Source organism: Mustelus asterias, chromosome 5 (genome assembly GCF_964213995.1).
Source record: "Mustelus asterias chromosome 5, sMusAst1.hap1.1, whole genome shotgun sequence".
Taxonomy (NCBI): domain Eukaryota; kingdom Metazoa; phylum Chordata; class Chondrichthyes; order Carcharhiniformes; family Triakidae; genus Mustelus; species Mustelus asterias.
Genome location: NC_135805.1, coordinates 142,881,968 through 143,026,146, shown reverse-complemented (window position 1 = coordinate 143,026,146; position 144,179 = coordinate 142,881,968). Strand labels below are relative to the sequence as shown.

The 144,179-nt window shown below is 42.8% G+C and overlaps 1 protein-coding gene across 1 annotated transcript; it reads left to right on the top strand.

Moving 5' to 3' along the window:
- Positions 1-131,661: 131,661 nt before the first annotated feature.
- LOC144494029 (putative G-protein coupled receptor 139) lies at positions 131,662-132,993 on the top strand. The gene is made up of 2 exons (XM_078213603.1): positions 131,662-131,689; positions 132,101-132,993. The coding sequence occupies exons 1-2, from the start codon at positions 131,662-131,664 to the stop codon at positions 132,991-132,993; spliced, it is 921 nt and encodes a 306-aa protein (XP_078069729.1).
- The last annotated feature ends 11,186 nt before the right edge of the window (positions 132,994-144,179 follow it).

The following is a 144,179-nucleotide window of genomic DNA, read 5'->3' as shown; positions in this document are numbered from 1 at the left end:
ACAATTGCAATCTATCCAAAGGTTTAATTGCACCAATTGCAATACAACGACTTGAGTAGAAATCTAGACTATGTTTTCCGTTGTCTTCCCACACCTTGCTGAAAAAGAAAATTTCACCTGGGATGTGCAGTTACAGAGAGAATTGGCAATGCATACCGAGCACTTGTTCTCACGGTGTTGTGATGGACTGCACGTCAACGTCATGGTGCTCCTTTACTCTTTCAAGAAAGGAATGCAACTTTGAAAGGCATTGAAATAGGCGGGGCCGTCATTTAGACCCGAAATTGTCAGTTGGCCATGCGAAATTGCCCCTCAGTGTCAAAATGTGTGTGAGTGCGATGGATTTGCCCTGGTAAACGCGTGGGTCAGGGAATGGTATGAAGGGGATGGCTGGGGTGGGATGCTGTTTCGATGCAATCGTGCAGACGCGATGGACTAAATGGCCTAATTCCGAACAGTAGGGATTGTATTATTCTATGAAATGTTAAGCCTGCTTCTAGTCGCTCCCAAACGAAAACGCATAATATATTTATTTCTGTCCATTCATCTGGCAGCCCTGCTGTGTTTTTGCAGAATTTTTTGTATTTATTTTATTTGATATGGGCAGATGAAAAAAATGAATGAATAAACACTTCGCATCTGCGCTACATTTAAACCCATCTGTTCAATTTCGTTCGTTGCCTGTTTGCAATTAGCTGAAGGAAAGGCGTCACCACAGAAAAGGGAATCAATCAATTCTAAAACTTCAATCATATTTAATCTCCAGAAGTCAGACGGCTTTGATTCTACAAATTACATTTCCAAGTGCTTCAAATTTCAACAGTGGCATCATGATAAGTGCTTTCATTACAAGCATGTTGCTCAGTGCCGGAATCATATCACGTTGTTTCTTATTGTGTCCATAAGCTGGGCATATCGAAGTGGTTAACAAATGAGTGCAGAATTGCAGTTGCTGTTATTACGGTCCCACCTCGATCCCTGATGGTACATATTGGCAGCCATTTTATTGCTAAGTGCAATTGTTATTGCAATGATCTTATGTGTTATGTGTTCCTTGGATAACGGCAAACTCAACTCCATTATTGGCAAGAGCTGATTTTTTTTTTTACTGACCAAAGAATGCAACTTAATGTTGTACTTCATATGGAAAAATAATTCCCTCACATTTGCATCCGGTACATTAAACTGGCAAAGAATGGAACTGACACATAGGAACTGTCAATAAGAAATTCATTGTTTCAACGAGTTTAGGTGACCTCGCGATTCCTCACCCACACCGGACATCCCCACCTCCTGCCCCACCCCCAAACTACACGCATAACATATTTATTTCTGTCTGTTCATCTATGCCACGGAAATATCTTGCAAACATTAGCCTTTCTTTGATCAATGGATCATCCAATTTTTGACAGGCTCCCCAAATGATGAACGTTTTATTTCTGAGCCGATGTTCCATGTGTTGTAAAAAAAACAGTTTGCAATAACATATCACCCTTAAGAGCATTCCGACAATAAACATTTCAAACAAATGATTCAGAATGAAATGAAACCTTTTTAAAGGAATTGCTTAGGATTTCTACGCAATGGCCCGATATTGAAAGAGACTACAAAAGGGATAAACTAATATCCATTATGTTTTAGCAGTGAGATATTAATTGTACATACCAGAAATCTAGAGGTTTGTTTGTATTTTTTTCTGCAGCAAATTTGGTGACAATCGTGATACTCTCCCGTGGAAAGTGTGGTCTCTCCAAATGCATCACGCATTACCTGGTGGCCATGGCAGTGGCTGATCTAATGGTCATGATCTTCGATGTAATATTGTATGAGATTCAAGATGCCCATTTCTCACATACATTCTTGAACGTTACTTCTATTTGTCGTCTGAATCTAGCCCTGCTCTTCCTTTCGATTGATTGGTCCGTCTGGCTAACTGTTGCTTTCACTTTTGATCGATTTGTTTCGATTTGTTTCCAAAACGTAAGAACTAAATATTGCACTGAGAAAACAGCTTATGTCGTAATTGCAGTGGTGTGCTGTGTAAGCGTTTTAGAAAATCTTCCAATCTACTTCATTTATGAACCTCGGGAAGTAATTGACAACGTACCATGGTCGTGTATTACAAAAACAGACTTCTACACCTTGCCCATATGGATAGCGTTTTTCTGGATGGAAACCATTTTGACACCATTCGCACCGTTTGTGTTGATAATGCTGCTGAATGCCCTAACAATCCGGCACATTATTTCGGCCAATAGAATACGAAAGGGCATCATAGGGCAAAAGAGATCTGACAATGACACTGATCCCGAGCTGGAAAACAGAAGGAAATCCATCGTCTTGCTGCTTGTCATATCGGGCACCTTTCTACTATTATGGATGGTTATTTTTGTCTGTTTCATAAGTGTTAATTTCACAGATAACCAATTTTTAAAAACAAATTACAAGGATTCTTTCACCATTGCGGAACTATCAGGATATATGCTCAGTTGTTTGAGTTCTTGCACAAATACTTTCATTTATGCAGTTTCCCAAAGAAAGTTTAGGGCCGAATTGAAAAATATAATTATGCGCCCCCTGGCTCTCATCCCTGATTTTATTAAATAAGTTAGTTGATTTTGCACAAGCAAAACTCAATCAAGTCAACACCGCTCCAATGTATTTCTTCCGCGAAGCTATACAGAGGTAAAACACGAAGCAATCAGCTATTGACTGTACATATCTCAGATGTTGAAGAATTTGAAAGTTGTCGCTTATTTCTGCGGCTGATGTGGTGAGAATCACGATGACCTCACATGAAAATAGTGGTCTATCAATGAGTTTTCCATTAGCTGGTGGACAACTACAGCACGTAGAGCAAAGGAATAACAATATTCCGGAAACTAGTGTTTGCAGAAATTGTGTCCATTAGAGGCAATGGCGACATATTATACAGGGTTAAAGGAATGTATTTTCGCAACATGTTAAGATAGACAAACTGTTGTGCTTATGTACGGTTTTGAGCGTCACAATATGCCCCAAGCAACCTAACAATAAGCTGATCAAACAATGTTGGAGCTGTACATTATAATGAGATGCTCAGTCAGTGAATTTCCGATTTTCTTATCTTTTGGCCACCTGACATTGGTGAAGTTGTTACTTGAGTCCCTGACTTAACCATATCGTTTATACTATGTTGAGGTGGTTTGAGGTAATTTGAGGTGGCCAATATTGTCTTTAGCTACAGACAATATAAGACTCACGAGGCAGATATCTCGGTATGAAGATGCAACATTTATTTAAAACAAAATTAAAACAAGAAACAGCTCCTCGATATCACCGAAAGCAGATCTGGAACAGAGCGGCAGAACTTCTCCAATGAATCCACAGTGTCCTGTCAAATGCAGATTAATTATAGAATTTCTTATCGATCGTCCCCGCCTTATATTAGTTTAAAATCAACTGCAGTGAGTAAATGTACATCAATAATAATTCTTGACCCATTACTCAGCGAATTGCATTTTGCCATCCGACAGAATAATTTCTCATTCGTCCATTTAATTTGGATGCTGACTCCCATCTTGGCTGAATTCCCTTTCCTTTTACTATGTAAATAAGACCGCTTATCATTCAAGGTCAATGCGGACATTTCCACCGGCTCATTGCCAAAACTGAATAGGCATGAGATCCTACTTTCAGAAAGGTATCCATTCTATGTCCAGACAACGAAATTGCCTATTCATGAATTTTAAAAATGTGTGCCCCCACCAAATACTTTTTCCTACGCTTTCTGCTGCCTACTGATGTTCCCAGGCCTCTGGCTCTGAACTCGTGGCGTTTACCATCATATATTGCAATAACCTGCTTTTGGCTGAAATGAACAACAAATCATTCAATTATAAAAATGTGTCTAAAATATCAGAATATATGTTTTAAGATCATAATTTCTTATTTAATTCTCTTATTGCATGTATATGTGCTTAAATTGTTTGTTTCATTAAATTATTATCTTTGATTCAAAAATCATTTAACTCTTTGCTGGTAGTGCCTTATGTCTTCTGTCTGAAACCGTATGAGCTGCTTAATAGTTTCTCCATTCGTCTGATGACTGCAATGCCTCGCTTTTAGTCCGCTCTAAAATTGAAGTCCTCGGGATTTGAATTATCTTACGAATTTTGTGTAATGTCGTCTAATAAAATTTTCAGAACATAATTAATTACTCAATGTAGACATAATTTCTACCATCAACACTCAACATATACTGTTCAGAGGCTTTATATGGCAAAATAATTTTAAAGGAAATAATATTGTATTGACTTAGCAAAAGACTTCATTGGTTTGCAGGGCGTTTATTTCAAAGATAATGGATGCAACGATACGTGGAACGAAAGAAAAAAAAGCAGTGAAAGGCGCATGCACATTTGTCAGAACAACATAGAATGGGATAGGCTAATGCACTTTTTAAAATTCCACTGGTCGCATTACAGTGCCCCCGAACCCTTCCCTTCCTCCTCCGCTCACTGTTTGCTATGCCGCTTTTCACTGCCAGGTCCCATTCTCCTTAAAGGCCTATCTTTTCTATCGACTTTTGTCCAGATTTCACGCGCATTTTCCTGTTCTATTCGCAATGCTATAGTTTTCCCTTCTACCACTGTTCCTGCATAATCACAATGCTCGCATTTGCCTTTTTCCCCTCTCCTTCCACATGTCCGGGCCTATCTCCGCTCTTCAATGTCAGTCGATCCCTGCTGACACGAGCATCAGTCTTCCATTCCTGAAACATAACTTATTTGGATACCGAGCTCCACTTTCCCTCTATTATACTTCAAAGTTTCAGGAGATGCATTTAAATTGAGAAATATTCATGATGAATGCCCACTCTTTGAATGCCTGGCACTGGATGAAAAAATGCTCCATTTCAATTATCGCCCCCAAATTGGTAGACTCTCAAAATGCTAAAATAGTCACCTAGTTACATTTTTTAGAAAACATAAACGCACATACGATTTCAAGTATCTCAGTCAACAGTAAATATAAGTTATCAATCAACATTCAATAATCACGTTCAGGAACTGAAATAGTAATTTGAATCTTAACGTGGAACCCATTAGCAGCTCATTGAAATTGCATCCCAAGGATAACTTCAACCAAACAAGTTCGACTTTACTTGTTCTTGATGGATCATGCCTACCAGCATTGCAAGCCTTCCTGGTTGTGAGTTTCCTCTTTGTTTCTTTGTTTTATACTTTCAGGTCCAGGCCAATCCTTAGATCATTGGGGAATGTTGAGAGTGGAGCACTGCTACGGTCAAAATTTAAAGATGAATGACAATTTGGGAGTCTGTTGGGGCATAACCGTGATTCAAACCAACAAGTCTGCTTATGTTTCCCTACTCTGTATAGTGACAATAGTACTGGATAGTTACATATGTGTATATATTGTTTAAATGTGGAAATCTGGTACCTGCTCTCACCACAACATCTCATTGGAAGCTTCAAGTCTGTCTACACTCATTCTAACAAGCATACGACTCTCACCAACTTTTACAGATGCACCATAGAAAACATTCTTTCTGGTTTTATCACAGTTTGGCATGGCTCCTGCTCTGCCCAAGGCCCACATGGAAGTACAAAAGGTAGTGAATGGAGCCTAATCCATCACGCAATCCCGCCTCCCATCCATTGATTCTGTCAACACTTCGCGCTGCCTCGACGAAGAAGCCAACATAAGTACGGACTCCACACACCACAGACATTCTCTCTTCCACCATCTTCCTTAGGGGAAAAGATGCAAAAATCTGAGGTCATGTACCAACAGACTCAAGAACAGCTTCTCCCCTGCTGCTGTCAGACCTTTGAATGGGCTTACCTTGCATTGAGTTGATATTTCTCTACACCTAGCTATGACTGTGACACGACATTCTGTACTCTTTCGTTTTCTTCTCTATGAACAGTATGTTTTGTCTGTGTAGCGCGCAAGAAACAATACATTTCACTGTATGTTCATACACGTGACAGTAATGAACCAAATCAAATCAAACTATTTACGGTTGATAACATTATGTAAAATTATTTTTGTTTCTGTCTGTAAGGCGAAAGTTGCTGATTTACAACTGAAAAGGTGATCAATTAGAAATTTGAGATTGTTCTTTTCATTACTTTAACTGTTGTTCAAATCTGGGAGATAAGCTTCTTCATTCTTTTCGAGTTATACTTAAACTATGTCATTAAATTAAGTTTGTTTTGCTACAGCAGGTTCCTAATTATGCTCCAATTCAATGTTCAAGTTTTCCTGATGATAGCTTAGTAGCTCAGATCTCAGACAATGTTGAGACGGAACATTGGAACGAGATAGAGAATCTAATGAAATGTTGCAACAACAATACTCTATACTCAGTAAATCGAAAGTGATAGTCATCGACTTCAGGAAACGCAATGGAGGGCATGCGCATGTCTATATCAAAGGGGATGAAGTCGAAGTTGTCGAGACCTTCAGGATTCGATGTGTGAAGTTCACCAAGAAATTGTGCTGGTCCCTCCACGCTAATGCTATAGTTCAGGAAGTCCATCAATGCCTCTATTTTTTTCCGGAGGCTAAGGAAATTCAGCACATACGCTGCAACTCTCACCATTTTTTACAGATGCACCATAGAAAACTTCTTTTCCGTATTTATCCTGCTCTGACCAAGATCGCAAGAAAGTACAAAGGACAGTGAAAGTAGACCAGTCCATAACACAAACGAGCCTCCCATCCATTGATTCTGTCTATACTTCTCACTGCCTCGGAAAAGCAACCAGCATATTCAAGGACACCAACTGTCCTGGACATACTCTCTTTCAATTTCTTCAATCGGGAAAAGCGTAAAAAAGTCTGAGAACACATACCATTTGACTCAAGAACAACATCTTCGCTGCTGCCAACATTATTTTGAATGGACCTATCATACATCAAGCTGACCTTTCTCGAAACCCACTGTAACTGCAACGCTGTAATCTGTTCCCATCCTTTTCCTTTTACGTTGTGTACTCTACGAATGGCCTGTTATGTCTTTGTAGCGTGCAAGGAAGAATCAATTTCACTGTATCTCAATACATGTGAAATAATAAACCAAATCAAACCAAAACAAATCAAGTCAAATAAATTCAAATCAGAGTCACTCCTGTTGTGTCGCATTCTATCCTCATATTTGTGACCAAAATTGAAAATTTGTTGGGGGCTCATCTGAATTCTTATTCAGCGTTTTATTCCTCGGCCCTGACAAAAAATATTGCCTTTTGCAGGATTAAATATTATTGGTCCTTGTTTGTCTTGGGATTATTGAACCTAAAGACACCTAAGTGGGTTTTGAAAAAACAAATCGGTGCTTTAAATCAGAATTTGCATTTGGTTAATTTGAATAGGGATTGCCTCGAGATAATGGCGCTTTCAGTTGCTTATGAACTCCTGCGTGAGGAGGTGTTCAATCACAGTGGTTTCCAAATTGTGGGCAAAACAAAGCTGTTGGATTTGGCAAAACAGCTGAATTTGACGTTGCCTAAAAGCATTAGGAAGGAGGACATCTTCGAGATTAACATTTCCAGAGACACGTCTGAATCATTGTAATTGGTTGAAATTTAATTACAAATCAAAGTGTTGCAATACGAAAATGTAATGATACAGCTTGAATTGGAATTAAAAGGAAAGGAAAGAGTGAGGGAGTAGCAAAGTCAGAAGGGAGGGAAATAGAGCGAGTGGCAATAGCATCTAAAACTAGAGAGAGAGGGGGAAAAGAAAAATAAGAGCATTTGAATTTCAGGAACTGAAAATAAGACTTGAACTTTAAAAAGTTCAAGAGAAAAGGATTAAAACTGTCAGACGGGCAGAAGAAGTGCCACATGATTTTCAATTATTTAATAAATTACGATGTGGTTCTCGATGTCAATTTCAATCTTTGAGCGATGAAAACTGGGGACCAGATACATCCGCAGGTGGTCAAGGCAAAGGAGCTATCACTGGAGATAATAAGGACAATTTGCCTCATGTTGAAATTGAAACATATGAGGATGGAAGCGAGATAAGAAAACTTCAATGTTTTCATTGCAATAAAGTTGGACACCCAACGTCGCAGTGTGGTGGCTTGAGAAAAGCACTGGGAAGACACAAATGATAAACAGCATAAACCAATGGGGCGTGTTAGGCTGACACAGGAAACACTTGTTGAAGCAAAAGGGTTGCAAAAGAAAGTACGGCCTGTTCAGAGGGCGGATGGCAAGCAGGAGTCTGATTATTTAAAGATTTTATTTCTGTGGGTGATGCTTCCTCGTGTGTACACGTTTGAACAGGTAATGTAGTTAAGATCTTAAGGGATACAGGAATAAGTCATTTTTAATAGAGAGGCATGATGGGGCAGGTATTTCGAAGGCGGATTGCCAGAAATTTGGCAATGTGTTGATTTATTGATGAAAGGACTAAGTTTCGGTTCTATAAAGTACGTCTGGAGAGTCCAGTCAAAAGATTATTGGTAGGATTATTGGAGAAAGTAACTTTTTTCTGGGTTACAGTTTATCCTGAGTAATGATATAGCTGCAATACGGGTCGGAGTGATGCCCACTTTATTTGAAAATCCAGAGCACAATCAAATGGCCCAAGTATTTCAGGACGTGAATGAAGCGATGTTTTCTGACTCTGTGGTAACAGGACCACAAAGGCAAAGATTGAAACAGGAAGAAGAGAAACCAAACAGCTCAGTTAAGGAGGTTGAGCTTCAGTTATCGTTTCAAGATGGCGCCAGAGCAAAGTGACTTCTTGCAACCTGTGCCCAGAATACCTGCTAATTCTACCTTTTACTCTCGATCTATGCCTCCACAACTTAATTCTAATTCTTTGAAACTAATTCAATCTCTTACATATTTGGCAATCCTTTGGACCCTGGAGACACACGAACTGTAATTGACCCGGCCAACAACCCACATGTGACCTACAGCCAGTGCTGCGGTCCCAGGACTGGGGATTTCACTACGTCGGTTCCAAGAGACGTGCAAATCGCCGTGGAAGCCAGGGCCTTCATTTGGCAGGCTCCCAGAGAACAGGAAAATGTCGCCGAAGTCCGAGCATTCACTGTGCTGATCTCCAACGACCAGACCTGCATCCGTGGGGCTGAAGCTCTCTCCCTCATCAGTCCCATCCGTCCCGGGGAGCTGCGACCATTTGCAGGTCCCAAGCACTCCCTCCACACCTCACACTCCTAAATATCAACTCACCTGCTTAGCAATTTGATCACTCCCCAAAGTCGTTTGTTCCTTGATTGAACTGTGTGTTTGAATCTGAATGAAGTTCATCCCAAAGGCACAATGTGGAGTGAAGTTTACAAAGGTCATTGATGGCATTCTATGTTACCGTAAGAGTGTATTTTTGTCTCATCCATCTTTGTTCATGATTGATATCATTGGTGTCTGCAACACAGATGGTGACACAGTTACTTTGACCCTTCAGTAGCAATGCAGAAACAAACAGCAATGTCCCGAGGGTGCGGCTTCGAATATCACGACTTCAGATGCAGAAATTTGGTTTGAATTGCAATGTGGATTTGAATGTCGAATGATGCCCATCTGACGCGTGTCATTGAACATCCATTTCATTCAGTAGTGTCTCGAAGGGAATCTGCCAGATTTACTTATTCTGACCTACATCAGACTCTACTTCTACATTGAAATGTTCTTACAAGCTATCAATTAGTTCAGGGACAATTAGCGATTGCTCCGAAATTTTGCGACGCCCCATCCGAGAAGTAAAGGAGATCATGTGCCTCAAACAGGCCTGTGCTGCGGCGCATGTGTGTAGAAATGTTCTTATTTGCTTTCATTGTTACCTAATGAATCCTGGATTATGATATGCTTGGACTTATTTTCCTGATCATGAAAGCATTCACTTGCTTTACGTCAAGAACTTGCCTCAGCGCTTCATGTTCCACATTTAATTGCTATGACAGCAATATCTGAAAATAGTATCTGAATGCGCAGTGTGCCTGATCAAATAGGAACTCATGGTGTCTGGGGTAGTATGCCAGCCTACTTCGAGGAATGGCTAACTGATAGAAGACAGAGTTTTGAGGCCAGATGAACATTTCAAGGTGGCAACCTGTACCGATTGTAGTGCCACAGGATTAGTGCTGTGCACACAATTATATGATGATGAATCAGACAATGGAAGCATGGAAATACCTCTCCGTATGATAGAGAACAGTTTTGTGCAATTGGGAATGAAGAAGAGTCAATGCACTTTTTAAAAAACTGTTATTCACTTCGGCTAGCATTTAAAATCCATTGCGAGTCGTCCTGAAGAATGTGGTGGTTAGCTACCGTCTTGAAACGGACTAATCCTACTGCTGTGGTTGATCGGTGGCGCCGTTCGGAAAGGAATACCCTGATTTTTTTTCCCCAGCGACTGCAAAGGAACAGCAATATAATCCGAGTTCAAGTTGCTGAGTTTCCAGAATAGTATCTTGCAGGTGGCGATGTTCGCATGTATATGTTGCTCGTGTACTTTTCGATGAATGTCGTCGTGGATTTGGACGGTGCTGTCTTATGATCATTCGTGAAACTCTACAGTTCATCTTGCATATTGTCCACAGTGCTGCTACTGAGCATTGGAGGTGGAGGGAATGGATGTTTGCGAGTGTGGGGATAATCAAACAGGCTGCTTTGTCCTTCAAGTTTCAAGTTTCTCGTTGTCCAGACCACCAACAACCTGAGCTTGTCCTTCCAAGCCGACGCCGTATTTAAGAGAGGCCACCAACACCTCTACTTTCTCAAGATGCTATGGAAATTTGGCATGTCGGCTACAAATCTCACCAACTTTAACAGATGTGCCAGAGAAATCATTCTTTGCATCACAGCTTGGTATGGTTCCTGCTTTGTCCAAGGCAGCAAATAATACAAAGCTTTGTGAACGAAACCCAGTCCATTCGATAAGCCAGCCTCCCGTACATTGATTCTGTCTACACTCCCCTCTGCCTCAGAAAAGCAAGCAGTATAATCAAGGACTTCAGACACCCTGGACATTCACTTTTCATCTTCAGTCGTGATAAGGACACAAAAGTCTGAAGATACGTCCCAATCGAGTCAAGAACAGTTTCTTCCCTGCTGGCATCAGAGTTTTGAATGGGCTTACCTCGTATACTTTTATCATTGCCTTCACCCTAGCAACAACTGCAACACTACATTCTCCACTCTCTCATTTCCTTCTCCATGTAATCTATGCTCTATCTGTATAGGGCACAAAAAATATATACTTTTCGCTTGCTACTGATAGATGTGACAATAATAAATCAAACCAAATCCTGGATCGTGTCAAGACTCTTCGGTGTTGTTGGAGCTGCACCCATCCAAACAAACGGCAGTATTCCATCAATTTGTTAGCTCGTGTCTGATACTTGTTGGACTGGGGAGACAGGAGGACAGTAACTCACGAGTCTTCTTCGCCTCTAATCTCGTTTTACTAGCCACCCGTGTTTATATGGTGAGTCCAGTTGAACTTCTGGTCAATAGTATCACCAACGTTGTTGAAAGTGGGAGATTTAGTGACGTTGTTACAATTGAAAATCAAGGGGCGGTGGTTGGATTGTCGCATTTTGGTGATGCTCGTTCCTTTGCATTATGGACGTGGATGTTACTTGTCACTTCTCAGCCCAAGGCCGAATACTGCCCAAATCTTGTTGCATATGATCATGGATTGCTTCAGTATCTGAGAAGTCGTGAATAGTGGGGAATATTCTGAAAACATCGACGAATATCCCTACTTGAGGAACTTTGACAGAAACGGCTGGCACACAGTACATGGAAGAATAGTAAGATACGGTGGGAAATAGAGGACACAGGAATACAACTACAGTTAATTGAAGCCAGAAAAAAGGAACATAATTTGGAAAGGAATGTCTTTGGATGCTATGCTTGACCGGTCCATGTATCACTCTATGTGGTCAAGTAGGTACGCATCACTCTATGTGGGCAAGTAGGTATTTGGCAACAATCCAAGTCCACAATTTATGTGCAACTAAGAGCTCATGAATTGTGCATGCCTTGTGCGTGTGTGTTTCAGGGGGTGAGGGTGGGGGTGATTGGGTTGGGCGGGCAATATATTGCATGCATCGAGGATTTTCTGGCTGAAATTTCGAAAAAAAGTTCATGAATCAGTACTTTCATAACGGTAGGATGCAAGGATTCTAGTGTGGCAGAAGTCTGGGGGTGGGTGGGTGGTGGCTGTGCATTGTCCTTGGGTTTTTTATTTATCAATAAATTATCCTTTTTTTATTAGCGCCGTCGCATAGACACCAAGTTATTAATTAATGTATTATCAGACAAACGATGAATGCTGGGAATCAATTTGGTGAATTTTGTTTTCACTCCCTTTGTTGCAATTGATGTAATGAGGAACGATTGATTCAGTCTTATCGTTATGGATCCACTTGGAAGGAGTGGTCATAGCATGATATAATTTGAAATTCCGATTGAAAGTGAGATGACGTAATCACATACTCGAGTTTACGCATTGGGCAAGGGTAAACATGCAGGCCTTATGAAAGAGTGGGCCCAAGAGGACTGAGCAAGAGTTTCAAAGGGGAGAACGGTGAAAGGACGTTGACAGTTGTTCAGGGAGGTATTGACGACAAAACAACTCAGGTACATTGCTGAGAGGAAAAGGAATTGCAAAAGGTTTAAAATCCATCGTTTAATAAGGATATAATGCTAATGTGGCGCCTTTATTCAAGAAAGGAGAGAGGGAAAACATGGGAAACTATAGGCCAGTCAGCTTCATATGTGTGATGGGGAAGCTGCTGGAGTCATTCGTTAAGCAGGAGGTGACTGAGCATCTGGAAAATCAAAGCTCAATTCACAAATGTCAGCATGGTTCTTGAATGGCAAGTTTTGTTTGAAAAATCTGCTAGAGTTATCTTAGGATGTAACCAGCAAGATAGATTAAGTAGATCATGTAGATGTTACCTGTCTGGACTTCCAGAAGGCATTTTATGAAGCGCCATACAAGATATTGATCCTGAAGGTGAGATCCCAAGGGGTTGGGGGGACAGTTTTCATCTGGATTGAGGATTTACTGACTGATAGAAAGCAGAGGGTTGGGGTAAATGGATCATTCTCCAGTTGTCAATCGAGAACTAGTGGGTTCCGGCAGAGTTCATTTCTTGGACCACAACTATTTTCAATCTGTATCAATGATCTACATGCAGGGGCAGAGTGTGACATAGTGCAATTTGCTGGCAAAACCAAAATAGGTGGGAAAACAGGTGGTGATGAGCAGATAACAATGATCAGAAATGGATATTGACAGGTTAGGGGAATGGGCCAGAAAGCGGCAGATGAAGTTTAATGCGAGATTATCTATTTTGGCCCGAAAAATAAAAGGGGAATTTGCTTTTTAAATGGGGAACAGTTTCAAAAGGCTTCTGTGCAGAGAGATCTGTGTGTACGTCTGCATGAATCTCAGAAAGTGGGTGTGCAGGTGCAGAATGACATAAGGAAGGCAAATGGAACCTTGGCATTTATTGAGAAGAGTCCAGTGTATAAAAGCAGACAAGTGTTGTTCTAATTGCATCAGACATTAGTGAGAACAGACTTGGAGTATTGTGTTCAGTTTTGGTCACTTTCTTTGAGGAAGGGCGTGGCGGCACTGGAGGCGGATCAGAAGAGGTTCACTGGATTGATTCCATGTTTGAAGTATCTGTCATATGAGGAGCGGTTGAGACATGTAGGCTCGTATAGACTAGAGTACAGAATAATGAGGGGGTACTATTGAGGTATACAAAATGGATTGATAAATTCAATGTTAAACAAAGGTTCCCCCTTTGAGAACATTCTGGCACAAGAGGTAATGGCTGTAGATTAAAAATGGGGTTGTAGAGTGAGGTTCATGGCAGAGATAAGAAACAACTACTTCTCACAGGATGTTGTGAATCTATGGAAATCATTGTCACAGAGTGCAATGGACGCAGAATCAATCAATGGATCTGAGAAAGAGTTAGATAAACATTTGATCACCTGCGGGATAATGCACTATGGAGAAACGGCAGTGATCTGCAGTTGGAGGGGAGCTAGAAGAGTTGACTAGGATCAAGGAACTAATTGATGGGGGGGAGGATGCAGGGGTAAGGGGAATTACAAAATTAATGGTAGAGGAGAGGGTGCAAGTGAATGAAGGCGGTAATTTAGATAAGGGAGTAGAGGGAGAGGGTGTTCGCGACTCATCAAAGCGGGTCCAGATAAAAGCTGAAATAAGGACACTTTGCCTGAATGCACGAAGCATTCGGAACAAGGTAAATGAGTTGATGGTGCAAATCAGCACAAGTGGGTACGATCTAGTGGCCATTACGGAAACGTGGCTGAAAGGTGACCAGGACTGGGAGATGAATATCCAGGGGTATCAGGCGTTTAGGAAGAATAGACAGGATGGAAAAGGTGGTGGGGTCGCGCTATTAATAAGAGATAATATCAGGGTAGTACTGAGGGATGACATAGGCTCTGAGGAACAAAACGTGGAATCATTATGGGTAGAGATGAGGAATAGTAGAGGGAGAAATACACTAGTAGGTGTGGTATATAGGCCCCCAAATAATAATGTTGAGGTAGGGAGGGCTATAAACAAGCAGATAAGGGATGCGTGTAAAAACGGAACGGCAATAATCATGGGGGACTTCAACATGCACATTGACTGGCAGACTCAAGTCGGGAAGGGTGGAATGGAGGAAGAGTTCTTAGAATGCTGTCGGGATAGTTTCCTTGAACAGCATGTTACGGAACCGACGAGGGAACGAGCTATTTTGGATCTGGTATTGTGTAACGAGGTAGGTAGAATTAAGGATCTTATTGTGAAGGACCCTCTTGGGTCTAGTGACCACAATATGGTCGAATTTCTGATTCAGATGGAAGAGGAGAAAGTTTGGTCCCAAACCAGTGTCCTCTGTTTGAACAGAGGGAAATATGATAGGATGAGGGATGAATTGGCTAAGGTAGACTGGGAGAGCAGGCTGGCAGTTAGGATAGCTGAGGAACAGTGGAGGATTTTTAAGGAGATCCTTTTCAGTTCTCATCAAAAATATATTCCAGCAAAAAACAAGGATTGTAAGAAAAGGGAGAACCAGCCGTGGATAACGAAGGAAATAAAGGAGAGTATTAAAATAAAAACAGCTGCGGAAAGAGTGGCCAGAAATAGTGGAGAAACAAGTGATTGGGAAAAATTTAAGAAACAACAAAGAGAGACTAAGAAAGCGATAAAGAAAGGAAGGATAGACTATGAAGCTAGGCTAGCAACTAATATAAAAAATGATAGTAAAAGTTTTTATAAATATATAAAAAGGAATAGAGTGGCTAGAGTGAATGTTGGACCCTTGGAGGACGAGAGGGGGGAGTTAATAGTGGGAAATGAGGATATGGCTGAGTCTTTAAATAAATTTTTTGTGCCGGTCTTCACGGTGGAGGACACAAATAGTTTGCCAAATATTAACGATAGAGGGTTGGCAGCAGGAGAAATACTTAATACAATTAATGTTACCAGAGAGGCAGTGCTGGGTAGACTAATGGGACTGAAGGTGGACAAGTCCCCGGGTCCGGATGGAATGCATCCCAGGGTATTGAAAGAAATGTCAGAGGTAATAGTGGATGCGTTAGTGATTATTTATCAAAACTCGTTGCATTCTGGGGTAGTGCCGGTTGATTGGAAAGCGGCTAATGTTACGCCGCTGTTTAAAAAAGGAAGGAGACAAAAGGCGGGTAACTATAGGCCGGTCAGCTTCACGTCTGTAGTAGGGAAAATGCTGGAATCCATTATTAAAGAGGAGATAGCAGGGCATCTGGATAGAAATGGTTCGATCAATCAGACGCAGCATGGATTCATGAGGGGAAAGTCGTGCTTGACGAACATGTTGGATTTTTATGAAGATGTGACTAGGGCGGTTGATGGAGGAGAACCGGTGGATGCGGTGTTTTTGGATTTCCAAAAGGCGTTTGATAAGGTGCCCCATAAAAGGCTGCTGAAGAAGATTAGGGCACACGGAGTTGGGGGTAGTGTGTTAAAGTGGATTGGGGACTGGCTATCCGACAGGAGGCAAAGAGTCGGAATAAATGGGTGTTTTTTCCGGTTGGAGGAAGGTAACTAGTGGCATGCCGCAGGGATCGGTACTCGGGCCGCAACTATTTACCATTTATGTAGATGATCTGGAGGAGGGGACGGAGTGTAGGGTAACGACTTTTGCAGACGACACAAAGATAAGTGGAAAAGTGAATCGTGTGGAGGACGGAGAAGATCTGCAGAGAGATTTGGACAGGCTGAGTGAGTGGGCGAGGATATGGCAAATTGAGTATAACGTTGATAAATGCGAGGTTATACACTTTGGAGGAAATAACAACAAATGGGATTACTATCTCAATGGAAACAAATTAAAACATGCTACCGTGCAAAGGGACCTGGGGGTCCTTGTGCATGAGACGCAAAAGCCCAGTCTGCAGGTACAACAGGTGATCAAGAAGGCAAATGGGATGTTGGCCTATATTGCGAGGGGGATAGAATATAAAAGCAGGGATGTCTTGATGCACCTGTACAGGGCATTGGTGAGGCCGCAGCTGGAATACTGTGTGCAGTATTGGTCCCCTTATATGAGGAAGGATATATTGGCATTGGAGGGAGTGCAGAGAAGGTTCACCAGGTTGATACCGGAGATGAGGGGTTTGGATTATGAGGAGAGGCTGAGGAGATTGGGTTTGTACTCGTTGGAGTTTAGAAGGATGAGGGGGGATCTTATGGAGACTTATAAGATAATGCGGGGGCTGGATAGGGTGGAGGCGGAGAGATTCTTTCCACATAGTAAGGAAGTTAAAACTAGAGGACACAGCCTCAAAATAAAGGGGGGTCGGTTTAAGACAGAGTTGAGGAGGAACTTCTTCTCCCAGAGGGTGGTGAATCTCTGGAATTCTCTGCCCACTGAGGTGGTGGAGGCTACTTCGCTGAATATGTTTAAAGCGCGGATGGATGGATTCCTGATCGGTAAGGGAATTAAGGGTTATGGGGATCAGGCGGGTAAGTGGTACTGATCCACGTCAGATCAGCCATGATCTTATTGAATGGCGGGGCAGGCTCGAGGGGCTGGATGGCCTACTCCTGCTCCTATTTCTTATGTTCTTATGTTCTTATGAATGACATCAATATCAGACATGTTCATATCGAATTATGGAGCGAGCTCGAAGGACTGATTTGACAACTCTCGCTCCTATTTTCTATTTTCCGATATTATCACAAAGGAAATGCATTTTAATGATTGTTCACGATCATGTCGTGCTGATACTGTTCAAGCTAAATGTATAGTTTTCAACATTTCTTTCGTTCTGTTCAAGTCATGTCATGACATCCAGAGTGTCAGATTTCTACCTACCTAAGGGACTGTTAATCTTCATAAATTTGACTTAACACCCGCCGCGTTTATCTGAGTATTCTGCTATCTCACAAACAGTACTGTGTCGCATTATACTTACGGTGTGTAATGAAGAAGAGGGTTCGACTGTTATTAAGTAAAATCAGGCAGAAATGCAATATAGGACAATTATGCACACTTGTTCTCACCAATACCTTACAATTATCTATACGTATCTCCAAATTCAAGTTGGATCATTATTGTTTGATTGGACATGTGGAAATATATTCTTTGGGATTACCAATTAAAGTGATATTTTCCCTCTTTGTACTTTGGGAATAGGAAATCATAACATTGTATCCGTATTATCAACAGCGATCAAGGCTTCATTTGTTTGTTCAACGACTTGACACTAATGCCAGCCATGGGACAATATTAAATTTTCACTCATGATTTTACTCCGGTATAAATACGACACTTATTTTGAAAGCAGAGTATTTGTATGTTTCTGATTCTGAGGAACAGCGTCACGTCAATCCGACTATGGGGCTACCAATAATCATACAGATAGAAAACATCTATTATCCAATTCTTGCAATAGTTGGAGTGCCTGGTAAGATGTATTCATCTGCAGAAATCAAAATACAACGTAGTTTTTTTTTCTCTCCCTCTTCCTGATATCGAACGAAATATATTATCTCATTTCGATGTGTTATATTCGCAGCTGGGACATGAAGCATTGAAGTACAACTGAGTGAATGCCAGCATGTTAGTTTTATATGGTTACATTAATTACCTGAGATGAATCGCAATTTGTTCTGACTATTGATTTTCAGTGACAAAGTGAACACCGGTCAGCATTTATGATTATATGTATTGGTTTTTTTTTCCTGCCGCAAGCATTAGAATCGGAACTTGCAGTTTATAGTAGTCAAAGATTCATTATCTTTTTCTTTGTAAGCCAATGATAGAGACGTGAAATTAGAACAAATATGCACACTGGGTTCAATGCAGCCAACCTGAGATATCATCCTGAATGAAGCTGCAATTGGGAGCCAGATGAGCATTCGAGTCAAAAGTTTCCCCACTCCTACCAAAAGTATTGCTGGCGCTTCCAGCCGAAATAAACGCAATTAAACAAGATAGAAGCTGGAACTCCGCAACTGTGATCACTCTTTAACGAAAGTACAGTAAAGGACAGAGTTAATGGGCAACTCATTTTACAATACAGATGAGTTGTAATTTATTTGAATAGAAACTGATTGAAAGCTTTTTGCCATGACCAATCGCATTATCATCCAGCAATTGTTGAGTTTCGCATTTCGAGAGCAATTTGAAGTTATTTCACGATAAATACAAATCGTGTTTCCTGCCACGCGGCCATTTGGAGTTACCTGTCTTCCGATGCTGCCTTAACTAACTACACGACAACGACCACTCATGTTTTGAATTGGGTAATATGTTCTTTTATTTGGTGATTGTTGGCATCGGAAATCTTGGCGTGCACTTGCCATTATGTGCCAGCTGGCAGGTGATGTTATTGATCACATTTTATTGCTTCGCACCTCTGGATGAGTTGTGCAACATCAAACGTGTGATTCTCCATTTCTGCCTTAGGCCACTTCCCAGTGGAGCCTCTGAGGGACATGACTAATATATTGAAATTAACTTGAAAATCAATTCAGCTACTATTAGCCAGCTGTAAATCTAAATCCAAGTCATGGCATATCTAGCAAGCATTAGGCAAATTTCAATCTTTATACCTTAGGTGTTCTGCGTTTCGTGGACTGAGCAGAAGCAGTAAAATTTCACATGGAGTATATCCGAAAACTAGCAGATTCCTGCCGTAAAATTCAATGCGGGAAATATACAATAACTTCTGTTTGCAAATGCCAGCAAAGCAGCTGTACTTTAATTTGTCCCGACATACGAGTGCGAAAGGGTGCCGAATGCACCCTGCCACTTCCTGTCTGTCGTTCATCTTCTTTTGAATACAAAAGAACTGAATCTCAAAAGGCCTGAAAGAGATAACATGTGATCAATTCTATTGAAGGTTCCTAGCCAGAAAAAAAAGTCAATCGCATCGTGTCTGTTAAGTTGAATGTCGCGATGATAACAATTGCAATCTATCCAAAGGTTTAATTGCACCAATTACAATAGAACGACTTGAGTAGAAATCTAGACTATGTTTTCCGTTGTCTTCCCACACCTTGCCTTGAAAAAGAAAATTTCAATCTGGGATGTGCGGTTACAGAGAGAATTGGCAATGCATACCGGGCACTTGTTCTCACGGTGTTGTGATGGACTGCACGTCAAGGTCATGCTGCTCCTTTACTCTTTCAAGAAACGAATGCAACTTTGAAAGGCATTGAAATAGGCGGGACGTCAATTAGACCCGAAATTGTCAGTTGGCCATGCAAAATTGCCCCTCAGTGTCAAAATGTGTGTGGTTGCCATGGATTTACCCTGGTAACCGCGTGGGTCAGGGAATGGAATGGAGGGGATGGCTCGGGTGGGATGCTGTTTCGATGCGTTCGTGCAGACGCGATGGACTAAATGGCCTAATTCCGAACTGTAGGGATTGTATTATTCAATGAAATGTTAACTTTGCTTCTAGTCGCTCCCAAACGAAAACGCATAATATATTTATTTCTGTCCATTCATCTGGCAGGCCTCCTGTGTTTTTACAGAATTTTTAAATTTATTTTATTTGATATGGGCAGATGAAAAAAATGAATGAATAAACACTTCGCATCTGCGCTACATTTAAACCCATCTGTTCAATTTCGTTCGTTGCCTGTTTGCAATTAGCTGAAGGAAAGAGGTCACCACAGAAAAAGGAATCAATAACTTCTAAAACTTCAATCATATTTAATCTCCAGAAGTCAGACGGCTTTGTTTCTACAAACTACATTTCCAAGTGCTTCAAATTTCAACAGTGGCATCATGATAAGTGCTTTCATTACAATCATGTTGCTCAGTGCCGGAATCATATCACGTTGTTTCTCATTGTTTTCATGAGCTGGGCATATCGAAGTGGTTAACAAATGAGTGCAGAATTGCAGTTGCTGTTATTACGGTCCCACCTCGATCCCTGATCGTACATATTGGCAGCCATTTTATTGCTAAGTGCAATTGTTATTGCAATGACCTTATGTGTTATGTGTTCCTTGGATAAGGGCAAACTCAACTCGATTATTGGCAAAAGCTGATATATTTTTTTTTACTGACCAAAGAATGCAACTGAATGTTGTACTTCATATGGAAAAATAATTCCTTCACATTTGCATCCGGTACATTAAACTGGCAAAGAATGGAACTGACACATAGGAACTGTCAAAATCCATTAAGAAATTCATTGTTTCAACGAGTTTAGGTGACCTCGCAGTTCCCCACCCACACCGGCCATCCCCACCTCCTGTCCCACTCCCAAACTACACGCATAACATATTTATTTCTGTCGATTCATCTATCTTGCAAACATTAGCCTTTCTTTGATCAATGGATCATCCTATTTTTGACAGGCTCCCCAAATGGTAAAAGTTTTATTTCTTAGCCGATGTTCCATGTGTTGTAAAAAAAACAGTTTGCAATAACATATCACCCTTAATAGCATTCCGACAATAAACAATTCAAACAAATGATTCAGAATGAAACGAAACCTTTTTAAAGGAATTGCTTAGGATTTCGACGCAATGGCCCGATATTGAAAGAGACTACAGAAGGAATAAACTAATATCCATTATGTTTTAGCAGTGAGATATTAATTGTACATACCAGAAATCTAGTTTGTTTGTATTTTTTTCTGCAGCAAATTTGGTGACAATCGTGATACTCTCCCGTGGAAAGTGTGGTCTCTCCAAATGCATCACGCATTACCTGGTGGCCATGGCAGTGGCTGATCTAATGGTCATGGTCTTCGATGTAATATTGTATGAGATTCAAGATGCCCATTTCTCACATACATTCTTGAACGTTACCTCTATTTGTCGTCTGAATCTAGCCCTGCTCTTCCTTTCGATTGATTGGTCCGTCTGGCTAACTGTTGCTTTCACTTTTGATCGATTTGTTTCGATTTGTTTCCAAAACGTAAGAACTAAATATTGCACTGAGAAAACAGCTTATGTCGTAATTGCAGTGGTGTGCTGTGTAAGCTTTTTAGAAAATCTTCCAATCTACTTCATTTATGAACCTCGGGAAGTAATTGACAACGTACCATGGTCGTGTAATACAAAAACAGACTTCTACACCTTGCCCATATGGATAGCGTTTTTCTGGATGGAAACCATTTTGACACCATTCGCACCGTTTGTGTTGATAATGCTGCTGAATGCCCTAACAATCCGGCACATTATTTCGGCCAATAGAATACGAAAGGGCATCATAGGGCAAAAGAGATCTGACAATGACACTGATCCCGAGCTGGAAAACAGAAGGAAATCCATCGTTTTGCTGCTTGTCATATCGGGCACCTTTCTACTATTGTGGATGGTTATTTTTGTCTGTTTCATAAGTGTTAATTTCACAGATAACCAATTTTTAAAAACAAATTACAAGGATTCTTTCACCATTGCGGAACTATCAGGATATATGCTCAGGTGTTTGAGTTCTTGCACAAATACTTTCATTTATGCAGTTTCCCAAAGAAAATTTAGGGCCGAATTGAAAAATATAATTATGCGCCCCCTGGCTCTCATCCCTGATTTTATTAAATAAGTTAGTTGATTTTGCACAAGCAAAACTCAATCAAGTCAACACCGCTTCAATGTATTTCTTCCGCGAAGCTATACAGAGGTAAAACACGAAGCAATCAGCTATTGACTGTACATATCTCAGATGTTGAAGAATTTGAAAGTTGTCGCTTATTTCTGCGGCTGATGTGGTGAGAATCACGATGACCTCACATGAAAAGTGTGGTCTATCAATGCGTTTTACATTAGCTGGTGGACAACTACAGCACGTAGAGCAAAGGAATAACAATATTCCGGAAACTAGTGTTTGCAGAAATTGTGTCCATTAGAGGCAATGGCGACATATTATACAGGGTTAAAGGAATATATTTTCGCAACATGTTAAGATAGACAAACTGTTGTGCTTATGTACGGTTTTGAGCGTCACACAATGCCCCAAGTAACCTAACAATAAGCTGATCAAACAAAGTTGGAGCTGTACATTTTATAATGAGATGCTCAGTCAGTGAATTTCCGATTTTCTTATCTTTTGGCCACCTGACATTGGTGAAGTTGTTACTTGAGTCCCTGACTTAACCACATCGTTTATACTATGTTGAGGTGGTTTGAGGTAATTTGAGGTGGCCAATATTGTATTTAGCTACGGACAATATAAGACTCACGAGGCAGATATCTCGGTATGAAGATGCAACATTTACTTAAAACAAAAATAAAACAAGAAACAGCTCCTCGATATCACCGAAACCAGATCTGGAACAGAGCGGCAGAACTTCTCCAATGAATCCACAGTGTCCTGTCAAATGCAGATTAATTATAGAATTTCTTATCGATCGTCCCCGCCTTATCTTAGTTTAAAATCAACTGCATTGAGTAAACGTACATCAATAATAATTCTTGACCCATTACTCAGCGAATTGCATTTTGCCATCCGACAGAATAATTTCTCATTCGTCCATTTAATTTGGATGCTGACTCCTATCTTGGCTGAATTCCCTTTCCTTTTACAATGGAAATAAGACCGCTTATCATTCAAGGTCAATGCGGACATTTCCACCGGCTCATTGCCAAAACTGAATAGGCATGAGATCCTACTTTCAGAAAGGTATCCATTCTATGTCCAGACAATGAAATTGCCTATTCATGAATTTAAAAAATGTTTGCCCCCACCAAATATTTTTTCCTACGCTTTCTGCTGCCTACTGATGTTCCCAGGCCTCTGGCTCTGAACTCGTGGCGTTTACCATCATATATTGCAATAACCTGCTTTTGGCTGAAATGAACAACAAATCATTCAATTATAAAAATGTGTCTAAAATATCAGAATATATGTTTTAAAATCATAATTTCTTATTTAATTCTCTTATTGCATGTATATGTGCTTAAATTGTTTGTTTCATTAAATTATTATCTTTGATTCAAAAATCATTTAACTCTTTGCTGGTAGTGCCTTATGTCTTCTGTCTGAAACCGTATTAGCTGGTTAATAGTTTCTCCATTCGTCTGATGACTGCAATGCCTCGCTTTTAGTACGCTCTAAAATTGAAGTCCTCGGGATTTGCATTATCTTACGAATTTTGTGTAATGTCGTCTAATAAAATTTTCAGAACATAATTAATTACTCAATGTAGGCATAATTTCTACCATCAACACTCAACATATACTGTTCAGAGGCTTTATATGGCAAAATAATTTTAAAGGAAATAATATTGTATTGACTTAGCATAAGCCTTCATTGGTTTGCAGGGCGTTTATTTCAAAGATAATGGATGCAACGATACGTGGAACGAAAGAAAATAAGCAGTGAAAGGCTCATGCACATTTTTCAGAACAACATGGAATGGGATAGGCTAATGCACTTTTTAAAATTCCACTGGTCGCATTACAGTGCCCCCGAACCCTTCCCTTCCTCCTCCGCTCACTGTTTGCTATGCCGCTTTTCACTGCCAGGTCCCATTCTCCTTAAAGGCCTATCTTTTCTATCGACTTTTCTCCAACTTTCACGCGAATTTTCCTGTTCTATTCGCAATGTTATAGTTTTCCCTTCTACCACTGTTCCTGCATAATCACAATGCTCGCATTTGCCTTTTTCCCCTCTCCTTCCACATGTCCGGGCCTATCTCCGCTCTTCAATGTCAGTCGATCCCTGCTGACACGAGCATCCGTCTTCCATTCCTGAAACATAACTTATTTGGATACATAGCTCCACTTTCCCTCTATTATACTTCAAAGTTTCAGGAGATGCATTTAAATTGAGAAATATTCATGATGAATGCCCACTCTTTGAATGCCTGGCACTGGATGAAAAAATGCTCCATTTCAATTATCGCCCCCAAATTGGTAGACTCTCAAAATGCTAAAATAGTCACCTAGTTACATTTTTGAGAAAACATAAACGCACATACGATTTCAAGTATCTCAGTCAACAGTAAATATAAGTTATCAATCAACATTCAATAATCACGTTCAGGAACTGAAATAGTAATGTCAATCTTAACGTGGAACCCATTAGCAGCTCATTGAAATTGCATCCCAAGGATAACTTCAACCAAACAAGTTCGACTTTACTTGTTCTTGATGGATCATGCCTACCAGCATTGCAAGCCTTCCTGGTTGTGAGTTTCCTCTTTGTTTCTTTGTTTTATTCTTTCAGGTCCAGGCCAATCCTTAGATCATTGGGGAATGTTGAGAGTGGAGCACTGCTACGTTCAAAATTTAAAGATGAATGACAATTTGGGAGTCTGTTGGGACATAACCGTGACCCAAGCCAACAAGTCTGCTTATGGTTCCCTACTCTGTATAGTCACAATAGTACTGGATAGTTACATATGTGTATATATTGTTTAAATGTGGAAATTTGGTACCTGCTCTCACCACAACATCTCATTGGAAGCTTCAAGTCTGTCTACACTCATTCTAACAAGCATACGACTCTCACCAACTTTTACAGATGCACCATAGAAAACATTCTTTCTGGTTTTATCACAGTTTGGCATGGCTCCTGCTCTGCCCAAGGCCACATGGAAGTACAAAAGGTAGTGAATGTAGCCTAATCCATCACACAATCCCGCCTCCCATCCATTGATTCTGTCAACACTTCGCGCTGCCTCGACGAAGAAGCCAACATAAGTACGGACTCCACACACCACAGACATTCTCTCTTCCACCATCTCATTGATCCACTGGAGCAAGCTGAGAGGGGTGATTGAAAGCAGCAGTGCTGGTAAGAGATTAATTGGATTAATTGAATTGTTTATTTATTTAATTAGTCAGCTAGTGTGTGTATTTTTTTGGCCTTTACTTTAACAGCAGTTTTTCAAGTTTAAAGTGAAAACTAGAAGTGGGCAGCAAAGGAGTCTGGGAAGGGTTTTTATTTTAACTTTAAAAGTCAGTTACCTGGGAGGTTCCCCCTCATTGATCCACTGGAGCAAGCTGAGAGGGGTGATTGAAAGCAGCAGTGCTGGTAAGAGATTAATTGGATTAATTGAATTGTTTATTTATTTAATTAGTCAGCTAGTGTGTGTATTTTTTTGGCCATTACTTTAACAGCAGTTTTTCAAGTTTAAAGTGAAAACTAGAAGTGGGCAGCAAAGGAGTCTGGGAAGGGTTTTTATTTTAACTTTAAAAGTCAGTTACCTGGGAGGTTCCCCCTCATTGATCCACTGGAGCAAGCTGAGAGGGGTGATTGAAAGCAGCAGTGCTGGTAAGAGATTAATTGGATTAATTGAATTGTTTATTTATTTAATTAGTCAGCTAGTGTGTGTATTTTTTTGGCCTTTACTTTAACAGCGGTTTTTCAAGTTTAAAGTGAAAACTAGAAGTGGGCAGCAAAGGAGTCTGGGAAGGGTTTTTATTTTAACTTTAAAAGTCAGTTACCTGGGAGGTTCCCCCTCATTGATCCACTGGAGCAAGCTGAGAGGGGTGATTGAAAGCAGCAGTGCTGGTAAGAGATTAATTGGATTAATTGAATTGTTTATTTATTTAATTAGTCAGCTAGTGTGTGTATTTTTTTGGCCTTTACTTTAACAGCAGTTTTTCAAGATTAAAGTGAAAACTAGAAGTGGGCAGCAAAGGAGTCTGGGAAGGGTTTTTTAAGCGCGTGAAGTAGAAAAGGTAGGCTGCAGTATACAGCGGGCAGCGTCGGGAGCGGGCAGTGGAGTGTGTGGGAAGCAGAGTGTGAGCTATAAGACTTTGGCTCACAGGGCTTAGGCTGAAAGGGCGAGCAGGGGTGAGTTGAATTCATTTTTGCACTTTCTACCTGGTACTGGCAAGGTATCTAGAGGGGATGGGTGTGCAGGCAGTGCTATGTTCCTCTTGAACTATGTTTGAGGTGAGGGACGACGACAGTGTCCCTACTGATTACACCTGTGGGAAGTGCACCCATCTGCAGCTCCTCCAAAACCGTGTTAGGGAACTGGAGCTGGAGTTGGATGAACTTAGGATCATCAGGGACGCAGAGATGGCCATAGACACAAGCTTTAGGAATACAGTTACTCCGAGGATTGAAAACAGATGGGTGACGGTGAGAGGGGCTGGGAGGAAGCAGTCCGTGCAGGGATCCCCGGTGGTCGTTCCCCTTAGCAACAAGTATTCCGCTTTGGATACGGTTGAGGGGCATGACATACCAGTGGGGAGCCGCAGTGAGAGGATCTCCAGCACTGTGTCCGTCTCTGTGGCTCGGGAGGGAAAGGGGGAGAGCGGGAGGGCAATAGTTATTGGGGACTCGTTAGTTAGAGGGATAGATAGGAGGTTCTGTGGCAGCAAAAGAGACTCACGGATGGTATGTTGCCTACCGGATGCCAAGGTCCGTGATGTCTCAGACCGTGTTTTCCAGATTCTGAAGGGGGAGGGGAAACAGTCACAAGTCGTGGTGCACATTGGTACCAATGACATAGGTAAGAGAAGGGACGGCGATTTAAAGCAGGAATTTCTGGAGCTGGGCTGGAAGCTGAGAGCCAAGACGAAACATGTGGTCATCTCTGGTACGTTGCCGGTACCACGTGATAGCGAGTTGAGGAACAGGGAGAGAGTGCAGTTAAATATGTGGTTGCAGGGATGGTGTAGGAGGGAGGGTTTCAGATACGTGGATAATTGGAACACGTTCTGGGGAAGGTGGGACCTGTACAAACAGGACGGGGTGCACCTGAACCAGAGGGGCACCAATATCCTCGGAGGGAAATTTGTTACGGCTCTTCAGGGGGGTTTAAACTAATTTGTCAGGGGAGTGGGAAAGGGAGTTGTAGTCCAGAAGTCAGTGAGGGTGGTGAGGTATTGGGGAAGGTATCAGGGTCAAGGGTGGGTACTGGTAGACAGGAAGGTGGGTTGAAGTGTGTCTACTTCAATGCAAGGAGCATCCGGAACAAGGTAGATGAACTTGGGGCGTGGATTGGTACTTGGGACTACGATGTTGTGGCCATTACGGAGACGTGGGTAGAACAAGGACAGGAATGGTTGTTGGACGTTCCGGGGTATAGATGTTTCACTAAGTGTAGGGAAGCTGGTAAAAGAGGTGGAGGAGTGGCATTGTTAATCAAGGATAGTTTAACGGCTGCGGAAAGGCACTTCGTGAGGGATCTGCACACTGAGGTAATATGGGCTGAAGTTAGAAATAGGAAAGGAGCGGTCACGTTGCTAGGAGTTTACTATAGGCCCCCAAATAGTAATAGAGATGTGGAGGAAGAAATTGCTAAGCAGATTATGGATATGTGTGGGGGTCACAGGGTAATTGTCATGGGGGACTTTAACTTTCCAAATATTGATTGGAACCTTTGTAGGTCAAATAGTTTGGATGGGGCAGTTTTTGTGCAGTGTGTGCGGGAGGGTTTCCTGACACAATATGTGGATGGGCCGACTAGAGGTGAGGCCACATTGGATTTGGTACTGGGAAATGAACCAGGCCAAGTGTTAGATTTGGTTGTGGGAGAGCAATTTGGAGATAGTGACCACAATTCGGTGTCTTTTGTTATTGCAATGGAGAGGGATAGGGCCGTACGGCAGGGCAAGGTTTACAATTGGGGAAGGGGTAATTATGATGCGATTAGGCAAGAATTAGGGGGCATAAGTTGGGAACAGAAACTGTCAGAGAAAGGAACTAATGAAAAGTGGAATTTTTTCAAGGAACAAATACTGGATGTCCTTGATAGGTATGTTCCTGTCAGGCAGGGAGGAAATGGCCGAGTGAGGGAACCATGGTTCACAAAAGAGGTGGAATGTCTTGTGAAAAGGAAGAGGGAAGCTTATGTAGGGATGAGGAAACAAGGTTCAGATGGCTCGATTGAGGGTTACAAGTTAGCAAGGAATGAGCTGAAAAAGGGGCTTAGGAGAGCTAGGAGGGGACATGAGAAGTCCTTGGCGGGTCGGATCAAGGAAAACCCCAAGGCTTTTTACTCTTATGCGAGGAATAAAAGAATGACCAGGGTGAGGTTAGGGCCGGTCAAGGACAGTAGTGGGAACTTGTGTATGGAGTCAGTAGAGATAGGCGAGGTGATGAATGAATACTTTTCTTCAGTGTTCACCAAGGAGAGGGGCCATGTTTTTGAGGAAGAGAAGGTGTTACAGGCTAATAGGCTGGAGGAAATAGATGTTCGGAGGGAGGATGTCTTGGCAGTTTTGAATAAACTGAAGGTCGATAAGTCCCCTGGGCCTGATGAAATGTATCCTAGGATTCTTTGGGAGGCAAGGGATGAGATTGCAGAGCCTTTGGCGTTGATCATTGGGTCCTCGCTGTCCACGGGGATGGTGCCAGAGGACTGGAGAATGGCGAATGTTGTTCCTCTGTTTAAGAAAGGGAATAGAAATGACCCTGGTAATTATAGACCGGTTAGTCTTACTTCGGTGGTTGGTAAATTGATGGAAAGGGTCCTTAGGGATGGGATTTACGACCATTGAGAAAGATGCGGATTAATCCGAGATAGTCAGCACGGATTCGTGAAGGGCAAGTCGTGCCTCACAAATTTGATAGAATTTTTTGAGGAGGTAACTAAGTGTGTTGATGAAGGTAGGGCAGTTGATGTCATATACATGGATTTTAGTAAGGCGTTTGATAAGGTCCCCCATGGTCGGCTTATGATGAAAGTGAGGAGGTGTGGGATAGAGGGAAAGTTGGCCGATTGGATAGGCAACTGGCTGTCTGACCGAAGACAGAGGGTGGTGGTCGATGGAAAATTTTCGGATTGGAGGCAGGTTGCTAGCGGTGTGCCGCAGGGATCAGTGCTTGGTCCTCTGCTCTTTGTGATTTTTATTAATGACTTAGAGGAGGGGGCTGAAGGGTGGATCAGTAAATTTGCTGATGACACCAAGATTGGTGGAGTAGTGGATGAGGTGGAGGGCTGTTGTAGGCTACAAAGAGACATAGATAGGATGCAAAGCTGGGCTGAAAAATGGCAAATAGAGTTTAACCCTGATAAATGTGAGGTGATTCATTTTGGTAGGACAAATTTAAATGTGGATTACAGGGTCAAAGGTACGGTTCTGAAGACTGTGGAGGAACAGAGAGATCTTGGGGTCCATATCCACAGATCTCTAAAGGTTGCCAGTCAAGTGGATAGAGCTGTGAAGAAGGCCTATAGTGTGTTAGCTTTTATTAACAGGGGGTTGGAGTTTAAGAGCCGTGGGGTTATGCTGCAACTGTACAGGACCTTGGTGAGACCACATTTGGAATATTGTGTGCAGTTCTGGTCACCTCACTATAGGAAGGATGTGGAAGCGCTGGAAGGAGTGCAGAGGAGATTTACCAGGATGCTGCCTGGTTTGGAGGGTAGGTCATATGAGGAAAGGTTGAGGGAGCTAGGGCTGTTCTCTCTGGAGCGGAGGAGGCTGAGGGGAGACATAATAGAGGTGTATAAAATGATGAAGGGGATAGATAGAGTGAACGTTCAAAGACTATTTCCTCGGGTGGATGGAGCTATTACAAGGGGGCATAACTATAGGGTTCTTGGTGGGAGATACAGGACGGATATCAGAGGTAGGTTCTTTACGCAGAGAGTGGTTGGGGTGTGGAATGGACTGCCTGCAGTAATAGTGGAGTCAGACACTTTAGAAACATTTAAGCGGTTATTGGATAGGCACATGGAGCAAACCAGGATGATAGGGAGTGGGATAGCTTGATCTTGGTTTCAGATAAAGCTCGGCACAACATCGTGGGCCGAAGGGCCTGTTCTGTGCTGTACTGTTCTATGTTCTATGTTCTATGTTCTATCTTCCTTAGGGGAAAAGATGCAAAAATCTGAGGTCATGTACCAACAGACTCAAGAACAGCTTCTCCCCTGCTGCTGTCAGACCTTTGAATGGACTTACCTTGCATTGAGTTGATATTTCTCTACACCTAGCTATGACTGTGACACGACATTCTGTACTCTTTCGTTTTCTTCTCTATGAACAGTATGTTTTGTCTGTGTAGCGCGCAAGAAACAATACATTTCACTGTATGTTAATACACGTGACAGTAATGAACCAAATCAAATCAAAATATTTACGGTTGATAACATTATGTAAAATTATTTTTGTTTCTGTCTGTAAGGCGAAAGTTGCTGATTTACAACTGAAAAGGTGATCAATTAGAAATTTCAGATTGTTCTTTTCATTACTTTAACTGTTGTTCAAATCTGGGAGATAAGCTTCTTCATTCTTTTCGAGTTATACTTAAACTATGTCATTAAATTAAGTTTGGTTTGCTACAGCAGGTTCCTAATTATGCTCCAATTCAATGTTCAAGTTTTCCTGATGATAGCTTTTTAGGTCAGATCTCAGACAATGTTGAGACGGAACATTGGAACGAGATAGAGAATCGAATGAAATGTTGCAACAACAATACTCTATACTCAGTAAATCGAAAGTGACAGTCATCGACTTCAGGAAACGCAATGGAGGGCATGCCCATGTCTATATCAAAGGGGATGAAGTGGAAATTGTCGAGACCTTCAGGTTTCTTGGTGTGAAGCTCACCAAGAAATTGTGCTGGTCCCTCCACGCTAATGCTATAGTTCAGGAAGTCCATCAACGCCTCTATTTTTTCCGGAGGCTAAGGAAATTCAGCACATACGCTGAAACTCTCACCATTTTTTACAGATGCACCATAGAAAACTTCCTTTCCGTATTTATCCTGCTCTGACCAAGATCGCAAGAAAGTACAAAAGACAGTGAAAGTAGACCAGTCCATAACACAAACGAACCTCCCATCCATTGATTCTGTCTATACTTCTCACTGCCTCGGAAAAGCAACCAGCATATTCAAGGACACCAACTGTCCTGGACACACTCTCTTTCAATGTCTTCAATCGGGAAAAGCGTAAAAAAGTCTGAGAACACATACCATTTGACTCAAGAACAACATCTTCGCTGCTGCCAACATTATTTTGAATGGACCTATCATACATCAAGCTGACCTTTCTCGAAACCCACTGTAACTGCAACGCTGTAATCTGTTCCCATCCTTTTCCTTTTACGTTGTGTACTCTATGAATGGCCTGTTATGTCTGTGTAGCGTGCAAGGAAGAATCAATTTCACTGTATCTCAATACATGTGAAATAATAAACCAAATCAAACCAAAACAAAGCAAGTCAAATAAATCCAAATCAGAGTCACTCCTGTTGTGTCGCATTCTATCCTCATATTTGTGCCCAAAATTGAAAGTTTGTTGGGGGCTCATCTGAATTCTTATTCAGCGTTCTATTCCTCGGCCCTGACAAAAAATATTGCCTTTTGTAGGATTAAATATTATTGGTCCTTGTTTGTCTTGGGATTATTGAACCTAAAGACACCTAAGTGGGTTTTGAAAAAACAAATCGGTGCTTTAAATCAGAATTTGCATTTGGTTAATTTGAATAGGGATTGTCTCGAGATAATGGCGCTTTCAGTTGCTTATGAACTCCTGCGTGAGGAGGTGTTCAATCACAGTGGTTTCCAAACTGTCGGCAAAACAAAGCTGTTGGATTTGGCAAACCAGCTGAATTTGACGTTGCCTAAAAGCATTCGGAAGGAGGACATCTTCGAGATTAACATTTCCAGAGACACGTCTGAATCATTGTAATTGGTTGAAATTTAATTACAAATCAAAGTGTTGCAATACGAAAATGTAATGATACAGCTTGAATTGGAATTAAAAGGAAAGGAAAGAGTGAGGGAGTAGCAAAGTCAGAAGGGAGGGAAATAGAGCGAGTGGCAAGAGCAGTACAAAACGAGAGAGAGAGGGGAAAAAGAAAAATAAGAGCATTTGAATTTCAGGAACTGAAAATAAGACTTGAACTTAAAAAAGTTCAAGAGAAAAGGATTAAAACTGTCAGACGGGCAGAAGAAGTGCCACATGATTTTCAATTATTTAATAAATTACGATGTGGTTCTCGGTGTCAATTTCAATCTTTGAGCGATGGAAACTGGGGAACAGATACATCCGCAGGTGGTCAAGGCAAAGGAGCTATCACTGGAGATAATAAGGACAATTTGCCTCATGTTGAAATTGAAACATATGAGGATGGAAGCGAGGTAAGAAAACTTCAATGTTTTCATTGCAATAAAGTTGGACACCCAGCGTCGCAGTGTGGTGGCTTGAGAAAAGCACTGGGAAGACACAAATGATAAACAGCATAAACCAATGGGGCGTGTTAGGCTGACACAGGAAACACTTGTTGAAGCAAAAGGGTTGCAAAAGAAAGTACGGCCTGTTCAGAGGGCGGATGGCAAGCAGGAGTCTGATTATTTAAAGATTTTATTTCTGTGGGTGATGCTTCCTCGTGTGTACACGTTTGAACAGGTAATGTAGTTAAGATCTTAAGGGATACAGGAGTAAGTCATTTTTAATAGAGAGGCATGATGGGGCAGGTATTTCGAAGGCGTATTGCCAGAAATTTGGCAATGTGTTGATTTATTTATGAAAGGACTAAGTTTCCGTTCTATAAAGTACGTCTGGAAGTCCAGTCAAAAGACTATTGGTAGGATTATTGGAGAAAGTAACTTTTTTCTGGGGTACAATTCATCCTGGGTAATGATATAGCTGCATTATGGGTCGGAGTGATGCCCACTTTATTTGAAAATCCAGAGCACAATCAAATGGCCCAAGTATTTCAGGACGTGAATGAAGCGATGTTTTCTGACTCTGTGGTAACAGGACCACAAAGATAAAGATTGAAACAGGAAGAAGAGAAACCAAACAGCGAAGTTAAGGAGGTTGAGCTTCAGTTATCGTTTCAAGATGGCGCCAGAGCAAAGTGACTTCTTGCAACCTGTGCCCAGAATACCTGCTAATTCTACCTTTTACTCTCGATCTATGCCTCCACAACTTCATTCTAATTATTTGAAACTAATTCAATCTCTTCCATATTTGGCAATCCTTTGGACCCTGGAGACACACGAACTGTAATTGACCCGGCCAGCAACCCACATGTGACCTACAGCCGGTGCTGCGGTCCCAGGACTGGGGATTTCACTACGTCGGTTCCAAGAGACGTGCAAATCGCCGTGGAAGCCAGGGCCTTCATTTGGCAGGCTCCCAGAGAACAGGAAAATGTCGCCGAAGTCCGAGCGTTCACTGTGCTGATCTCCAACGACCAGACCTGCATCCGTGGGGCTGAAGCTCTCTCCCTCATCAGCCCCATCCGTCCCGGGGAGCTGCGACCATTTGCAGGTCCCAAGCACTCCCTCCACACCTCACACTCCTAAATATCAACTCCCCTGCTTAGCAATTTGATCACTCCCCAAAGTCGTTTGTTCCTTGATTGAACTGTGTGTTTGAATCTGAATGAAGTTCATCCCAAAGGCAATGTGGAGTGAAGTTTACAAAGGTCATTGATGGCATTCTATGTTACCGTAAGAGAGTATTTTTGTCTGATCCATCTTTGTTCATGATTGATATCATTGGTGTCTGCAACACAGATGGTGACACAGTTACATTGACCCTTCAGTAGCAATGCAGAAACAAACAGCAATGTTCCGAGGGTGCGGCTTCGAATATCACGACTTCAGATGCAGAAATTTGGTTTGAATTGCAATGCGGATTTGAATGTCGAATGATGCCCATCTGACGCGTGTCATTGAACATCCATTTCATTCAGTAATGTCTCGAAGGGAATCTGCCAGATTTACTTATTCTAATCTACATCAGACTCTACTTCTACATTGAAATGTTCTTACAAGCTATCAATTAGTTCAGGGACAATTAGCGATTGCTCCGAAATTTTGCGACGCCCCATCCGAGAAGTAAAGGAGATCATGTGCCTCAAACAGGCCTGTGCTGCGGCGCATGTGTGTAGAAATGTTCTTATTTGCTTTCATTGTTACCTAATGAATCCTGGATTATGATATGCTTGGACTTATTTTCCTGATCATGAAAGCATTCACTTGCTTTACGTCAAGAACTTGCCTCAGCGCTTCATGTTCCACATTTACATGCTATGACAGCAATATCTGAAAATAGTATCTGAAAGCGCAGTGTGCCTGATCAAATAGGAACTCATGGTGTCTGGGGTAGTATGCCAGCCTACTTCGAGGAATGGCTAACTAATAGAAGACAGAGTTTTGAGGCCAGATGAACATTTCAAGGTGGCAACCTGTACCGAATGTAGTGCCACAGGATTAGTGCTGTGCACACAATTATATGATGATGAATCAGACAATGGAAGCATGGAAATACCTCTCCGTATGATAGAGAACAGTTTTGTGCAATTGGGAATGAAGAAGAGTCAATGCACTTTTTAAAAAACTGTTATTCACTTCGGCAAGCATTTAAAATCCATTGCGAGTCGTCCTGAAGAATGTTGTGGTTAGCTACCGTCTTGAAACGGACTAATCCCACTGCTGTGGTTGATCGGTGGCGCCGTTCGGAAAGGAATACCCTGATTTTTTTTCCCCAGCGACTGCAAAGGAACAGCAATACAATCCGAGTTCAAGTTGCTGAGTTTCCAGAATAGTGTCTTGCAGGTGGCGATCTTCGCATGTATATGTTGCCCGTGTCCTTTTCGATGAATGTCGTCGTGGATTTGGACGGTGCTGCCTTATGATCATTCGTGAAACTCTACAGTTCATCTTGCATATTGTCCACAGTGCTGCTACTGAGCATTGGAGGTGGAGGGAATGGATGTTTGCGAGTGTGGGGATAATCAAACAGGCTGCTTTGTGCTTCAAGTTTCAGGTTTCTAGTTGTCCAGACCACCAACAACCTGAGCTTGCCCTTCCAAGCCGACGCCGTATTTAAGAGAGGCCACCAACACCTCTACTTTCTCAAGATGCTATGGAAATTTGGCATGTCGGCTACAAATCTCACCAACTTTAACAGATGTGCCAGAGAAATCATTCTTTGTACCACAGCTTGGTATGGTTCCTGCTTTGTCCAAGGCAGCAAATAATACAAAGCTTTGTGAACGAAACCCAGTCCATTCCATAAGCCAGCCTCCCGTACATTGATTCTGTCTACACTCCCCTCTGCCTCAGAAAAGCAAGCAGTATAATCAAGGACACCCTGGACATTCACTTTTCATCTTCAGTCGGGATAAGGATATAAACGTCTGAAGTTCCGTCCAAATCGAGTCAAGAACAGTTTCTTCCCTGCTGGCATCAGAGTTTTGAATGGGCTTACCTCGTATACTTTTATCATTGCCTTCACCCTAGCAACAACTGCAACACTACATTCTCCACTCTCTCATTTCCTTCTCCATGTAATCTATGCTCTATCTGTATAGGGCACAAAAAATATATACTTTTCGCTTGCTACTGATAGATGTGACAATAATAAATCAAACCAAATCCTGGATCACGTCAAGACTCTTCGGTGTTGTTGGAGCTGCACCCATCCAAACAAACGGCAGTATTCCATCAATCTGTTAGCTAGTGCCTGATACTTGTTGGAATAGGGAGACAGGAGGAGAGTAACTCACCAGTCTTCTTCGCCTCTAATCTCGTTTTATTAGCCACCCGTGTTTATATGGTGAGTCCAGTTGAACTTCTGGTCAATAGTATCACCAACGTTGTTGAAAGTGGGAGATTTAGTGACGTTGTTACAATTGAAAATCAAGGGGCGGTGGTTGGATTGTCGCATTTTGGTGATGCTCGTTCCTTTGCATTATGGACGTGGATGTTACTTGCCACTTCTCAGCCCAGGCCGAATACTGCCCAAATCTTGTTGCATATGATCATGGATTGCTTCAGTATCTGAGAAGTCGTGAATAGTTGGGAATATTCTGAAAACATCGACGAATATCCCTACTTGAGGAACGTTGACAGAAACGGCTGGCACACAGTACATGGAAGAATAGTAAGATACGGTGGGAAATAGAGGACACAGGAATACAACTACAGTTAATTGAATCCAGAAAAAAGGAACATAATTTGGAAAGGAATGTCTATGGATGCTATGCTTGACCGGTCCATGTATCACTCTATGTGGTCAAGTAGGTACGCATCACTCTATGTGGGCAAGTAGGTATTTGGCAACAATCCAAGTCCACAATTTATGTGCAACTAAGATCTCATGAATTGTGCATGCATTGTGCGTGTGTGTTTCAGGGGGTGAGGGTGGGGGTGATTGGGTTGGGCGGGCAATATATTGCATGCATCGAGGATTTTCTGGCTGAAATTACGAAAAAAAGCTCATAAATCAGTACTTTCTTAACGGTAGGATGCAACGATTCTAGTGTGGCAGAAGTCTGGGGGTCGGTGGGTAGTGGCTGTGCATTGTCCTTGGGTTTTTTATTTATCAATAAATTATCCTTTTTTTTATTAGCGCCATCGCATAGAGACCAAATTATTAATTAATGTATTATCAGACAAACGATCGATGCTGGGAATCAATTTGGTGAATTTTGGTTTCACTCCCTTTGTTGCAATTGATGTAATGAGGAACGATTGATTCATAGTCTTATCGTTATGGAGCTGCTGGAGTCATTCGTTAAGCAGGAGGTGACTGAGCATCTGGAAAATCAAAGCTCAATTCACAAATGTCAGCATGGTTCTTGAATGGCAAGTCTTGTTTGAAAAATCTGCTAGAGTTATCTTAGGATGTAACCAGCAAGATAGATTAAGTAGATCATGTATGTTACCTGTCTGGACTTCCAGAAGGCATTTTATGAAGCGCCAGACAAGATATTGATCCTGAAGGTTAGATCCCAAGGGGTTGGGGGGAGAGTTTTCGTCTGGATTGAGGATTTACTGACTGATAGAAAGCAGAGGGTTGGGGTAAATGGATCATTCTCCAGTTGTCAATCGAGAACTAGTGGGTTCCGGCAGAGTTCATTTCTTGGGCCACAGCTATTTTCAATCTGTATCAATGATCTACATGCAGGGGCAGAGTGTGACATAATGCAAGTTGCTGGCAAAACCAAAATAGGTGGGAAAACAGGTGGTGATGAGCAGATAACAATGATCAGAAATGGATATTGACAGGTTAGGGGAATGGGCCAGAAAGCGGCAGATGAAGTTTAATGCGAGATTATCTATTTTGGCCCGAAAAGTAAAAGGGGAATTTGCTTTTTAAATGGGGAACAGTTTCAAAAGGCTTCTGTGCAGAGAGATCTGTGTGTACGTCTGCATGAATCTCAGAAAGTGGGTGTGCAGGTGAAGAATGACATAAGGAAGGCAAATGGAACCTTGGCATTTATTGAGAAGAGTCTAGTGTATAAAAGCAGACAAGTGTTGTTCTAATTGCATCAGACATTTGTGAGAACATACTTGGAGTATTGTGTTCAGTTTTGGTCACTCTCTTTGAGGAAGGGCGTGGCGGCACTGGAGGCGGATCAGAAGAGGTTCACTGGATTGATTCCATGTTTGAAGTGTCTGTCATATGAGGAGCGGTTGAGTCATGTGGGCTCGTATAGACTAGAGTACAGAATAATGAGGGGGATACTATTGAGGTATTCAAAATGGATTGATAAATTCAATGTTAAACAAAGGTTCCCCCTTTGAGAACATTCTGGCACAAGAGGTAATGGCTGTAGATTAAAAATGGGGTTGTAGAGTGAGGTTCATGGCAGAGATAAGAAACAACTACTTCTCACAGGACGTTGTAAATCTATGGAACTCACTGTCGCAGAGTGCAATGGACGCAGAATCAATCAATGGATCTGAGAAAGAGTTAGATAAACATTTGATCAACTGCGGGATAATGCACTATGGAGAAACGGCAGTGATCTGCAGTTGGAATGACATCAATATCAGACATGATCGTGTAGAATTATGGAGCGAGCTCGAAGGACTGATTTGACAACTCTCGCTCCTATTTTCTATTTTCCGATATTATCACAAAGGAAATGCATTTTAATGATTGTTCACGATCATGTCGTGCTGATACTGTTCAAGTTAAATGTATAGTTTTCAACATTTCTTTCGTTCTGTTCAAGGCATGTCATGACATCCAGAGTGTCAGATTTCTACCTATCTAAGGGACTGTTAATCTTCATAAATTTGACTTCACACCCGCCGCGTTTATCTGAGTATTCGGCCATCTCACAAACAGTACTGTGTCGCATTATACTTACGGTGTGTAATGAAGAAGAGGGTTCGACTGTTATTAAGTAAAATCAGGCAGGAATGCAATATGGGACAATTATGCACACTTGTTCTCACCAACACCTTACAATTATCTATACGTGTCTCCAAATTCAAGTTGGATCATTATTGTTTGATTGGACATGTGGAAATATATTCTTTGGAATTACCAATTAAAGTGATATTTTCTCTGTACTTTGGGAATAGGAAATTATGACATTGTATCCGTATTATCAACAGCGATCAAGGCTTCATTTGTTTGTTCAACGACTTGACACTAATGCCAGCCATGGGACAATATTAAATTTTCACTAAAGATCTTACTCCGGTATAAATACGACACTTATTTTGAAAGCAGAGTATTTGTATGTTTCTGATCCTGAGGAACAGCGTCACGTCAATCCGACTATGGGGCTACCGATAATCATACAGATAGAAAACATCTATTATCCAATTCTTGCAATAGTTGGAGTGCCTGGTAAGATGTATTCTTCTGCAGAAATCAAAATACAACGTAGTTTTTTTCTTCTTCTCTCCCTCTTGCTGATATCGAACGAAATATATTATCTCATTTCGATGTGTTCTATTCGCAGCTGGGACATGAGGCATTGAAGTACAACTGAGTGAATGCCAGCATGTTAGTTTTATATGATGAATCGCAATTTGTTCTGACTATTGATTTTAAGCGACAAAGTGTACACCGGTCAGCATTTATGATTATTCGTTTTGGGTTTTTTTTCCTGACGCAAGCATTAGAATCGGAACTTGCAGTTCATAGTAGTCAAAGATTCATAATCTTTTTCTTTGTAAGCCAATGATTGAGACGTGAAATTAGAACAAATATGCACACTGGGTTCAATGCAGCCAACCTGAGATATCATCCTGAATGAAGCTGCATTGGGAGCCAGATGAGCATTCGAGTCAAAAGTTTCCCCACTCCTACCAAAAGTATTGCTGGCGCTTCCAGCCGAAAAAAACGCAATTAAACAAGATAGAAGCTGAAACTCCGCAACTGTGATCACTCTTTAACGAAAGTACAATAAAGGACAGAGGTCATGGGCAGCTCATTTTAGAATACACATGAGTTGTAATCTATTTGAATAGAAACTGATTGAACGCTTTTTGCCATGACCAATCGCATTATCATCGAGCAGTTGTTGAGTTTCGCATCTCGAGAGCAATTTGAAGTTATTTCACGATAAATACAAATCGTGTTTCCTGCCACGCGGCCATTTGGAGTTACCTGTCTTCCGATGCTGCCTTAACTAACTACACGACAACGGCCACTCATGTTTTGAATTGGGTAATATGTTCTTTTATTTGGTGATTGTTGGCATCGGAAATCTTGGCGTGCACTTGCCATTATGTGCCAGCTGGCAGGTGATGTTATTGATCACATTTTATTGCTTCGCACCTCTGGATGAGTTGTGCAACATCAAACGTGTGATTCTCCATTTCTGCCATAGGCCTCTTCCCAGTGGAGCCTCTGAGGGACATGACTAATATATTGATACTAACTTGAAAATTAATTCAGCTACTATTAGCCAGCTGTAAATCTAAATCCAAGTCATGGCATATCTAGCAAGCATTAGGCAAATTTCAATCTTTATACCTTAGGTGTCCTGCGTTTCGTGGACTGAGCAGAAGCAGTAAAATTTCACATGGAGTATATCCGAAAACTAGCAGATTCCTGCCGCAAAATTCAATGCGGGAAGTATACAACAACTTCTGTTTGCAAATGCCAGCAAAGCAGCTGTACTTTAATTTGTCCCGACATACGAGTGCGAAAGGGTGCCGAATGCACCCTGCCACTTCCTGTCTGTCATTCATCTTCTTTTGAATACAAAAGAACTGAATCTCAAAAGGCCTGAAAGAGATAACATGTGATCAATTCTATTGAAGGTTCCGAGCCAGAAAAAAAAAGTCAATCGCATCGTGTCTGTTAAGTTGAATGTCGCGATGATAACAATTGCAATCTATCCAAAGGTTTAATTGCACCAATTGCAATACAACGACTTGAGTAGAAATCTGGACTATGTTTTCCGTTGTCTTCCCACACCTTGCTGAAAAAGAAAATTTCACCTGGGATGTACGGTTACAGAGAGAATTGGCAATGCATACCGAGCACTTGTTCTCACGGTGTTGTGATGGACTGCACGTCAACGTCATGGTGCTCCTTTACTCTTTCAAGAAAGGAATGCAACTTTGAAAGGCATTGAAATAGGCGGGGCCGTCATTTAGACCCGAAATTGTCAGTTGGCCATGCGAAATTGCCCCTCAGTGTCAAAATGTGTGTGAGTGCGATGGATTTGCCCTGGTAAACGCGTGGGTCAGGGAATGGTATGGAGGGGATGGCTGGGGTGGGATGCTGTTTCGATGCGTTCGTGCAGACGCGATGTGCTAAATGGCCTAATTCCGAACTGTAGGGATTGTATTATTCTATGAAATGTTAACTCTGCTTCTTGTCGCTCCCAAACGAAAACGCATAATATATTTATTTCTGTCCATTCATCTGGCAGGCCTGCTGTGTTTTTGCAGAATTTTTTGTATTTATTTTATTTGATATGGGCAGATGAAAAAAATGAATGAATAAGCACTTCGCATCTGCGCTACATTTAAACCCATCTGTTCAATTTCGTTCGTTGCCTGTTTGCAATTATCTGAAGGAAAGAGGTCACCACAGAAAAGGAAATCAATAAATTCTAAAACTTCAATCATATTTAATCTCCAGAAGTCAGACGGCTTTGTTTCTACAAATTACATTTCCAAGTGCTTCAAATTTAAACAGTGGCATCATGATAAGTGCTTTCATTACAATCATGTTGCTCAGTGCCGGAATCATATCACGTTGTTTCTTATTGTTTTCATATCGAAGTGGTTAACAAATGAGTGCAGAATTGCAGTTGCTGTTGGTACGGTCCCACCTCGATCCCTGATCGTACATATTGGCAGTCATTTTATTGCTAAGTGCAATTGTTATTGCAATGCCCTTATGTGTTATGTGTTCCTTGGATAACGGCAAACTCAACTCGATTATTGGCAAAAGCTGATATATTTTTTTGCTGACCAAAGAATGCAACTTAATGTTGTACTTCATATGGAAAAATAAAACTTCACATTTGCATCCGGTACATTAAACTGGCAAAGAATGGAACTGACACATAGGAACTGTCAATATCCATTAAGAAATTCATTGTTTCAACGAGTTTAGGTGACCTCGCGATTCCCCACCCACACTGGACATCCCCACCTCCTGCCCCACCCCCAAACTACACGCATAACATATTTATTTCTGTCTGTTCAACTATGCCACGGAAATATCTTGCAAACATTAGCCTTTCTTTGATCAATGGATCATCCAATTTTTGACAGGCTCCCCAAATGATAAACGTTTTATTTCTTAGCCGATATTAATGATAGAGGGTTGGCAGCAGGAGAATTACTTAATACAATTAATGTTACCAGAGAGGCAGTGCTGGGTAGACTAATGGGACTGAAGGTGGACAAGTCCCCGGGTCCGGATGGAATGCATCCCAGGGTATTGAAAGAAATGTCAGAGGTAATAGTGGATGCGTTAGTGATTATTTATCAAAACTCGTTGCATTCTGGGGTAGTGCCGGTTGATTGGAAAACAGCTAATGTTACGCCGCTGTTTAAAAAAGGAAGGAGACAAAAGGCGGGTAACTATAGGCCGGTCAGCTTAACATCTGTAGTAGGGAAAATGCTGGAATCCATTATTAAAGAGGAGATAGCAGGGCATCTGGATAGAAATGGTTCGATCAATCAGACGCAGCATGGATTCATGAGGGGAAAGTCGTGCTTGACGAACATGTTGGATTTTTATGAAGATGTGACTAGGGCGGTTGATGGAGGAGAACCGGTGGATGCGGTGTTTTTGGATTTCCAAAAGGCGTTTGATAAGGTGCCCCATAAAAGGCTGCTGAAGAAGATTAGGGCACACGGAGTTGGGGGTAGTGTGTTAAAGTGGATTGGGGACTGGCTATCCGACAGGAAGCAAAGAGTCGGAATAAATGGGTGTTTTTCCGGTTGGAGGAAGGTAACTAGTGGCGTGCCGCAGGGATCGGTACTCGGGCCGCAACTGTTTACCATTTATATCGATGATCTGGAGGAGGGGACGGAGTGTAGGGTAACGAAGTTTGCAGACGACACAAAGATAAGTGGAAAAGTGAATCGTGTGGAGGACGGAGAAGATCTGCAGAGAGATTTGGACAGGCTGAGTGAGTGGGCGAGGATATGGCAAATGGAGTATAACGTTGAGAAATGCGAGGTTATACACTTTGGAGGAAATAATAACAAATGGGATTACTATCTCAATGGAAACAAATTAAAACATGCTACCGTGCAAAGGGACCTGGGGGTCCTTGTGCATGAGACGCAAAAGCCCAGTCTGCAGGTACAACAGGTGATCAAGAAGGCAAATGGGATGTTGGCCTATATTGCGAGGGGGATAGAATATAAAAGCAGGGATGTCTTGATGCACCTGTACAGGGTATTGGTGAGGCCGCAGCTGGAATACTGTGTGCAGTATTGGTCCCCTTATATGAGGAAGGATATATTGGCATTGGAGGGAGTGCAGAGAAGGTTCACCAGGTTGATACCGGAGATGAGGGGTTTGGATTATGAGGAGAGGCTGAGGAGATTGGGTTTGTACTCGTTGGAGTTTAGAAGGATGAGGGGGGATCTTATGGAGACTTATAAGATAATGCGGGGGCTGGATAGGGTGGAGGCGGAGAGATTCTTTCCACTTAGTAAGGAAGTTAAAACTAGAGGACACAGCCTCAAAATAAAGGGGGGTCGGTTTAAGACAGAGTTGAGGAGGAACTTCTTCTCCCAGAGGGTGGTGAATCTCTGGAATTCTCTGCCCACTGAGGTGGTGGAGGCTACCTCGCTGAATATGTTTAAAGCGCGGATGGATGGCTTCCTGATCGGTAAGGGAATTAAGGGTTATGGGGATCAGGCGGGTAAGTGGTACTGATCCACGTCAGATCAGTCATGATCTTATTGAATGGCGGGGCAGGCTCGAGGGGCTAGATGGCCTACTCCTGCTCCTATTTCTTATGTTCTTATGTTCTTATGTTCCATGTGTTGTAAAAAAAACAGTTTGCAATAACATATCACCCTTAATAGCATTCCGACAATAAACAATTCAAACAAATGTTTCAGAATAAAATGAAACCTTTTTAAAGGAATTGCTTAGGATTTCTACGCAATGGCCCGATATTGAAAGAGACTACAAAAGGAATAAACTAATATCCATTATGTTTTAGCAGTGAGATATTAATTGTACATACCAGAAATCTAGTTTGTTTGTATTTTTTTCTGCAGCAAATTTGGTGACAATCGTGATACTCTCCCGTGGAAAGTGTGGTCTCTCCAAATGCATCACGCATTACCTGGTGGCCATGGCAGTGGCTGATCTAATGGTCATGATCTTCGATGTAATATTGTATGAGATTCAAGATGCCCATTTCTCACATACATTCTTGAACGTTACTTCTATTTGTCGTCTGAATCTAGCCCTGCTCTTCCTTTCGATTGATTGGTCCGTCTGGCTAACTGTTGCCTTCACTTTTGATCGATTTGTTTCGATTTGTTTCCAAAACGTAAGAACTAAATATTGCACTGAGAAAACAGCTTATGTAGTAATTGCAGTGGTGTGCTGTGTAAGCTTTTTAGAAAATCTTCCAATCTACTTCATTTATGAACCTCGGAAAGTAATTGACAACGTACCATGGTCGTGTATTACAAAAACAGACTTCTTCACCTTGCCCATATGGATAGCGTTTTTCTGGATGGACAACATTTTGACACCATTCGCACCGTTTGTGTTGATAATGCTGCTGAATGCCCTAACAATCCGGCACATTATTTCGGCCAATAGAATACGAAAGGGCATCATAGGGCAAAAGAGATCTGACAATGACATTGATCCCGAGCTGGAAAACAGAAGGAAATCCATCGTCTTGCTGCTTGTCATATCGGGCACCTTTCTACTATTATGGATGGTTATTTTTGTCTGTTTCATAAGTGTTAATTTCACAGATAACCAATTTTTAAAAACAAATTACAAGGATTCTTTCACCATTGCGGAACTATCAGGATATATGCTCAGGTGTTTGAGTTCTTGCACAAATACTTTCATTTATGCAGTTTCCCAAAGAAAATTTAGGGCCGAATTGAAAAATATAATTATGCGCCCCCTGGCTCTCATCCCTGATTTTATTAAATGAGTTAGTTGATTTTGCACAAGCAAAACTCAATCAAGTCAACACCGCTCCAATGTATTTCTTCCGCGAAGCTATACAGAGGTAAAACACGAAGCAATCAGCTATTGACTGTACATATCTCAGATGTTGAAGAATTTGAAAGTTGTCGCTTATTTCTGCGGCTGATGTGGTGAGAATCACGATGACCTCACATGAAAAGTGTGGTCTATCAATGCGTTTTACATTAGCTGGTGGACAACTACAGCACGTAGAGCAAAGGAATAACAATATTCCGGAAACTAGTGTTTGCAGAATTGTGTCCATTCGAGGCAATGGCGACATATTGTACAGGGTTAAAGGAATATTTTTTTCGCAACATGTTCAGATAGACAAACTGTTGTGCTTATGTACGGTTTTGAGCGTCACACAATGCCCCAAGTAACCTAACAATAAGCTGATCAAACAAAGTTGGAGCTGTACATTATAATGAGATGCTCAGTCAGTGAATTTCCGATTTTCATATCTTTTGGCCACCTGACATTGGTGAAGTTGTTACTTGAGTCCCTGACTTAACCACATCGTTTATACTATGTTGAGGTGGTTTGAGGTAATTTGAGGTGGCCAATATTGTCTTTAGCTACAGACAATATAAGACTCACGAGGCAGATACCTCGGTATGAAGATGCAACATTTACTTAAAACAAAAATAAAACAAGAAACAGCTCCTCGATATCACCGAAAGCAGATCTGGAACAGAGCGGCAGAACTTCTCCAATGAATCCACAGTGTCCTGTCAAATGCAGATTAATTATAGAATTTCTTATCGATCGTCCCCACCTTATATTAGTTTAAAATCAACTGCATTGAGTAAATGTACATCAATAATAATTCTTGACGCATTACTCAACGAATTGCATTTTGCCATCCGACAGAATAATTTCTCATTCGTCCATTTAATTTGGATGCTGACTCCCATCTTGGCTGAATTCCCTTTCCTTTTACTATGTAAATAAGACCGCTTATCATTCAAGGTCAATGCGGACATTTCCACCGGCTCATTGCCAAAACTGAATAGGCATGAGATCCTACTTTCAGAAGGTATCCATTCTATGTCCAGACAATGAAATTGCCTTTCCATGAATTTAAAAAATGTGTGCCCCCACCAAATTTTTTTTCCTATGCTTTCTGCTGCCTACTGATGTTCCCAGGCCTCTGGCTCTGAAATCGTGGCGTTTACCATCATATATTGCAATAACCTGCTTTTGGCTGAAATGAACAACAAATCATTCAATAATACAAATGTGTCTAAAATATCAGAATATATGTTTTAAAATCATAATTTCTTATTTAATTCTCTTATTGCATGTATATGTGCTTAAATTGTTTGTTTCATTAAATTATTATCTTTGATTCAAAAATCATTTAACTCTTTGCTGGTAGTGCCATATGTCTTCTGTCTGCAACCGTATTAGCTGGTTAATAGTTTCTCCATTCGTCTGATGACGGCAATGCCTCGCTTTTAGTACGCTCTAAAATTGAAGTCCTCGGGATTTGCATTATCTTACGAATTTTGTGTAATGTCGTCTAATAAAATTTTCAGAACATAATTAATTACTCAATGTGTAGACATAATTTCTACCACCAACAATCAACATATACTGTTCAGAGGCTTTATATGGCAAAATAATTTTAAAGGAAATAATATTGTATTGACTTAGCAAAAGGCTTCATTGGTTTGCAGGGCGTTTATTTCAAAGATAATGGATGCAACGATACGTGGAACTAAAGAAAGAAAAGCAGTGAAAGGCTCATCCACATTTTTCAGAACAACATAGAATGGGATAGGCTAATGCATTTTTTAAAATTCCACTGGTCGCATTACAGTGCCCCCGAACCCTTCCCTTCCTCCTCCGCTCACTGTTTGCTATGCCGCTTTTCACTGCCAGGTCCCATTCTCCTTAAAGGCCTATCTTTTCTATCGAATTTTCTCCAAATTTCACGCGCATTTTCCTGTTCTATTCGCAATGCTATCGTTTTCCCTTCTACCACTGTTCCTGCATAATCACAATGCTCGCATTTGCCTTTTTCCCCTCTCCTTCCACATGTCCGGGCCTATCTCCGCTCTTCAATGTCAGTAGATCCCTGCTGACACGAGCATCAGTCTTCCATTCCTGAAACATAACTTATTTGGATACAAAGCTCCACTTTCCCTCTATTATACTTCAAAGTTTCAGGAGATGCATTTAAATTGAGAAATATTCATGATGAATGCCCACTCTTTGAATGCCTGGCACTGGATGAAAAATGCCACATTTCAATTATCGCCCCCAAATTGTGAGACTCTCAAAATGCTAAAATAATCACCTAGTTACATGTTTCAGAAAACATAAACGCACATACGATTTCAAGTATCTCTGTCAACAGTAAATATAAATTATCTATGAACATTCAATAATCACGTTCAGGAACTGAAATAGTAATTTCAATCTTAACGTGGAACCCATTCGCAGCTCATTGAAATTGCATCCCAAGGATAACTTCAACCAAACAAGTTCGACTTTACTTGTTCTTGATGGATCATGCCTACCAGCATTGCAAGCCTTCCTGGTTGTGAGTTTCCTCTTTGTTTCTTTATTTTATTCTTTCAGGTCCAGGCCAATCCTTAGATCATTGGGGAATGTTGAGAGTGGAGCACTGCTAAGTTTAAAATTTAAAGATGGATGACAATTTAGGAGTCTGTTGGGACATAACCGTGACCCAAACCAACAAGTCTGCTTATGTTTCCCTACTCTGTATAGTGACAATAGTACTGGATAGTTACATATGTGTATATATTGTTTAAATGTGGAAATTTGGTACCTGCTCTCACCATAACATCGCATTGGAAGCTTCAAGTCTTTCTACACTCATTCGAACAAGCATACGACTCTCACCAACTTTTACAGATGCACCATAGAAAACATTCTTTCTGGTTTTATCACAGTTTGGCATGGCTCCTGCTTTGCCCAAGGCCACAAGGAAGTACAAAAGGTAGTGAATGTCGTGTAATCCATCATGCAAACCCGCCTCCCATCCATTGATTCTGTCAACACTTCGCGCTGCCTCGGCAAAGCAGCCAACATAAGTACGGACTCCATGCACCACAGACATTCTCTCTTCCACCATCTTCCTTAGGGGAAAAGATGCAAAAATCTGAGGTCATGTACCAACAGACGCAAAAACAGCTTCTCCCCTGCTGCTGTCAGAACTTTGAATGGACTTACCTTGCATTAAGTTGATATTTCTCTCCACCTAGCTATGACTGTAACATGACATTCTGTACTCTTTCGTTTTCTTCTCTATGAACAGTATGTTTTGTCTGTGTAGCGCACAAGAAACAATACATTTCACTGTATGTTAATACACGTGACAATAGTAAACCAAATCAAATCAAAATATTTATGGTTGATAACATTATGTAAAATTATTTTTGTTTCTGTCTGTAAGGCGAAAGTTGCTTATTTACAACTGAAAAGGTGATCAATTAGAAATTTGAGATTGTTCTTTTCATTACTTTAACTGTTGTTCAAATCTGGGAGATAAGCTTCTTCATTCTTTTCGAGTTATACTTAAACTATGTCATTAAATTAAGTTTGTTTTGCTACAGCAGGTTCCTAATTATGCTCCAATTCAATGTTCAAGTTTCCCTGATGATAGTTTAGTAGGTCGGATATCAGACAATGTTGAGGCGGAACATTGGAACGAGATAGAGAATCTAATGAAATGTTGCAACAACAATACTCTATACTCAGTAAATCGAAAGTGATAGTCATCGACTTCAGGAAACGCAATGGAGGCCATGCCCATGTCTATATCAAAGGGGATGAAGTGGAAATTGTCGAGACCTTCAGGTTTCTCGGTGTGAAGATCACCAAGAAATTGTGCTGGTCCCTCCACGCTAATGCTATAGTTAAGGAAGTCCATCAACGCCTCTATTTTTTCCGGAGGCTAAGGAAATTCAGCACATACGCTGCAACTCTCACCATTTTTTACAGATGCACCATAGAAAACTTCCTTTCCGTATTTATCCTGCTCTGACCAAGATCGCAAGAAAGTACAAAGGACAGTGAAAGTAGACCAGTCCATAACACAAACGAGCCTCCCATTCATTGATTCTGTCTATACTTCTCACTGCCTCGGAAAAGCAACCAGCATATTCAAGGACACCAACTGTCCTGGACATACTCTCTTTCAATTTCTTCAATCGGGAAAAGCGTAAAAAAGTCTGAGAACACATACCATTTGACTCAAGAACAACATCTTCGCTGCTGCCAACATTATTTTGAATGGACTTATCATACATCAAGCTGACCTTTCTCGAAACCCACTGTAACTGCAACACTGTAATCTGTTCCCATCCTTTTCCTTTTACGTTGTGTACTCTATGAATGGCCTGTTATGTCTGTGTCGCGTGCAAGGAAGAATCAATTTCACTGTATCTCAATACATGTGAAATAATAAACCAAATCAAACCAAAACAAATCAAGTCAAATAAATTCAAATCAGAGTCATTCCTGTTGTGTCGCATTCTATCCTCATATTTGTGCCAAAATTGAAAATTTGTTGGGGGCTCATCTGAATTCTTATTCAGCGTTCTATTCCTCGGCCCTGACAAAAAAATATTGCCTTTTGTAGGATTAAATATTATTGGTCCTTGTTTGTCTTGGGATTATTGAACCTAAAGACACCTAAGTGGGTTTTAAAAAACAAATCGGTGCTTTAAATCAGAATTCGTAATTTGGTTAATTTGAATAGGGATTGTCTCGAGATAATGGCGCTTTCAGTTGCTTATGAACTCCTGCGTGAGGAGGTGTTCAATCACAGTGGTTTACAAATTGTGGGCAAAACAAAGCTGTTGGATTTGGCAAACCAGCTGAATTTGACGTTGCCTAAAAGGATCAGGAAGGAGGACATTTTCGAGATTAACATTTCCAGAGACACGTCTGAATCATTGTAATTGGTTAAAATGTAATTACAAATCAAAGTGTTGCAATACGAAAATGTAATGATACAGCTTGAATTGGAATTAAAAGGAAAGGAAAGAGTGAGGGAGTAGCAAAGTCAGAAGGGAGGGAAGTAGAGCGAGTGGCAATAGCAGTACAAAACTACAGAGAGAGGGGAAAAAGAAAAATAAGAGCATTTGAATTTCAGGAACTGAAAATAAGACTTGAACTTTAAAAAGTTCAAGAGAAAAGGATTAAAACTGTCAGACGGGCAGAAGAAGTGCCACATGATTTTCAATTATTTAATAAATTACGATGTGGTTCTCGATGTCAATTTCAATCTTTGAGTGATGAAAACTGGGGAACAGATACATCCGCAGGTGGTCAAGGCAAAGGAGCTATCACTGGAGATAATAAGGACAATTTGCCTCATGTTGAAATTGAAACATATGAGGGTGGAAGCGAGATAAGAAAACTTCAATGTTTTCATTGCAATAAAGTTGGACACCCAGCGTCGCAGTGTGGTGGCTTGAGAAAAGCACTGGGAAGACACAAATGATAAACAGCATAAACCAATGGGGCGTGTTAGGCTGACACAGGAAACACTTGTTGAAGCAAAAGGGTTGCAAAAGAAAGTACGGCCTGTTCAGAGGGCGGATGGCAAGTAGGAGTCTGATTATTTAAAGATTTTATTTGTGTGGGTGAGGCTTCCTCGTGTGTACACGTTTGAACAGGTAATGTAGTTAAGATCTTAAGGGATACAGGAGTAAGTCATTTTTAATAGAGAGGCATGATGGGGCAGGTGTTTCGAAGGCGTTTTGCCAGAAATTTGGCAATGTGTTGATTTATTGATGAAAGGACTAAGATTGATAAGGGAGCCGAGCAGGGAAGACAATAGAACAGCAGTGGCAGGAGTTTTGGGGAGTCATTCGGGTACAGCAGAACTTCATCCAAGGAGGAGGAAAAATGCAAAGGGAAGAACGAGGCATCCATGGCTGGCGAGGGAAGGCAAGGACAGCTGAAAAGAAAAAGAAAAGGCATTCAAATTGGCGAGAGTTGGTGTGAAGCCAAAGGATTGCGAAGCCTTTAAAGAGCAGAGGGCAAGTGCTCTGAAAAAACAATCAGGACGAAGAAGATGAAATCTGAGTGTAAGCTAACTAGTAATATAAAAGAAGATAGGAAGAGTTTTTTCAATGTATGAAATGTGAGAGAGAGGCAAAAAGGGACATTGGACCATTGGAAAATGAGGCTGCAGAAGTACTGAAAGGAAACAAAGAAATGGCAGAGGAACTGAATCGTTACTTTGCATCAGTTTTCATGGTGGACGACACCAGTGGGATGCCAGAGCTCCTAGATAATCAGGGGGCACTGGTGAGTGCAGTGGTCATCATTAAGGAGAAGGTTCTGGGGAAACTGAAAGGTCTGTAGGTCGAAAAATCTACAGACCGAATGGAGTACACCCTTGCGTTCAAAAACTAGATAGCTGAGGACATTGTGGAGGCAGAAAATTAGCTAATGTAACACCGCTGTTTAAGAAGGGAGGGAGGCAGCAGACGGGAAATTATAGGCCGGTTTGCCTGACGTCAGTCATTGGCAAGATTTTAAAGTCCATCATTAAAGATGGAATCGTAGAGTACTTGGAAGTGCATGATAAAATAGGACTGAGTCAGCACGGCTTCTCAAGGGGAGGTCATGTCTGACAAATCTGTTCGAGTTTTTTGGAGAGGTATCAAGGAAGTTAGATGAAGGAGAAGCAGTGGACATGATGCAATTAGATTTCCAGATGGCCTTTAACAAGGTGCCACATCGGAGACTTTTACATAAGTTAGGAGCCCATGGTGTTAAGAACAAGGTCCTGGTATGAATAGAGGATTGGCTGACTGGCAGAAAGCAGTGAGTGGCGATAAAGGGATCTTTATCAGGATGGCAGCTAGTGACCAGCGGTGTGCCTCAGGGCTCGGTAATGGGACCACAAATGTTCACAAGATACATTCCCGATTTGGAAGAAGGAACTGAACGCACTGTTGCTAAGTTTGCAGGTAATACAAATATATTTCTTCTTTGTATATGTAAAGGACAGGTAGCATTGAGGAAGCAGTGTGCGGAATGGGAGGGGGGTGGGTGGGCGGGTGGGGGGTGGGGGAGCTGCAGAAGGCTGGGAGAATGGGCAAAGAGTGGCAGATAGAGCACAATGTGAAACAATATGAGGTTATGCACTTTGGAAGGAGGAATGGAGGCATAGACTATTTTCTAACTGGGGACATGCTCAGGAACACAGAAGCACAAAAGGTCTTCGGAGTCCTTGTTCAGGATTCTCTTAGGGTTAACGTGCAGGTTCAGTTGGCAATTAGGAAGGCAAATGCTGTGTTAGCATCCATGTCGAGAGGGCTAGAATACAGGAGCAGGCTCTGGACAGGCCCCATTTGGAGTACTGTGATCAGTTTTGGGCCCTGTGTCTAAGGAAGGATGTGCTGTCCTTGGAAATGGTCCAGAGGAGGTTCGCAACTGTTAATCCGAAGGAACAGCTTGTCACATGAGGAATGGTTGAGGACTCTGAGTCTGTACTCATTGGAGTTTCCAAGGATGAGGGGGATCTCATTGGAATTTGCAGGATACTGCGAGGCCTGGATAGAGTGGAACTGGCTTAGTAGTTTCTACTCGGAGGAAAAACAAGAACCAGAAGGCACAACCTCAGGCTAAAGGGACGATCCTTTCAAACAGAGCTGAGGAGGAATTTCTTCAGCTAGAGAGTGGTGAATCTGTGGACCTCTTTGCCACAGAAGGCTGTGGAGGCCAGGTCATTGAGTGTATTTAAGACTCAGAGAGATAGGTTATTGATTAATAAGGGGATCGGGGGCAACGGGGAAAAGAATGTGGATGAGGAAAATATCATGCATGATTGAATTGCGAGCAGACTCGATGGGCCAAGTGGCCGAATTCAGCTCCTATGTGTTATGGTCTTATGCTCTTATAGATGCACAAACTTGACATGTCACCTCCGAAAATAAGAGTGTGTTAAGATCCAAGCCAGAAATTCCAATGTGCTTCATGAAGTTTGCATCGGTTCTATGTTAACATTTGAGTTTGGCATGGGTGAGAATACGTTACATCATTCCAGTTATGATTCACTTGAACCATAAGGAAGCTTCTATCAAGTTTTAAGAACAAACTGAAAACCTAATTAAAAGATTTCGAATAAATCTTACCACTTACAAGGTTCAAACACAACACAGTACAAACCTATCTGTGTTGGTCCAAGTAAGTCACCATCAGACAAACATACACCCTTTTCTAGACTTGGAAAAAAAGCAAGCATGCTCAAGTGATGTTGGGTTTTCAGCTTTTTGACACCTGCTGTGGATTGGTGCCTTGAATGTTGGATCGTATCTCTGAGGCTTCCCAGTTCTGAAACTTTCCAAAACGCCTCTGGAGGGAGAGCAAGAGACATAAGCACACTTCCGAATTCCACCAGCATCTAACAGACATTTGTTTTCAACTGCAGAGACGGGAGAACAGGTGAAACTGCCTTCTGTCTCAAATCCAAACAGCAACGGAGAAAATTAAACTAAAAACTATAACTTCAGAGTGGGAACGTTACAGTTGCTGCTCTCCACTTCAAACTACTGCTAAAAAGCAAAACTAAAAGAAGGACTTTTCTGTGAAGTATAGCTGCTTTTATCACATGACATAAAGAGTCACTGAAGCTTCACTGAGCCATCCCAAGGGAGCATTAAATCACACAGGATCTGGCATTTGTCCAGATTACAATTAACATGGTATCAATTATGCTGCTTCAGTAACACATAGAGGACATCACTTACAGACTTTACTGGAACAATAAAGTCTTGAAAAGGAACATGTTTAAAATACAATTCTTGAAGAGAAAGTACTACCACAGCTCCTCCGTTAAGAAAAACATGAACCATTAATATTCAATGGTGGCTTCACTTTTCATTTTTTCTTCACTCTGCTGGTACACTACAATACATATCGAAACATTTTACGCAATCAAAACATGCAAACATAACAGTAGTATAGAACATTTCAGTCCTTGTCTTCCCCCATCGAACATGCCTCCTCTTGTCATCAAATTCGTGATGTACTGTTGTGGTTCAGCTACATCTTCGTTCCTCTCCAAACTTCTTCATCAGACGTTAATCCTGCTTTGATTCTGAATCCAATCTCAATTTTGTCGTTAAAATGTTAAATGAGCTCTGCCAATGCCCTTAGATAGCTGCCGGCATCTCCACATCTTAGATAGCTGGGCAGGATAAGAAGGATAAAGGTTTGCACGTGTGTAGTCAGGGTCATTCTGAAACCTCATTTGCGCCATTTCTTATCAATTGAATGTATTTCCTCTGTCTGGCAGTTCAACTCCTCGGTTTGCTCTGGATATTTACCATCTGCACATTCTTTAGCAAAGATATTGGGCATAGTGTCTCCCTGGGTGCCAGAACCCGCTGCAGCCAAGGTTCCAGAAATCAGTGCGGCCCTTAGATTGCTGCAAAAAAAGCACCGTATCATACTCAATCAACCGCTGTGTGCAGTTTGTTTCACTCGTATCCACGGCTGTGGAAACTGTGCTGATTATTTTTTCCATCAGGTCATTTCGAATTATGGTAGAATTGCAGCAAATAATCGCATTTCTAGTTATTGTGATGTCCTTTGATCTGCAGTAGTACGAAACATCTGCTTCTCAATGTCCTTGGTGACATGACACATGCCTGTTGATTCGGCTTCACTTCACTTTACATAGATGATGAACTGTTTGTGACTGCCCTGCTATTTATGTTCAGGTCTGTTCAACAACACAGCAGCAGGTCCAACAAAGTCAAGTTGTCTAGTATCTTTCTGCACACGTGCTCACTTTCTTTATTCATATTTTTGTCCAGCAACTGGTTCCTTTCTCCACCTTCACCAGTTTTACATGATTGATCAAGCCTTTCGGCTGCTGTACCTCAAACCGAGTAAACATCCGTTTATCTTTCTGTACCTGTGCCAACGTGAGGGAATCATGTCTGCAGGGGTACTGCTGAACTAGAACAACATTTTCTACAGCGACCTGATGCATGGCTACCTTAGTACTACCCAGCTTCATCACACATATGCGTCCAAATGATGTCATAAACTCTTTCAGGTAATTTAGATTTTGCTCTGGAAGGCAACACAATAATTTATTCCAATTTCTAATAACTTCCTCATGATCCAATTTAATTTGAGGAATGTCAAATTCAGAATCATCTGGATTTGTTGGTAACCACTAACGCACCCTCGTTATGTTTTCATTCCCCATTAAAAAAAACAGGTTGGGGCACATTCACATGGCACACTGTGAGTTTTCCTTTTGTCTGGCGTTTTTATCAGATAATTCAATTCCCTCAATGTTCTTTTAATTTGACAAGGCCCACAAAACCCTGTTTTTCAAGATAGTAATACGCACGCTTCACACGCAAAGCCAACTACAAATTTGGATTTCGTATCCGCTTCTCGTTACATCACATGCACGCAAATTTTAAATGCTGCCTAGCCAATTCACTGTTTATTCAAACTTTCCCTAAAATTTGAAACATAGTCAATAATGTCGTCTCAGAACGCTGACTCTCCAATTCCTCCTCAATCAATGTAATCAATGTAATTCATCCTCTTACCTCATGATCAAATATTAATTCAAATCGATTGAATTTAGTTGATTCATTCGGCGCATCCCTAATTGTAAAGAGTACAAATGGAATTCACTTATCCTAATCTTCCACGTAAACTTGGCATTAAGCCCTCAACATTGTCTTTAAAGCTTCATGCCACCGCTCTGATGCTCTCTGCAATTTTGCATATTGCTCCTAAAAAGAGGGCAATTTTGGATATTGCAGTTGATTTAAATTGATTTACTCCTCAACGATCCATAACATTCTTGAGTAACTTTAAAGTAAAACTTGGTCTTTGATCTGATTGTATTGCTGTGGGTAGTCCATATCCAGTAAAATATTAGAGCAACTCCTCTACTATCCTTTCAGCTGTAACGCCGCCGAATGGGTTAGCCTCTGGCAATCCATCCATTCTGGTCAATAGATATAGATCCCAGTTTTTCCCTTATTTGCATGGGTCCGATGAAATCAATTAAGACTCGTCTAAAACATGCTCCTCAAATGCTGGAATAAGTACTACCGGTTTTGATTTTAGCATCACTTGAGATTCTCCTATTACCTGACATGTGTAACGTGACCGGCAAAAATTCACCTACATCTTTATGCAGTCCAGGCCAATGATTTTGTTTTTTGTTTTTACAGGAGTTTTAACTTACTCGCAAATGAACTCCCATTGGTTCCTCACATGCTATCTGCAACATTTCTTCATTTCTATGCTGTACAGGTAATACCAATTGATTAAATTCCGCGCAATTTTCATCCAGCTGAAAAAGCAAATGTCTCTATTTCCTCATTAAGACATCGGTCGGGAGAAAACAGTAGGGTTTTAGTGAGGTTTCATGCCAGCCGTGACATCCGCAAGCACTATTTGTAGCACAATGAACCGGCAATTGGTGCGGAACTGATTTTCGTTTGGAAATAATGTCGATATAATTAGCGGGCCGAGATTACTCTTCGGACCAGCTGGAACCTCCAGCTGTGGGCACAATCGTTCCCTCCAGTGACGTTTGCAATTGCTCCACACGAACGCGGAACAGGCATCCTCACCTCGCTTCTGGAGTAGAGGACTTTGATCTCCTCCCCCAGCCCCCTCCCCACGGGTGCAGTCGGGAGCAGAGGCCCATTTGGCAGTGCCAGTCAGGCACCCTGGCACTGCACAAGTGTCAAACTGGCACCTGCTCACTGCCCACCGGGGAGTGGACGGTCACTGGAGGCGGGGCCAGATGGTGGCGCCGGGAGCGGAACATATTGGGGCGAGCCAGGGGGTGGCCAGTCGGCCAGAGATCGGCGGACGGGGGTGTGGGGGCGGTGGTGGTGGGGCGATTTGCTCTGGAAGGCTGGCTGTCAAGAGTATCGGGGCAGGCCGGCGATCTGAGGCCAGCGATCGGGAGGCCAGCGACGGAGGGTGGGTGGGTGGGGTGAGGGGGCAATGCGCATGCGTCAATCTCCGCACTGACAGATCGGCACATGCGCAGCTGCCTGCTCAGCACGATGCTGTGGACTCTAGGGAGGGAATAGTTTGCACCCCGTACTTAATATTGAGAATCACGCTGAGGCCTTCTGCATTGCTCAGAATGGGCGGAAATTACTTCCGTTCTCCTGCCCATTGGGCACTTTTTAAATGAAGAATCCAGGCCATCATTGTACCTTAATTATTTTCTGATCAAAACTCAGATGCTTCTTCCGTTTAGGTTTTCTGATAGCACTTTTCTCTCCCTACATCTTTCTGTTGTGACACTGGCTACCTTCTTGAACTAAATATATCCACTTAATCCTCCACCTGTTCTTGTTCTTTTAATGCTATGTGGTCAAAACAATTCTTTAATTTCTCTTCTTGTCTTAACCTGTGGTTTGGTGAACTTGTTACCGCACAATCAGGAAAATTCCCAAGATATGCGTCCTCTAACAATTCAGTTGTTTGATTTTCCACTGGCTTTTCAACAATAGTAGGCATCACTCCCACTGCAGTCCAGCTATATCAGTACCCAAGATAAACTGAATTCCAGGGCAAGGTAATTTCCCTGTTACTCCTACTACCACTTCACCATTTTTTTATTGGACTCTCCAACCTCATCCTACATGTTAGAACACTTCCCTTCTCTGAATTTCACATATTACCATTTTTAAGGCAATACTTCCATAATTCCTCTTCTCTCACCATCAAAAAGCGACTTGCCCCGAAATCTCTACAAAAATTATCTTATTTACCTTCTCCTCCTGGCAAACATCAGTAAACTTCACACACACAAGTAAACCATTTAAAGTGATCTGGTACTTCCTTATCAACTGATCCCTGACCATGCTGTAATTTATTTCGCATCTCTTCAGTTTCAATTGGGGTTTCTTTCAACACTTTAGCAAACCCATTGTCTCATCCACTTTTCCATGTCTGTCTTCCCCGTGTTTTTCTTAAACAACCAACATTGTGACCTTGCGTATTCTACTTATTACAGTGAAAACATTTGAGTTTTTTTGTTTCTCTTCCACTTTCATGTGTTTCCTCTAGAACCTGAGGAACACAGTCTTTATTATTTCCCATACGATTCTGTTTATCTTTACCACCGAATGATTTCTCTAGCCCCCAGTTCCTAGCCCTCACTGGTTGAAATTGATGTTGGATATCAAATTTCGAACTAATTCACAACCAAATTCTCTGCAAGTTTTAATAGGTTCCTTCCTTGGATTAGGTTCCTTTCCTTAGAATCTGTGGGATTCTGGTACTAGCTCATATGCACTTCACATGTTTTCTTTCAACGGATCATAATGCACAGATACCTCCGTTGATAGTGGCGAACTTAGCGCTGGCTTTACTTACCAACGTTGATTGAATCAACAATACCCAAATGGTCTTTGACAATCTCATTTGTTTAGCTACTTTCTAAAATTAATTTACAAAGGCTCTACATCCTTCTCATCAAATCTTGGTAACGCTTTGATTTATTAGAACATATTCCCAGCAGGCCTCTTTCTATGATGTTTTCGCTTTTCCTCACTGTCCTCATCGCTGTTCTTAATTTCCATTGACCTCCACACTTCTAAGTTGACTTTCGGTTTTCATTGAGGCTTTCCGAAATTCAAATGATCTTTCTTTTGCCCTTTGCTCTCTTGACTTATTCCTTTCAATTGTCTGTAATTAAAGCAGGTTCAATTATTTTGTTATTTGTTCATCTCTTTATCTTGCTGTTTCTGTTACAATTGCCGCCTTTCTCTAGATTTTCCTATTCTTTTTCCTTTGCTTCTACTTCGAGCTGTTTCATTTCTAATTATATTCTCGACATTTCCAATGATTCTTATTGTGTGCCTGTAAATTTTAAATGCTGAGCTACCGTCATAACTATCTCCAACTTCCTCTCCCCGTCATGTAAAGTCAACTGCAGTCTTATATGCCAGTTAGTCTTATATCGGTGGAGTCCAAATTAATTGAATCAATCCAGAAAGATCGGAACGACTATCACATAGAAAGGCATGGGCTTGTCAGGGATGATCAGCATGGATTTGTTCAAGGATGGTCTTGCCACATAAACCTGATTGATTTATCTGAGGATGTGAGAGGTGTTGATGGAACTAGTGAGGTGGATGTTGTCTAGATAGATTTTAGGAAGGTCCCACATTGCAGAATGGTCAAAAAGTAAAAGCCCGTGTGATACAGGGCAATGTGACAAACTGGATCAAAGGTTTCCTGAGCAATTGGAAAAAAAAGGTAATGGTCGATGGATGTCCTTGCGAATGGAAAGTTGCTTTCAGTGCTGTTCCACAGCGTTCAGTGTTGGAACCCTTGCCATTTGTGTTATATATTAACAATTTGGAACTGAACGTGGGGAGCACAATCATAAAATTGGCAGTGGACATAAAGATTGTCCGAGTGATGGATAATGTAGAGCATAGCTATTATCTACAAAATGCTATCGATGGGCTGATGGAGTGGGTAGTAAAGTGGTGGATGGATTTTAACATATAGAAGCTTGAGGCAATTCATTTAGGTAGGTAGATGGAGTGAGGGAATTTGGCGTACAAGGACCCAAATCCCTATAGGTACACAGGAATGTGAGGATGAGAAAGGGCGCCTAGCTTTCTTCGAGCTGGCCTGAAAAAGTTGGGCCGAATGGTCTCCTTCTGTTCTGTAAATATTCTATGATTCTATAGTTCTGTTGTAAGCAGCCAAGTTCTGTTGGAAGCAGCCATAAATCTATTCTGTTCTCTCGTTGTTTTTCTCATTTGCTTTCTTTATTACTTCCCTTAAAATTCTAAATTCCCTCTGGTTCATTCATATATTATCTTTTCCGATCCTTTCATACTGTCTTTCATCCAATTTAATCTGTGTCATTTTCAATATCAGTGAACGATGTATTTTTGTTCTCCCTGCCTCAAACGTTCTTGGGAATTTAGGTTAATTGTGTCAGAATTATCTCTTTGGTAATGGTGGTTCATTCCTGATGTCGCAATTCTCCTGCCAACCGTCATTTCAGCTTATCACTTTATCACTGCTCATAATACGTGTTCCTAATCACACTTCTGTCAATTTCAATAAGCTTTTCTCCTTTAATAAAAACACCTATGTAACAAATATCCCATCATGAATAGACATTTCCAATATCCATACCTCTTTTGAATATCATTCAATTCTAAAAATATGAGTACATCTCATAAACATTGAAACATATTTTCAAAGACATTGCTTCAAATATTGCAGTGATAATATTGGAAAAATGAAGGATTGACTTCTCACTTATAATTAGCTTTAGTGAGATTAAAAGAAAGCTCAAACCAAATTATAGAAAAGTCTAACCATCTGTCGTGATCCTATCTCGAAGCAAAACCTATCATCAGGCAATTAACTCCAGACTTTCCTGCAATTACAAGAATTGTTTTATTTTCAAACACTCCTGACATTGCCCTGGACTTCCTTTCCGCTCTTTCCAGGTACGTGAGTTCCCTGAAATTCGTATTTTGTTCCGCTTAGCAAACTAATCTCATTACACTTCCACAAACAACAATGTGATAACGATAAAACAATCTGCTTCCATTGTGAGGATGATGGAGAAATAATTGTTGACAGTGATCCCGGGATTACACTCCACTGCTTTTTCAAAACGACCTCACTGATTCATTTACATCATCCAAAAAGTAAATGAGACCTTGGTTTATGATCCGCCTGAGAAAGGATACCTTCAGAATTGCACTAGTCTGTCATTATCTGCACGAGTATGGTATACTGATAACGCTGCTCAAATCTGGAGAATAATCTGCACTAGGATGTTACCCTGCACAAAGTCTGGAGGATAGACCTTCGACTTATAAGAAACAAATGAACTGTGAACAGTCCTGTGCAGGAGAACGAATGATAAATTATTTTACTTTGTGATTAAGTGGAGTGCAGGAGAGATTAAATTTCAAATGGGATGATGGGGCAAGAGACATTAAAACTCGTAACGTATTGAAGAAATTTAATATCAATGATGATATCCACGTCTTTTTGTTGTTATCTGTTTCAGTAAGATCAGTTCTTTTCTCTGAACTCTAATTTCTCCAGGCCCAAATGTTTCACGTCTGTTCTCAAACGAGAACGTCTTCAATCACAGCAATTAGCACAATAAATATTCTATGAAATGCTTCCAATGCAAATATAACACAACGTCAATATGACAAACCATATGCAGTAACTCTGGATGCGTTCTTACCAATGCCAATGGAGTTGTAGCAGGAGTTCCCGAGATGTGTACTCGAGTTCTCTTTTATTAAAAGTCAACATTCTATTTCATGATGTATAAACAAGATGACATTTTAAAAAATTTGATTTGGTTTTATTTATTTTTGTCACATGTATTATTATTCAGTGAATAGTACTCTTGTGCGCTAAATAGACAAAGCATACCGTACGTAGAGAAGGAAAGGACAGAGTGCAGAATGTACTGTTACAGTCAGAGCTAAGGTTTAGAGAAACATCAGCTTAATAAGAGGTAAATCTATTCAAAAGCCTGATCTGAGCAGGGACGAAGTTGTTCTTGATTCGGTTGGTACGTGTCCTCAGACTTTTGTATAGTTTTCCCGACGGAAGAAGTTGGAAGAGAGTATGTCTGTGATGCATGAGGTCATTGATTCTGCTGGCTGCTTTTCCGAGGCAGTGGGAAGTGCAGACGGGGTCAATGGATGGGTGGCCGGTTTCCGTGATCGACATGTATGAAAAATCTGACTTCTCCACTACTCCAATCTTTTGTAGTCCCTTTACATTTAAAATAGACCCTGTCTTTCTGTTCTGCCCACCGAGTTGTATATGATCTCTAATTGTCGCAGAAAATACGCAGTGTGACATTTCCTGCCCATTACTTTACCCTTTCTACCGCCCCTATGTCCGCACATTGTATTCCGTTAACTTGTCAGTCTGAAGGAATCTGTGAGTAATACACATAAAATATTAATCATATGCCTCACCTTTCTAGAATTGAGGCTTCATATTTGTTCATAATGGCAAATAAATAGATTTGTCATTTTGTATGAATAAGAAATCCACACACAAAGTCTCCGGGTGGATGCTTCACCCCGTCTCAACATTGCTAATGTTCCAAACTTGTTAGCAAACCTTGTTTGGCAATCTTTTAATTGCCACGTTGTTGAATGCATTTATGAACCAAATACAATCCATGAGTTAAGAGGAAAGGTTGGAAAGACTTAGCGTGCATCCATTGGAGATTAGAAGACTGAGTGGGAGGGGGATTGGTTAAAGTTAATAATTTCCAGAATGTGCTTGACAGAATGGAATTGAGTCACTTCAGATTCAAGGGCACTGCTCTAAAAAGAAACTCTCTTTTTGAAAAGAGCTGATGAGACGTTCCTCTCAGAGAGTTATGTGTCTTTTGAACTTTTGGACTCAGACGTGTTTTTTGCGGGGTGGGGGGGGGGGTGTGGAGCGGGGGCGGTCGGTTACCGATTTTTAAAAATGTGGAGCAAGATGGATTCTTGTCACAGAGGGGAATCAAAGGTCATGACCTGAGTGCGTGGTTGTGGGGGAGGAAAGGGGTGGGGGTGGGGGGGGGGGGTGGGGAGGCGGGGGGAACCGGGTGGATGGTAATATGGAACTTGAAATCAAAGGTTATGGGGAGAAAAATAGGCTGCTCAGTTGGATGATCAGCCGTGGCCAAAATGAATGGTGGAGCAGGCTCGAAGAGCCAAATGTCTTCCTCCTGCTTCTATCTTCGATGTTTCTATGTTTCTACAAAATGCGAATGCCGTGAATAACGGAGCAATTTCTTGGGGCCGTGTGCCTATTTACGTGTATGCCTTTGTTTTCTATTCAACAGATATTTGATATTTGTTCACTCACAACCAGTTGATTTATTCTCAGAATTCCAGAAATTTAGAATGCATCTCGCCAATTTCACTCTGTTGGCTGATTTCCTGACCAAAGCTTTTCTTTTTCAATGAACAGAAAACACTTAAACATCTCAGATCCGGAGCTTTTCTCAGTATCTAACCCCATGTTGGATCTGTCCTGGGAGTATTTGACATGGACATTGTAGAGGAACCTTTACTCCGTATCTAACCCCATGTTGGATCTATCCTGGGAGTATTTGACAAGGACATTGTAGAGGAACCTTTACTCCGTATCTAACACCATGCTCTACCTGTCCTGGGTTTGTTTGATGGGAGTCATGGTGGGGAGATGCCGGCGTTGGACTGGGGTAAACACAATAAGTGTTTTAACAACACCAGGTTAAAGTCCAACAGTTTTATTTGGTAGCAAATACCATTAGCTTTCGGAGCGCTGCTCCTTCGTCAGATGGAGAGGAAATGCCACTCCATCTGACGAAGGTGCAGCGCTCCGAAAGCTAATGGTATTTGCTACCAAATAAACCTGTTGGACTTTAACCTGGTGTTGTTAAAACTCTTACTTTTTTTGATGGGGGCAGTGTAGAGAGAAATTTATTTTGTATCAATTCCGTGCTGTTCCTGTCCTGAGAGTGTTCGATAAGGACAGTCAAAAAGGAGGATATTTTCTCTATTTAAAAACTGGACATATTTACCCTTGGTTTGGTTCGTTGTGGGACCATAGAAGAATCTAATTTTGGCTAAAAATGCACTTCCCAATGAACATTCGATGGGGGAGGGCAGAGGCAGTGCACTGCATTTAACTAGCTATTTTGTCTGCACTGGAAGAGTTTTTTTGACTTGATTTGCTTCGATTTGATTTCATTTAATTTCATTCATTTCACTATTTTAATTTCATTTTTTATGGTTTCTTTTCCTTTCACTTCATTCATTGCCGTCGCCTGCACGAGGATATAATGAAGCCTATTCTTTCTTGGTCGACAGAGACAAAATTTTCACTCATAGTTTAAATAGGGGTGAAGGAAAGGCGAGGGTATGGAATATGGTGTTGCAGTTACAGATAGGGTGAAGGGAAAGATTGGTTTAATAAATAGTTTGTTCATTCAAGAGGGATTTCAGCAGGGAAGAATTTTTTGTTGAATCTGTTTTTTTATAGATATATCACCTGAGGTGAACGGGATCAAAGATTGTTTGGGAGAAAACAGGATTAGGTTATTGAGTTCGATGATCATCCATGATCGTGATGGATGGCGGAGCAGGCCCGAAGGGCCGAATGGCCTCTTTCTACTCCGATCTTCTATGTTTCTATGTTGCTATGTTTCAAAAAGTCTGTTGCTCCGTGTTCTCAGATTGTCGTATCTTTTATGCCCCGACGGAAGAATGTGGAGGAGAATCTGTCCGTGGTGTAGTGTTCCTTAATTATGCTGGCCTGGGGCAGCGGGAAGTATAGACAGAGTCAAAGGATGGGAGGCTGGTCTGCGTGATGGACTGCGCTACGTTCACAACTCGTTGTGGTTTATTGCCCTCTTGGTCAGAGCAGGGACCAGACCAAGCTGTGACACATCTGCAAAGAATGCTCTCTATGCTCCTCGTCTAAAAAATGGTGAGTGCCCTAGCGGGCTTGAAAAGCTCCGTTAGCCTTGTGAGACGGTAAAGACCTTAGTGAGCTTTCATAACTACCGTGTTGGCGTGGAGGAAGCAGGACAGTTTGTTGGTGACCTGGACACCTATAATCTTGCAGCTCTCGACCATTTGCATTGAATCCATGTTGGTATATACAGGGGCATGCCCTCCATTACATTTCCTGAAGTCAGTGACTATCTCATTCGTTTTACTTTCACGGAGGGAAAGAATATTGTCATCGCACCATTTCACGAGATTCTTTATATATTTCCTTTACTCCGTCTCGTCATTGTTTGAGATCTGAAAGACTTTCGTGGTGCCATCAGCAAACTTGACAATGGAGTTGAAGCAAAATTTGGCCACGCCATTATGAGTGTCTAAGCTTTAAAGTAAAGGCCTGATGTCACAGCATTGCGGTAAAGTAAGGGCTTAAGGACACAGCCTCGCAGGGCACCGGTTTTCAGGATAATTGGAGGAGGTTTCATGAAATTACCTTACTCTGGATTCCGAAGTCGAGACTCCAGTCGCAGAGGGAGCAGCCGAGACCAAGCCCACTGAGATTGGAGATGAGATTTGTTGGCGTAGTGGTGTTGAAAGCTGAGCTCTAGTCAATAAATAAGAGTCTGACATAAGTGTCCTTGTTTTCCACGTGTTCCAGGTTGAGTGGAGGGCCAGGGAAATGGCGTCGGTGATTAGCGAACTGTGGTAGATGCAGGCAATCTGGGAGACCGGAGTTGATGTGTGCCTTGAATAGCCTTTTGAAGCATTTCATAACGATGTGTACCAGACCCACCGGACTGTAGTCATTAAGGCACACTGCCAGGCTTTTCTTTGGTAGAGGGCTGATGGTCGTCTCCTTAAAACAGTTAGATACCTCAGATCAGAGTAAGAAGAGTTCAAAAGAGGTCTGCGAATAGCCCCGCCACCTGGTTCTTGCAGGATCTGAGTTCTCGTGTGCGTACCCCACCCCGGCCAGTCTCTTTCCCTGGGTTAACATTTAAGCAGACCAATCTGACATCTGCGAAGGTGGCCTTATATACCAGTTCGGCCGAGGCGTCAGGGTATCGGACAGTGTAGACTGCGATTTACTCAGTATGCAACCCCTCAATCCCCGCAACCCCTCACTCACCGCAAATCCTCACTCCCCGCCCCGCTGTACCTACCCTCGGAGTGATGTTGCGGAAATTGCAGATGGAGTTTTAATGTGTTTTTTCTCTATGCAAAGCCTGTCCTATCATATTCACAAATAACCTGACTCTTATTGCAACGAGCGATTTAGGCACATCAATTACCTCACTCTTCTTCTCATTACCTATGCAGATACATCAATGAATCCCCTTATTCTCAACACACATCCAGCCACATGGTTGACCACACCACTACTGCCAGTTCCCTCCAGCTGCATCATTGACTTCATTCTTGGTACCAATAGACAATCAAATGCATCTCTGACCTTACTCTTATAGTCAATTATTTTTCCCGCCACCTCCACATCATAAAAACAAAGACAACACAGGTTCAGTGTCACAGAAACTGATTCAAAAATGAAAATAAACTTTAGAGTTCCTGAATTCACTGTGATCCTAGCCTGATGTGAACAGCATAAAGTTTGAATACAGTATGGTCTGTCTGTTCCTCCACGAATACACTTGGTTTAAATGATTGCTGAATCGTGCATCTATTTCAAATCAACCAAAGATCGCGGGACGGAAGCATGATGCTAAATATCAGAATTATCTATATCAATATCTGATTTCCCCGTAACTGATAGAGCATTGTGTTTGGCCGATTATTAGCTGTTCCATATGTGAGAGCTGATTCCAGGTCAGAAAAGAGGACGGAAATTATGTGGAGTGAAAGGAGAACTTTTGGCCATGAACATAATTACAAATGTATCAGTTAATCAGGTTCAACTTCACATCATTCATGCAATCCAACGAAAATAGTACAATTACCCGACAGGAATTGAAATAAACAGCATAGTTGCATGACAAGCATTGTGCTGTACAAAACAAAACTTGGATATCAAAGGGTTACTGTTGCCGTTTAATGAATGGTACTAATGTTTTTCATCTTCAGATCGCAATAAGGGCGTCTTTTTTATTTCTTGCGGAGAGTCGAAGAAGCCGATTTAGCAATGTTTTTCAATTAAGTTGTATAAGGTCACAAAATGTACAAATTCCCCAGTTGAATTTCGAGATGAATGCAACAAGGCAATCCCTGCCATTTAAATGATGATATTCACTCATTGTGTGAAGTTGGCAATGTCAGCACCTCCCGGAATTTAGACTCGCTCCTATAACGCGAATAGACAGATCCAATGACGCTAGGGAATATTTCAAAGTGATCTGAATTTCCCAGAGTTATTTTGTTGCCGGAATATTGCAAACAATCCCAAAATGTAACGGGCACTCATTTGTGCAGAGAACAATTACTTCCCATTTGACATTGATCCAATCAGTCAGCAAGTCTAATTTATTTACTTTACTCGGCACTCTACACGTAAAGCAGGGAGTGTATACAATTAAATCATTAACATTCCAAAGTATCTAAGCTGCATTTTGCAAAGAGCCGAAGGAATTATAGGCTCATCGAATCCCGACAGTGCAGAAAGAGGCCAATCGGTCCATGGAACCTGCATCGACAACAATCCCATCTGGTATTTCACACACTCTTGGAAAGAGAAGGAACAGGGGATCTGTATTCTGATAGTGCGAGTGGAAAATTAAAATTTAAGTGAGTCTGCCGTGGGAATATTTAGTGGAGAGTATTGAAAGAAAAGTTGCCTTGTACCGAAAGTACATTTCACTTGAATCGATTGGTTTGAATCAGCAGTGGAGAAAAACACTCTGCTGTCTCTATCCATGGAAATGTTAAAATGAGGCTCAATTTCCAGTATCCCCAAGGCTCAATCAGAAAAATGGTTCAGAATGGCTTTTGATGCAGAGCAAATGCCCTTTACAGTGAACTAGTTAATAGAGCACTGAAGAGTGAACTCTACTCCATATGTAATCCCATGCTTTACCTGCCCTGCGGGTGTTTCAACAACAGTACTCGAACTGTGACTGACCCATACTGGGGAAGTTTCATCGTAATGCGCACGGAGCTCAGAACTGTATGTCGTGCTAAAGTTCCTGATGGAACAATGTAGATGGAAATTTTTCTATGCATCTCACCATTTACTACACCTGCACTGGGGTTTATTGATGGGACAATGAAGAGGAACATTTTCTCTGTATCTCAGCCTATACTACACCTGCACTCGTGGTATTCGATGGCACGTTTTTTTTTATTAATTCGTGGGACAAGGGCGTCGCTGGCTGACCAGCATTTATTGCCGATCCGTAGTTACCCTTGTTCACATGACAGTTGAGAGTCAACAATATTGCTGTGGCTCTGGAGACACATGTCGGCCAGACCGGTAAGGACGGCAGATTTCCTTCCCGAATGCACATCAGTGAACCAGCTGGGTTTTCTTCCGACAATGGACAATGTTTTCATCGTCTTCAGTAGATTCTTAATTCCAGATTTTTAAAAATTCAATTCAAAGTGCACTTCCTGCCATGGTGGGGTTCGAACCTGGGTCCCCAGAACATAAATTGAGTTTCTGGATTAATAGTCTAGCGATAATGCCAGTAGGCAATCACCTTCCCTCTTGATGGGCACAGGCCTGCAGGATATCCAGTCTGAAGGCTGTTTCTGGGACCATGGTTAATATTCTGTGACGAATTGTGCTTTATCAGCCATGGGACTGTCTTATCGTACAGTTTAGATACAGCGGGTGTGTGGAACATAAACCTAACTCTGGATCTCTGCACCGACCATTGGCGTGTTTAATGGGATGGTGCAGATGAAACTTTTTATGTATTTGACAGGGCTGTCTCTGCCCTCCTAATTTTGGATGGTATAGTGAACAGAAAGGATGAATTGCACTTAATCTCTGCTGCAAATATCCGGGGACTGTTTGTTGAAAAAGTGTACAGTGGTTTAACACCATGTTGTCTGTGGCCTGGAAGTGTCAGATGGAAATGCACCGAGGGAGCTTGACACTAAACATGACCCCGTTTTATTTGTGTGCTTAGAATGTTGAACGGAAAGCTGTTTGTCCACCTTTACATCTCAATGTAAACCAATGATTCCACTGGCTTGGAAGTATTGAAGATGACAACGTCAAATGCTATAATTTTGCATCGACCCAAGACGGTGTAATTTTCCAGGGATCTTTAATGGGCCATTGTAGAGGGGGTTTTAATCTGTATCTAACACCAGGCTGTATATGTCCTTGAGCTGTTGGCTGAGGTGCGCTAGAAAGGGATTTGTTCCTTATCCATCACTGCACTCTACCTTCCCTGAGACTGTACGATGAAACAATCGAAGGGTTAGTTTTCCTGCATCTAGCACACTGCAGCGCATGCCCTAGGATTGCTTTCATGCAGGTCTGTATCAGTGGGTTTCTGTTCTATCTCATCCATGCCCTACGTATTATATAAGTAGTCATGTGGACACGAGTGTTTGGGTGGGGAGGGGAATGCAGAAGGAAATGTACTTTGCATCTTAACCGATGATTGACTTTTTTCTCTAAAGGTCGCTTTATGCATCTGAATCTGGGCTGTTCCTGTCCTGGCAGGGTTCAAAAGGATACTGTAGAGTGAATTTTTGAACCACATCTATGCACATGATAGATGTACACTGGTGACTTTAACGACACTAGGGGATTTATGTGTATGACCGAAATGGAGAACAATCAAAACATATTTGGAACCAGGGTTTCCGAAATAGGGCCATGAAGCATAATAGGAAAAATAAAATGCTAAAACTGTGTATAACTTCAGATTGTCGGATGCTGAAGCATTGTATCCCAGTTCCGCACACCACATTGTAAGAAGGATTTAAGGGTGCGAAAGCGTGTCACAAAAATAGGCCCGAAAATGATTCCAGGGATGAGGGAGTTGAGTTACTTCGATAGATTGGAGAAATTGAATTTATTCTTGGAGAAGAGAAGGTTTCGAGACGATTTGATCGATAAGTTCAGAAGCATGAGGGATCTGGACAGAATAGATGAGGATAAAGCTTTCCCATTGGGGCAAGGATTGAGAACCAGCGTTTATTGCTTTGAATGAATTTCTCAAAGAGGCAATGACGAACCTGAGGTAAAGAGTTTTGCCAACTGAGCAACAAGAGTTTGCCTCTGGTTGAGACAAATATATTTGAGGCTGTCCAATGAGAACCGGAGCGAGCACAGGCACAGTGGGGCGAATGGCCATTCTTCTGCGTTGTTACCATTCTCAACAATCCCTCCTTACAAGGGATAATCCTCGTGAACTGCCACAAATGAAATAATATATTTCCTTCAATAGCGGACCAAATGTGTTCTCAGCACCCCAGATATGGTCACACATTGCACGTTAGCAGCTCGACTTCCTTGCATATATATTCCAATGCAGTTGAAATAAGGGCCAGCAATCTGTTAGCCTTCTTGATTGCATGTTGCACCTGTGTGCACACTTTCTGTGTTTCGTGCACAAGTACTCCCAAGGCAATTTGTACTGTAGCTTTCTGCAGTTTTTCGCCGTTTAAATAATATTCTGGTCTATTGATCTCACTCCCAAAATAAAGAGTTACGCATTATCGCACATTATCCTCCATTTGCCAACTTTTCGCACGCTTACATAAAATGTCAATGTCACTTTCGACACTGTTTGTATCCCTCTTTTTGTGCTATCTGCAAATTTCACTACAGTATGGTCACTTCTTCTGACAAGTCACTAATATATATTGTGAACAGTTGCCGTGCCCGCACTGATCCTTGTGGGACTTCACTTGTTACAGGTCGCCATCACAAAAAATGACATCTTAGCGCCACTCGCAGTTGCCGGTCCATTAGACAAATCTCTATCCATGCCAATACACTCCTACAGCCTCATAGGGTCTTCTCCGATTACTTACACTTTTGTGAGATTCATTGTCGAATGCCGTCTTTAAGTGCAATTTAAACTGATCTACCGATTCCCCGATATCCACTCTGGTTGAGGCGCCCTCAAAAAATTCCAGGAAACTATTCAGACATTTTTTCCGTTTAATGACTCAAAGCCAACTCTGCTTGACTGGATTGTGATTTCCAAATGTGCTGCTATTACTTCCTTCAAAATTGGTTCCAACATTTTGCCAATAATAAACGTTACGCTATTCGGCCTATAATTATCTGCATTTTGCACCTGTCCCTTTGTGATTAGGGGTTTCACATTGGCCGTTTTCCAATCCTCGTCGGAAGAATCAGGTCTTTATTTTAATTGCCGGCTCCCAGTGCAAAGGGCCAACCCTGCAATCTGTGACTTGCAGGAAGCACCGTGTTAGTTCAGCGGAAAGATCTTATAAGTATTGCGTTCCTTTTCATGCTGCATGTACCCAAACACAGAGAGCGAGACAGAGCACATTCTCTCTCTCTTTTCTCTTCATCTGAAACGCTCCCTTTCTCTTTCTCTGTTTCTCGCCCTCTCACTCACGAACGCTCGTAAAATCGGGAGGGAGGAAACCTCGGAGGGCCCATGCACTGAGACAATATGGGAAGAGCTCAGGAACAGGAAGGGTGCAGTCAAAACGTTGGGGGTTTACTATCGACTTCTCAACAACCAAGAGGAGTTAGAGGAATAGGTATTTAGGCAGATTTTGGAAGGTGAAAATGTAACAGGGTTGTTGCGTGGGAGATTTTAACTTCCCCTATTTTGCCTGGGACTCACTTCGCGCTAGGGGCGTGTATGGGGCCGAGTTTGTAAGGAGAACGCAGGAATGAAGCAGTATGTAGAAAGTCCAATTCGGGAAGGGATCGTACTGGACGTGGTATTGGGGAATGATCCTGGCCAGTTGGTCGCCCTTTCAGTAGGGGAGCAGTTTGGGAACATGGAACACAATTTATTAAGCTTTAATGTACTGATGGATGAAGATAAGTGTAGTCTTCAAGTGAAGATTCTAAATTGGCGAAAGGCTAATTACAACAATATTAGGCAGGAACTGAAGCATGTTGATGTTTGATGGCGAATCAACATCTGGCATGTGGGAGGCATTCAAGTGTAAGTTGATACAAATTCAGGACCGGTACATTCCTGTAATGATGATGGATATGCATGGCAAGTTTCAGGAACATTGGATAACGAGTGATATTGTGAGCCTAGACAAAGAGAAAAGGAAAGAATTTAACAAGGCTCGGAGACTAGGAACACATGAAGCAAGTGTGGAATACAAAGAAAGTAAAACAAATTTAAGCAAGGAGTAAGGAGGGCTAAAAGGGGTCACGGAAAGTCATGGGCCAGCAGGATTAAGGAAAAATCTCAAAGCTTTTTATACATATATAAAGAGCAAGAGGGGAACCAGGGAGCGGGTTGGCCCACTCAAGGGCAGGAGAGGGAATTTATGCTTGGAGCCAGAGGAAATGGGCAAAGTATTAAATGAGAACTTTGCATCAATATTCACCAAAGAGACGGACTTGGTGGACGATGAGTCAGGGGAAGGGTGTGTAGATACTTTGGTCCATGTTGAGATCAAAATGAAGGAGGTATTGGGTTCTTGAGAAACATCAAATTAGACAAGTCCCCAAGGTCTGATGGGATATATCCCAGAATACTGAGAGAGACAAGGGAGGAAATTGCTGGGACCTTGAGTAAAATCTTTGTATCCTCAATGGCTACAGGGAAGTTCCAGAGGATTGGACAGAAGCCAATGCTGTTCCATTTTTTTATAAAGGGTAGCAAGGATAGTCCAGTTAATTTCAGGCCGGTGAGCCTTGCGTCAGTGGTTGGGAAATTATTGGAGAGGATTCTTCGAAACAGGATTTATTGCCACTTGGAAATAAGTGGGCGCATTAGCGAGAGGCAACATGGTTTTGTGAATGGGAGATCGTGTCCCACTACTTTATCGAGTTTTTTGAGGAAGTGACGAAGATGATTGATGAGGGTAGGGCATTGGATGTTGTCTCCATGGACTTCAGTATGACCTTTGACAGCGTCCCTCGTGGCAAACTGGTACAGAAGATGAGGTGACTCAGGATCAGAGGTGAGCTGGCAAGATAGATACAGAACCGGTTTGGTCTTTGAAGACATAGGGCATTGGTGGAAGAGTGCGTTTCTGAAGGGAGAGCTATGACAAGTGGTGTTCCTCACGATTCAGTGCTGGGACTTCTCTATTTGGAATATATATCAATGATTTCGAGGAAAATTGTACTGGTGTGATTGTTAAGTTTGCGGATGACACAAAGGTTGGTGGAATTGCGGATGGTGATGAGAAACATCAGAGGATACAGCAGTATAAAGATCAGTTAGAGACTTGGGTGGAGAGATGGCAAATGGAGTTTAATCAAGACAAATGTGAGGTATTGCATTTTGGAAGGTCTAATACAAATGGCAAATATACAATAAGTGGCAGAATCCTTAAGAGTATTGATAGGAAGAGGGATCTTGATGCACAGATACACAGATCATTGAAAGTGGCAACGCATGTGGAGAAGTTTGTCAAGAAGCCATACGACATGCTTCCCTCCATCGGCCGGGGCATTGAGATTAAAAATTGGCAAGTCATGTTACAGCTTTATAGAAACTTTGTTTGGCTGCACTTGGAATACAATGTTCAATTCTGCTCGCCACTCTTCCAGACGTATGTGGAGGATTTGGAGAGGGTACAGAAAATATTTACCAGGATGTTGCCTTGTATGGAGACATTAGCTATGAGGAGAGCTTGGAGAAGTTGGTTTGTTCTCACCGGAACGACTGAGCTTGAGGAGCGACATGACAGAAGTCTACATCATTATGAGGGGTATATACAGAGTGGATAGCCAGAAGCCTTTTCCCAGGGTCGAAGAGGCAAGTACTCGGGGCATAGGTTTAAGGTAGAGAGGCAATGTTCAAAGGAGATATACGAGGCAAAAGTTCTTCACAGAGGATGGAGGGTGCTTGGATCTAGCTGCCGGGGGAGTTAGTGAAAGCAGGTACGATGGCAACTTTTAAGGCGCGTCTTGAAAAATACATGAATAGGATGGGAGCAGAGAAATATGGTCCCCGGAAGAGTAGCGGGTTTTAGTTCAGTCAGGCAGCATGGACGGTGTATGCTTGGAGGGCCGAACGGCCTGTTCTTTTGCTATAATTTTCTTTTCTCTTTGTTCTTTATTAATCAACCACAGGCAAACGCAGATAGACACATCCACAGACACAAACAGAGTAAGAAAAATACAGGTCAACATATTCCTTCAGGAACCTCACTGCTGGTTGATATCTGGATCATACGCAGATCCCGTCCACCTCCCCACCCCCCCAACCCCATCAGACACACACACATCATTGTGTCACCATCATGTGACAAACCACACTGATAACACTGAGTAGCCCCCACACACATACATAGGTGCTCACGAGCAATGCGCGCACACACACGCGTGCATACACTCAATATCACACCTACTCCCATGTTGCCAGCTCATTCTATAAGTCTATAAGAAGTCTATAATATTATCTGGGGCATGGGGACAGTGAATAGTCAGAAGCATCTTCCTAGAGTGGAATAGTCAATTACCAGGGGGTATATGTTTAAGGTGCGAGGACAAGGTTTAAAGAAAATGTATGGGGCACGTTGTTTTACACAGAGGGAGTTGGGTGCCTGGAACTCGCTGTCGGGGGAGGCAGTGGAAAAAGATGCGATAGTGACTTTTAAGGGCGTCTTCACAAATACATGTATAGAGTGTGAATGGAGGGACATGGTCCCTGGAAGGGTAGGCGGTTTTAGTTCAATCGGGCAGCATGGTCGATGCAGGCTGGGAGGGCTGAAGTGCCTTTTCGTGTGCAGTAATATTCTTTGTTTTTTGCGACTTAGAGAGATTGCGCGGAGGGGTTTAGGGGTATTTCGGGTCTTACAACGACTTTGGTGATCAGATAGATTTAGCGGGGATTTAGAGGAATTTAGCGGGAAATAATAGTGATTTGAAGAATGGTCTTAGAGGGACTGCGGTACCTCAAGAGATTGGGAGGGGGTGGTGCATGGAGGTAGTTTGGGAATTGAACTTAGAGGGTTTGGGGGGCTTAGATGGATCGGCTGGGACTTAGAGGGATTTGGAGTAGAAGGGTTTTGGGGCGGGAGCGTAGAGGGAGTGGGGACCATCCATATTTGGGAGGGAGTTAGATGCATTTGGGGGCAGTACTAAGAAGGATTGGGGGAAGTGAAGTGATAGGGGGGACTTAAAGTGATTTCAGTGGAAATTGGAGTGATTTAGGGTCTAGGGTTGAGAAACATTAGCGAGTTTGTGAAGAATTAAAAGTTCGTTAATGAGAAGGTCGTGTGAATTTAGTGAAAAGTTAAAGTTAGTGACAGGCGAAAGCAGAGACAGAGAAAGAGAAAAGAAACAAGGAAACGAAGAGATAGAAAGAGAAAAATCCAGGGACAGGAAGACACGGAACAGAGAAAGATACAGAGGTGGAATGAGGCAGGAGTATGAGGAGAGGGGGGAAAGATACTGGGTGAGATAAACATAGGGATGAAGACAAAAGAAGGCAAATAGTGAAAGAGACAGGGAGGGAAAGGGACATGAGCAGAAAGAGACAGGGGGTAAAGGGAACTGGAGAGAAATACATAGGGAGAAAAGGAATTTGGGGGAAAGAGAAAAAGAGGCAGAGACAATGCTGGGCAGCGAGAAAAAAGAGAGACAGAGGAAGAAAGAAAGAGAAAGAGGGAGAGACAGTGGGAGGGACAGAGAGAAAGACGGAGAAAAAGACATAGAGAAAGATAGAGAGAGATAGATAGATAGAGAGAGAGAGAGAGAGAGAGAGAGAGAGAGAGGAGGGGGGGGGGGGTCAGAGAGAGAGAGAAGGAGAGAAACAGAGAATGATTCCCAGAAAAAAACACTCTCCATGTTCGGGCACTCTCCATGTCACACATTTTGAGCCCTTGTCAGATCGCAATCATTGCAGCAATACCGAATCTCCAGGTTGGAGAGAGGGACTGAGAAAGACACGTGGGGACAGCAAGCGATGGAGGGTAGCAGAAGAAAATTGAAGACATAGAGAGGAGATACCGAGAAAAAAAGAGAGACAGCGATAGAAAGAGAAAGAGGGAGAGAAAGAGAGAGAGAAAGAGGGAGGGACAGAGACAAGGACGGAGAAAAATAAACAGAGAGAAAGAGAGAGAGAGCGATTCCCAAAAAAGAGCACTCTCAATGTTCGGAACCACTCCACGTCCCACATTTTGAGCCCTTCCCAAAGCGCAATCTTCCCAGCGCTACCAAAACTTCAGGTTGGAGAGAGGGAGTACGAAAGACAGAGGGAGACAGTAAGTGATACAGGTTAGAGAAATCAAAATAAAGACATAGAGAGGACGCTGAATCGAACGATTAGCAGAAAGACAGATGTCGAGGTGGTGAAAATAGGATTGAGGAAAAAGTGACAGCAAGAAAAATGCTGAGCGAGAAAAAAGAGATTGAATGAAAGAAAGGTCGCCAGAGATGGCCAATTGTGAGAGAGAAAACCGTAAAAAGAGTGACAGAATGGCAGACATGAGGCAGAGAAGAAGATTTATACTCACCACTTGATGGGTTCCTTCGATTGTCTCTCACTCTCCATCACCTCCTCCTCCATGGCGAATATTCAGAAACTGGGCCAAGGGTTTCTGTTGAGCAAAGGGGAACCAATTTCAGGTTCATGTTCATAGAATTTTCATTGGGATTCTTATTGGGATTTAAAATCTACACTGGGGGATGACCAGCTCGTAAACATCTTGAGGCATGCATCTAACATGGTTGATAAAAACAAAAACATTGGCAGATAATGGACAAATGCACTTGAATTTCGTGGAGAAAATATCAGACTCGAATGATGCTCTCGCCCGATAGGGCTCCTAATACAGACCGTTGAAAGGAAAATACAATCGCTGGCACTTTATAGAACTTTTATTTCAACGATGCAGTTTATCTGGAAAGCCATGAATTTATCATTTGTGCATGGTATTGAGTCCAATATTAAGCTTTTCCACATTTACTCGAGATGTCACAAAGTTCTGGATCAGTGTGTCTCATCATCCAGATCAGCAAAATTAGATCACCGCTTATTGTCCTGAAATGAAGAGAATGCCAATGGAGTTTACACGTTCTCCCCCTGTTTCTGCGTTGGTTTTCTCAGGTGCTCCGGTTTCCTCCCATAGTCCGAAAGACGTGCTGGTTCGGTGCATTGGCCAAGCAAACTTCTCCCTCAGTGTACCTGAACAGGCGTTGAAGTGTGGCGACCAGGGGATTTTCACAGCAATTCTATTGCAGTGTTAACGTAAGACTACTTGTGACTAATAAATAAACTTTAAATTTAAACTTTAATCCTGCGTCAATGGAGTCGCATCAGCGACTGTAAATCCCCAATTGCGGGTCTAACAAACGGGTGGAAGGAATCGAGAAGAAAGCCCTGATTTATGCTTTAAACTCAGCAAATTTGTGAGAAGTTCCATTTTTCCATGAGATTTTCCAATTAAAATTTTTATATGTGGCATGTTTTTGATCGACTTGTCCATATGTCACATTCATTAATTTGTTTCTTCACGGCTCCTACCTGACTACGTTAAAACAATATTGGGATTTGTCTTTCTCAGGTCAATCATAGCACATTGACAGTGACTCACATTTGACCGAAAATTCCATAGTTTATCCTGTCCACTTAATCTACCTGTTTTCCAGATATCTGATCCCAGTACACAATATATTTTGCTTCCCTGACGAGCATCGTCAACAAATTTGAATGAACCGAACGGCAGACCCTCCTGCGAGTCAACAACATGCAGAAGAAACGTGTTCCACATTTATGAGTGAATGAATTAGTGACTTGCCCCACTGCTTCAACATTGGAATATATATATCTGCACAAATAGGATGTGAACTACAAAGGAAACTCTTCAAATTTAACAGTGAAATACGAATCATGGTATACTGTGATCTGCAAATGTTTGACGTGTCCATAACGGACAACTTCATATTCTTCCAATTAAATGGAGTAGACGCCCACTTGAAAACTGACGATCAAAGTGTAATTGTTTGTTCAATGGACTGTAACTGATGTCATGAATTGCAACATAATTTCTCCCATTGGAATTATACCTCATGTATAAGTAATGGTGTCACCATTGAAAGAGTAGGTTTTCGTGTAGCAGGAGAAAGCAAAACCCCAAATGAGGAACGCACGATGGAAGAAGCAATGATTCTGCAGATCGGTGATGTTTTTTATCATATTCTCGCAGTGTTGAGTATACCAGGTAAGATGTTAAACTGTTAAGCTAGGTCTGACGAACGGTCATTCAGACTCCAAACGTTAACTCTGTTCTCAGACCTGCGGGGATTTACCAGTATTTAAGGTTTTCTTCTGTTGCAGAATCCAACACCCGCTGCATTTTGCTTTGAGGGAGATGTTAAATTGCTTTCAATCCGAGCTTGCTCCAGTGGATATATTCTTTTATTTTGTCCCATTGGCCTAAAACCATCTTATTCCTTCTATTTCGCTGCAGAGATTTTGGATGGAATTCTCCGGCTGCGTTCGCCCCCAAAACCGGAGAATCTCGACGGAGGTCAATGGACATAGCGTGGTATGTCCCCCACCCGCTACAATTTTCGCGGCGGGCGGGACGGGAGCATTCTCCCTTCTATTTTCTCTTCCATTCAAATGGCTCATTATTGGAACACATCAGATATACAGCTAGCCTTTAACAATCGTGCCTGTGAATTCCGTTCCGTGTTGTTACCCGCTGCAGCAGTGTTTCGACTTTACAATTCGCATATTACGCAAACATCTCGTCGTCTCTCAGTAAATCCATCTTTACCCTCACTTTCCCATTCCTAATGTACTTCTGAAAGTATCTTTTCCTAATTATGGGCTCATTTCATTTGATCTGCTGAATGGACTTTCATTTAACCTGTGTAATACACTGTCTACTTATCTAGATTTTCATTGAAAGTAAAAACAGAAAAAGTTTTAAGACGCAGTCCATCCGACAGCAGCTGTGGAGAGTTCATGATTCCGTACAACTCTGGTCAACGAATGTGATTGAAAGTTAGTTACGCAAAAAGATATGGAAATTCAGACCATTTTTTTCCAGCTATGGGATGTGGCTTCGTTAGCCGAACCGTAATTTGTTGCCCATCATTAATTAGCTCATTCGAGTCGGGGTCACATTTAGTAAGGATAGCAGATTCAGATCCGGGTAGAGCATGAATGAAATGGGCGATTCTTTTGTGTTTTGCTACGATGGTCTGAGATGGCTGGACGTCTGGTCCGTGATGTCGAGCGATGCAAACATCGCGGGTCCATTCTTGTAGCGGCGGCGAAAACTCATGAATGCCTGCCTTCCTAACGTTGGTCCTTGCCCAGTGTGTGGTGAAGCACAGATAAATGTGCACCAGTCAGGTCTCAAAACGTAGGATAAACTATGGTCATCTGAACTGTGGCAGCTTTCACTTTTCATGCTTAATTTTAAACTTTCAATTCCCTAATGCGATAGTGCATTTCACCATCCATTCGAAGTGGAGTAAGGAGAACACTGCCCTGGTTTATGACAACAATGGCAATCTCACTGTGCCACTACAAGTAGAGATAATCTGTGAACACATATCCTGTTATTGTAGGGTATTCTTTAAACCGATTCTTCTTTTTAGTAAATATTTACGTTGAAGTTGTTTGAAGGCACTGTTCAAATGCACACGATTTGAAATAGTTATTGATCAGATAGTCTGCATTTGAGTAGTTGATTTTTAATTGAACTCTATATTATAGTCATGGTTTTAGCGCACGTTATTGCAATATGCAGTTTATATTGATTATGTTTTGCGACAATGTTCTCCTTAAATACGCGCTCATGACATATATCCTTTTCAATTAGCTGTATCTGATTATGCTGTTTATATGGACATTTATTTGCAGCGCTGCTTGAATACCCTCTCATGTACTCTCCCTGTGCTCACTAACCAGCTTCCAGCCTGATTAAGAAATCAAAAGCAATCTACCTGTTCCTGTCAAATGTTTGCCTGTCCTCTCCCCTCTGCACCTCACCACGTTAACGTGTGATAGCTGTGTTCCCCCAAAGCGAGCCATTGAAGAATCCCTGATATAAATATTCCACACGGCCAGAGTCTTCAGACTTCAAGCCCTCCAGCTCAGGAAATCTCTCTCTCCAGATTACCGCCCTTGATCCCCAAAATCTCTCTCCCTTCGTCTAAAGACTTCATCAGAACAAAATTCCTTTCAGCTCTTCACCTACATGTCCAAATATCTCTTGACATCTCAGTGTCAAGTTATATTCAATGTTGCATGTTTTTCCGTTCTGCAGATGACTGTAACGGTTTGTAATGCATGTAAATTTTTCCCTGTTGAAATAACTGAACGAGAACTTGACATTTATTCATATAGCAAAAGATTATAAGAGGAGATCAAAGGCAACTCAAAGACTTGCGGCATTTTATAGAGCGTCGCAACGTGAAAGTTCCTTCTGGCAGAGCCGTTAAAGGTGGGAATTGAATTGTGCAGAGATGGATTACTTGAGGCAAGGGCACGAATGAAAAGTTAGTGAGGAGAACGGCTTTGGTATACCGTTAGTTGAAGTGTGTAGAGACTCTTGCAGGCATATTGAAGGTAAGGGGTGAAAGAGGGGTAATGCATTTCAACGTAAAGACATTGGCTGTACATTTCAGAATTTACGAACGATTCCTCTGGCTGTTACATGCAATCAATCTTAACGTTTCTTTATTACAGCGAACTTAGTCACTCTTCTAACCCTCCTCCTCAGAGACTGCGGTCTGAGCAAAAGCACGACTATCTACCTGGTATCCATGGTCACGGCGGACCTGCTGGTACTCATATTTCTTGTCCTAGTCAGCCATATACTGGCCCCTCACTTCCCTCAGATTTTTTACCTAAACAACATAGCCGTTGGCCTGAACTCTGTAATGAGTGCCGCTGTGACCGACTGCTCAGTTTGGCTGACCGTGTCCTTCACCTTTGACCGTTTTGTGGCGATCTGCTGCCAGAGGTTTAAACGAAGATATTGTGCCCCGAAACCTGCAGCTCTGGTAGTTGGATCGATTTACCTTGTGACATATTTGAGGGGCATCCCCAATTATTTCACAAATGTGCACTATTATGCGCACGAAGAGTTGCAGAAGGAATGCCGAGATGCTATCAAAAGAGATGCAACTCATGCCTGGAGAGTCTTTTACTGGGTGAAGCTCATTTTAAATCCTTTGGTTCCCTACTTCGCAGTGGTGCTGCTCAACCTTTTGACCGTCAGGCACGTGCTGGCCGCCAGCCGAGTCCGGAGGGGATTGCGGGGAGATGGCCAGAGTTCCGGGGACCCCGAGATGCAGAATCGGAAGAGAGCCCTTGTGTTGCTATTTGCAGCCTCGGCCAGTTTCATCTTGCTGTGGATGCCGACGATCGGGCTCTTCCTGTTCTCACGGATCACTGAACGGTACAGTTTCACGGACTTTAACGACCCTGTGGCTATGATTCATGAAAGTGCCGACATGCTGAGTACACTAAACTGCTGCACGAGCACATGCATGTACGCTCTAACCCAATCCAAATTCAGAGCAGAGCTGAGAAGTGCAGTGCGGTATGGAAAGGATCTCATTATTAAAACTGTTATTGCATCTGACTGAATTCAACCAATGGCACGAATGCAAAATCCCACCGAAATCGCAGGATGATTCAACTAATTTGCAATCACAATTGTTTCTAACCCATTTTCATTTAGGAATTGTACTCACTAAGGTGTTTCAATGTAATATCGATCAACAAAAATGTTTTTGCAGAGTCTATATGCGAATTGCTATGTAACTGTGAAAAATGCACACTGTTGATTTGTTCTATCGATATCAATTGCAAACAGAAAGACGTCAATGGAGCTGGATAATTACTACTGGAATAATCATTAGGTCTGCTAGCTCACAAATCATTTCAGAACGTAAAAAATCTAAAGCAAAAGTTACAGATAATCAGCAGTTGTTTTACCTTGTGCTCGGACAAAAGAAGACCTCACGTTTTACGTCGGATATAACTTATATCCTTTTAAAATCACAAATGTAGTGAATTCTCAAAACAAGAGTACTGAGATTCCGGAGTGTCACAGCGGTGGGACTGTTGACACTCGGTGCTGTAGCGTTGAATGTACCTCCGCAATATCAGATGAATAGTTTCGAGCTTCGTGCTCCATAGTAAGTGTCCTTAATGTTACAGATGCTATCAGCAAAATGGAACTGGAGGCAAGAAAAATGTGTTCCTGCAAAAAAAAGTCTGCCACATATGCACGATTATATCACAGGTAAAATAAAATAAATGTCTATTTGACGACAAGTCTCTTCATGATATCATACAACAGTGTCACATAATCCCTGCAACGCAGAAGAAATCTGCATCGACAAGAAATCCAGTCAGGCCCTATCCCTGTAACCCCACGTATCCCCACCCCACCCCACGCATGCACACACACACACACACAAAGGGACAATTTAGCATCAGCCTCACCTGCACCTCTTGGAACCTGGGGAGGAAAGCCACGCAAACACGGTGAGAATGTGGAAATTCCACAGTGGCAGTCACCCAAGGCCGGAATTGAACCTGGTTCCCTGCATGGCAACAGTGCTAACCACTGTGCCACCGTGCCACCTCCCTGTGGGGGTGTTGAAAGCCCCTAGACAAATGGAAGTTTTTATTTTAATATATCATGTGGACCAATTTTAATGTCGCCCTGATAAGCATCATTGGGGAAGGAGGTCGTTTCATGTTTTGTCTTAACAAGCACCACCAAATTCCAGTCCGGATTGATAATTTGTGGGAAAGCTCCATGGAATAACTGGGCTCTCCCTATATTACTGCTGAGTATTCACAACTTTGCTGTGTTTATTTCTTCCACATTTGCAGCATTCACAATATTTGCTGTTTGCTTTTATATTCGGATCGGCAAGAAATGTTGACACGTAAGCTCTGTCCATCATCCAAAATTCTCTTTATTCCAGTTCTCTCCCCCGTCGTTTCGTTCTCTTTCTTAAATCCACTCTTGCAGGCTGTCACCATGTATTTCTCCCCCATCAATATCACGCTCTTGCCTCAACATACTCCTTTATCCTGCTATATATTTCACTCTGTTATACCTATATCAACTTCCTGCCCCATTTCATTGAAGATCAATCCATGATGCCCCTCTCTTCCTGTTTCTACGCTCTCTTTCTTCTCGTTAGTTTAAATGTTAACTCAGCCATTTATATTCGTGACATTTTCTACACCGACTGAAAATAAATACTTCGGATGAAATGAATAATTGCTGTTGCAACCGTAGCAGTGCTACATACCTGTGTACGTCAGTCTCGTTTGCTCATACAAAACTGATATTGCATAATGCTTGACAGCATGCGAAGGACATACAATGTCATCTCTCTCATTCACTCCCTCTCAGTCACTCTCTCTATTGAATGCAGTTACTGTTCAGTTCTTGTTTGCAGCAGTTGGTCTGCTCAGTACATATCTGTTCGTAAAACAGAACCGATCAGGCATCTCGTGCCAGACACTCTGACATGCCGGCTGGAACAATATGCCAGTAACCAATTGCTCCGGAACTGGAATCAATACCTGACTATTTGCATACTACAATGAAATGTGAATTGTTCACTCCTCAGCAGTTAAACAAAAATAACACTGTGTTTCCTGTGGCAGAACATATCTGAGCGGTCCATACAAACTATTCATGCACGTGAGCCTGAACCTGAACATGAAGGATCAGTGTAGAGCAGTACAACCCAAGCTAGGCCCTCCTCATTCTCGGAGGGCCAAGAATGAGTGGCCCTCCTTCAACTAACCAAGCCACACAATATAAATCAGGCTTTTTTTCCCTAACCATTTCCCCACCAATAAGATTAATTTCATTCAATATGCATGGAATATTTCACAACAAGCTGTGAAAATGTTAAATAGTTCACGAATTAATAGAACTATCATCAACCTCAGATAGTACAATTCAATTAGAAGAGACAAGGAAACACAAGCGCCAGAACAAAAAGTCGTAGGATGAGACAGGAAAGAGAGAGAGAAAAGAGGAAAAAGAGTACGAGAGAAAAAGAAAGATAAAAGTGGCAGCGAGAGAAAAGAGGCAGAGAGAGACAGAGACAAAGAGACCGAGAGCAAGACAGAGATGAAGAGGCAGCGACAAAGAGACGGAAATAAAGAGATAGAGGCTGACAGAGAAATAGTGAGTGCTCAATGGAAATTGGGGTGTAACTTTGCACTCCACGTTACCTAGTGGAAGACTCACCTGTGCTGCAGACTTGTAGGATCTATCTTCCTCAGTTTCAAGACAAGAGAAACTGGGACACATTACTTCAATTGCGGGCAAAGTAATGTTATACCCAGATTCAATATACATTGCTTCCTGCCGTGCTCTATGGCCCTATTTCAAAAGCGCCGGTTCGTGATATTTTATAAAGAACACTCTGTTGCTGTTATATACATGAGTAATCTGGTGGCATTGTATTCACGAATGCAGGTATGCCATGTGATTAGATAAGTTTCAGATTTTCACCCGACAGTGTCCTATCAATCTCTGCCAGAACAGGAACAGTCCAGAGTTTGATATAGACTGAATATCCCGAATAAAACGACGAGACAAAAATATCCAGCAGCAGGTTGGGTGAAGAATAAATCTCCCTCTATACTTCTATTGAACACCCGTTTCCACACCAGCACTCATCTGACAAGTAGGATATAGTTTAGATCAATAGCAAACCCGCTTCAACAACCCCCTCTCCATCAGATTCCGCCGCCCGCCGCACCCCCCCCCCTCCTCCCCCCCCCCTCCCACTCCCAGGATCGCCATGAAACAATCCTGGGGCAGGACCGGCACAATGCTAGATACAGAGTAAATAGCCTTCAAACTGCCTCATCACACTGTCCCAGGAAAGGTCGAGTCCAGCGATAGATAGGAATAAAGCTGTCGAGAATGTCTTCAAGAAAATGTCCTAAGAGATTTGGATGGGGAAAATTTGGATGGAGAGTTACTCTGTATTTAACCCCGTGTTGCAACTGTCCCAGAGTGTTTGACAGGACAGTGTAGAGGGAGTTTAATTCTGTATCTAACCCGGTTCTGTACTTTTCATCAAACACTTCTAAAACCCGACCCGTGATCCTGAGCAATACCAATGCCGCAAATTACAACGTGGCAGCGTATGATTCCTGTGCACTGGCAAACTATGAATTTCCTCGAATTAGATAAACCCCGTGCCCTGGTGGAGACTTTTACATCGGCATACCATGGCAAGCATGACTTTAACCGGACAGTGGAAAGATTGATTCATTTGTCACAGCACAAACATGTTTAAGTGAAAATAATTAATACCAGACCAATTTGTCACAGCAGATATCCGTTGGAATGGGCACAGCATAGTTCCAGGGCTTTATATAAAAGCAAATTACTGTGGATGATGGAATCTGAAACTAAACAGAGCATGCTGGAAAATATCAGCAGGTCTCCACAACTGTGGGGAGAGAATAGAGCTAAAGTGTCGACTCTGGATTACCCTTCATCAAAGCTCTGTGAAATTCGTGGGGGGAGTGTTAATGAAGGTTTATGAATGTTAAGTATATACGCTGTGTTTATTCATCTTGGCAGTTGTTATGCCCAGTTTAATTCATGTTTACAGTTGCTTGTGACTGATTTTCCATTCATTTGTTTTTTCTCTGACCATTTAATACTATGACCGTTGTTGCCATTGCAGATAATAATTGATAGAATCGTATTGTGTAATGGGAAGCAATAGGTGGACAGGGCGAACGAAACAAATGGAAGCCTTTTTGGAGAGAAGAGAAGTACTTCTGCAGGGTAGGCATTCCGGGATGGAGAGTGGTATTAAAATAAACGTTAAACTCAAAGCATATTATTGTGGAGGCTGGGATCTGAAACCAAGTCAGGAAACGCTCTGACGAATGATGATGCTGACTCGAAACGTTGGCTCCGTTCTGTGTTCACAGATGCTTTCAGACTTGCTGCGATTTTTCAGCATTTTCTGTTTTTGTTTCAGATTCCAGCATCCTAGGTAATTTGCTGATTAAATAATATGTCGTGTCCAGTCAAAACAATGTATGTCATCCTCACTTGAAGGAACACTGTTTTGATGCTCAGCAATATCTAGTAGTGCCATTTTAAACAATAGTTGGTCTATTTTCTTTCTGTTTGCCTCGCAAAATTGTTTTGAAATTTCTGGAGTGAAGTCTACGTGATGTTATTTATTTCGTGCTCATGTGACAATTCCTGTTGACATTTCTCCGGGTTATTTTTCTGTGTATTTTTGGATTATAAATCATTAAATATGCTTTGAATTCCAAATAGTAAGCCTAATGAAAGTCATAATTCTGCAAGTTTTTGTTGAGCATTCTGAGTGATCTTTGTGTCGTTCATTTTAAGTGACATTCTTTATACCCATTTAAGTGGGGCAGCACAGTGGTTAGCTCTGCACCATGGACCCGGCGTGAATTCCAACCTTGAGTGACTGTGGAGCTTGCCCGTTTTCCCCATGACTGCGGAAGATTCGCTCCACAGTCGAAAAATCTGCAGGTTCCTCTGCACCATGTGTAGGCTAGGTGCCAAACGCGGGAGAAGTATATTCTCACCGTCCAAGGTTTCAAACACCCGTTCCAGGTTAAGCAACATTTTTTAACAAGCACTGTCTGCAATTTAGTGTTCCCATTCGCTGCTCAAAATGTGTTCTGGCTGACATTGGTAAGCACAAACACAGAATGAGTCATAAAATTGATTCAGGCCGCTGCTCAGTCCACCAAGATGACCCTGAGCCGCTGGTAGTTTGTTATTTAGAGAGACAACTTTCTCTCCAAAAGATTTCTCCATCCTCGGTCTGCTGCAATGGTCAATACAAGCTCGAGAAAAAGCGTCTCATCTTCCGGTTATGAGGTTAACAACTCCTGGTGTCAATAACTTTATATGTCGTGCTGTTTCCCCAACCCCTGTAACCCCGTCACGCGCCGTGCATTAGTGTTCTTTTACCTGTATATTCTGCATGTCCTCTTCTGAAGACCTGTCCTTTGAGTCAGGCACATCGTCTGCCACGTGGTTCCTGGACATAAGTGTGGATACCAGTTAGAACATTAAAATAAGTGACATAAGTGATAGTGGATGGATTTGTTCATAACTTCTGGAATTCTGTGAATATATCAACTGATTCAGAATCAGGAAATAACAAATTGCATTTGAATATAAAACGAAGGCATGCACACGCACAAACATGTAAATGTGAGCAGAAGTGAGCCGTTCGACCTCCCTAAAGTGCTCCAGCATTCATGATTGACCTAAATGCGTTCCAATTCCATGTTACTATTTACCGTCTCCCCCTCCACCTAAGACCCTTGATACCATTGCATAACAAGAATTTATCTCTCCCACATTAACAGCATTCAATAACCCGCCATCACAATGGTTGAAACAGAAATATAAAGACGCAGCACCTTGTCCTCCGCTTTGTCCTAATAGCGTGAGCCCTTAATTTTAAATCAGTGTCATTGTACCTGACCTCACTCAATTCCACCATGTCAAAAACATTCAATAATGTATTAATCTCACTCTGCTAAACTCCAGTGGAAGCAAGCCGGGTCTCTCCAACGTTTTCTCACAAGGCACCCAGTTCATTCCCTCTAAAAATCTGGTAAACGTCCTCTGAACAGCATTGAACACACTTTCATTCTTCCAAAATAAGGCAACCCAAACTGCACACAATATTCGGAATGTGGTCTCACCAATCACTATATAACTACGGCATAATATTCTTATTTGATGTTAAATATCTCTCGCAATATAATACGTCTTCCCATTAGCCTTCTCATTTACCTTCTGTACCCGCATACTAACTTCTTGCGACTCGTGCACTGGAACACCAAGATCCCTCTGCAATTTGGGATTTCGCAGCTGTTGTTTGTCTCAGCAGTCCACTGTTCTACATGCTTCCTGCCAAAGTGAACAACTTCACATTTTCCGACATTACTCTCCACCTGTCAGATGTTGCCCACACATATAATTTATCTATATCGATATTCAATTTCCTCATTTCCCGCTCTTGACATATGCGCTTAGTTATATTGATATCACCTATACATCTAGGCTGGCTATCTTCACTGCCATTTAAGTCATTGACATAATTTGGATAAATAAAACCCCCCAGCATGGACCACTGACAGAATGCGACAAGCAATGACGTGATCGCAAAAATGTTTTTTTATATTATGATATAAGTACTAAGAGGATATGAAGAAAAACGGCATAATGTACTAAACAGAGTCAGCATCGTTTTGTGATGCAGAAAGTTCGTTTGAGAAATGTCTTGGAGCTCACTGAGGTGCAATAATCAATGTGGACTAAACGGAATCATTGGATGCATAGTATTTAATTTATGAATACATTCAATAAGGTGCCAGAAGTAGATTTGCTTCACATGTTTGCTCACAACTCTGGAGTAAAACATTAGCAGTGAGAGAGGATGAAATATAGAATAGGATCTCTACAGTACAGAATGAGGCAATTCGGCCCATCGTGTCTGTACCAACCACAATTCCACCTAGGCCGTATTTCCGTAAGCCCACATATTTGCCCTGCTGATACCTTTTGCACTCGGGTCAATGTAGTACGGCCAATCAACTTTACCCGCAGTTCTAGCAGGAAAGTGGGAGTCTGGGTGACTGATATACCTTCAGGATGAGAAAACTACTGTTTCGCCACTGTGACCAATGATGGAGCCTCACGTATTCAAAATATAGATATTGGATTAGTACTTTCCCGCAGACGTTTTCACACTAACAAGATGACCAAGCAAAATGTGACGAGAATACAGGGGATATGAAAAATGTAAGGAAAAGTGTAGGAAATTACCATTGAGCAGAATCTGGGACCATGAGAGGCAGGAAAATAGAAACACGAGGCGTTGTTGAAATGTACAAGGACGACAGAAATTTGGAGTAGAGAATAAGTTGATATTTACATACAGCGATCAGAAAGTGTTAATTTACATATAAAGCAGAAAATGAGTTGCTGACCTTTACTCAAAGAGGACGAGAGTATACATATAGAGAACTCCTGCGCCAACCATTTACGGAATTGGTAAGACCACATTGCGTTGCTGGATAACGTTTCTGATATTTATATAATAAGGTACTTACGTTGCAGGCACCACATGGAATATTTGCGAGACTGATTGCTGGGATGAAGGTGCTGTTATCTGAAAATAGAATGAAAAATCTAGACCTGTAGAAATTGGAGATTAAAGGAAGACTCAGATGCATGGGAACCACGGTAGCTTGGCCGCATGGATTCAGAATTGGCTCACCATATCAATCAGAAGATTTTGTCGGAAGGGTGTTTGTCTGGCTGGAGGTCGTTGGCAGCATTTATGTACAGATAGACCTTGGGGTTCAAGTCCATTGCTTCCTGAAGGCGGCTAACAATGCTAACAATGGAACACCCCAACCCTAACCCCAACAGTAACAAGAGTAACATATGTACAAGTACCCATAGTGGTAACCATATATGGTTCAGTACCCATAGTGGTAACCATCTATGGTTCACCACCCACCCCAAAACGTCTCTGTCTTAAATGTATCCAGCGTTTGACATTTGCTTCGAACATTCAGGTGATCTCAAGGAGTGAAATAAGGTGGCTATTTTTTTTATTCATTCGGATAACGGACAAATAACAGTACAGCACAGGAATAGGCCCACGTCAATGGCGACACAGATGCCTCTCCAATCTAATATTTCCTTGCCTCGGTGTGGTCCATATCCCTCTATGCCCTGCCTATTCATGTATCTAACAGCTGCGTCTTGAACGCTGCTGTAGAATTTGCTTCCACCACTGCCTGCGGCAGCGCGCTCCAGGTATTCACCACCTCTGTGTGAAAAACTTCCCCCTTACATCTCTTTGAAACATTCCCCATCTCAATTTCAACCTTTGCGTCCGAGTAATCGACCATTTGACCCTCGGAAAAAAAGCTCTGACGATACACTCGATCCAGATAATTCATAATCTTGTAAACATCTATCAGGTCCCCCTTCATCCTCCGAAGCTCCAATGAGAATAATCCAAGTTTGTTCAATCTTTTCTCATAGTACATATCCTCCAAACAAGGCAACATCCTGGTCAATGTCTCCCTCACCCTTTCCAATGCGTCAACCTCCTTCCGGTAGTGTAGCGACCAAATTGTACACAATACTCCAAATGCGACTTAAATAACTTTTGTACAGCTGCAACATCATTTTCCAATTCCTGCACTCAACGATTTTACTCAATGTCCCAGCTGATGAAGGCAAACATGCCATATGCTTTCATAATCACCTTGGCCACATCGGTTACTACTTTTAGGGAACTGTGGACTTGCACGCCCAGATCTCTCTGTAAGTTAATGTTCCGAAAGATTTTACGGTTTGCAGAATACTTCACACCTATATTTGATCCTCCAAAATGCATTGCTTCGCATTTGTCTGGATTAAACTCCATTTGCCATATCTGTGCCCTAGTCTCCAATCTATCTATATCCTGTTGTATCCTCTGACAACCCTCGGCACCATTAGCAACTCCACTAATCTTCATGTCATCCGCGAACATACTAATCAGACTACCACATTTTCCTATGGGCCATTTGTACATACTACCAACAACAGGGGTCCAAAAACTGATCCCTGCAGAACTCTGCTAGCTACAAATCTCAATTCTGAAAAAGACCCTTCCACGGCTACACTCTGCCTTCTATGAAGAACAGTAAGAAGTCTCACAACACGAGGTTAAAGTCCAACAGGTTTATTTGGTAGCAAATACCATAAGCTTTCGGAGCAATGCTCCTTCGTCAGATGGAGTGGTCTCTGAACAGAGACCACTCCATCTGACGAAGGAGCATTGCTCCGAAAGCTTATGGTATTTGCTACCAAATAAACCTGTTGGACTTTAACCTGGTGTTGTGAGACTTCTTACTGTGCTTACCCCAGTCCAACGCCGGCATCTCCACATCATGACTTCTATGAAGAAGCCAGTTCTGTGTCCATCTCGCCAGCCCACCCTGAATCCTATGCAATTTTCGTTTTTGTACCAGTCCGCTGTCTGGGACCTTGTCAAACACATAAGTAGAATCAACAAAAATGACATCCACAGCCGTTCGCTTATCATTTACCTTTGTTATCTCTTCGAAAAACTCAATCACGTTGGTGAGACATGACCTTCTCCGCAAGAAACAATGCTTCCTGTCACTAACTCGTCCATTTTCTTCCAAATGTGCATATACCCTGCCCCCCCAATATCTCCTCCAATAGCTTCCCCAGAACTGACGTCACGCCCACCGGCCGATAATTTCCTGGATTTTCCCGCCTCCTATCTTAACCGAGCAAACAGTGGCATTTCTCCAGTCTTCTGGAACCTCGCCTGAGATCAAAGAAGATGTGAAGATATCTGTTAAGCCCCAAGCCATTCCTTCCATTGCACTCTGCAGTAACCTGAGGCAGAATCCATCTGTCCCGGAGGACTTGTCTACATTAATGTAGTTACGGATACCCAGCACTTTCTCCTTCGATATTTTGGCATTCTCTCGAGCGTTCACACACCCATCCCTGACCTCACCATCGGTCATGTCCTTCTCCTCGGTGAATACCGAAACAAAGTAATCATTAACGAACTCACCCACTTCCTGTTGCTTCACGCATAACCTCCCACTTTTGTCCTTGAGTGTATTTACTTTTTCCCTTGCTACACTCTTGCTCCTAAAATATGCAAAAAAATCCTCGGGACTCCCTTTGTCCCATTATGCTAAAGTTATGTCATGCCTCCCTTAAGCCCGCCTATTTCCGCGTTTAAATTCATTCCTACTTTCTCTGTACTTCACAAAGCCTTCGTCAGTTTTCAGTTGCCTTGAGCTACTATATCAATGATCTGGATGATAATGTGATCAATTGGATCAGCAGGTTTGCTGATGATACAAAGATTGGAGGTGTAGTGGACCGTGAGGAAGGTTTTCAAAGCTTGCAGAGGGATTTGGACCAACTAGAAAAATGGGCTGAAAAATGGCAAATGGAATTTAACGCAGACAAGTGTGAGATATTGTACTTTGGAAGGACAAACCAAAGAAGAACGTACAGGGTAAATGGTAGGACTCTGAAGAGTGCAGTTGAACAGAGGGATCTGGGAATACAGGTACAGAATTCCCTAAAAGTGACGTCACAGGTGGATAGGGTCGTAAAGAGTGCCTTTGGTACATTGGCCTTTACAAATCGGAGTATCGAGTATAAAAGTTGGAGTGTTATGGTAAGAATATATAAGGCATTGGTGAGGCCGAATTTGGAGTATTGTGTACAGTTTTGGTCACCTAGTTACAGGAAGGATGTAAATAAGATTGAAAGAGTGCAGAGAAGGTTCACAAGGATGTTGCCGGGACTTGAGAAGCTGAGTTACAGAGAGAGATTGAATAGGTTGGGACTTTATTCCCTGGAGCGTAGAAGATTGAGGGGAGATTTGATAGAGGTGTATAAGATTTTGATGGGTATAGATAGAGTGAATGCAAGCAGGCTTTTTTCGCTGAGGCTAGGGGAGAAAAAAACCAGAGGGCATGGATTAAGGGTGAAAGGAGAAAAGTTTAAAGGGAATATTAGGGGGGGCTTCTGCACGCAGAGAGTGGTGGGAGTGTGGAATGAGCTGCCGGATAAAGTGGTAAATGCGGGGTCACTTTTAACATTTAAGAAAAACTTGGACGGGTTTATGGATGAGCGGGGTGTGGAGGGATATGGTCCAAGTGCAGGTCAGTGGGACGAGGCATAAAATGGTTCGGCACAGACAAGAAGGGCCAAAAGGCCTGTTTCTGAGCTGTAATTTTCTATGGTTCTATGGTTCTGCTGTATGGTTTGATAAAGGAACTCTACAGTTTAAATCAATACGACTCATGACGTTGCAATAACGGAAGGATCCATGATCGTTCACCCGAACTCATTGAAAACAAAGCCAATGAATTTACAATAGGCAAAAACAGAATACATAAGGTTATCCAACATTTAGTTGATACATTTCTGGACACATTGTCTTGATATTGAAGCACTAAACAACATCAGAACACATAAATGAAACACATTATCAGCAGACGGGACACACATTTTCGTCTTTCAATGGTGTTGAGGGTACATGAAAACACAGAAAATGGCAGCAGATGTCAGCCTTATGGCCTTCGAACCTACTCCCCCATTCAGATTCATCATGGCTGATCATCAATATCGATATACTGATCACGCCCCCCTCCCCACATTCCTTCGTCCCTTTAGTCCCAAGAGTAATATCTAATTTGTTCTTGAAATCACACCACGTTTTGGGCTGAACTACTTTCTGTGGTGATGAATTCCACACATTCACCACTCTCTCGGTGAAGATATTTCTCCTCACCTCAGTTCTAAAAGCTTTACCCCTGATCCTCAAATTATGACCACTAGAGATGGGTCAGCGCTCGTTTGCACGTGGTAACTCTAGAATTTCCAAACTTCTTCAAGTAACGGTTGGAGCGATCAAAGGAACCATAAATGATTTAATGACCCATTCGCAATTTCATTCCACTGGCTTGTTTCCTTAGATATGCATGGCTTAATTTTTGAGACAGGCATATGCTACTGGCAGGATCAACCATGAAGGTAAATTGCAAATATGCATCGAGACAGGGAGCTCACGACGTGCACAGCATCCGAGCGACTTTCAATAAGTACAGGATTGCCCCAAATTTGACGGACACGACACCATAGACTGTGCTTTCTTAAAAAAACAGGGACTTTTTGTTTATTTTTCCCCCTTCGAATGCAGTCTAATTTTAGGAGTCAAACTTTTGCTACACTTTGTTTTACTTGCATACTGAGTAATGCATCAAAGTTTTATAAATTTGCAGTATTTGTGTCTCCTTGTCAGACCATATGCACTAATGTCTCTGTTTCGAATCAAGCAGAGAGTGCTGCATCACATGGATCAGATTGGACTGAATGGAGCTTAGAAAGGGGAACACTCTCGGGGTAAAGTTGAATAGACCTCCGCACTGGTCGGTATCGCCGGGCTGCGGCACGTGGCTTCCATCCTAAGAAGGAAGACAATGTGTTCAGCTCTTACAGTACAGCAACCTGGCACCATCGCATGCAGGGATACATATACACACACACACCCGCATTGGAATTGTATGCCGGCGCTCTTTTGTTCGCAGTGAAATCATGTCTTCAGCAAATGGAACGGGGCAGATTGCTCACAACAGCTACACCGAGAGTGTTCTTACGCCGCCTATTAGACATCCAAACAGTTCAAAAGACATGCAACTTGCGAGCAAGATTAGGAGGAAACATAATATATGTTTAAAGTACATTAAATGGAAGAGGTTAACGAGAGAAAGAATAGAGCCCATTCGACACCAAAGGGGAAAACTGCATCTGACCCGCAAAGATTGGACGTGTGTTAAATTAATAATTCTCATCGATCTTCTTTCCAGCAAAGAAGAATGTAGGCACGGAATTCAGGAAAAGGGATTGTGAGGGCCTTCAACAGTTTGACATCGGAAATGAGACGATATTGGAGGTTCTAACGAGCTTAAAAATTGGCAAGTCCAAAGGCCAGGGTGAATTGCATCCCAGGCTGCTGTCGGAGGCGAGGCAGGCAATTGCAGGGGCTCTGACATTTTTTTAAATTACTCTCCGGCACGCGGAAGTGTAAGTGGTCTAGAGGACGGCAAATTTAGTTCATTTTGTCAAGACGAGTGGTGGAGATGAACATTAGAGAAAGGTGAGGTCCAAGTCAATGGTAAGGAACATATTCGAGAAAATTCTTAAGGCGATGACTATTCGCCACGTGGAAGGTATGGGTTAATTAGGGATAGTCAGCATCGCTTTGTCAGAACGAGGTCAAGCCTCACAAATTAGTTAGATTTTTTTTCCGAATTATGATCGTGTGTCGATAATGGAAGTGCCGTTGAAATAGCTTGTATGGATTTCGGCAAAGTATTTGACAAGATCCCGCATTGGAGACTGATTGAAAAAGCTGTAGCACATTGAATTCAGGGAAACTTGGCGAGATGGATCCGAAACTGCCTTAGTAATAGGATACCATGTGTGCTGGTATAAGGCTATTTTAATGACAGGGGGCCAGTGTCCAGTGACGTACAAAAATGTTCTGTTCTGGGTTGCTTATTGTTTGTTACATATATACATGATATTGATGGCATTCTGGAAGGAATGGTAAGCAAGTTTGCAGATGGCACCCAAATTGATCGGGTGGTTAAAAGTGAAGAAGAAACTCTTAGATTCCAGGAAGGTATATGGGTTGGTCAGATGGGCAGAGCAGTGACGGAATGTGTTTAACCCTGATAAGTGCGAGGTGATGTTCTTTGTACAAGCAACAGCACAAGGAATATTCAATTAAATCAGGACACTCGGAACCTGACGCGAAAAGCGGGGTATTAGGGTACTTACTCACAGGTCCCGGAAGGCGGCAGAGCAGGTGAATAGGGTAGCAAAAAGGCATACGAGACACTTGCATTTATCGTGGCATGGAATATAAGAGCAAGGAGGCAACATTGCAGCTGCAGGAACGTTGATTAGGCCGCAGTGGGAGTATTGTGAGCAGTGTTGGTCACCTCACTCTTGGAAGTGTGTGATTGCACGAGAGGGGATACAAGGAGGTTCTCCTGTTTGTTGCCAAGAATGGAGCATTTTTTTGATATATGGAGGGGCTAGATAGGTTTGGATCGTACTTTTATTTTCTGCACCAGGGAACGCTGAGGGGGGACATGATTGAAGTGCATGAGATTATGAAAGGTATGGGCATGTGAGTAGCAAGCAGCTGTTCCCTTTGGTTGGGATCAAGGGGCACGAGATTCAGAGGGGATCTGAGAAAATCATTTTCACTCAGAGGTTGGTGGTAATATGGAATGAAATGCCTGGGCGGTTAGTGGAGGCTGGAAATCTTATAACCATTATGAATTATCTGGATGTGCACTTGAAACATCATAACATTCAAGCATATGCAACAAACGCAGGGACATGGGAAAAGCGCGCATTTAGTGGTATTGTCTGTGCACACTCGATGAAAGCTCGTGGCTTTTGCTACCAAATAAACCTGTTGGATTTTAACCTGGTGTTGTGAGACTTCTTACTGTGTTTACCCCAGTCCAACGCCGCATCTCCACATCACACTCGATGAGCCAGGGGTGTTTTCCGTGGCGTATGACTCTATGCCACGGAGAAAGCATGGATGCCACTGACTCAGAAGAACAGCAATGCTCGGCCGATATATGTGTTACACTGTGGTCAGAATGTGGAGGGTCAACCGCTTAGCCGGAAACATTGACATACCACCCACCCTCCACTCCCCCCAGCCCCCGCCACTAAACCGCCCCCGCCACCCGCCCCCCTCCCCCCTCCCCCCCCCCCCCCCCCCCCCATGATGTTCATCCAAAATCGGACACAACACCAAATCTATCAGGCTGACAGGGACGCACGGAGAGGGGTAGCGTGGCTCACAACGGTTAAAGGTAGGAATGAATGGCCGACAATGCATGGCCTCTCTCAAATCAACATGATCACCCATCGATGCTTGTGGCAAGCGCACAGAACTTGCAACCGGTAGCCATGTGCCGCCTGATTCCACTCAGTACTGGGCACGCGCTGTAAGATGGAATAAGCTGTCATGCACAATTCGTACAGCCCAAGGGAAGCAGGCATCTATATACATACATACATACAATCCTGCAGTGCAGAAGGAGGCCGATCGACCCATTGACCCTGCACTGACCACAATACCACCCAGGCTCTATTCCCATAACCCCATGTATTTACCCATGCTGGTCCCCCTGACACTAAGCGGCAATTTAGCATAGCCGAAGCCACCTATCCCGCACATATTTGTACTGTGGGAGGAAACTGGAGCAAACGGATGGAACCCATGCAGACACGGGAAGAATGTGCAAACTCCACACAGGCAGTGACCCAGACCGGAATCGAACCCAGGTCGCTTGCACTGTGTGGCAGCAGTGCTAACCACTCTGACACCCTGCCCCTCCCCCTCCCCCCCATGCATCCAGGTCCTCGAGGCTTGACTTGTGGTAATGTTGTCCATGACTTTCTCCTTCCACGACCTTCTGAGTTTCGGTCAGTGGTAGTATCTCAGTGCACTCTCAGGACTGTTGACCATTTTGCTTTGTTGCATTGCTTCAGTGTGTTTCATAACTTCCTGGCCAAGAAATTTCAGAAAGTACGTTGCAGAAATAATAACTTCCTATGGGATGAAAAGAAAATCAAGGTCCAACTAATTCTCTGAATTTCGCACTGTTGAGCAAGTGTGGATAAGTAACGAGCGAATCCCTACCTGAATTAAGGTGAATGTGATAGCAAGCATCAATTTTGATTAGAAAGAGGAATTGACATTTTTTTTCACTTGCTTGCAATTTTACTTAACATGTTTCCTCTTGCCCAGTTCCTTGATTAAAAAGTAGCTGAGACAGGCATTCTGGAGACTCCATCAACAGAGCAATTGGTTAAAACATGCAGAGCAGAGATGTCATAGGTTGAATCCCCATCTGTGCGTATTTAATCGATTATACAGATGTGGAAGTCCAATGTAACAACTGGCCTCAAACACCATCCTGGAATTAGGGAGATGAAAATCAGACAAGGACCTCACACTTGATCGGGAACGAGCAGGAAGTCTGTGTTGATATCAATTTTGGACAAGCAGAGGCTCGGACTTGATGTCACACTTTCCAATTTAAAACAGCTTGCAAATAGATATTGCTTATTTTAACACATGGTACCTTGCAGATAAAAGCATGTCATTGTCTCTGGAAAAATGGGAAAAAGAGGAAAACCGGTCAGAGGAATGGACATGCAGGAAGCAATATTTAAAAAAGTCGGAAACTGGCGTGAAAAGAGGGATATTAGGGTACTTACTCACAGGTCCCTGAAGGCGGCAGAGCAGTTGAATAGGGTAGCGAAAAGGCATACGAGACACTTGCATTTATCGTGGCATGGGATATTAAGAGCAAGGAGGTAACATTGCAGCTGCCGGAACGTTGACTAGGCCACAGTGAGAGTATTGTGTGCAGTGTTGGTCATCTCACTCTCGGAAGTGTGTGATTGCACGAGAGGGGATACAAGGAGGTTCTCCTGTTTGTTGCCAAGAATGGAGTATTTTTTTGCTATATGGAGGGACTAGATAGGTTTGGATCGTATTTTTATTTTCTGCACCAGGGAAGGATGAGGGGGGACATGATTGAAGTGCATAAGATTATGAAATGTATGGGCATGTGAGTAGCAAGCAGCTGTTCTCCTTGGTTGGGGTCAGTCAAGATGGGATGTAGTTTTACGGCAAGGGGCACGAGAATCAGAGGGGATTTGAGAAAATAATTTTCACTCAGAGGTTAGTGGTAATATGGAATGAAATGCCTGGGCGGTTAGTGGAGGCTGGAAATCTTATAACAATGATGAATTATCTGGATGTGCACTTGAAACATCATAACATTCAAGCATATGTAACAAACGCAGGGGCATGGGAATATCGCGCGTTTAGTGGTATTGTCTGTGCACACTCGATAAAAACTCGTGGCTTTTGCTACCAAATAAACCTGTTGGACTTTAACCTGGTGTTGTGAGACTTCTTACTGTGTTTACCGCAGTCCAAAGCCGGCATCTCCACATCACACTCGATGAGCCAGGGGTGTTTTCCGTGCCGTATGACTCGATGCCACGGAGAAAGCATGGATGCCAACTGACTCAGAAGAAAAGCAATGCTCGGTCGATATATGTGTTACACTGTGGTCAGAATGTGGAGGGTCAACCGCTTAGCATGAAACATTGACACACAGCATCCACCCCCTCCCCCCCCCCCCTCCACGATGTCCATCCAAAATCGGAAACAACACCAAATCTATCAGGCTGTCAGGGAAGCACGGAGAGGGGTAGCGTGGCTCACAACGGTTAAAGGGTGGAATGACTAGCCGACAATGCATGGCCTCCCTCAAATCAACACGATCACTGATCGGTGCTTGTGGCAAGCGCACAGAACTTGCAACCGGCAGCCATGTGCCGCCTGATTCCACTCAGTACTGGGCACGCGCTGTAAGATGAAATAAGCTGTCATGCACAATTAATACAGCCCAAGGGAAGCAGGCATCTATATACATACATACATACAATCCTACAGTGCAGAAGGAGGCCAATCGACCCATTGACCCTGCACTGACCACAATCCCACCCAGGCTTTATTCCCATAACCCCATGTATTTACCCATGCTAGTCCCTCTGACACTGAGGGGCAATTTAGCATAGCCCAAGCCACCTAACCCGCACATATTTGGACTGTGGGGGGAAACTGGAGCAAACGGATGGAACCCATGCAGACACGGGAAGAATGTGCAAACTCCACACAGGCAGTGACCCAGACCGGAATCGAACCCAGGTCGCTTGCACTGTGAGGCAGCAGTGCTAACCACTCTGACACCGTGCCCCCCCCCTTCCCCCCATGCATCCAGGGACTTGACTTGTGGTAATGTTGTCCATGACTTTCTCCTTCCACGACCTTCTGAGTTTCGGTCATTGGTAGTATCTCAGTGCGCTCTCAGGACTGTTGACCATTTTGCTTTGTTGCATTGCTTCAGTGTGTTTCATAACTTCCTGGCCAAGAAATTTCAGAAAGTACGTTGCAGAAATAATAACTTCCTATGGGATGAAAAGAAAATCAAGGTCCAACTAATTCTGTGAATTTCGCACTTTTGAGCAAGTGTGGATAAGAAGCGAGCGAATTCCTACCTGAATTAAGGTGAATGTGATCGCAAGCATCCAGTTTGATTAGAAACAGGGATTGACTTTTTTTCTCACTTGCTTGCAATTTTACTTAACATGTTTCCTCTTGCCCAGTTCCTTGATTTAAAAAATAGCTGAGACAGAAATTCTGGAGACTCCATCAACAGAGCAATTGGTTAAAACATGCAGAGCAGGGAGGTCATAGGTTGAATCCCCATCTGTGCGTATTTAGTCGATTGTACAGATGTGGAAGTGCAATGTAACAATTGGCTTCAAACACCATCCTGGAATCAGGGAGATGAAAATCAGACAAGGACCTCACACTTGATCAGGAACGAGCAGGAAGTCTGTGTTGATATGAACTTTGGACAAGCAGATGCTAGGACTTGATGTCACACTTTCCAATTTAAAACAACTTGCAAATAGATATTGCTTATTCTAACACATGGTACCTTGCACATAAAAACATGTCACTGTCTCTAGAAAAATGGGGGAAAGAGGAAAACTGGTCAGAGGAATGGACATGCAGGAAGCAATATTTCAAAAAGTCTAGGACAGCCACAAAAACTCATGAATATTCCATAATTTGAATATAGCAATTACGAACATAAGAACTAGAAGCAGGAGTAAGCCCTCTGGCCCTTCGAGCCTGCTCCACTGTTCAATAAGATCATGGCCATCATTCATGGACTCAGCTCCACTTACCCGCCTGTTCACTGTAACCCTTAATCTTTTTACTGTTCAAAAATCTATCGATCTTTGCCTTGAAAATGTTGAACGAGTTAGCCTTAACTGCTTCACTGGATGGGGAATTCCACAGTTTCACAATCCTTAGGCTGAATAAATTTCTCCTCAAATAGTCCTAAATCTCTTCTCCCTTATTTTGAGGCTATGCCCCCAAGTTCCAGTTTCACCCGCCAGTGGAAAAACCTCCCTGTTTCTATCTTTTCTATTCCCTTCATAATGTTATATGTTTCTATTACATTCCTCTTTATTCTTCTAAATTCCAATGAGTTTAGTCCCAGTCTACCCAGTCTCTCCTCATAAGTCAACCATCTCAACTCCAGAATCAATCCACTGAATTAAAAAAAATAGTCTCTTCCATGTGTGTCAAAATGTAGTATTATAATCATTTGTTTCCTTCATTGTGTTTCATGCCACAAGACACAGTCTGTTTTTCTTTAAACTGCAAGAGTTACCACCAGTGAGGACTCCAACAGCTCTTTCCGTCTGAATGCAGAGTTATAAAAGTCTACTAAAATTACCATTAAATGCTCAATTAGGGTCTCCGAGAGCTCTTGGCAAAGTACTGTATTTGTAATCCACAGCATTTTCTAAAGTTGCTCTCTTTTGGACATTTTAAGTCTGTAGATTTGTAAGTTGCTTTGTAATTGTGCCTCCGAACGGGCCCATATTGGCGAGGCGCGAGACAAGGTTTCATCTGACGCATCAGGCAGATGAGTCACATCTTCGACATCTGGGGATCAATCTTACCAAAAATATTCTAAGTCCAGGGCAGGCGAGAAAGCCTGGGAATTTGAGGTCTGGTTATTGGGCCAGTTCAAAACTCCTATTGTATGCACTCAGTGCATGAAAAAATCAGCAGAAACGGTTCCTTGCCTGACGGGTGAGCACAGTAAGAAGTCTCACAACACCAGATGTAACACATGTATCTCACAACACCAGCACAGCTGTGCTCCGAAAGCTTATGATATTTGCTACCAAATAAACCTGTTGGACTTTAACCTGGTGTTGTGAGACTTCTTACTGTGCTTACCCCAGTCCAACGCCGGCATCTCCACATCATGACTACCATCGACGGGTGAGGAACATATGTCGCCCGAACGCTTGCCTCGAACAGCAGAGGGTGCAAATGTGCATGCACGAGTCTCGAGCAACAGAGACCTGTCAAGCCTCCTCTACGGTTCTCAGCTTGCCTCTCAGCTCAAACATAGCAGCCAGCCGAACAGATATAGGCACACCACCCACCCAGCGCCCCACCCAACATCCCCCCCCCCCCACACCCCCCCCCCTCCCCCGCACACACACACACAAAGCCACCGCAGGATCCACAGACTATCGCGACCCCCGACGCGGACCGATCCCCCCTTCGCACCTAGCGATTGGCTGCCTGACCCGCCCCACACAACCCACTCCTCACGCCCTCTCCCCATCCCCATCGCCTTGCTAACCCGGCCATGAACGCCTTACCGAACGCCACCCCTCTTGGATCGCATGCTTAGCACCCTGCGGCCAGCCGCACGACCGCCACCCCTCTTCACCCATGGCCAGCTCTGATTGTCCCTCTCCCTCCCCCGACGAATCCCAATGTGGAGTGGGAGAATGTCCCCCTCCCTACCTATACCGATGGCAACTGCAGGATGCGCAGTACCCCCTCCCCTCTCCCGCCAGCGACTGACACCGGTAAGCCCCGTCCCAAAGGCTCGGCCCCTAAGGCGCCGCCCCACCCCCATGGCAATTCCCGATGTCCAGTGGGCAGTGCCAAGTTACGAGACTGGCACTGGCACACTGGCAGTACCCCAGGGCGCGCCCCACTTTTCCCCACCTTCCCAGGAGGTCTCAATGGCTTTCGGTTCTCCTGGCGATCCCAGCACAACAGGTCCATATTCTCACCAGAGAGAACCGTCCCCAACGAAGGCACAGAGACAAATGAGCACGGCCGATAACGTCGATGGCTCATTAATCCTATTTAACTTGCATGCAAATTTAAGCTGAACAATTTATTCAGCCTTGCGCCGAGAAATGGTCGCGGTGTGGCCTCGCTGGATATCCACTGCTAGTAAGATCACGATAGGCGAAAAATTCGATGTGATTTTCCGGCTTGCCCCATCTATCGGCCGGGGGGGAGCAGACGTAAAATCGCACCCCCGCATCCCCCCACCGACCCCCCCCCCCCCCCCCCGCCACTTTCACATCGCCCCCCCCCCCGCCCCGCCGCCCCCCCCCCGCCCCGCACCCCCCCCCCCGCCCCACCCCCACCCCCGTATCTGGAACGCGCTGCGTCTCCACATAATCTACACATCTTTGGACACCAAGGGCATTTTAGCAGCGCCAATCCACTTAGCTGCACATCTTTAGACTAGGTAAGGGAACCAGAGCACCTGAAGGAAGCCTACGCAGACATGAGGAGAACATGCAAATTCCACACACACAGTCAGCCAAGTCCGGGATCAAATACAGGTTCCTGGAGCTGTGAGGCAGCAGTGTAAACCACTGTGCCGCCTTACTATTAATGTAACCGATTACTTTATTGTGAGTAGCTGGAATGATAGCACCGGTAACTGTGGTATCGCTGCAGGTACTATATGCCATCCGATAAAAAGTACCCTTTTATGCCTATCTCCGAACCAGATTTCTGTCCATATCAATACACTGCGCCAATCCCATGCAATTTGATTTCATCAGCTCACGTTTTAATTGGGCGTTAGTCGAAAGCATTCTGCAAGTCCAAATAAATCATACGCACTGGCTCCCCTTTAACAACTCTACTAGCGACATCTTTTATAAATGCCTGTGGATTTTCCGAGTATGATTTCCCTTCTGTAAATCCATGTTGACTCTCGCCGTTATTGAAATTGTTTTCCAATTGTTTAATGAACTATAGCATTGTGTCCACGAACCAGGTCATACTGAATGGTCTATAATTCCCCGTTCACCCTCTACCTCCCTTTATACCTAAAGCGTGGGGTTACATTGGATACCGTCCTATCTGTCGTAACCCCTTTATAATCCGAAAAGTCTTGGGAGATGGCAAATGCATGAATTATTTCAGGGCCATTTCCTTCATTGCTCTGTGTTGTAGATTTTCATGCCCTCGGGATGAATCAGCCTTGAAACCCATTAATCTACTCAATGCCACACTGATCTCGTTCAGTTACTCGCTCTCACTAAACAGCGTTACCCCCAAGATTCCTGGTATGGTATTTGTGTCCTCCTTTGTGAAGACAGTAACATGATATTACTCTGTTGCTATTAGCACTTGCTTTTCTCCCTCCTATAAATTTCGCTGTTGCCGACTGTAAGAGACCTTCACGGGCCGGCGCAAATCTTGTCTCTTCACACACATATAGATGTATTTCGATCCAGTTTTTTATCTTCCCTGCAACCTTGTACCAATTTTGTGTCTTTCCATCCTCAATCAAACACTTTCCTTTGCTGAATTCTGCACTGCTCCTAATTCTCAAATCAGTTTCTGTTTATGTTTATTCCATCTGTGAATCTCTTCCTTGGATCTCATACCGTCACCATTTCCCCTTGTAAAGCAGGACTTGCTCCCTTTTCATTTTTGCACGAGGCAGAAATGACCAACTATTGGCTTTCGTCAATGCACTGCTTGAGTGTTTGCCATTGTCTATCCACCGCTATCCCTTTAAGTAATATTCACAAATCGATCAAAGCCAAGTCGCACCTCATTCCATTTCAATTCCCTTTATTTAGATACAGGATGCTAGTCCCAGATTAAGCAACTGTTTACACATTCTCCCTGTGTCTGCCTGGGTTTCGTCCAGATGCTCCGGTTTCCTGCCATAGTGAAAAGAACTTCAGGTCAGGGGGAATAGCCTTACTATATAGCACCGTCGCGACCAAAGATGTGTCTGTTAGGGGGATTCTCAGGGTAAACATGTCAGGTTACGGGAATGCTCTGTCAGAGAGTCAGTGCAGACTCGATGGGTAAAATGATCTCCTTTTGCAAGATAGGGATTCTATGATTCTATGAATTTCACTTTCAATCTTGATGAAACATGCAATCATATTATGGTTGCTCATCCCCAAAGGGATGAACAGCCATAAATGTTAGCATTGTCAGTTATTTTACACTTATAACACAATACCCAGTGTCGGGTGGCAGATTCTCGATTTGCTTCATCAACGTTTTGGTCCTGAAACCATAACATACAAACTTCAACGGATTATCAACCATTGTATAGTTGCTACTTTGAATTCGCACAGCCGAAAGCAAAATAATTACATCCATAATTACAGCTGTTCCTCCATGTTATTTAGCTTCCGTCTAATTATATTTCCAATATCACCACTACAGTTTAGGGTATATACATATATATATATATTACAACCATTAACTTTACTTCTCCCTTGGTGTTCCTGACATGGACAGGATTTCAACGGTGGTGGTGGTCATCACTGATAAAGCTAGCTATGGAAATCATCAACGTAGACCGGGCGCTAAACTTCTCGGTTTTAAAAATAACGTTATTTTTTTACTGAAATGCGATGCGATTGGAATCAGAATTACAATTGGCTTCTGCTGGAAGCAGTCAATTGGCAGCAAATCCACGTGGGATCAGAATTATTGCGAGGTAGACATCTTCCTTTTTGTGCATATATAGAGCGCCAGGATTTGAAAGGACCGCACCAACAATCAGAAACCTATGTGACAAATGGACATCAGAATGTTGCAGAAATCATACAGCAGTGGAAGAAGTGCAACAGTGACACCAAAGCAAAAGAGGAATCAAAAAGAGAGGCTGAATCAATAACAGCAATGAATGAAAGGCAAATCTGTATCAATTGACAGCTGCAGGCATTTGAATGACCTGTGTCCATCAGAGTGTTTGTAAGACTTGGAAGTATGTGGCTGTTGAAATCTTTGCATTTGTGGCAATGTAATTACCGTTGTTATCTCTGTCATTGTTACATGGTCCATATCGGTTTAACAGAACAAAACATCTGAGGGCGGTCTCACTTGTTGTCTATTCATTGGTTAGAGTGTTTACATCAGTTAGCGTTTATTTGTCACTTATAGTATGCTTAACTGAAAGACACTCTGAGCATGTTGTGGGACTGTATAGTTTGGAGGGTTTGTATCAGGCACAACATCCATATTGTCCAAACGTTGTTTCGGTTGGGGCGGTTGAATAGTTTACAGGATCATTAAATGAAGGACAGCGTTTTTCTCTGGAGGATATTGATCACATGTAGCGCATTTGGATGCCATGCCTCTGTTAGACGTTTCACTATATTTGCGGGTTTGTTTCCAATGTAATGTGTATACTTCTTGAATAGTGTCTGTCTGCTGAAGGGTCTGGAGCTGAAGGTGAGTCTGCCTCAATTTAAACCTGCAGTTTGTAGGAATGTATAAGTGGAAAACTGCATTCGTGGCGACGGATCTGCCTATTCTTGAAAGTCCGTCTACGTTGGAGAATCGTGATCAGTTGGATGGTCTGAATTGTTTTCGTTTATGCAACAGTTGGAGATTCTGTATTAGTGGATCCTCCAAGGCAGTTGAATATTTTCATAATCTGTTGAGGTATCTATCAGTTCGAGAGACTGTTTCTGTTCCAGGGGCTATATTTGTTTGAGTGTCTAAACTATTTGATTGGAGTGCATCCGTTGGAGCTTTTGTATCCTTTGAGGGTCTTCATTCTTTGGAATGACCATATCAATGGCTGGTCATCCTCTTTTGACGGTCTCTATTGATTGGAATGTCTGTGTCCTGTGAAATATTTACATTGCTGAGAATGTTTAGATCGGTTGCAATATCTGTATCAAACGTCCATATCAGTTGAGCAGAACTGTGCTGAGATTGGGCTGAACAGTTTCATTCACTTGAATTGAATAATTTGGTTTTACTTTTAAAAATATTTTCTTTATTCAAATTGGTGACTTCTCTCTCCATTCAATGAGACATTTATTCGTTTTCTGAATGATTAGAAAGGGGGACATTTTTGTTGTATTTTGAAGTTGTGTGTTTGTGCCTGCCTCTGTGCGTGTGTCTATGTGTCTGTGTGTGGGTGTACAGTGAAAGATGTTTTATACTGGACTGATCCAAACTAAGCACAGGTTAGCTAGTTACTTGTATTTAAACACTTCAATAACACTGTTGCAGTCCTTTGTTTAATTGGCAGTTCTCATCCATTCATCCAGATATCAATGTTCTTGTTTTGTTCGATTTCTATGGGCCTTGTTGCTGATGTTGATGCTTTAGTGAACTATTGAGCTGAACGCAAACACTGTGGACTCTCTTCAGACATTTACGGTGCAAGGAGCTTTTGGAAGTCATATTATTCAGACGAGAATATAGCACTCGACTCTTCGTTATAGTGAAATCCCATTTACCGTTGAAGCTTCTTCTGTGCTCGAGTACCGATCATCATTAAGGTGTTTGGATATTTTGTTCTAATCTACCCCCATATTGACTGTACTCGTAATTTGGATTTCCAGTTTTATTTAACTGTCTTTCTTCGACCCAATGAGATATTGTTTCTCAAACGTGAAGCATGTTAATCCCCGTCTTGATCTTCTGTGAACAACGTTCCCCTTCTCCCTTCAATCTGCCCGAGCTGCTTAGACACTGATTGATATTTTCTGTTTTATGTCACCAATATTTTGCCTGTCCTGCATCTTGATCCGGAACTGCATTTGCTCTGATGTTAGTCACGAGTCAGTTTCCTTTTAATGTAGAATAGATCTTTATAAAATCAAAGTGATTCGCATCTATTCCACCATGCTAATCTATGTTTGATATTTATTCAAATAATCGAGCAAACCTTCTCAATTTTTCCCTTGTTTTCGGAATTTATGTTGACCATTCTTCACCTACATCCACGTTTCTAGGCGTTCGTGCAGCATTATATAATTGATTCCAATATTTTCCGACCACTGCTTTTGTTTTCATGGCCGTGCAATTTTGGCAGTGTTTCCTTCTCTATTTTGTTCGAATGTTTTAATCATTTTTTCTTGTTCCTTCGATGATGCACCGATGATTGTTGGTAAACAGGTAATAGGGCCTCTGCTGTTAGTCCCTAACATTTATTTAAAAATGTTTGGATGTATTTCATCCAAGCCATAGTTAGTATGCTTTCTCTAATAACAATCTAAGGCCTTTGATTTTGGTTGCACTGATACTACAGTTTACTTACTCCCTGTCCGATATCACCCTCTATTCATCAGACTCTGAATCTTCATTCACTGGTACATTCAGCAGCGACTACCCAAAATATAGTGCCTGCCTTTACTCTGAGCTTCGCACTATTCTTCAGAAATGCTTGTCCATTCGAGCCATTTTAGTGTGGCCTCCTCAGAGGCAAAGTAAACCAAAGATGCCCGTGAACTCGTATTCGACGCACACCATAACATCGTTTGTCTGACAGCGTACCTGCAACATGTCCTGCTGGAACACCCTGAGGAACACAGAGGGAATTAAACCGAACCGTTACATTAACTATAGCTTCCGGTTTGAATTCCTCTCTTTCTGAGACATACTGCCCATACAAATTTTGGCATATTCTTCAAATTTATTTATGCATATGGAGTTTGTTGGAATAACGTGTGTGTGCATAATGACGTATTCCGCGACCATACCTTTCTTCTGCGAAAGTCTGTATTTGCGCGTTGTGTGCTGTCTTTAAGGAGAACACGTTGATTTTTTTTTATTCCAACCCTTCTTAGGCAGCTGATTATTTCTAAGATTCTGCTGGCAGCTTTTGATCAAACGTTTGTTTCCGTTTCTTTCGTCTCGTTCTTTTGTTTTCTGCTGAAACAACCAGCAACGTTACCTTTAATGTCCAACACCCTTCTTCATTGCTTGATCCATGATTGGCAAATTTCTTCCACTTCCCGTCTCTAATTGCATGACAGAGAGTCGGTCCACAGACATCTACTCTTAGCTCACCCACTGGCACAGCTCGTTTGATGATTCATTTTCCTCCCCTCTTCCTGAAATTCTCTTTTCCAATCGCTCCCACTTTCAACAACGCCTTTCCATCTGTTCAATTGATGCTACTTACCAAATAATTGCTTCTGTCCTCACTATTCCTCATTGATTATTTCCTTCGAGTGACGTTAACAAGTTCCTCCAGGGGGACGATGACATTTCCCGTGTTCCTCTGTCGTCCTGTCCTTCCATGTAAGTACCATGATAATTTTCACTTGTCCAATGTTTTCGCCCAGCCTGCGCATACGTATAGCATATCATCCTCGAACGTTTCTGCATTATCCAGCTCAAATGAACGCAAACAATGTATTCTTATCTCTCGTACTCTGGTCCTGCTGTACACTCATGGGTCGTTCAAAAGACGTAATAATTATTAAATAGGCACAAGAATTGAGTTTCCAGTAAATAACAAAATAAGAAACAAATATGAGGAGCAAGAAGATGTTTTTCGTCCCCTCGGTCCTGCTCCATTCAACACACTCACACCTGGTCTAATAGAAAATTCTGCACTGAGCCCGTAGAGCTTTCACTCGCTCTGCTAATCATAAATCTGTACACTGCGGCTTTAAAAACATTTAAAGTCTCTGTTTCGTTTATGGAAGAGAGTTCCAAATGTCCAATGCCCTCTGAGAAAAATAAAAACCTACTCAGCGCTACCTTAAATGAGCGTCTTGTTAAAAAAAAACATATTGAACCCCAGTTGTAGATTCTCCCACAGGGAAACGTCCTCTGCACATCAACCCTTTTAAGACAACTCGGGATGTTAAATGTTTCAACATGTCCCTCTTCTAAACTCCAATGGATATAAACCGAGTCTCCCTCATCTTATCCCATAAAACAAACTGCCCATCTTTTGTTTTCTTTGGTAAATTTGATTGGAAATGCATCAAATGCCATTAGATCATTCCTTAACAAGACCAGTCAATACTGTAAACACTGTACTCACGATTTGATCTCACAAGCTTCCTGCATAAAGAAAGAGCAACCTCACCAGGTTCATGTCAATTCCCCTCGCAAGAAAGTATACAATTATATCAGGTTTGCTAATTTAGTGATTTAGCTGCATGTTATACTTCTGAAGTGCTTGCACGAGAATCACAGGACACTGAACATCTCAGAGCTCTTGAGCCTCCTAACAGTTAGACAATGTTACTTATTTAATCGTCCTGCCACAGTGGACAACTCAAGGCAATCAGGCAGCCAAAATTATGGTGCGAAATGGAAATCATGTTTCGCCGATTTGTGAAGCTATTTGATAGAGTCCGGTTTGCGTGGGTAAAGGCGAACCAGTGGTTGTGTTGTATTCAGTTTCCTTGGAGGCTTTCAATATGGTGAGAATCAAAGGCCACTAACGAAAATAACTGCTTATGCATTTATGGCAACATATTGGCATGGATAGAAGATTGATTAGCAAACAGGAAACAAAGGCTAACCATAACTGCGTTCATATTTTACGACAATTTCCAGATTTTTGCCCACTGTCATATTATTTTCTCTCACCACTTGTAGCCTCATTATTTCCTCTGAACAACTTTCTTTCCGATCTCAAAAGATATCATGGTGGAAAATCTCAGCAGGTCTGTTAGCATCTGTACGGAGAGAAACGAGCTGACGTTTCGAGCCCAGATGACCCTTTGTCAATGCTAAAAGGCACAAAATGTGGGAGATATTTATACTGTAGGCGAGGGAATAAAAGATGAGTCACAGCCACAAAAACAAGGGGATAGACTAAGCTGTGTTAATGGCAGTCCATACATTCCAGCAGCTAATGCCTGGCCAACAAGTCCACACATGCTCTTTTGGATCTAAAAGCTTTCCAGACTCATGTTATTTTGCGATAAAAAAAATCTCCTACTTTCTGTTTGTGTCTCTAAACATTGAAAATTTTGCGCTCACTGCAAATATGTTCCTTTTCCCATATTCGTGCACAGTCACTTAACTTGTACAGCTTCCTTTGAAGGTCCCTTGCCTCCTCTTGATAACTCAGATTGCAACCTAGTTTCCTGACATCAGCGATTTTGAAATGTTGCATCTGATACCCTTCCAAAGCATTTTTCCAAAATCATAAGAGCTCTGAGCCAAGAACTGCTAACTGGAGAATATTAATAGTAACCACTTTCCAGCCTATAGATCATTCATTAATTACTGATCCGTTTTAGAACTTTTAAGTAATTCCCAATACTTTTCCTAGATTCTTCCAATGTTATGTGGTACATTCTTTTATTCATCTCATGTGCAAGAGCTCAGTGGAAGACTTCTGCAAATCAAAATATGCCATAAAGATATCTCATTCGTTACATTTGTTTCAGGCAATAGCCTTAGAAAACTTCAGTTGGTATATAATACACGATTTTCGTTTCCGAATTACATATTGCCTCTGCCCAATCTATTCATTATTTTGTCAGTGACCAGTTATGAAATGCTTCATAATGGGATCAAACATCTTCCCCACTATTAATGTCAAAGGACTTGAAGTTCTCAGTATGGTCTTCCGCTCCATTATTAGGCACTTAGGTTAGAATTTGCTAACTTACTGTCTGTATTTTTATCACTAGGGTATAACCCCAGGCTACCTTCCCGCCTTTTTGTGTCAACAAACTCTCTTTGCTTCCTATCTTATACATGGTGAATACTTGGTAGAAATTTCCCACCTATTTTCTTTCTCTCTCTCGCAGTTAATTTGCAGGGAGTTGTTCTCTCCAAGGGAAAGTGTGGTCTATCCACCTGCACCACTCGCTATCTGGTGCCCATGGCAACGGCGGGCCGACTGGTCATTAGATTACAGATCATACTGAATTTCATCAATTATTATTATTTCCCGTGAGTTTTCTGGAACTCACCATTGTGTGTAGTGTTAGGTCGGTTCTCGTTGGTGCAGCCACAGATTGTTCTGTCTGGTTCACGGTTATGTTTTCCTTTGATTGATTGGTGCCTGAAGCTGAACCCAAATTATTGCTGGGAAACTACAGCTCTGAGTTTAGCAACAATGGAAATTGCCCTCTCCTTAAAGAAACATCGCCTGGTATTTCACCACTGACCCAGAAAGGTAATTGACAAATTGCCACACTTCTTTGTGACAAAACGAAGTTATTTTGCTGATCCTAGCTGGGTGACTTATGCATGGTTTGATAAGCATCTAAACACTTTGCTCCCAGTTGATTTAATTTTGTTGTTCAATATTCCAACAGTGAGCCTCGTTTTAGTGATTAATCGAGTGTGAAAGGAACTGACAGGGCAGGGGAAAAGAGAAAATCACGTGACCCAGAGGTGGAGAGCAGAAATAAGTCTATTATTTTACTCTGCAGCACATCCGGGAGATTCGTACTATTCTGCTGTCTGTCAGTTATATATTTTCTATGCGCCACAATTAGAAAATTAATTTGCATCATAGGCATTCTACAAAGTTTCACAAGTTGGAATTATGCTGCTGCATTTAGGTTCCTGCACACACAAATATATTTATATAATTTCTCAGTCTAAGTTCAGAGAACAGCTCAAAAACATGGTTACATATCCCTGCATCAATTTTACAATCATTGAGTACGTGAAACAACTGAAAATAGCCCAATGACAACTCTGAGTGTTTCAAGCCCGTGCAGCAACTAATTATCCGTGCAATCAGTCGACTAAAATCATGCAACACCAAGAGGGATTGCAATGCTTACAATTCGGCATGCCTCAGACAATCGCTTATCTCTGTCACCAATTCATGATTCACACTTGGAACGGCAACAACCTGAGCCAGTCACTGCACTTCGTATAATGAAGAGTGCCTCATCCACGTTAATGCCCACCCTCCGTAACTTTGTTTTCACCAATCAGATCATTTGATCTTTGCACGGTACCTTATGAACCCAACATCGAAAGATTTATATGCATCTAATGACATCGAACTGGTTCGTGCTGTCTGAAAGAAAGCTGACTTATAAAACCACACAGCGCAAACCTCCAAGGGAGTACTAAACATTGCTAATACAGCTTCAACTCTCGACCAACATAAGGGCATTTTGTTCATCTCTGTAACGCCGTGTGCATCAAAATTGTGATGGAAAGTCGTTGACCGAATCAGTGCCCAACAAAAAGATTTGGCTGACAAACTGTAATGTGGTCCTTCTGCCAGATAAGGCAGGGTCACTGGTTAAATAGAGTCAAATAAAGAATGAGGGATACAGACTGGCTGCTTACGTGAGAGATAGTCTGAGAGTGAGAGAGGATAGCTAGAATGGGAGACATTTTTACTAATGTAGAAAGAGGGGGCGAGAGTGGAGCATAGACCGCCTGGCGAGAGAGATGGTGAAGAGAAAAATATATTTGGGAGACAGATCGTGCCAAAGACTCGAAATGGAGGTGGGGGTAGTTAGATGGATAGACACAGAGAGAGAGGGAGAGAGAGAGAGAGTGACTATGAGAAAAGTGAAACAAAGAATATGAGAGCGAGTGAAAGAGAGTCTGGGAAGAGGGAGACAAAAAACAGATGCAAGAGAAGACAAGAATGGCAGAAGAAGAGTGATCTTGAATTAATTAGCTGAGATCATTTCAGATTTCGACATACCCAACAGCTTTCAATGCTCCCTCTGACTTCAGAATGAATGTGGATATGTCGGTGTTGGACTGGGGTAAACACAGTAAGACGTCTCACAACACCAGGTTAAAGTCCAACCAATTTATTTGGTAGCACAAGCCACTAGCTTTCGGAGCGCTGCTCCTCCATCAGGTAAGTGGGAGTTCTGTTCACAAACAGGGCATATAAGACAAAAACTCAATTTACAAAATAATGGTTGGAATGCGAGTCTTTACAGTTAATCAAGTCTTAAAGGTACAGACCATGTGAGTGGAGAAAGGATTAAGCACAGGTTAAAGCGATGTGTATTGTCTCCAGACAGGACAAGAGATGTATGTTGTCTCCAGCCAGGACAGTTAGTGAGATTTTGCAAGCCCAGTCAAGTTGTGGGGGTTACAAACAGTGTGATCCCGGTTGAGACCGTCCTCATGTGTGCGGAACTTGGCTATCAGTCTCTGCTCAGCGACCCTGTGTTGTCGCGTGTCGTGAAGGCCGCCTTGGAGAATGCTTATTCGAAGATCAGGGGCCGAATGCCGTGACCGCTGAAGTATTCCCCAACAGGAAGAGAACACTCTTGCCTGGTGCTTGTCGAGCGGTGTTCATTCATCCATTGTCGTAGCGTCTGCATGGCCTCCCCAATGTACCATGCCTCGGGACATCCTTTCCTGCAGCGTATCAGGTAGACAACGTTGGCCTAGTTGCAAGTGTATGTACCGTGTACCTGGTGGATGATGTTCTCATGTGAGATAATGACATCCGCGTCGCTAAGCCGGCACATCTTGCAGAGTTTGGTGTGGCAGGGTTGTGTGGTGTCGTGGTCACTGTTCTCCTGAAGACTGGGTAGTTTGCTGCGTACAGTGGTCTGTTTGAGGTTGTGCAGTTGCTTGAAGGCAAGAAGTGGGGGTGTGGGGATTGCCTTGGCGAGATGTTCTTCTTCATCAATGACATGTTGAAGGCTCCAGAGAAGATGTCGTAGCTTCTCAGCTCCGGGGAAATCCTGGACGTCAAAGGGTACTCTGTCCGCCGTGTCCCGTGTTTGTCTTCTCATAGCCAAGTTCCGCACACATGAGGACGGCCTCAACCGGGATCTTGAGTTCATGTCACACTATCTGTAACTCCCACAACTTGACTGCACTTGCAAACTCTCACTAACTGTCTTGGCTGGAGACAATACACATCTCTTGCCCTGGATGGAGACAATACACATCTCTTTACCTCTGGTTAAGCCTCTCTACACTCACATTGTCTGCACCTTTAAGACTTAATTACCCGTAAAGACTCGCATTCCAACATTGTTTTGTAAATTGAGTTTGTGTCTTTATATGCCATGTTTGTGAACAGAACTCCCACTTACCTGATGAAGGAGCAGCGCTCCGAAAGCTAGTGGCCTGTGCGACCAAATAAACCTTTTGGACTTTAACCTGGTGTTGCGAGACTTCTTACTGTATCAAAATGAATATCATGGAAGAAGCTTTGCTTGTAGATCATGGGAGTGCTCGGGAAAAGTCACTGCAGGTTTTATTTATTGAAGGGAACACTAGACATTATTAAGTATTGGAGTCCATATTTCTCCATCAAATCAACACTTCGGTTGTCAGGGCAAACTCCTGCAGGATCGAAAAAAGGTGTACATTTCTTATTGCTGTTTTCGAAAATATTTTCTGTAAATTCTACCACTGATTTTATTTCGGCTGCAAAATAGCTCCATCCTCCTGATCTTTATCCATTGCCTCTGCTGTGGCGACGCCATATCACAGTGACCAGCTTTGGAGTTGGTGGAGGGCCGGGGGAGGAGGCGGCAAGGAACGTAAATTATTTGACACTGATGGAAGTAATTGCGGTACCATTGGTATGTTATGTTTGCCTTCATGGCGAGAGGATTTAAGTACAGGAATATGGGAATTTGATGCAATCGTATCAGGCATTGGTGATGCCACACGTGGATTGTTGTGTGCAATGTTGGTGTCCTAATCTGAGGAAGTGTATCCCTGATATAGCGGGAGGGTGATGAAGGATTTCTAGGCTGATTCCGGGGACATCAGGACTATCAGATGAGGAGCAATTAAGTCGGTTATGACTACAATAATTGGAGATTAGAAGAATGAGAGGGGATCTCAAAGAAACTTGTCAAATTCCAACAGACATAGATTCAGAAAGATTGGTCCCGATGCTGGGGATGTCCAGAACTGGGGGCTGTCTTTTGAGGATAAGAGGTAAACATTTTAGGACTGATGTGAGGCGAAATGTCTTCACCCAGAGAGTGGTGAATCTGTGGAATTCATTGCCACAGAAAGTAGTTCAGACCAAGCTTTAAGGTATTTCAAGAATTAATTAGATTCAGATCTTGCGGCTAAAGGGATCAAGGGATATGTGCGGGTTGCGGTGGGGGCGGGGGGGGGGGGGAGGAGGTGGTGGGAGGCAGAATCAAGATATAGAATTTGATGAGCAACCGCGATTAGAATGAAAGGCGGAGAAGGCTGTAAGTGACGATTGGCCTACTGCTGCTCCTATTTTCTATATTTCTAGTACTTTAATGATATCCAGGATCGAATGGACAATTGGGCCTTGGCACATTGACGGCTGACATTGTCCTCCCCTGCCTGCAGCTTGACATCCACATTGATGCGCGTCTCAAAACTTTGTTGGTTCAAGAAACCATAGACCAGGGCCGCGCCAACCAAACAGCTGGGCTCTGCTGTTGCACAGAAAATTTAGACCAGGTGTGCGCCTCAAGTGGAAACATAGAATCAAAGTGTTTCGTTATTTTCTGTGAAATATTTAAAGGTAAATAATTTTCCGCCCAATGGATGACTGAAAAGCACAATGTGCCCACATTACATTAAGCCCTGCCCTGATCCTACTTCTCACTTTCGGCAACAGGGAGCACACAGACCTCAATGCTTGCCCACAAAATATTTTGTCCATCGAATCAGCCAGATTTTTACAGACGTTGGGATGGGTAACGGCCACCTCACCAGTCTGGGCAAATTCGGACTGTCCCTCATGGCTTACAAAAGCAAACTCCACTCGCAAGCTCTGGACATCGACTGTGCTCTTCAAACCACTGACCAGCCTCTCCCCCATCATCGTACGTTCTTTTTCTACCCCTTACGCCCAAACACAATCCCCCCTCTCTCCCACAACCACCTTCTCACAGCTTCAATTGTACTATGCCACACTCTAACCCACCCTGTTTCCTGCCCAGTCCCATCGCTGTCACCAAAGCCCATTTTCTCTTCCCATTCTCTCTTTCCATCTCTCACTACTCTTGATAATACCCCACACACGCTCTATTTCTCTGAAATCCTTTCCATCGCTCTCTCTGTTTCCTTCTTCCTCGTTTTTTTCTCTTTCACTCTTGATTGCTGTTGCACAACACTTTCTCTATTTCTGTCATTGCGCTCTCTAACACTCCCTGCCTGCCTATCTCTGTCTCTCATTCCATCTTTGCTCTAGCTTCCTAACTGACTTGCTCTCTCTCTCTTAGTCTGCCGGTCTGGCTCTTTATCGCTCTTACTTTTATTGTTAGTTCCCCTCCCTCGCTTCCTCTTTGTTCAGTGACTCCGTCACCCCATACACTACCATCTCAGTCTCGCATATAAAAAAAAGGTACGTTTCTCTTGGCTCCACCATGGCTCAAGACAGGTTCCAAATTTAGTGCATTGAACTCTGAGTCCCCTTCGTGCCCACCGTGACATTATTTCTAGCTCTGTCCACACTGGACAGCAAGTGGTGTTTTCCGAGGCGCGATTTGTTCTCTAGTCAGGAAGCAAATGTTCACTGCTTCAAAATTATTGTATTCCATCAGAAAGTTAAATGTTCACGAATGAATGTACCAAAGCAATAAATGCCAGTACGTGCATTTAAACCACACTGCATGGATTCAGTTTCTATCTTCATAGAAACATGCTTTCAAGGACGTCGCTAGCTTTCTGAGTATTTAAGTAGCAGGAACGTGGATCAACTTCACTCCCTGCGATTTTAAACACGTTTTCTCAATATGTTTCTTACATTATGTCCAGGTGAACTTTAAAGCCAGCTGAGCACTGATTAATCTTCGTTGTAATTCAGTTGAACGTCAGTGGTGCCTATTGAACGATTTATGGCAAATAAACCCGTGCAGTTGATGTCATTTGAGTGTTGAGTCAATTGGTGAGTTCTGACTGGACAAATCATGTTGAAACATGTAGTGTGGCACATGAGGTCAATTGAGCACGTGTATACAATTATGGCAAAAGATGTAGGGAGGAGAACGATGAATTGTGAGCGAATGCGCGAGGGAGGGTGTGTGAAATGGAATAAAGCAAATACAGGTAGAAGATAAAGAATGTGAGCAGAGAGAGCAAATCTGGTAGAAAGAGCGAGGCTGTATGAGGGAGCGAGGTACAATCTAGGGTGACAGAAAGGAGGTACTTGGGGCGGGGGGAGATTGAGGAATAGAGAATAAGGTACATAGATTGAGGTGGAAGATAGAAACACATTGGGGAGAGAATGCGAACGAAAGCGGGGGCAAGGATAACAAGCGTTCTTGCAGGAACAATGCAGTTGGGGGATGCAGCGAGACCACGGTATAGAAATTGAAAATGGCAAAACGAGAACGAGAGAGAGAAAGAGAGATGGAGAGAGAGAGAGAGAGAGGCAAGAGAGATAGGCTGGGGAAGAAGAAGAGAGTGAAGTGGGAGAGAGAGAAATAGCGATTGTACTGAGAAACCTCGGCATGAAACTCAGTTTGGGACGAACCAGAGAAGCCGCTGCTACGAGGAATAAGAAGGAGGGGAAGAGGGTGTCTTGCCGCCGTTATATCGAGCGTTCGTGTATTCTCATCTAAAGCATTGTGAACAGTTGTAATCCCCTTATTCATTGGAGGATATAATTCCAAGTGCAATGGATTTTCACTGGGTTAATCGCTGGGATGACAGGGTTGCCTCCTGAGGAATTGTTGTGCAGACAGGAGGTGTTTTCGCTTAAGTTTTGAAGAATGAGTCGTGGCCTGACAGAAATACGTGTGGACAGGATGGATCTAGATCTTATGATCTTCTGGCTTTTGATTCCAATACCAGAAATATTATCTCAGGGTGTCCTGAATCTTTGGCATTCTCTAACTTATTGGGTTTTGGGAGCCCAATCATTGATAATCGTCAGAACAGTTTTATAGGTTTTCGCAGAGAAATGACACCAAGCGATAGACAGCTGGTGCCTGAAAAGGGCTTTGAGATACATAGTCAGCCATGATCAAGAAGAATGGTGCAACATGTTCGAGCGGCAGAATGGGCTTCCCGTTTTCCTACGTTCGCAGCTCGCTTCCCTAAACCCAAATACCCAGATCAGACTGTCCAGACACGAGGGGACTCCGATTCCTAAGACATAGGCAAAACATGGAAAGCGAATTCAAACATCTGTCGAAAACGAAATGCCTCCAAAGTCGCAAGCTGACCCCTCTCACCGTCTCCAATGGAAAACTCCGATCCATAAGCAGACACAGTATATCCTACCTCCCTCCACCCCACTCCAAACGGAAGCCCGAATGGTCCAAACCCAACCAGCCTTCCAATCGAAAGACACTATGCCCGATCCCAAACAAATCCGTGCCCTGATCCAGTCCCACTCACTCAATTCCTGATGTTACCTGACAGGCCGCACCTGAACATATCCCCTTCCCAAACTTTCCCATCTACACGATACTATTCATTGTCAATGATAAATAAACCGGGTAAAAACATTACTGCGGATGCTGGAATCTGAAACCAAAAGGGAAAATGCTGGAAATTCTCAGCCGGTCTGGCTACGCCTGTAAGGAGAGAGAAAAAAGCTGACGTTTCGAGTCCAGATGTTAGACTTCAGACAAATCTTCCCAAACGATTGTTTTTTCTATTCTGACTATTTGACTTAACTCAGGCTCCTCGCCTAATTGGAGCAACACTAGCACCTTTCTCTGCCTGATTTGGAACTTCATTTTCCCCTGCTAACTATGAAGTGAAGGTATCGATCAAACCGATTTCTGTTCAATCCTCTTTTTTTATTTTTTTATTTCAAGAGTCCTTCTTGAAATCGGATAATTCTTCTGAACAGTTTTCAGAGCGGTTTAACACCGTCTGATTCACCATCACCCGCATGAGCTCAACCTATATTTTCCTAGTGACTTCTCCTCAAAACTTATTATTTCCACTGTTTTCTCTAATGTCAATTAATTCCATGCATACCGCTTGTTGTTACGTGCCTCCTGTTCCCAGTGTTCAGGATTATTTTATTATCCTGCCTTCACTACATTTGCGAACGTATCAATCAGAACGCTAACTCTCTGTAATTTTGAGGCCACTGAAAGACCCCACACGCGAGCTGTAGGCCAACTAATTGGTGTATTTCCCAGTCACTTATTTCTTTTTCAGGATCTTTGTAAAGCCCATCAAGAATGCCCTCGTAATCTCTGTCACACCCACTTCACAATACTCAGTATAGGATCCATTCCTAATGATCCTGTCGGCTTCACACACTCTCCACCATGAACATTCTAACATGCAAAAACCACATTTTGATTGCTCATAGAAATCATAGAAACCCGACAGCACAGAAAGAGGCCACTCGGCCCATCGAGTCTGCACCGACCACAATCCCACCCAGGCCCTACCCCCATATCTCTAGATATTTTACCCGCTAATCCACGCATCCCAGGACACTAAGAGGCTATTTTAGCATGGCTAACTAACCTAACCCGCATATCTTTGGACTGTGGGAGGAAAGCAGAGCACCCGGAGGAAACCCACGCAGACACGAGGGGAATGTGCAAACTCCACACAGACAGTGACCGAAGCCGGGAATCGAACGCAGATCGCTAGAGCTGTGAAGCAGCAGTGCTAACCATTGTGCTACCGTGCCGCCAGCCTGTGGACTGTTGACTGCACTTCTCAACAAACACGCATTTACCCACAACCTGAACCATTGTACCTTGGATGTCTCTGATATTTCGACTGCTGTGCACCCGTTTCTGACACCATTCTGCAAAATGTGGAATTGGAGGCCCCAGAGAAAGATTTAGAAAATCGTTTATTAACTTCATTTTGAAGAAAATGGACTGCGGGAGGAAAGCGGAGCACCCGTATGATGCATGATGCATTGGTGAATTAGACAGGAAAGGAAAATGGTAGATGACAGTTAAATTCAGTTTGCCAATTCCATCGGACGAACGGGTGGCTGACAAAGTTTCAGTGAACAAATGCTCATCTGGACTCGAAACGTCAGCTCTTTTCTCTCCTCATCGATGCTGGCAGGCCTGCTGAGATTTTTCAACGTTTTCTAATTTGGTTTCAGTTGATCTCGTTCTTATTCTCTCGAGTCACAGTGTTAGTAAACCTTCCCTCAGTCTTCCTATTCACCTGACCTATAGTACATTTGATGAAGATTGCTCACTGGTGAACACAACCAGCTCAGAAAGTCTACCTCCTATCTCCAGGCACGTGTTAATATGTCCCTTCATCTGATGGCTAATACCTGGCCCAGTGCATATCAACTTCACAATCGCTGTTGACCAATGCATAGAGGACTGGCAGCCAATATAACCAACACAGAAATAACAACCCAACACACCTCCCACTCCACCCTCCTGCACCACTCCACATATCTGCCCCATATTTGTTTTCTGGTCCTGATGCATTCTATTTAGTAACATCATGTTGAGGGTAATTTACTTGCTCTTCGCAACACGGTGCATGGAGTCATTCAGTAGAGACTGCAAGCCAAGTTCCGCACACATGAGGAGGCCTCAACTGGGATCTTGGGTTCATGTCACACTATCTGTAACCCCCACGACTTGCCTGGGCTTGCAAAATGTCACTAACTGTCCCGGCTGGAGACAATACACGTCTGTTTAACTTGGTGGTGTAATCTGCTCTAGCAGCTACCCTCCTGATCTCTATAACTGTCAACAGCTGCCTCTTCTTTGTTAGCTCCTCCAGCCCTACAATCTTCCCTTTCTCTGTTTACTTCTCCAGCATTACAATCCTTCTGTACTCTGTGTTCACATCCAGCACCTACACATCGCGCTTACTCTGTTATCTTCTCAAGCCTCTACAACACTACCCATCATTATAATCTCCAACAGCCCCGACAACCCGCACTTTCTCTGTAACCACCTCACCTCTGAAACCTCATTCAGCCACCACAAGCATCACTTTCACCGTTATCTTCTCCAGCTCCTATAACCTTCCCCTTCTGTTCTATCTTCCCCAGACACTACAACTCCAACTTTCCTTGTATTCATCTTCAGCGCCTACACACCTCCCTTTCTCTGTAATCTTCTCCAGCCCCTAAAACCATCCGGTTCTATGTAATCTCCTCCAATTTTAATCACTCCCCCATTGCCAGATTAAATCCATCTATCTACTGAAGTAGCCCAGACAGCTCAACCAATTCCTCCCTTCCTTTCATACAGCACACGTTATTTCACTTGGCGTAAAATATTTTCGACCTAACGTTTGCATGAATCGTATTGTGCGACAATATGAAACATAGAAGCCCTACAGTACAGAAAGAGGCCATTCGGCCCATCGAGTCTGCACCAACAACAATCCCACCCAGGCCCTACCCCCATGTCCCTACATATTTTACCCGCTAAGCCCTCTAATCTACGCATCCTAGGACACCAAGGGACATTTTTTTAGCATGGCCAATCAACCTAACCTGCACATCTTTGGACTGTGGGAGGAAACCCGAGCACCCGGTGGAAACCCACGCAGACACGAGGAGAATGTGCAAACTCTGCACAGACAGCGACCCAAGCCGGGAATCGAACCCAGGTCTCTGGAGCTGTGAAGCAGCAGTGCTAACCACTGTGCTGAATAAATTAAATAAATATAACATTTATCATTTATCTCACTGTCTCATTTATTCCCCTCCCAGGAATCGCTTCTCCCGCACTCTCACGTTGTTTTTGTATCTCTTCCAATAGCTCACAGAGAATCTCTCTTTATCTTTCTCTCTCTCTGTCTATCTGTCTGTTTGTCTCTCTCTCTCTCTCTCTCTCTGTCTCTCTCTCTCTCTCCCTGCTAAATCTCTCTCTCTCTTTCTCTCTTTCATCCATCTTTTTATGTTTGTCACAGTCAATACACGGTTGTCTCTCTCTCCTATCCTTGGAAATTACCTCATTTTTCCTGTCCTCTTGTTCCTCCCTTTCCCACTCTCATCCTCTTCTCGTCCTCCTCCAAGCCGCCCCAACTCGCTCCATCACTACCACGCCCGCTCTTTCTCGTTCTGCAACTGGTGAGTAACTCTCACTTTCCTTCCACATCCCTCGCAATTGCCCATTTCCACTCCCACACCCTCCTAGTCCCTATCTTTCACCTCCTCCCTCTTTCTACCCATCACTCTCAATCCCTCTTCTCGACATCTCTCCTCTACCAGTAACTCTTCCTGCTTGTCTTTCTTATTCCCTTCCCATTATATCAGGAACTCCTCGCTCTATTCCTGCCGCTCTGTGTGACATTTTTCTCAAGCACACTTTCTTCTCCCTTTCTGTCCCCCAGTATTCGGATACACGCACGTCCATCATTATCCAAGTATGTCCAAATATGTGCGGGTTAGGTGGATTCTCCATGCTAAATTGCCCTTAGCGTCAGGGGGACTAGCTAGGGTAAATGCATGGGGTTGTGTGGATGGGGCCTGCGTGGGATTCTGGTCGTTGCAGCCTCGATGGACTGAATGACCTCCTTCTCCTCTATGATTCAGTGAACTATAGCCAGACATAAGGGTTTCCTTCCCCAGAATAATATGATCAGATGTTGCAGCTGCAGGCAAGTAGCATGGACACCACACGAGTGCCAGACAATGACCATCTCCAACAAGGGAAAAACTTAACATTCTCCCCTGAAATGCAATGTAAATTCCAACAACGAATCCCCACCAAACCAACCTGGGGGTTACCACTGACCACATACTGAAGTGAACGGGACACCAAATTACATCCTGACTCCCCAAAACCTGCCCAAAATCAACAAGGCAAAAGCCAGGGGTGTACGGAGTACTTTTCCCTTGTCTGGAAGACTGCAGCTCCAATCACACCACATGGAATGCAGTATTTCATGCATGCAGCTCACCAATACCTTCTCGAGTGCACCTAGTTATAGAAAATGAATTCTAGACTTGCCAGTGAAGAGGCATGCAAATATATATGGAGAACCTTCCCCAGGAGTGCTGATGTGGATAACTTAGCGGAGTTTATTCTGTATTTAATCACGAAATCTCTCCCCTCTCTTCAAATAATAACAGGGGCCTCACGAGGCATTCTCTCAGATCTGATCTAATTACTGGCACAACCAAAGATTGTAAAACGTAGGCTGCAAAATCAGAGGACACATGATCTGTTCAGGAACAGAACACCTGTATCCCCTAAACCACCCTCCAACCTGTATTCAGAAATCAGAGGAGGACACCCAGCCCCTCTTGAGCCTTTAGCAGTTTGCACTGAGAGCGCGGCAGATCTGTATCGTAATTAATTCAAACCGGCTGTGTTCGGCCAGCATTCCTGGCCCAGTATTAATAAAATCTGCTCCTCTTTTATTGTGATCATTGGTATTCCTGGTGAATGGCGATAACCAATCAAATTGTGCCAATTTGCTCGTTAATTGGTCTGTAGCTCTGTCTAGCATCTGATACTTTGTCTAGCGGCCTTCAAGACACAAGACAACACAAAATATCCGAGCAGAAATCGAAAGCCAAGTTCCGCACGCATGAGGATGCACTCAACCGAGATCTTGGGTTCATCTCACACTGCTTCAAACCCCCACCATACTGCTTGGGTTTTCAAAATCCTGCCAACTGTCCTGGCTTAAGACAATTCACATCTCCTTAAGCTATGATTATCCCTCTCTCCGCGCACACTGTTTGTATCTGTAAAGACGTAGTTGCCTGTAAAGCCTGACATTTCGACGATTCTTCACATTCAAATCTTAATTAACTTGCAATTGTGTCTTTGCCTATATAGCCGTGCCTGTGAACCGACCTCCACACACTTGACGATGGAGCAGCCCTCCGACAGCTTGTGATTCCAAATAAACCTGTTGAACTTTAATCTGGTGTGGTGAGACTTCTTATTGTGCCCACCCCAGTCCAACGCCGGCACCTCAGCCTCTTGTCCAGCGCGGACAGACTTACAGAGACATTACTTCGTAAACTCAAATATTCTGAATTCTTTATGTGGTTCCAATTCATTTTCTGAATTGAAACAGCATTTCTTCATAGTTCCAGAATGTCTTGAAATATCAGCTTACTGTTTTGTGCGGAATATTCTCTGCTGATGTACCTGAGATAAGTGCAGGTTAGTCATTACTCGGATTAGGGATGAAATGGGACTGAACTGTGTGTGGTGAATAATTGGAGTGGAAAGTCTGAACCCAGTGGTCACCTTTTACTGAGGGCATATGTCAGGGTGGGACTCAACTTGTTGCACTCACCAAGTGGCATTTAATAAAACATTCCAAACTAAGATACTCATTTCAGGTGATTGATCTTTTGACAGAAGAGACATTCTGTCACGTTTTACAACAGAAATCGGTCACAAAAGGCAAGGGTTTTGTTGGTGTTTGAAGATGTTGATAGATTCAAACAGATTCACATTATTGCTTTTTGAATTGCATCAACAGAGGAAAGGTTGATTGACTGACAGTTATCGAGGAGGAATACTATAGCATTCAAATATTTCGAACAATGTCGGTCTTGCTCGTAGTAGAATCAATGGAGCTACCTTCTGGTGCTGTTCATTCTCCTTCCCTGAGCTTTGAATCTACTTCCCAAGTGAGCTCGTTGTTATCTTACTGTCATACACGCTACTGGGCTGCTGATATTCATTATTACATTCGCTAACAGGATAAGGTTCAATAAAGCAGTTCTTATCGATGATGCAGAGTTTATACACATTTGAACTGTAAAGATTTTTATTGGTAACTCAGTGAGGTGTGCCCCGAGATCTGTGACATATCAACTGAGCAAACTGCATTCTGGATTCCCATGATGAATAAATCAGTCCAGAACACTAAGTAATACCAATCGGAAAAAATAACGGACATAAATCATTCATTGCTTTAATCGACATTCTAATTCGATATCACAAATGTTGTGAATGGACAGATGACTAAGTTTAGAGATTAAGGAATCGATAATTAGATTTGCAGGAGAGAAACATGTCATTCTAAACAATTATCTGTCCTTCAGAACAACAGATGGTTCTTTCATTCCAGGCCTTTCTGTGGGTGGCATAATAGTCAGCACTGCTGCTTCACAGTGCTGGAGACACGAGTTCGACTCCAGCGTTGAATGACTGCATGGAGTTTTCGCATTTTCCCCGTTTCTTCCTCCCACATCAGATTCGGCATGCTAAATTGCCCCTTAGTGTCCAGTGATGTGTCGGTTCGGTGGATTAGCCATGATAATTGTGCAGGGTCATCGCGTAAGTTTGGGTTGATACAAACTCGATTGGCCGGATGACCTCCTTTTGCACTGCGGTGGTTCTATATCAATGTATCCTATCACTTCGGCCCTCAGTTAATTTAATGTTTATCTGCCTCCTGGATTCCACACATTAAAGCAAAGTTCAGTCCCGTTCCTTAGGCCATTTAACATAACCCTTTCTCATGAGTGAAGGTTTCATTTGAATCAGGTTTCGTTTCGACAAAAGTAACACATGGACATCCTGGAACATCGAATTGGAGCGCTAATCTGAAATTTAAAACATATAGAGGTACCGCTCAGATTCTAACGCAGAATCTCCTGTCATTAGACAGATACTTTTATCTACTAACGCACGACGTCAACTAACACAGATTTGTTGGAAATATATTTGCTATGTTTGCAGACGACACGGACATTATTGATGTTGTTGATGCTGAGGAGGATAGTCTTCGCCATCAGATTGATATTGATCAGCTGGCAAGTTGGACAGAGAAATAGCAGATGCAATTTAATCCTCATCAGTGTGAGGTGATGCACTTTGGCGGTCCAGACACAAATAAGTCTTATTGTAATTCCCCGGGGAGTTTTGAGGTACAAGTCCATAGATCCGACAAGGTGGCAGCACGGTGAAATAGGGTGATGAGGAAAGCATACGGAATGCTTGACTTCATTTGATGGGCAGAGAATATTGAAGTAGGGAGATCTGGTTACAACATTCAAAACATTGGTTCGGCCACGTGTGGAATATTGTGTGTCGAACTAGTCAGCACATTATTTGAAAGACGTGAATGTTCTGCAGAGGGTTTAAAAGGTGATTTACCAGGACGGTGCCTGGGCGAGGACGTTTTAGCTATGAGGAAAGATTGGATGGACTGGGTCTGTTTTCCCTCGAGCAGTGGAGGCGAAGGGGGGATTTGATAGAAGTATACAAATTATGGGAGGCATAAATGGTGTAGATTGTAAGAATCTTTCCCCAATGGCAGAGGTGTCTAATACGAGAGGACATAGGTTTAACGTGATGAATAAATGGTTTACAGGAGATTAAAGGAAAATTAATCACCCAGGGGCTTTGGAAATGCGCAACGTGCTGCGTAAGAGGAGGTAGAAGCAGGCACTCTCACAACATTTAAGAAACATCTGGATGAAGAGTTAAATCGCCAAGGCATTGTAGGTTATATACCGAGCGCTGTTTAATGGAATGAGTATAGATCTGTATTTGATGGTCAGCATAGACATGGTGAGCCGAAGGGCCTATTTCTGTACTATTTGATTCTATAAGAACATCTTACGTAATACTAAGATGCTTTGTAAAAAAACCTTGACTTAAAAGAATATCCGGCAAAGTTGAAGTAAGTTCAATTATATTTGGAGAACTGAAGTGACTGGTTCACTTTTGCATTTGTGCAGTGGAGAAATGAGGAGACAAGGCATGTATTAGATTGGGCGCACACCTCTCATTTCATCGTTACGTACCACTATCCTAGCTCCGTTCTCTGTTGCGTGCCGTTGTCTCCCTTCCTTTCGCCGCTTCGTACCTCAATTCCCACTCCTTTCCCCTTTCCATAACGCTTTCACTGCTTTCCCCGCTCTTATCACCGTTATGTACCACTATCATCACATCTTTCGCCATGACGTATCCCTATTCCTGCTCCTTTCGCAGTTTTGTACCTCTATCCAAGGGCCTGCCACTGTTCCGATCCTCTATCCCCTCTCCTTTCAACGCTCCATACCCCTATCAGTGCTCGTGTTCCGCCTTGGTGCCCACTTGGCTCCAGCGGTTAAATTTGAAATCATCACATAAATACAGAACTAATGTGAGTTTCATCTTTGTATTATATTGTTTAGATTTATCAAAGAAGTAACTATAACAATTGCCTTTACACAAAACTTCAGCTTGCAAAAAAACATGCACTGCAATAGTTTAAGGCGGTGTTAATTGCCACAAAGTTTGGACGAAGAATGTCAACTACCTTGAGAATTAGTTTATTACATTTACTGAGGACAATTTCTTACAACAATTCATTCTCTAAGCAACCAGCCAATCGGTTATTTTAGCGATGGCAAAGTGCAATGTTAAGGTTTGTATCAAGATCTTGCAAAGATGGTCGAACTGGCAACAAAATGAGATAGCTTCAGACAGCCTTAATGTGGAAATTCATGTGTCTGAAAGCATAGCCTTATACATAGAAAAAATATTAGCATCAAGCATGTAGACAGAGTTGATAAAATTGGACATTGTGGAAGGAGTGACAATCTCAGCAGATAACATATCAGTCTCGAAAAAGAGTGTACAAAAAGAATGGAGACTCAGTGGCTGACATAGAATGTTAACGATGCGATCAAATTCAGACAACAGTCGAATAACTCAGCGAAGATTAATGCTACAACAGAAAATTGTGGAACGTTCGGAAGAATTGAAATATGAATTAAAAAGGAGAAATGAAAATCTGAGGTTAAATGAGGAATAGATACAAAAGCAGACGGCGAATGCTCACAAGTATATTTTTTAAAAGTTGCTGAAGTAAAGTTGATCTCTTAAAGGAGGAAACTGGTGAGCACTGTAATTCCATAATGTGTCAACCCAGAGATCAGCATTCATGGTGTTTGAGTGATACAGCAGCTTGTTTCGAGTGCAGCTAATTAGCATAAATAGTGAGTTGGGGTAAATGAATTATTTCCAAGTTGGCAAACAGAGTGGCAATTACCAACCCTATAGCTACATTGAGTTACGAGCTTGAGTCATGCCTTGGGTGAAATGGGCGAGGGTGTTACAATGAAAGTTGTAGACGATCCAAAATCCAAAGGAAGGAAATTTGTAAGGAGGACAGAAAACTCGATACAGTGACCTCGATAGGATATGTGAATGGGCAAAAATTGTAGGTTAATTTAATGTGGGAAATTCGTGATCGTTCTCTTTGTTGAGAAGAATATGGGAAAAAACACAGCATATTACTTATTTTCCAATATTCTTTGGGAGACAGAAAGGCAGAGGGATATTGGCCTATTTGGACATGAATCACAGAACGTTGGCTTGGAGGAACAGGATATCATTGGGATGGTAGATTGAATGCAGGACATTAGTGAAAGAGATGTAAAAAGTTGGGAAGTGTTCCCAACAGATTACTGGTAAGACACTGCTGAGAGTGCTGTGCACAGTTTTAGTGTCCGAAGTGGCAAAATCCCTATCCCAGAGGCAATTCAATGAAAGTTTTCTTGTCTGACTCCTGGGAAGAAACGTTGTTTAATCGGGGAATGCTGAGAGGAATGTATCTATACTCATTGGAGTTCAGAGGAATACGGCTGATTTTGAACATGCGAGGTTCTGAGGAGGTTTGGCAGAGTCGTCTCTGAGAAGACGACTCTCTCGCCGTTTGAGCTATCGGAAAGAAGGGACTCTGTTTAAAAATGTGAGCCTCTCACTTAAGACCAAGGAGAGGACAACACAGTGAACAATGGTTAGCACGATTGCCTCACAGTATCAGGCAGCCGTGTTCAATTTTGGGCTCAGGCGGCTGTCTGTGTGGAGTTTATACATTCTCCCCGTTTCTGTGTGGGTTCTCACCGAGTGCACCAGTTTCCTCCCGCATCCAAAACATGTGCCGGTTCGGTTGATTGGCTGGGCTAAGTTCCCTCTTATAATCAGGGCAATCCGTGGGTTTACCAGGATAGGACGTGGGTGGATTTGTTGTCCATGGTGACTGGATGGTCCGAAAGGCTTCCTTCTGGACTGTAGAGTTTCTATGATTTGAACAGGAGGAATTTCGCACCTCTGAAGGACGTTGATATTTCAAATTGTCTGCGGAAGCGAGCAGTGGAGGTGATTGAAATGGAGGACCACTTCTCGAATACCGTGCAGATTTTAGATTAGTTTAATTAAAGGAGCATATACTTCAATTGGGATATATTCCAGCTGCGTTAAACTCATGCTTGATGCGCACGGTTGCCAAGAGATGCAACGGAAGGCGGTAAAGTAATGTTTAGGGCGACCACAAGGTCAGTCATAATATCATTGAATGGTGGAATATGATGGATGGGCCAAAGGATTGACTCCCGCTTTTAATTTGGATGTCATTGTCAACATAAAACCGTGAAATGGAAGGTGTTTCCTCTCATCCGATGCCATAGAAAGGAGCCACGGCGACAAGGTTGATGTTAGGTTTCATGGAAGAGAGAACAGCCGTGTTGCAAGGAGCAAAGTGAAATGAGAGAGTCAAAAGTTCCGTGGGGTTGTTGATTTCACGTGGATATCAGAGAAATAAACGGAGGTGAGGTCTTGACAGTGGGCTGGATTTTGAGACCAAAGGAACTGGTAACTTGGGTCTAAAAGGGAGGGAAATGCTTTACCGGAGTAACGCTGGAAATGAATCAAACATGCCAGTGACCTCTGCAAACCAACCTGCGGGGAATGTGAGGTTAAGATAAAGTTAGGTTACTGCAGAAACTCGTTTGATTTTATTGTATTTATTATTGTCGTATGTATTAGTATACAGTGAAATGCATTGTTTCTTGGATGCTATACAGACAAAGCATAACGTACATCGGGAAGGACAGGCGATAGTGCAGAATGAAGTGTTACAATCACAGCTATAGTGTAGAGAAAGACCAACGCAATGCGAGGTAGGTCCATTCAAAAGTCTGATGACATCAAGGAAGAAGCTGTTTTTGATAGGGTTGGTAAGTTTCCTCAAACTTGTGTATCTTTTTTCCCATGGAGGATTGCGGAAGAGAGTATGTCCGGGGTGTGTGGAGTCCATTATTATGCTGGTTGCTTTTCCAAGGCAGTAGGAAATGTAGGTAGTGTCAATGGATGGCAGACTGGTTTGAGTGATGGACTGGGATTCGTTCACAGTCGTCTGCAGTTTTTTGCCGTCTTGCACGGAGCAGGCGCCATACCAAGCTGTCATACAACCAGAAATAATGTTTTCTGTGGTGCATCAGGAAAAGCTGGTGAAAGTTGTAGCGGACATGCCAAATTTCCTTAGTCTCCTGAGAACGTAGAGGCATTGGTGGGCTTTCATAATTATAGCCTCCGAATGGAGTGACTAGGACAATTTGTTGGTGATCTGGACACCTAAAAACATGAAGCTCTCCACCATTTCTACTTCGCCTCCATTGATGTAGACAGGGGCATGCCCTTCACAACGCTGCCTGAAGTCGATGATTATCCCCTTCGTTTTGTTGACATTAAGGGAGAGATTATTGTCGTCGCATCGGCTCACCAGGTTCTCCATCTCTTTCCTGTACTGTGTCTTGCCATTGCTTGAGATCCAACCCACAATGGTGGTGTCATCATCAAACTTAAAAGTTGATTTGGAGGGAAATTTGGCCAGTCAGAGGTGTATACGGACTACAGTAAGGGGCTGAGCGCACAGCCGTGCAGAGCACCGGTGTTCAGGATGATCGTGCAGGAGATGTTGGACGAAGTCTGGCGTGGAAGTTGGGATTATTGAAACAAACGCAAAGGCGATTGGAAGCTGGGCTGGAGAAAGTCAGGTCAATGTAGCTTTGGGAGTCGGTGACTAATATGTAATATTAATGCAGAGTCTGTCCACTGCATTGAAGACAAACAATTAGCAGAAGAGAAACAAAGAGTCACAGATGTCCGTTGTGCAGGTAGGGGACGAGAAACTTTCAATACAACAATAATTTACCGTGTTAAGTATCAAGAAAGGAATTGACAAAATTGCAATCATCAATGTTTCGAATGATGAGGTACAACATGGGTTCTTTGTTTTGTTCCGAACCTGTGAGAGATTGCGAGAGATTGCAAATCCTGTCCCATTCTGGACAAGTTACTTGAGGATCAATGTTAAAGTTTCAGAAAAAGTGTAGAAATTGATTAAGCTAAATTTTCCCGGGAAGCCGATCTTCTGTAACGTGCAGGAATCACAATCCCTGGGATTGCTCGCCTGAGAGAAGAGAAGTTGGGATAAATATGATTGAGATGTTCAATATAATGACAGGTGTCAGCGGTATGGAGACCTGCCGACCAAAGCAGACATGTCCAAAGCCAAAACACACATGGTTAAGTTGATTTGCAATTGAACCAATGATGAAAAGTGAGAGACAAAGTTTTATCAGACTTTTGGTTACGTCCTGAAATTTACAACCTGAAAATGTGGCAAAGACAGATTAAGTAAGAAACAAGTCGAATGGATAACTGGAAATAACATTTGCAGCACAGTAATGAGGAGATGTGGAAGTGAGATTAACTTAGCTGATCTTGAAGAGAGGTGAGAGTGAGGAGACAGATTAAATGCCAAACTGCAGGTGTGCAAATATTATGTGATTTGTTTTCATTAAATGAATTATTGAAACGAATTCCCTCGTCTAAACTGAAGTCACATTCTAGAGTACAGAGAGTATCCAGAGCGACACTCTGACATTAGGGTTTAATGACTGAATGGTCAGTCAGACTTAATTTCATCTCTGAAACAACATGAGGCCAAGAAATAGGAATCATTATGTGTACAGGAACATTTCTACCATTATTTAACACAGCATGCAATTATAAAAATACGATCAGACTTGTCCAGTCTACGAGGTAGAGAAATTTCCAATTAGGCCTCAGCGCCTTGTATATTCCCTCCACTGGGCATTGACATAGGTGTCGTCACCTTTTTTTCAAATTTAAGACACAAAAACAATTTGAGCACTTTTTCGCAACGTCAGTCTCTCCATGGAGATCCTGGAATGTATAAAGATGGTGCACAAGGAATGTACCACCTCAGAATTTGATCCAGAGACGTTGTCTGCTGCACAAAGGAACAGCTTCACTTCAGACAGCAAATGCATCGACCAATGCAATGGGTCAGGAATATATTCTATATGATCCTTGCCATCATTGGTGTTCCTGGTAAGTACCTAAGAACAACTGGGTTTCGTAAATGTATGTGTAAGCTTGTTTTTGATGTTAGTGTGCTTATAACAATGTTAAATTAAGTTGGATCGACTTGTCATGTTTATATAATCATTATTTGAATCATATAAATGCATTAAATTTATTGGTTTATTTCTCTGGTTATATTATGCTCCATCGTTTCTTTCTAGTTCAGAGATAATCTGAATGACAAAGTTGCTGCAAGCGACTCAAAGTTGTGCCCTATTGAATCAAGCCTCAAACTAGGAAACTCATCAGAAAAACCTTACTAGTGAAATATCTGTCATGTGGTGACAAATTGGAGCAGAACATCTGACGACAGTGACCATGTGTTGCCATGCATAAGTTACTGTCAACAATCCACATTCTCTCCCCTTTGTCTTACAGTTAACGTAGCTGCAATCGTGATACTGTCCCGTGGACAGTGTGGCCTATCCACCTGCACAACTCGCTACCTGCTGGCAATGGCAATGGCGGATCTACTGTTCATTATTTTTGAGATCATTCTCAGGCATATCAATGCCTATTATTTCCAGAGGAATTTCCTTTCGATCACACCTGTGTGTAGTGTTCAAGCTGTCCTGCTTCGCGCATTGCTTGACTGTTCTGTCTGGTTCACAGTTTCTTTCACTTTTGATCGATTTGTCGCCATTTGTTGTCAGAAGCTGAAAACAAAATATTGCACCAAGAAAACTGCATCCGTGGTCCTAGGAACCATAGGCATTTTGCTCTTCGCAAAGAATATTCCCATCTACTTCAGATTTGAACCTGACAGGATAATCGACAATGTACCATGGAGCTGTGAAAATAAACGAAGCTATTTCAGCGACCCTCGGTGGATTGGGTTTAGAATTTTTGAAAAGGTCTTGACACCATTGATACCATTTGGCTTAATTATTTTACTTAATGCACTGACAGTCAAACATATTGTAGTGACCAGTCGACTGCGGGAGGCACTGAAGGGTCAGAACAGAGTGGAAAAGCATAGTGACCCAGAGATGGAGAGTAGAAGGAAGTCTATGATTTTACTCTTCACCATATCCAGCAGTTTTATACTGCTGTGGTTGGTGTATGTGTTGTATTTTTTTGATGTTGATGATTACTTCGATGATTACTCTTCTTACATATTTGATAAAGTCGCATACATGCTGCGGAATTTAAGTTGCTGCACAAACACATTTATTTACATGGCGACACTGTCCAAATTCAGAGAACAGTTGAAGAGTGCGATTAAATACCCTGTCACATCAATTATTAAATTATGTAATAAACAAAAATAAACTAAAGCATCTCAAGAATCCAGAGTTATGACGCAAGAGGTGACCGTCAGAGGAAAGAAAGGAAAATATCTCCATGTTTGAAAATTTAAAACTCTGTTCACCATGGTCAAGAGGAAACAAAGAGATGAAGAATGAGAAGAAAATTAGCAGCAGTTATCAGATATATGGAAGAGCAGTGAGCCAGGAGAAACAATAGACTTTTGGAGGTCGGAAAATAAATGATTGGAAGCAATCAGACATAACAATGAGCACCGGGCAAATGCATGAGAAAGTTTCAGCTGACCTACAGTAACTACTCAGATGGAGTCACACTTCAAATGTCAGTGGAACAATGTTGAAAGGTGTTATGCAGATTCCCGAAAGTAAATTAAAGTACTGAGTGAGAAAGACGGCAAAGAACAATGGCCTTAAGAGATATTCAGAGGAGCAGACATTTAGGAGTCAGGGGTCAAAGCATGTTATTAAAGACAGGAGGCGAACATGAAGACACAGTCTCTCCTACACAGTGTTTGATTCGATTCTCAGTTCCTCACGTTCTTTCAGAAAGAAGGGAAGACGAATTATTGTAATAGGAAAAATAAAGCACGTCTTCATGTATCTGGATCTTCTTTGGGCAATGTACTATTTATTCGATTATCGATCTATCTATCGATATATCTGTCTGTCTGTCTATCTATTTATTCGTATATAAACACGTTTCTGCTCATATAAACCATTTAGTTGTTTGGTAATAGAGCCAACTCTTCCGCACTCCAAGTCACTCCTCTCGCATGACATATCGTGGCTGGGTATCTGTGCGGTCGTGTCTGGAGCCAAAGGCTCACATTAGACATGAGAGTTCGGGGGTTGACCGTGGCGAGTTCTGAGAGGGAGTGGGGTCCCTTTGCCTTGGTTTATGGTTGTGCGCCACCTGCAAGCCGATTTTTTCGATTAAGTTCCCACAGAATGTTCATGTTTGACGCAACATCTCAACACTTGTTCACCCCATGACATTTATTCATCTCCAGAGTGTCACCTGACTCCCCTCCTGTGTCAGCTCAGGAGCTGCTCAAACCTTACCCGGGGAAATTGAACAGAAAGTTTCAAGATCATGCTGGGCCGACGCAGGGTGAAAATAAAGTAACCCGTTTGGTGGTTGGGTCCAGAAACGAACGGGGGTGGGAGGAGCGATGGAATTAAAGGTAATTGGTAAAAAGAAGAAACAGCAGTAATTAAAAAAAGGATTCTCGAACCAGGTGATTCGGACTGGATTGCATTGACTGAGAGTGGTGGAGGCAGGTTGAATCGAAAGCGTCAAGAGGGAATTTCATGGGCATTTGGAAAGAAGCGAGTGTCGGGCTATGAGGAGAAATTAGGGGAATCTCTTTCGATGCAATGCTAACTCAGAGAACCGGTGCAGACACATCAGGCCAAATGGCCTCTTTCTGCGCTGTAACAGTTCCACGATTCTGGCGCCACACAGCTAAATATTTGTGTATGGGACACAAAAGTTGCCCTGAGTGCGCAACGCCGCCCAGCTAAAGGAATCGTCCGCCAAAACTTTCATCATTTGATTCATGCTTCCATCAACCAATGCAAATCCTCAGAAAAATTATCATCATTTCCAGCTTCAGAATTGGCCATTGCGAACGTTATCGGGAAAACCCGAGTGTGTTGCGCCATTAGCATCACTTTTTCGGCATCTTGACAGAAGCCAGAGGGTGGATGTCGAGGTTTGTTTTTCAAACTGGAGGCCTGTGACCAGCGGTGTGCCTCAGGGATCAGTGCTGGGTCCATTGTTATTTGTCATTTATATTAATGATTTGGATGAGAATATAGGAGGCATGGTGAGTATGTTTGCGGATGACACTAAGACTGGTGGCATAGTGGACAGTGAAGAAAGTTATCTCCATTTGCAACGGGATCTTGATCAATTGGGCCTGTGGGCTGACGAATGGCAGATGGATTTTAATTTAGACAAATGCGAGGTGATGCATTTTGGTAGATTGAACCAGGGAAGGACTTACTCAGTTAATGGTAGGGCGTTGGGGAGAGTTACAGAACAAAGAGATCTCGGGATACATATTCATAGCTCCTTGAAAGTGAAGTCACAGGTGGACAGAGTAGTGAAGGAGGCATTCGGCATGCTTGGTTTCTTCGGTCAGAACATTGAATACAGGAGTTGGGACGTCTTGTTGAAGTTGTACAAGACATTGGTGGGGCCACACTTGGAATACTGTGTGCAATTCTGGTCACCCGATTATAGGAAGGATACTATTAAACTCGGAAGAGTGCAGAAAAGATGATGCTACCGGGACTTGATGGATTGAGTTATAAGGAGAGGCTGGAGAGACTGGGGCTTTTTTCTCTGGAGCGTAGGAGGCTGAGGGGTGATTTAATAAAGGTCTTTAAAATAATATGGGGCATAGATCAGCCAGATAGTCAGTATCTTTTCCCAAAGGTGGGGGAGTCTAAAACTAGAGGGCATAGGTTTAAGGTGAGAGGGGAGAGATACAAAAGTGTCCAGAGGGGCATCTTCTTCACACGGAGGGTGGTGAGTGTCTGGAAGAAGCTGTCAGTGGCAGTAGTAGAGGCGGGTACAATTTTGTCTTTTAAAAAGCGTTTACAAAGTTAGATGGGTAAGATGGGTATCGAGGGATATGGGCCAAATGCGGGCAATTGGGATGAGGGGTTAAAAAAAGGGCGGCATGGACACGTTGGACCGAAGGGCCTGTTTCCATGCTGTAAACCTCTGTGACTCGATGACTCTATCTGAACCATTCGCCGTGTCTTACTCGGGTTCAAGCATCTGCACTTGCATTCAAGACTTGCTCTTCGTGAGAATGATAAAATTGGCCAAAACGGCAACCATTTCAGATCCCATATGAACAATTCCGTCTTGGTGTTGATGCCTGTCTGTAATATTCAGGCGATCTCGAACTTCAATCTCTCTGGAGTTCACCCTTCTTCAATTATTGCCGGGTTCACTGCATTGCATTAGAACATATCCGGAAATATCTCTTTCACTCGCTCTGGACAGCAGTATTCTATCGAAAATAGTAGGCAAACAGGAACAGAGTAAGAGAAACAAAGAAGGATAATTGATAGGTTTCTTGATTCTCAAAGGAAAAATATCTCTTGGAGAAAGAAAGGACATACGGAACAATATGTACCGTTGGTCTCTAAGGTAGGAAACTAAAACTGCAGTGGACACAAAAACGGACAATGAAAGATCCACCTGTTTAATTAAGAAGTCAAATAATAGCTAACGTAAAATTTAGTCATTTCATGAATCAGATTGGGGAATATGTAAAGAAGATTAAGGAAATGGCTGAGACGTTTAACATATATTTTGTTTCTAAACTGCTAATCAGAGAGCCATATATTGCTCCAGTACAAAAGTAGGACATACTGCCATCCCATCTGTGTTCGGTCTTCATTGAAGCAAATTTCCTCATGCCACTTTGCCACTTCTAAATTCTGCCCACGCCAAAGTTAGGAAACTCGCCACCTCCCCTGCAAACTTCCTTTCTGGCGAGTTACCAGACTGGGAACTATCCAAAAATGGAATTTCAATCGCACACCTCGGGTTGTTGTGCCAGGTTTCAATGAACGGTCCACGAGAAAAAGAACGAAAGCCACTTTAAACCTCTGAGTAACGATTTTACAGGTCAATATAGACAGCGCGACTCTCCACCCACTGGCCTAACCCTACACAACTGAATTTGCATTCGGTCTAACCCACCGGACTGTCCCCACCTCCTGACTGCTCTCCACGCCGTTGCCTAATTCGTTCCCCAAAGGGGTCTCCACGAGACACCAGTATCCAGACAACACGAAGCCCTGACCCCTTTGAGATAACACTTCTGTCCCGTCCAAAGTCTTCCCAATTGGGCAATGTGCACTGATTGTCCAACTCTCAACATAGCGCCCACATCCACCCCCTGCCACCCCCGCAACTGTGCACCCACACCTTGACTGCCCAGCATCCTGCTCAGCCGACAACCAGAGTTCTCCGACTGCCCAGCCCTCGCTGCTGAATGTCAGCCCTCCTTCCCTGAATAAGCGACCCTCTCCTGGCACTGCCCAACGCTCTTATTCGAATAGCCGACCCCTTGATTACTCACCGTCTCCCCTATCACTCGAATAGTCTACCCATCCCTCGAATACTCACCATTCCCCCAACAGACCAACGTTCCATGCCGATTCACTTTCCATTGGCCCGACTCTCCCATCCGGTTGCCCCAAATCTCTCCCGATTACACGAAAGTCTCCCGAACTATTCTGTTCGCCCCACCGGTCTTCCCAAACCGTTTCCGCGATTCCCTAGCCTTCCTCTGACTTGTACTCCTTCCCAACTTCACGACCTCCCCTCCGGCCACCAGCTCACTGCCCACTGCCCGAGTTCAGCGTCGCCACCCCACCCCTCTCCGATGACTGTCCAACTCAATCGCGCAACTGATCGACACTCCCCATACTGACAGACCTCACCCCCACCCATGCCTGAATGCTAGACCATCTCCTCGACGACCCAAACTTCCCAACTGAATCTCCCCGACTCGATCAAACCGAGTGGCCAACACCACCCCACCCCCCCCCCCCCCCCTTTCCCCTCCCTCCGGCCCAATTTCTTGACTGCCTCATACCACGTCTCCCACCCACCCCGCACAGGCTGAGTCAAACTCCCCCCAGCCAACAACTCCCGCTGCCGGATCATTCCACCCACTGACGGTCCCCTTAACTGACTGGCACTGTTCCCACGACAGACACCCGACCCCCCAGCAGTGCCCGACCCTGGCTCCCCCTCGGCTCTTTGCACTCACCCAGAACTGAATCTACTGCCCGATCATCCGCACCTAATTCCCTACCTACTCCATCTACTGGTCAAACCGCAAAACACGTTCCCAGAAAATGACATTTACACCAGTTACACAAGGTTTCCATTTCCCTGATTCAAATATCCGTGAAACTTTACGTTTGCCGATTTATGGTAGTCGGTGTGGTAAAAAGTGGGTTGAAACCTCCGTGTCGTCGACTCTCCTGTGCTCGACACGGCAGCACGGTGGCACAGTGTTTGGCACTGCTGCCTCACAGCTTCAAGGACCCAGGTTCGATTTAGGCCTTGTGTGACAGTATGGAGATTGCACGCTCTCCGCATGGCTGCGTGGGTTTCCTCCGGGTGTTCCAGTTTCCTCCCACAACCCGAACATTTGCGGGTTAGGTGCATTGGCCATACTAAATTGCCCCTTCGTGTCAGGGGGACTAGCTCGGATAAATGCATGGACTTATGAGCGTGGGGCCTGGGTGGGATTGTGGTCGGTGCAGATCTTGGGCCAAAGGGCCGCCTTCTGCACTGTAGGGGTTCTATGGTTCTATGATCATCGGCCCGGCTGCGCGCTGCGCTGCCCGTTCTTGCCCGGTCTGAGGAAGAATTACGGCAGCCGCAGGTGGATAGGGTTGGAAGGGGGTGGGGAATGGGCTGTCTGAGTTGAGTGGAATACCGGCTCTCAATCAACTCCACGGAAGATCAGGTTCAATGTCGATTTTGATGTGTTAAACATTCGGATTGTGTGCAATATTAAAATTTGTTGATAGAAGGGAGCACTGAAATGCTAAAGTAATCGAAGCTCATTCACATGAAAAGTAGTGACAATATTGAGGGCGGAAGGATTCCAGTAAAGTTCTTGACATTGAAATGAGGCAGCATACGTTGAGAGCTCCCTCATTTGATGCAATAGTATTTGAGCATACAATTTTAAAACAAAGGACAATTGCAGCTTGGACCAATTACGGTTGTTTGTGAATCCAATTGTGTTACAAGTTTGAGTTCATTATTTTCGGATTTGTGTTTGAAATTATGATACTCATTTCACACAGGATATTTTGTTTCCATTCACTCACTTTCCCCAGTTGGCAGTATGTACAACTGGTAGCTAAGATCCACAAGGCCAGAAAAGTTGACATTCAGAGTTGATTTCAGCTTTGATAAATGCCCTTGGTGTTCATCAACATGCAGGACACATGTCGGTTACCTGTTGTGCATTACCTCACCTTTATACAGACGCGCTAATCCGACCTAGTATCTGGAAATGGCGTTAGTTTGGAATTTCCTGCTGAATGTCCCAATGTATCAGATAGTAACCAATCTATTCATTCGAATCTTTTTTACCGATCGATACTCGCAAGGAAATCATGGTTGTGTTCTTGTGTTCCTGACTGTTTCTTCCCTCAATAAAGGTCTGGAATAGCCTTCTAACACACACATTGTTATTGTGTAAGGGATTGTACATTGATACAGGTCTAGTCTATGTTGACCAGTTCTACCGAAGTAAGTTAAGCAGGGAAAGGAAGGAGGAGGGCAGATTGCTTCCATTAGGTGAAAGATCTGCAAAACAACGGCCACAGATTGAAGAATAATTGGAAACGACATAGAATTGATCGACTTTGAAATGTCAAGACCTGGAGATTAATCAGCCTGAGGCAAACGTAATCCGGAGATCAGAAAAAAATCATAGGATCTATATTGCAGAAGGAGGCTATTTAGTCTACTGAGTCTGCACCGATCCCCCGACAGAGAATCTTACCCAAACCCGGCTCGTCCTATGTGAGGCAGCAGATCTAACCACTGTGACACCACACTGCATTTATATGGACAGGATTAATGAACACTCCTATGCCGGTTTCTGCCGGATGCTCCGATTTCATCTGTGGTACCTATTAATTCTCAAATACTTTCGACCAGTTTGCTTATGACAAGGGTTTACCCCAGTGCCCTTATTTGCAAGATGGACAAATGACAAGCACAAGTAAAGGTTCAACAAGTTTATTAAAAACAACACTATTAACCCTTAACTTACCCACATAAAGCAAGAGGATACCCCAGATTCAAGTATACTACCCGCAAAGATGGCTTGGTTAAACTGCACGCTCGATCCTCTGCGTCCCTGTGGTCCGTCGTCACGAAAGTGAGTCTTGATGGCAGCTTCTTCCTTCCTTCCTTCTCTGGTCGTTCTTCCGAATGGTCAAGGCCACCTCCCTCGTCGAGGCTTTGCTGCTGGTCTGTCTGAAAATGTGTTCCAATGAGGTCCCAGGAGGGGGTTCCAATACCCAGTGGGTTTCTTGATGTCTGCCTGACAGGACACCAGGGTCCGCCCCCCGGTGTCCCACCTCCATGCTGTTGTTTACATGTAACTTCAGGAACTTTCGATGACAGAAAATGTGGCCCAATCTGGGCTTCAAACAATAGGCCAGTGCATTTCAATGAGGTGTAAGGATCTCCTGTTAAGTATCAGTCGAGTGGAGCGACCTTTGATGGGTGATTGATGGGTCAGGCCCAGACATATTTGTGTATTTGTACAATTGGCCTGCCTGAGGTTTGACTGTGTTTGATTTTAATATGCCCAATTCTTCAATTTAGGATATCCAATTTTATCAGCCTTAAAACTAGGCCCTGTTTATATCACCACATTCCCTCCTGTTGATCCAGTCAGCGCCAGCGAAACGAATCACACAATTCTTACCAAACCATCTCAACAAGCAAGTACCCCGAATGTGGGGTTGATAGTATCATCCCTGACCCACAATAGTACCAACAAATTTAAATGAAGTAAAATAATTTTAAAAAAACAATAAGAACCAATACATCAATTGGGTATATACAAAACAAAGCAATAAACAGTAAGAAATGACTATACATATTAAATATAGATGGGAGAGTATCAAGGCTCTTGATTGTAGAGCCTCTCCCAATGTCGGATGGCCCTTGCCGTGTCCAAGTTTTGCAGAAATTCCTTCTTCCATCAGGCGAATTTGAATGTGAGCATGGTTAGGTACACTGCCATAAGTAGGATTCATATTACAGCCAGGTGTGACAGAATGCGGACCCATGGGTGGATTTGGACATTTGAACCCCAATCCTAGAGGTCTTCCCACCATGTAGTGACTCTAATTTCACAAATGTTCTTTTCTATTTCCCTTGTTTGTTGCACCATTTTGACAAAGGTCTTGTGTGCTGTGGTCAATTGTGTCCGAATTTGTTGAAGTTTCTCGGGGAGAAGTGTTATCCCAGCATCAAAGTTTTCAAAATAGTCTCCCAGGCTTTGTCTCAATTTCTCGCTGGCATTTATTAGTGTTTTCTCTCTTCCGTGTAAGTCTACCATCTCAATTAATCCTATCCCAGCTGGAATCTGTGGTTTAATGCAAAAGGTAGTGTTCTGGATATTACAAATGGCTGCCCCATACTGGCAATTTTCGAGCGACATTGTAATACAATATTCTCCCTCCCCCCCTGTAAGCCACCCGGATGACATCCCGTTCCAAATTTCGAATTTCCAGTGTACAATTTAGGTTAGTGGTTGTTCTGAATCCACTCAGGGCATGTTCATTTGCATACACCGGATATGGGCACACGACCATTTTGTCTGTGTGTTCACATTTCTTCAGACTGGTGCCTATGAGCTTCCCTCCTTTCTCAACCACATACGGTAGAGTCCCCTGGTATCCCATCCACATCCCTCCTTTAATGATCCCTATATTTTCGGCTTCAAAAAGTCTCAAACTGACCTTATCTTTTAAAATTACTGGGATCCCCAACACCATTCCTAGTGCAGTCCCCGGGGTTCCTCTACAACTATCGTTAGACCAGACCTTGGTCAGTTGCCGTAATTGGCAGTTAGTGACATTGGGGTGTCTTTTTCCCCAGTACAGGTGTTCAATCTGTTCATCACTGATCCAGGACGGAACTTTCCCCCTGCTAACCTGGTCGAGATTCTCTCTTAACTGCTCGACCATCCATTGCCCATAGATGCTACATAGGATTCGGTTCTGTTGCCTGGCATCATCGTCCACCCTCTCTCGAGCGATCTGATTAATAGTTTGGGCATGTCCTTCAAGTACAGTAACCATAAGGCTACTAGCCCTGTTCTCAGCTAAATCTCCCTTGGCATCTTGCCGAGCATTTTCATTTAAGCTGTCCAAGGTCTGTTTAACTTGTCGGGTTAGAGTTCTGAGTTTATTATCCAAATCAGCCAGATCCAGTGCATTAATGGTGGATACCTCTGCTCCGTATTCAGTTGCTAGATCATTCAGGATTTCCCTCCGCTTGCACCCCTTTGACCTGGGCATCTCTTCCCCCGTGTATGTCCCAGTCTTGCGGCTTAGCAGCCTCTGGGAAAAGTGGAGATACAATTTTCTAAGTGGGGAGGGGCACCAGTTTGGTCATTGTGTTCCGGCTAAAGCTACCACTACTGGTACCAATTCGTAGTGTGTGTTGTCGAATAATATTTTCCAAGTATGTTTTAGTAGCAACACATTTTGGGGCCCTGGGGTGGTTTTGGGACAAGTGGGGATGGGTGTGTTAACAGTTGGTCTTAACCCATTCTTAATTTCATAGAAAATATACTCGTTCTGAGTAACCTTACCGGGGCACTTCTTTCCAAATTCCAGCGCTTTTTCTGGACCATGGGCGAGACAGGCTAGCTCCATGCACCCATGGTTAGTGTACTCTCACCAATCACTAGTGAGGGTCGTCCTTAGGGAGCAGTAATCTGAGCTCCCATTATCTTTCCTGTACACCACTCTTTGGTTATTACACCCATAGGTGATACTCTTATTGGGGTGTACCCATAGGATGCCATCCTCACATATATCCGGGGTATCGTAGGCTGGTCTTTGGTTGATGTGGTGTCTGTGGTTCGGTCTGAGAGGAGGAGTCCCAGATAGCAGAGAAGTATGTAGTTCATTCTGGGGGAGATCAAGGTAGCACCTGTTAATTCTTATTAATACCTGATTCTATTTTCCATTTCATTGCAAGAATGTCGCATGACTCCCCTCTTTTTTATAAAATAAAAACAAAGACATAAGCAAATGAATAATAAAGGCCCAATAGTGTCATACGAAGGGTTGGTCGGCAATCAGTGTTAATGGGATTGAGTGGGGTAAGGAGTTTTCAGAGCGTGAAAATAAAATGTTGGGTATGTGGCATGTGTCCTTATTGTTGGAGGACTATGGCACAGTATAACAATAGGTTCTTCATCCCACAACCAAACTGTGGTGTGTCAGAAGATTATGACGCAGTATAATGTGTGCAGATGAGAAGCCCTTTTCAAATGGGTGATGCGTGGAGTGGACGCATAAAGCTATTTACAATCTGGACTGTGATGTCCTGATTCTTTCTTAGTGGAGCGAATCTATATGGGCAGGCTTTGGCTGCCAGATACCCATTGTATTACCACCTCTGGTAGTGAGCGCTGGGTCAAATGGTTCTGGGAGTCTTGGTACCAGGGGCGGTTCCACATCGTTTTCATCGGGGTCCCCTGGGCCGGGGTTTTATTCCTGTAGCCCTGTAAATTAGGTCAGGAACCGAGGGTGCGTGTGCTGGTCCTGGGGATACAGGGTGGGGGTTATAGCTGCTTGCCGGGCCAGTCCTTTGAGGGACGTGGGTCGGGGTCCATCGTCGGGGAACGGCTGAGATGGTCGTGTGGGGTATTTGGGTGATGCCCTACAGTTCCGGGCGAAATGGTTGGGTTGCCCGCAGTATAACACTGTGCTTGTGGGTGTGGGCTTCTGGGCTCAGCTCTATGTCGTTCTCGGTGTCGGGGGTTGGGCCTATGTGCTGTGCGCCTTGTGGTTCCCTGTTTCGGCGATCAGCAATAGTTTATCTATGTGTGGGGTTTGCTGGTCCCCTGAAATTTGGTGGTGCCCCACAGTCCCAGGCAAAATGGTTGGGTTGCTCACAGTTATGACACTGTTCCTGTGGGGGTGCGTATCTGGGGTTCGTTTTATCTTGTTCCCTGTAGCTGGGGTTGGGAATATATCGGGGTTCTGCGCGGGGCTGCGGTTTTCTGTATCGATGATTGGCACGGGTATATGGGGGTGAGTTTCCCAGTCCCCTGTTTCTACCTCCCCCTTCGTTCCATCAAACCGCAACAAATTGGTTCCATAGTCGGCCAGCATAGGTTGTCGGGTATTCCCCTTGCTTTTGTTGGCAGTTGTTTAAGCCTTGTACCAGGTCATCCCTACTGTAGCGTATGGGTATGGCGGCCAGAACGGCTGCCTTCATTTCTGGTGGGGTTCCCCCGGCCACGTTCTGGGGTTCTGGTGGGGCGGAACGGATGGCAGGACTTAAACATAACAGAATAATTGTAACCTCTTCTGCCTCGTCTAGGCCTTTTAAAACACGATATTGGGTGACCTGGTCAAAGAGGGTA

Bases quoted from the DNA above. Each gene is read 5' to 3' on its own strand.
- LOC144494029 (XM_078213603.1), top strand. From the start codon at position 131,662: ATGATCCTTGCCATCATTGGTGTTCCTG. The intron at 131,690-132,100 runs GTAAGTACCTAA...TTTGTCTTACAG, and splicing joins TGCCATCATTGGTGTTCCTG to TTAACGTAGCTGCAATCGTG.